The sequence below is a fragment of the Microtus oregoni genome, unplaced genomic scaffold (genome assembly GCF_018167655.1).
Source record: "Microtus oregoni isolate MIOR12 unplaced genomic scaffold, Mior012 000007F_ref0000211, whole genome shotgun sequence".
NCBI classification, from domain to species: Eukaryota; Metazoa; Chordata; class Mammalia; order Rodentia; family Cricetidae; genus Microtus; species Microtus oregoni.
Genome location: NW_024543066.1, coordinates 5,203,775 through 5,347,953, shown reverse-complemented (window position 1 = coordinate 5,347,953; position 144,179 = coordinate 5,203,775). Strand labels below are relative to the sequence as shown.

The window sequence follows — 144,179 nt, the reverse complement described above, 5'->3', positions numbered from 1 at the left end:
TAGTCCCTGAGAAAATGGAACATCTGACTATGTGTTGTTAATCATCATCAGTGTCATAGGTGACCATCATGAGATAGAGGTTTTACAGTTTCTGGTGATGGAACTGAACTATTAATTAGTAATATTCAACCTCCCTCCTCCTCTCCTTTTTCTCTCTCCCCTCCTCCTTCGTCTTCTCTTCTCCTCCTCCTCCTTATTTTTCCTCTTCTTCTTTTCTCTCTTCTTCTTCCTCCCCATCTGACCTGAACCATAAACAGGGCCAGAATGCACAAGTAGCTGGACAAACAGGTAGACGAGCATGTCCTGCCTGGCTCTCTACTCTGGTCTGGTCCCTTTTTCTTGGTTCACACCTGTGACTACGTCGAAGGCTCCTGGTGACTGGACAATGGGGTAGAAAAGCACAGAGCTTGGTTCTTAGAAGAGCTGGCTCAGTGCAGGGTTGGAAGGACACTAAGAGCATACTGAGGATGTTCTTCAGCTCCATCCAGTGTGAAGAGAGAAAATAAGGATATGTGGAAAGAACCCATGTAGACTGATGGTGTTGGTTGGGGTAACTGGCCAGGTGTCTAGAAGGAGTCATGTTATTAAATGCAGGACCAGCTCTAGAGAAGAAGTATGTGGATGAGGAAGGGAGCCAATGGGAATGGTCCTTAAGGTTTTATAGCCTAGACCCCTGTCCTGTCTACTCTCTGCTTCCTGACAATGGATGCAATGTGATTGGCCACCTCACATTTATAGTTATGGCTTCCCTGCTGCCAGAGACTGTCTTACCTTAAACTGCCAGCCACAACGGACCCTCCCTTTCTTGAGTTACCTTCATAAATATTTTTGTCATAGCAACAGCAAAGTAACATATTTGCTGAGTAAAGGAATGGACTTGTTCACGGTCACACAGCTCAGTGTCACAGCTGGGCTTCAAGTGCTATCTTTGTGATGTGGAGGAGGAGACTTAAGGCCTGGTTCTAGATTTTTCATCTGGGTATGAGGATGAGACGGAAGTCTCTCTTTGGGTTGCTATGAGACTGCCAGCAGTTGGTACACACAAGCGGTCTCTAACAAGTTGGTTTGACTTACTGGCTTTCCCACTTCGCAATTGTATACAAGCAGTGTTCACACAGCAGAAGCAGGTTAAATGTTGATTGTTTCCCAGGCTCGCCACAGGCAAATGGAGGGCCACAGCGAACAGTGCTGAAAAGCTGCCGTGTTTGGAAAATGAGGGGAATCAAGAACACTGTTAACTTCGGACATTTTCAAGTTACAATAACTTGCTGGTAAGTTGAGGAACATGGGTACAAATATTTTCTAGTAATGCCTCACGTGTTTAACATGGTAGACGTTTGTGGATGTTAAGCAGCAGAAGTGGGATTCAAACTTGGCTCCAGCTGGATGCTTAGCTTCAGTGGTGCCTCCATGGGCGGGCCTGGTTAGTGATGGGAAAGGCAACAGTGGCTCAGCAAAGGAGGCTAGTAGGTGATGCCAATGCCCCATCATTATCTCATCAAGTCCAGAGCACTGAGTGCTAGTGTATGCCAAGCACATTGATGGGCACTGTGGGTAACCCCATAGACTCTGGTCCCACGGAGCCTTCTCTAGGGTCTCCAACCACTCTGAGTTCCAGGTTGTTAAGGGTGACGAGGAGCCAGCCCTGGCACCCATGGCCGCCTCTCACTGTGTATACATTCCTTAGTCCTGACATCTGGATTTATCTGTAGGAAACCTAAGAAGGCGTCTTGTGACATTGAAGCCCACCTTGCTTTGGTGTCACCCATTCTCTGGCCTGCCCTTGATTATTCCTAAAAAGGACTATGAGAAATGGCCCTGGCCTGAAAGACTTAGGACCAAAATCTGGGCTTCTGAGGGTAGAAGACCTCAGCCCCTTGCTCGGAAGGGACTGGTAATGGCAGATGCTTAGACATATACCACTGGGCCAACAGGAGAACATGAGCAAACTGCGTTATCTTTATGCAGCAGTTTGTGGCAGCCTTGTAGGCTGGACGGTCCAGTGAGAACAGAATTGATACGTAGCTCACAACTAAACTGTACGTTTTGCTCTTTGGATTGAATTCTAAGCATCGAAGCATGTCACAAATTCTGTTAGGCCTTATATCTGCTTACTTCCGTGGCCACAGTAGATTCTGAATTGCTGACCGAAGGGGACAGTTTTTAAAGTAGAGTGCTGGGCACTCGTTTTTTTTTTTTTTTTTTTTTTTTTTTTTTTTTTTTTTTTTTTTTGTATTAGGAATATGGTCTTCTGATGGTTAATCTTGACTATCAACTTCACTGCATCTCAGACTGACTAAGAGAGAAGCCTTCGGGCAGGTGTATGAGGACTTTCTAAGAGGCATGAGGTAGGGGAGAAGACTGCACCTTCAGAGTGGGTAACCTTTCGGGTGGTACAGACAGGAGGAGGTCTGAGGGAAAGCAGCCTCTGGCTTTTGCTACCATTTCTACCCTTTTGGACCATCAGGCCCAGCTTCTCTGACCTTCCAATGTGAGTGGAAGACAATCATTGCTGTTGTTGTTATCTTCATAACAAGACTGGAACTGCTGAGTGACCTAGCTTAGCAGCCACAGGGTTCCAAGCCTTTCTAGCCACCAGACACCCACTGTTGACTGCCTCGCTCCCATCATGCAAACGAATTGAATAAAGGCCCCCCTATATCACATACATACACTATAGGCTCTGTCCTGCCAAAGATGCCAAATCCAGGTCTTTTGTAAAAATGAGGATGTGTATGAACAGTCCATTTCTACAAGCTCACTGGCAATCCCTTCTCCCTTTTCAGTGTGTAGCCTGCATTTCCTTTGCTCTTGGTCTCAGGAAAGGCCGTGTGGTGTTTTAATTGTGTGTAAGTAGAGCGCCATTAGCGTGGGTAGGCTGTCTCAGGATGTTATTGCCAACTGCGGGCAAACCAAACACACACTCTCCCAGGTCGCTTGCAGGATCACGCTTTGCAGCACGTGGCCTCTTGTCACCTCCTCACGCTGCTGTGAAAATTTCCCATTACACGTCTTAGTCATCAAATTTGCTCCCTCTATTTAAGAGACAAAGTAAGCCACCAAACAGTGCGCTGACACCCATATTTAGATCGATAAGAACCACGCGTCCTCACTGCCAAAACCCACTGTTGCATTTAAAATATTCAGTTATTGTGTTTTTTAAAGATATATTTTTGCATCACTAATCAGCACCATTTTTTTTTAATTTGGCACACATGGAGTATGAACTGTGCACATTCTAGTTTCAAAGGTTTGCACTTCATTTTACAGGGAAAGAATTTTGCTTCATTAAATGATTCTGTAAGCCCAAAGGATAATAGCTTAAGAGGCATAAGCAGTGTTTGTCCAGAGACTCAAACTAAGTTTAGAAAATGTGTGGGTTTCATAAAAGTGAACCTGATGGGTACTTATAAGAAAGAAACTAACTCTGAAATATCATTTATTATGTGCCAGGGACAGATTTCATGTATCATTTAATTTTTTTTCTGTTCTTTTCCTGTTGTTGATTTTATTATTATTATTATTGTTATATTATCATTACTATTTATTATTATTTTGAGACAGAGTTCCACCCTGTAGCGCAGGCTAATCTGAAACTTACGATATATATTCCAGGGTGGCCTCAAATCTTGCGTGATCCTCCTTCCTTAGCCCCCTGAGGCTTAGTGTTTCAGATCTGAGCTTCATGCTTGGCTATTTACACTTTTGAAAAGACATTTTCATGTATATGGATGTTTTGCCTACATGTATGTCTTTGCACCACAGGTGCACCTGGTGCCCATGGAGTTAAAAAGAAGGCATCGGATCCCTCAGAACAGATGAGGGATACATCTGTTACAGATAGAGTTACAGATGGTTATGAGCTTCCATGTGCATGCTGGGAATTTTACATGAGTCCTCTAGAAGAACAGCCAGTGCTTTTAACAACTGAACCCTTTTTCAGCCCTTCAAATGAAAATCTTTTGTTTAATGTCTTCCTTCTTACCTTTCTTTATTCCTCTCTTCCTCCTTCCCTCCCTCCCTCCCACCTTCCTCTCTTCCTTTTTCTTTTTCTGGGCTGGTACTCCCTATGTAGACCACGTTGATTTTAAATCTCACAGAGATCTGCCTGCCTCTGCCTCCCTCCTGAGTACTGGGTGGGGTTAAAGGTGTGCCCCATCATGCCCAGCTTTGAATGATAACTTTGAACAGACAGATGTTATACACCCCCAAAGGGTTTTGTCACATCCCTGGAGATCAGCCACGTTGGCAGAGTGGGTTGTCCAGGGGAACAGCTCCATGTCCTCCACGGTTCCCCTTGTTCTTCTATCTTACCATCTTTCTTCATCTCAAAAGCTAAAAAAAGTAAAACTAACATTTTTCAGATTAAAAGGTGATATATGCTTACTGTGTGTAATTAAGAGAATTTAGAAAGGCTAGAGAAGTGTAGGCAAGAATGAAAAGCATCCCTCATTCTTTGCGCCCTGGAAGTGTTGCCTCGTGCGTGACTCCTTCCGGCAGTGCGTCACTGTAGAAATGTGTCAGTCTTTATCTCCTTTGCCACATGCCATAGGAAATTCTGTGTGCACCGCCCACGCTCACCGGCTCCCTCATTACGGCAGCACCGCTATGATGACCTCAGTTGTACAGATGAGCAAACAGAGCTCATCCGGTACCATCTCCAAAGCATCAAATTCAAACCTATTCAGTCCATATAGTGGCGCAGGCCTGTGATCCCTGCACTCGGGAAGCAGAGATAGGAGAATCTCGAGTTGGAGGCCAGTTAGGGTCCCATAACGAGACCCCATCTTTTCTCGGTACACTCTTGCTTCCGGCTGTAGCAAGGCCCGGGTCCATCTTTGTCATCTCTTTCATCTCACACAGAGGGGCACAGATTGGATATGTGTAAATGCCTGAGGTAGAAGTGAAATCACTGCAAAAACAAAACATTCAACTTGAGTTGCTGAGACGGAATATCCACGAGAAATATGCGCATGAAGAGGAGTAGACGATAACGAGCCGCCATACTTCCTCAAGCACTCGGTTCATTATGGCTGGGATCTGGTGGTCGAGGGTACCTTTCCTCGTCAGTGCTGATTGCCCCTTCCTAATCAGGCAAGCCTCTTGGTGCTTTTTTTACTTTACCCAGGCAATTATTTGGGGGATAGTTGGAGATTTTGACCAACCAATCAGGCTTTTCTAGAATCCACTTCTCTTGATTGTGTCTTCAATCTCTAACTCTGTGAGAGATTTTCCTCTGTGTGGCTTGACAGCCTCTAGCTTTCAATTAATCACCCACTCCCCGCCTCTTTCCTCTTGCTTTTTTCCCCTGCAGCTGGGATGCACCCGTGTACATGGGCTCCCATGAGCTCTTGCCACTGTCTGCCTTCAGTCACGATCTTCCACCGGGAGTTTTGAAGGCTTCTGCACACTGGATCTGACCTTGCATCGGTGAGTGATGACCACGGAAGAGCAGAAAGATTGCAGAACAGGAAGCTGAATGGGGGTGGGGGTTGATACAAGATTTTGCAGGTTTTGGGGGACTCTAAATGACAGAGTGACTGAGTTTAGAACCAGCCCCAGACATGTATTAAGGGAGACCATGTGGATCAGTGTTTCCAGATTGAAGAGTCACTGTCCCGCCAGCCACTGAAGGGCACTTTGAATTTTAATAGATCTATGCGTATTTCCATATCATCTACTCCACTGAATTCTATTCTTTTTCACCGTATTTATTCAGTGTGTGTGTGTGTGTGTGTGTGTGTGTGCATGCGCACAATCATGGTCTCCATGTGGAGGTCAGAATACAGCTTTTGGGAGTCGATTCTCACCTTCCACCATGTGGATTCAGGGGATAGGGCTTGGTGACAGGTGCCTTTACCCAACGAGTCATCTCACTGGCCCTTGTCAGATGCCAGGGCAGGGAGCGGTTGGGGAGGACAGAGTCATTGGATCGTGTGTTTGCTGTGATGGGGAGAGGAATAAGCAGCATGTGGCACCTGTTAAAATTGATCTGTCCAATCAGCATTTAAACAGCTACATGCATAGTGGCTACCATGGGCAGCGTATGGTCCCCTGTCCGTTGGTGTTGAGCAGATCAAGATATTCAGGAAAGAGGGATTCAACTTCTTGGGGCAATGGTCATGCAATCAATTGATATTACTACTATTAGTTAATTAATATAAATAAAATTATATATATATAATATAATAAAATAATACTTTTTTAAATGAAGTAGCTCTTGTAGTCCTTCTAAAACAGGAACATACAACTGATTATTATCCCTATTTTAATAGGTGAGGGAAATGAAGCACAGATGAACATATCAATATTCAACCTACCTGCTAACTTTCAAAGAAAGCAGGGTGAGATGTGTGGATTTTTTTTTTTGTAGTTTAAATGCCATTGGTGTGTAGAGTGGTCATTACCCCAGAGATGGAACACCCATCCAGAAAATTGCTGTGGTTCTTGGGTTTCAACGTCCTCACTCATGACCTGTGGTCAAAAGGGTTTTTTATCCAATAGAAAGACCATGAAGATTGAATACACACAGGAAATTGTTTTGCAGAGCCCACCAAGGTGTGTGTGTGCGCCTTGAGACGTAGGGACTCACATACTTAGAATCAGGTTCTTTTCATGAAGTTACTGTTCTGGAACCAGTTCTGGAGGAAGGAGGGAGACTGTTGTGGGAAGCATAGATAGAGATGTTAATTTTGGGTCAACGGAGAGCATCTTAGGATACCAATGGAGGGCTACAAGCTCATGGCGTGGTGAAGCTCTGGACTTGTGTGTGAGGATGGAGCAGCCCATTCTATTGGCTTGTAACAATGGAGCTACCTTGGCTTTTATTCTAAGGATGGTGCTGGGGATGCTATGATAAGATACCATTTCCTGGGAAGTTTACACCATGAAAATGGAATCTTACAACCCTAGAGGTCTTTTCCTTCTGAGGCTTTTCTCCTGGGTTTGTGGATGGCTGCCTCCTCCCTGACTTTTCATAATGTGCGGTCTGTGTGATTCATTCCTTTTAGGATACTCGTCTTGTTGGTGAGGGCTCACTCAGATGACTCCATTGCAACTTCATTAGCATCCACAGACGTCCATTTCTAAATACAATCATTTTTTGAGGCCTAGGGGTTCAGTCCCGGATATTATGGAGGTGTATTCTGGCCTCTAGTGGAGAATGAAGCCCTGACCCCTTCCATGCAAGTAAAGCCTGGGATCTGTGCAACCATAGGAACTAGCAACTGTTAGGTGGGTAGATATTTGAAGACCCACCTCCTGCCCAGGAAGGAAAGGGTATTGGGGAACTTTTCATTAACTCAGTCGTCTACTTTATTGGCTTGAGAACCATCTAGCAGATTTCTACAGTGTGTCAGGCTGTGGGGGTGGTGAATGACAGGATTTCCAGAGATGGCCAAATCTGGTGACCTCCCACCTGACGAGTGGATTAATTTGTAGAGGTGGTCATTCTATGACAGCCTTACTGGGAAGTGTCCAAGGAGGGATCCTGCTAGAGGAGGTCACTGCCGAAAGGTCATCAGTGCTTTTCCACATCATTAGTGTATTCCTTGCCCCATCCCTTTCTGTAGTCTTTCTTTGTCTTGCCCTTCATGGAGTGACTAACCTTGTTCTCCACACACTTACTGTGCGATAGTCTGTCTGAACACACGGGTCTATGTACCCACAGACTTAACCCCCTGAAGCCATGAGCACATTGGAGAGGTTCTCTTTCGGTTGACTTTCTCAGCCACTTGGTCACAGCAAAAAAAGGTCTGACTTACACAGGTGGAGAAGGGGTGAGGGAAGAGCCCATGTCAAGGTGAAAACAGGTGAGGGAGTTTGATTTTCCTGCTTGTGGAGCTACACACAAAAGGATACAGAATTAAGAAGAGAAATACAGATTTTTTTTTTCTCCTACCCTCAGCCTCTATCTGGGTCCCCCCAGGGAGGCATCTACTTATAGCTCCTTAGTTTTCCCATCTGTTAAGTGGGAAAAATAAATGCAGGATTTCATGGTTCCCCATGGGACACAATTACATGTTACTTTAGTGCAGAGACTTGTACTAAGGCAGACTTGGTTCGTTCCCACCCCCACCCCACCCCCAAATAATGACATAAAAGCCTTTCTGTACAGGATCAACAAACTCGCATTTTCTAGGTATCAGAAAGCCATGGTTTGGGCCTGAGATAGTCACTCAGTTATGATCTGAGATTATTCTAAAAAGGCTTGGCAGCTTTGTCTAATTGGGTAATTGGGATGTTGCCAGATGAAATTCAACTTGTATTTTTTTTTTTTAAATGCTTTGAAGAACCGGTTGCCATGGCAGTGTTCTGCAGACAAGATCCGTCACTGGCTGCCACAAAGCAGCAATAATGGGCTTCAGTTTATTGTGAGTTTCAGGTTACCCCACCTGAATACCCTTCAGGGAGGAAGCAGGGTGTGTGAACCCTTAGGAATTAATGAAGTCCTGCCTCAGCTGTCCAGGGGATTTGCCTTAGCCACTCGGGTGATGCGTCACTGGAAGGGTGGGAGGGCTTAGGCCTAGCAGAAGCCCAGCTGTTCTGAGGGACTTCCCAGAATATTTCGCTCCTAGCAGCTTGGAGTTGAGGAAGAAACCAGTGCGTGCCCGGCCACCATATAAACTTGGTATTTAGTTGCTTTAGGATATGAATATGAGTCCTCTCAGATCTGTGGGAACATAGGTGTCTGGCCCGGAGAACTGATTCGAAGAAGGAAATGTGGTCCTAAAAGTTAATACGAATGTGGCCGTGTTCCCGTTGTACATTCGAGCCGGCCTTTGTTCTAAATTGATTTTCCAGTACACACGCTTCTCCTTCCCATCGTCCTTCAACCTCGTGGACTCGAGTGTTTATTGTCAGAATATGAAACATCTCCCCCAGATTCAGTGCTTTGGCTTCATTAAAAGTTTTTCTGGTCCCTCTTCAGTCGTCTCAATATTTACCTTGGACAATGCTTTGTATCCCTTTATTTATAATTCCAGAATCCTCCAAGACAAACTGATTATTCGTGACTTGCTGGCCTCGGTTACAATTTAAACATACCTCAGACTGACTGCAAAGAGCACAGGCCTCCCAGACTACTTCCTCTGACTTTCTACAGATCTCCAGGCCGTATAGTTAGAAAACCTTTTCACACCCCCGAGTCTTTTCATCTCTCCTGTCTTCCAAGAATGTCTCTTTCCTGCTAGAACCTTTGCTTGTAAACATTTTCTTTTAAAACACCGGGGTCTCCTTTTCTCACTGAGGATGCTTGTAACTCAGTTTCATGTGCCCACACTCTAAGCATTACCCCTGCATTCCTATTGGGCACAGCCCCTCTGTGATGGTTAGCTTTAATTGCCGAATTGACACCACCTAGACTCATGGGCGAGAGAGTCTCAGTGAGGGATTGTCTACACCTGGTTGGTCCAAGGTCATATTTGTGGGAGATTGTCTTCACTGAGGTATCATCTTAGTCGAGTTACGTGATGTGAGAAGATCCAGCCCACTGTGGGCTGCCCCATTCCCTAGGCAGGGGGCACTGAACTGTGTAAGAGTAGAGAGACTGAGCTGAGCAAGCAAGCATGTAATTTATTCTCTCTGTGTTCTTGATTGCGGATGTGGTGTGTACTGACTTCCCTGCAGTGATGGACTGTAACCTGAAATTGTTATCTCAAATAAACCCTTTATCCTGTCCTTTTTATTTTTTTTTTTTATCAGAGTATTTTACCATAGCAGCAGAAACAAAGCTGAGACGCTCTCTCAGAGAAATGCTGGTCACTGCTGCCAAAGACAGATGGCCCCTGGACCGGCTACAGGAAGGCATAGCTTAACCCTCCCGATGGCAGGAGGCTTAGATGCCGAACAGGCGTGAGAAGCTCAAGTGTGTCTCTCCTGAGAGGCGCATTCAGAGTCAGGCATCTTACATTAACCACACAGAGTTTTACACACTGGTGGCCCGCTTTAACTTCCCAATACTGCCTTGGGGTTGCAAAATGTTTTATAATCTCTACCCATTTCACATACATGATTGCGTTTGCTGCTTACAACAGCGTTGTTTGGGAGACCCCGGGGAGTCAAATGACCCCTTTAAGATCAGGAGGTGAGTTCAATAAGAAGGATTTATACCGCTGAGTTATTTATAATAATAGACGATGAGGATTTATGCAAGTCTTTCTGTTTTTCTAAAACTCTGTGCTGCTTCTCAGTTTGAGGACACTGCCTGGGCTGTTTCCTTTGTGTCAAATACTCAACTTCCCTTTGGACCAATCCATTTTTAAAACATCTCTTGCTCACTTAAAAAACAAAACAAAACAAATACAATTCCAGCTTTAGTTTCACTTTTTGTAGCGATTGTTTCTGGTTTTCCTAACTCTGGGTGAGGCTTTTTCCTTTTGCTTTGTAACACCTGTAAACCAATATAGAGTAAAGAAAAAATAGGTTGATTATGGTGTTTATCATCCAATGGCACTAGGAAATTTGTTATGTCATTTTTGATCTTACCTCTTCCTAGCCAGCATGTCTCTGTAATATACAAAACATTGCATATATATATCACATAGGAAACAGAGTGGTGTGGTGTTCTTAGGAACGGCATTCGAGGGCTTTGTTTCTTTATGGCTTTGCTCTCCCTCACAATTCTTGGTACGTGTCGGCATCCTTGTGACTACTTGTGGGTAGTTAACTAGGAGAGGAGTACACAAGCATGTGTGTGATTGATTGTTCACAAGTTCAGTGTCATACAACAGGCCCCCAGATGTGTCCCGCGTTCTATCTGAGGTGAACACACGTCTGGGGCTCTTCTGAGAGGGTTGATGGGTTCCCATAGATGTTTCATCCACATGCTCATCCCCTACCTGTCGGTCTCCTGGGATGAATTGTGACAGGAAAGATGTGCTGGGCTTGGGAAAGGTGCCTGTGATCTCATGTAATTTAACAAATCTCCCAAGCCTGTAGACTCTGACCCATAGAAAAGTTGAACGTGATTGTGCTTTTTGCTAAGACCCGTACAGTTGAGGCTTTCAGATTCTCATTGCAGATGGCTGGCTGTCCTAGTACTGGACTAGAAACCAAGCGAAGTCACGCATCTCTTTTCTGAGGCCAGTGGACCCTTGTCTGTAAGTGCTGTGGTGACTCCATGCAGGACCATTTGTCCTGAAGCTGAACTGTGGAATCCTGTCTTTCTCTGAAGTCTGTACAAAGGGCCAATGCATCTCCCTATTGTGGTTGCTTGTAAGCCTATAATCTCATCCCTTCTTTGGGGTACCTGCATTGATGTATTTATGTGGGGAGACTGGAGTTTCATCCATGCAGATTCTGCTCTGCTTTTGCCAAAATATATTCTTGGGAGGTTTCCAAGGGCATCTCTACACAGGGGACAATACATTCCTACTAAGCGTTGTATTTGGGAGTTAAGTTCCCAAACAAAACCTCAGCTTCAAAATATCCTAGACAGCTGTCACTGTCACCGAGTTTAATATATAGAGTTCAAAATCTTCAGAGAATGTGGCTAGTATCTAATTTCTATTAATTTACAAAACTATAAATTGACAAGATTTAAATTCAAATTCAATTTAAATTCAAATATGCCTTCCATACTCATGGCTTCTAAGCGCCTCCATCGTGCATGGAGAATCCAAATATTACATGGTAGATAAAGCTATGGCCATAGTAATAAGAAGAACAATGTGCTGGGTATAAAAGATAGTCTTCAGAATTAAATTCCGTTTGCTTCTAACTGTGAAGGTCTTTAGAATGATCTTTTAAAAGCTCCCCCTGATTGAGCTTCTGTATCACTTGTTCTCCTGTTGACAAGAGCACTTAAGGGAGAAAGGCTTTATTTTGGTGTTGCAGGTGGAAGTCTGTCGTGGTGGGCTAGTCATGTTGGCGGAAGCTTGATGAAACCGGTCACAGTGCATCTAAAGTCAGGGAGTGGAGGGAGAGGAAGGCTGCTGCTGAGCTTGCTTTCCTCCTTTTTCTTCAGTCTGGGACCTTAGCCCAGGGAATAGTGGGTCTTTCAACCCCAATTGATTGAGTCTAGATACTCTTATACAGTTGTGCCTAGAGGTTTGTTGCCTAGGTGACACTGCATCTTGTAAAGCTGACAATCAAGATGAACCACCACACATTCGCGTTTCCGTTCCTCTGTGCTGTGTGCTTATTTATTACGTAACCAACCACACTAAAACAGACTTATCTATGATGATGCCCATCATGGTGATTGGGACAGTCACACTTCTGACACTTCATTGAGACATAAAGAAGTGACACGCAAGTTGTCATTGCCACCTAGAAAAATTTAATTAATAAAGGCAGGAAATTACCCATGAAGTGACACCTATTTTTTCCATAAATGATATTTCTAACTAGTAGATAAAATCTGGGTTGTAGTTGCAGTTTAGTGTCAAGCACCTGACTAAGTGTCTGAGACCTAGGCTTTGATGTCGGCACTGGGAGAAGACATGGAAGCCATCTGCTCACCCCTCACAGGGCTGAAGTAGGCCACCTCTCCCAGGAAAACTACCATTCTTTCTCCTCATGGGTGAGGTCTGTTGCTCTGGTCTCACAATTTGCTAGTGGTAAGGTTTGAATTTAGTGACCCGGCTCGGGTAGATAGAGAACCCAGAACTCCTTAACCGAACCTAGTAGAAGAGCATTTGGAACACAAGGAGAACTGATATTGAGACAGCTTATTATCTTTAGTCGGAATATGTTTTGCATGTAAATTCTTAAGGCGGTACCCATACGTGAAGGTTGGATAGGCCACTGTCAGGCCATCGTCATTGTCCTTCATCAACACTGATTCCTACCACAGCTGAGAAAAGACAGTTTTCTGTCTCGCTTCCAGCTAACCCGAAAATTCAATTAAACAGCATCCTTCTTCCACCACAGTCCGTTGATGCCCAACTGTGTACAGTCTGGGAAAGGCCAACCTAGATGAAAATAATATTTTGAGAGTCATATCTTGTGCGGAAATGGAAATTGAAATAGGAGTGTACTTTTTTTTGCTTGCTTGTTTTGTTAGCACTTTTCTGATAGAAATTTGGGGAAGATGAAAGGGAACAATTATGATTATTATCAGTGAATAGTTCCCCAGCATCCACTGATCCATTCACGAATGTGCTTCATGAAATTATGGACTTGCCTTGATATCTCTGTGTGTACTTCCTGTCTTGTTTCTCAGAAGATCTTTGGGTAGTTGAAGGTTAGAGCCACTGAGACTATTTTTGACTCCTATATCTAAGGTTTTCTGTTTTATTTTGTCTGAGACAAGGTTTCTCTGTAGCTTTGGAGCCTGTTCTAGAACTAGCTCTCATAGACCAGCCTGGCCTTGAACTCACAGAGATCAACCTGCTTCTGCCTCTTGAGTGCAGGGTTTGTCTTAACTCAGTCACAGAGTTAATGAGCACAACAAACAGATGTGCTGAGAGCCCCAGTCTCCTTGGTGACAGTCTTAACAGTGTGCTTGAACAAGGGTGAATATTGCACAGGGCCGTGGCAGGGTCAGGGAAGAACTCTTGTGTTCTGTTTATTTGAAGCCTCGTTGTGCCAGCTCCCTTCTGGTGTTGAGATCTTATGACACCATGTCCTCAAAAGCTCTGATGAGGCAGGCTACTACTCTCTACCATTTCATGTTACCAAGTGGACATGCACCTTCTATATCAATATTTCAAGTTCTTGTCACTTAAACATCATACATGTTAACGTTGCTGAGTCTCTGGGGCTAATACTCCTTTTAAAAACAAACAAATAAGCAAGCAAACAACAAGAGCAACAACAAAACCCCACAACTTGATTCAATTTCCTAATAAAATTACAACTAGAAAGAGAGCAAGCTGGATAAAAGGAGACAAGATTTACCAAGTGGCAAATGTCTCAGTAGTGTTAATCGAACCATTATTAGACCGAGCAACTAAGATTTGTGTGGTGCTGTTCTTGCCTTTTATTTTATTTTTTTATTTTACTTTTTTAAAATTTATTTATTTATTAAAGATTTCTGTTCTTGCCTTTTAGTATTATTATTTTTGTGCTCCTTCTTGAGTGACATTACCTTCTGCGTGTCCTACTTTCTCTAGGAACATGGTCCCTTATGTAGCAGGCCTTGAGGGATGTATGTATATATATATGAATCTATGCAATCTCAATGCCTACCCATAGAACTGGACTTCCTCCAGCCAGGTCATACTTCCTAAACCTCACCCATCCCACAGGGACCAAGTGTCTGGGAGGCCTTACTTATTCAAACCACTATGTTACCTACCTGTTTTCTCTGGCCTGGATCAGGTTGATTGGCAGCCTGTTATGTCCTGGGATTTATTTATCTCCACTTATTATATAACACAATAGATTTGGGAGTGTCTAGAAACACAGACGTTTGTTTTTATTTGTTTCAAATTGTCTTGAAGGAAAGAAAAAGAAGCCTTCATTTATTTCTGAGCAACTAAATAATAGTTTCTTTCCCAAAGGCCTCCTGAAGAGTTAAGAGCCCTAGAGACAGGGATGGGATGTATGTGCACACTCTGTCCTTCCAGCTCGGAGCTGTGTCCTTGAGGTGCTGAGCATTTGCTAACAAGAGTTAGTTTATGGATTTTGGCAGCTGCCCTTTTTAAAGTGTTGGATCTACTGAGAGAAAGAAAGAGAGAGACAGAGTCTCCCCTGGCAGGGAAGCATGGGAGTAACAAGCAGGAGGAGGAAGCTGAGAAGTTAGGTCCTTACCATCAGCATGAAGCAGAACGTGAACTAGAAATCAGATGAGTCTGTGCAATCTCAAAGCTCACTCCCAGAGCTGGACTTCCTCTAGCCCGGTCATACTTCCTAAACCTCACCCATCCCACAGGGACCGAGTGCCTGGCAGGCATTACTCATTCAAGCCACTCTGCTACCTACCTGTTTTCTCTGGCCTGGATCAGGTTGATTGGCAGTCGGTTATGCCCAGGGATATATTTATCTCTCTCTACTTCCCCTCTCTGGACAGGTGCTACCGCTCCAGGTTTTCATGTGGGCCATGCAGATAGATAGAATTCAGGCTACCATACTTTGCCTTGTAGCAAACACTTTACCAGTTGAACCATCTCCCCAGCCTACAAAGAGAGACTTTCTTCAATTGAGGTTGTTTTGGAAGGTGTCAAGATGTGGAAGGAAAGGATCTTTAATCAAAGGGTTTCTCTAAGATGCTGGAACCAATTTTGCTCATAGTCTCAGAGAATGTTGTTAGAAAGTTCTTACTTGCAACAGAGGAGTCACCTCTCAGCTTCCAGACTAGTAGTCGTGGGTCTTATGGCCTTGAAGTGTGTGACACTATGGGTCCCTTCTAGGTCCAATATTATGTAGAATCATTGATTCTACAACTTCCCTTTCATGTGGAAGGTATCCAGTTTGAGCCTGAGATATTCCCATGTTCGGGAACTCACTACACTAGCAGTGCATATAATTTGGGGTTTCTATAATCATTATAAACTCCCCCAGGCAAATAACCTCCCCCACATTATAACTCCTATGGATTCCTTCTTCACATGACAGGCATTTAACATGTAATATTTCTATTTATTTAGAAGTCATTTGTTTGTGTGTATATGTGAGCACACACATGCCATGTCACAGGGCGTGAGTGGAAGTCAGATTACACCTTGCAGAGGTATCTTTCCATCATACGGGCTCTGGACCATCAGGCCCAGTGGCTTTTTCGCCTGCCCATATGTTTCTCTCTGAGGCTTCTTATCCTTGAGTGTTCACTGCTACGCAAACTCTACCATCTTGATATCTGTCTGTCACTGGTGTGTGAGGGCATCTATGTTAGAAGGCACCATGATGATCTAATAGTGTTTGGTTCTGGGCTCAGGGTGGGATGGAACCTTAGACATTGTAACCAGGCCAGAGCAGACAAGAGCTAAGGAAATACTTGCTAGAACCTTCCCACATTCTTAGTTATTGGAAAGACTCCTCTCCATAACTACCAAAGTGGTCTAAGGTCCTAGGCAATGTCTATGACTTCACAGTTTTACTTAGAAAGCCAAAGGCCCTTATATCAAATTTCCAAAATCTAAGTCATGCTCTCAGATGCGAAGCCATAATCACGTCTTTGTTATTCTGGAGGTGAGACTCCTCTCTTCCATCTCTGATGACATCTTTTCCTTGCCACCTTTTCCCAAGAGGTTCTCACGTCTCCTTCATTGGGAACCCTGCTCTCTTGTGCCAGTTTCTTTCCTTAATCCTAATCTAGACCTCAGCTCATTCAGCAGAGGATACATAATGAAAGCTGTTCCCTCAAACCTGTAAAAATCAGCTTCCCTCCATAGGTCAAGTCTAGGAGGGCTTGCTCCCTCCCAACTGGATCTTCGACACTATGAATCTTTCTGTTCCTCAAACATATACATGACTGGGAAAACATTCACGCAGCAGAGAGAAAAGGAAGATGGAGTTATCCATTTCTTAAAGGGCTCAACGTGGGAAGGGCCAGGAGAAGAACATGTTCTCAAACTGAGCAGTATCTACATATGGTTAAAAGCAAAAATGTTCCTGGGCCACAGGCCATGGTTGCACTAGGGGAGTGGGGCAGAAGTTCTGATTGAGAACTTTGATTTCTCACAGACTGTTTGAGTCTGAAGTGAAATTTGGAAAGGTGCCCTGACATCAAAGACTGTTCCTTTTGGCTAATCGATCGAGTATGTTATGCCCATCCTCCCTTGAGTCTTTTCCCCCCTCCCCAACTTGAACATATGTCGGATTCTTTCATTGCCAGTAATTTGGAAGCTTGGGACAATAAACGTCCTTTTCGTTTTTTTTTTTTTTTTCTAAGTACCAGGAAGGGTGGTCCTGGGGGATGTTAGTGTAGCCGAGAACAGCAACGATTTACTCTTCTCTGAAAAAATATACAAAGCCGAATCAGTCCTTCCTTATCTAAATATTCTCTCCATAATTTGAAAATAACTGACAGAGAGGAACAGGCCCCACCTTGCTCCTCTGTTCGTTCACATTCACATCTGCAACAGCTGCCTGGGCCTCTCAGAGTAGATTTTGTTCCATTCTGCAGGGCTGATTTGAAACCCAGGCAGAAAATGAAAGTGAGCAAATTTACCCCTGGCATTCAAAGAAATGCTTTTGGTCAAAGTGTTTCTGACCATGACTCATTTTCAAAAGAAGCATTGAATTGACTTTGTCATCTCTGCCTGGATCGGGCTCAATCGGCCCTTTTATGATTTTTTAAAATATCCCTATATAGCTAGGATGGCATTTATTAGACTCTGGCTATTCAATATTGCATTTCAATGTATAAAAGTCAGTGTTCAATTGAATATTGAGTTTTCTAAGGAAATAAACCTACAGAAAAGAAATTTGCAAGAATCTAAAATAAATGAGTCTGAGGAAGATCAAACTGCCCCTTTGGCTGTTTCAAAGATCAAACGATCGCTCCTTTATAGGAATCAGGAGCAGCTTGAATAGCTTCTCTCCTCCGTTGCAAAGACCCATTTGTCCCTGTCATTGCTAGCTTGGGATCTCACCATAATGGTATGAAAGGCCATGGGGTAGGGAGAAGATGGTTTTATTCTCCAGGACTTTTGCACCTGAAATAACAAGCATTTTAATTAATCGAGTCTGAATCCCAGCAGAAGGAGTGCTGAAAATATGTCCTAGGCTCCTTCAGGCAGGGCTCAAAATGGTCATGCAGGACTCAAGAGGATCTCCTGGGAATTGTTCCTCAAGGCTCCACCCACAGGAGAGGTTAGAGTATAAGTAAGGCCACCATCTTTGGTCATACCTCCCAGAATTCTGGGACCTTGCCTCACCCCATTGCTTGGGTTATAAATGAGACAGCAGTAGGCACCTCACTGGCTTAGTTCCTTCCAACTTGGGTCACTGTTTTATTCCCAACAGACCTCACTTTTCAGCTGAGTCAAGAAATCGGAACCAGAGTTGCACATCAGTGTCTTACCGGAAAACAAGAACACAGTGTTAAGTGAATGGAATCCATAAAACCCAGCACGTAGTTAGCGATGAGGAACTAGCAGTTCCTCCTCTTTCATTATCCTGTGATCTCTCTGGAGCTGGGGTGAGTTGACATGGAGACAGGCATTGCCAGTCATCACCCTGTATTCCATGGCCTTCTTCCCCTGGTTTCTCGTCTCCAAGAGCCTCGAGAAAGCACTTCCCCTTTCTGCCTGTTGAAGCTATTCTCTTCTCGGGGAAGATTGTTCTGGTTTTGGAGAAGCCCTAGTTACAGGGTTAGGAGGCATTAGGGAGCTGGAGGTAGCCTCCAAACTTTACACATTAGCATGGTTCTCTCGCCCATTAAATGTTAGCAACATGGCTACCTACCATCATGGACTACTAACACCTCTTTAGAGTTGGAAAACTCAAACTCTTGTCCAGCCTGTCTGAGAAAAAAGGTCTCTATCAACATCAGAGGCCATTCTTGCCTGAATATCCTCCTTTGCAATCTGTCTGCTTAGAACTGGGCAGCAGGAAGAAGTTCTTTGTAGACATCAGTCACTTATGAAGGAGTTTGACAACCCCTTATATCTGAGAAGATGGCGGCCCGGATAGTAGGGCATCTAGTGGCTTAAGTGGAAAGGAGGGTTTCTGCTGGTTTCATTTACAATTTACTCGGGCTGTCTTTAGGAAAAGGAGCTTTCAAAACAGTGGGCTTCAGGCAGGCATTCCAGGATCCCTACTTCAGAAGAACCCCTCAGACCTACCTTGCCCAGAGATGTCTTGCCTTTGCCATTCTTAAGCTGGAGAACGGGAGGTCATCGTTAAGCTGATACTCTTTTTTTTTAAATATTTATTTATTTATTTATTATGTATACAATATTCTGTCAGTGTGTATGCCTGCAGGCCAGAAGACCCCATTACAGATGGTTGTGAGCCACCATGTGGTTGCTGGGAATTGAAGTCAGGACCCTTGGAAGAGCAGGCAATGCTCTTAACCTCTGAGCCATCTCTCCAGCCCCCAAGCTGATACTCTTGAACCCTGCCCTAAGCTGCCACGGTAAAAGAGGTGCAGGTAAGCAGGTTTCTTTCCCTCCTGGGGCAGTGAGCTCTTAAGGCTGAGCTCTCTGCTTAGCTCCTGTATTTCCACACAGTGCTGGCCTGGACAGGGGAGGGAGAGCAGTGCCCTCTGTGGGACCTAAGCTGCAGGGAATTCTGGGAAATGGAGCTTTTTTTTTTTTTTCGGTCTATGAGGAGCCTGGTAAGGATCCCTTGCAGATTCTACCACACACGCAAGGCAGTCAGGAGACCAGACAGGCTTGAGGGAGAAAGAGGCAGGAAAAGGACTGATCCAAAGCCACCTTTACCGGTCTCTCAGTGTTGCTCGGAGCTGGTTTTTAAGGCAAAGCACTTTAGGAATTCCACACCAGGCAGCCCTTACTGTTTATTTTGGATAGTTGACCCCGCAATCTGCAGAGCCACTTGGTCCATAACGTTCGTCTGTGTCGCGTGTACGCTTGGCATCGGTGATGGAGGCAGTTGCGTTCCTTCCTTAGGAAGAAAGGCCAGGGTTTCTCCGTTCCCTTTAGGGATTCCCCCTGCCACTCCAGGTTGGTGTCTGTCTGGTTCAGGAAAGGCCTCCGAATAACAAGAGGCAAGCCAAGCTTTGGATGACTCCTGGGTACACGCCCCGTTCTTACCCGCTAGGTAACACTTCCGATGCAGGGAGACCATGGGAGCCTGAAGTGCCTGGAGTTCGATGCATCCTGGGAGCCTCTGTGTGGTTCAGTTGAGGCAGTCAGTGAGGCTCTCCCTCCACCATCTTCATCTTCTTAACATTCCATTCAGCCAACACCTTAAGCTTTAATAACAGCTTCTCCTTTAATAGTGTTGACTCCAAGCTAATAAGGGAACCGGCGAATCAAGCGAAGGTAAATTTCTCATTAACAATTTATTTAACTTTGTTGAAGAGAGCAATTCCAGCTTCCGCTAATTGAATTTGTAGCAAAAACGGGGATCCATTTTACTACCACCCTCAGGACCTTAATCAAACACCAGGAAAGGTAAAGTCGCTCTCATTAGCAGAGGAAGAGCTAAAAAAATCCAAGATGGGACAGAAGGTACCAGAACCCTGTTAAATTTCAGAAACTTTAACGGTATTCTCAAGCTGAGGCAGAGATGGGCAGTCTGCAGCGTTTTGAATGGGTAGACAGGCGAGAGACCTTTTTCAGAACGTTCAAAACCTTGTCCTGAGCTCTGGAGGCAGCCATATTGGGAGTGAAGGACTGAAAAAGACTGCTTAAAGGGACAGCTCCCCAAGCAAGGGACATGTGGTGTGTCTGTATAGGGCTGGGATTGAATTAGAAGGGATTTAGTAATTCTTCCAATTTTTTTTTTCCTTTAGACTTTTCCTCTGGACGCCTGGTTAAATGTGTATTACTTCTTCTTAAGTGATTTTTTTTGGGTCATTTGTTTTGGATTTATGAGCATCAACACATTTAGAAGGTATTAGGGAGCTGCCGACTTGGTCTCTAAATCATTTACTCTCTAAAATAACTCCCTTTTCATAATCCTTTCATATAGGAAACAAGAATTTGAAAGCACTATGTGATAAGCATGGTTCTAGGGTCCAGGAATACTGGGGGCAAGTGAGTCAGGCGGTTTTACTTGCCCCCCTCTGTGTCGTGGAAATGTAAAAAGATTAGCTTGGTAATATATGTTTTATTATAAAGCGATGAGAAATGGATTAGAATTTGCATTAATCTTCCTTGACTATTCAGCTCTACCTGCTGAGTTAAAGCCTAGAGAAGAAAGGCCTGAGAACAGCTCTTCTGAGGTGTGTGCGTGTGTATGTGTGTGTGTGTGTGTGTGTGTGTATGTGTGTGTGTATGTATGTGTGTGCGTGTGTGTGTATGTGTGTGTATGTGTGTATGTATGTATGTGTGTGTATGTATGTGTGTGTGTATGTGTGTGTGTGTGTGTGTGTGTGTAGTGTGCACACTCATCACACGTGCCCACATGGAGGCCAGGGAACATCTTCGGGTATCTTTCCTCAGGGGTTGTCTACCTTTTTCTTTGGGTAAAGATCTCTCCTTGGTCCGGAACTGGCCAAGTAGTCTAGGCTCACAGCCCAGTGTTTCACAGGGACACACCCCTTCCCGCCTCCCCAGTGCTGGAATTAGAAGCATATGCCCCCTTACCTGTCCTTTTTAGAAATATGGGTTCTGGAAGTTGAACTCGGGTCCTTGTGTATGCAAAGCAAACATTTGATCGGCGGAGGCGTCTCTGCAGCCTCTCTTTCAACTTTTTGACTGCTGCTGGTGTGTTCTATCATTTCAGGGAGACACAAAAGTGAGGGATGGCAAAAGTGAATTGCCTGTCCTCATCCGCATCACCGGGATATAGATCCCGTAGAACTAGGGATTTCCCAGCTGTTCCAGGTTGTTAGTACTGAAGAAAAAAAGGGTCTCCATGCTACAGAAATCCTTTGGTTGCCTCGTTGAGAGGTAGCCTTCATTATTTTTCCTCTTGCTGAAGCAAAATACCCCAGCGAAAGGAACTGAAGGAAGGAACAACCTGTCTGGGCTTATAGTTTGAGCACATAGTTAATCCTAGTGGGAAATCCTAGTAGTAGGAGCCCAAGGCAGCTGGTCACATTGCAGCCACAGCCAAGCAGAGAGCCTTGAATTCCCTGTGCTCAACTCGCTTTTTCATATATATACACACACACATACAATTTTGGTGACAGCCTAAGGAATAGCGACACCCACAGCAGGCAGGTCTCAAATAACCTTATTAAGACAGTTCTTTTCACAAGGGCTCAGATGATCCTAGATCTCATCAAGCTGACAACTGGGATCAAGCAGTGTCTTTATAACTACATCTCAAACACTATCTCTGACTATGCCTCATTCTCGAGTCTCGGGTAGAGCAAGTAAAGAAAGCACCAGTGAGTGCATCCTTGGTGTCATGATGGTGACACTACCAAAAAAAGTTTGAAATGGAGTTTTGCAGCTACCTGTTAAGCCAGAAGGGCGAGGAAGTGGGCTAAAAGGGGCTAGGTGATCCAGGTGAGCTGTTCAGATGGGAGGCTGTGGGCAATGCCGTGAGTAGGCAATTTGGTACCTGTGCATTTATCCAAATGCAAGCACATCTGGTCTGTAACCCATAGGCTACTGTGGGTGAGTATAGTTATGAACACAGCCCAAAATAAAATTCAAAATGTGTTTTTTATTATATATATATATATATATTATATATTTTGTGGCTTGATTGCACATATTCCCCATCAGTTTGATAGATGATAGCATCCTGCTGCAAAATCGAAAGGTTGGTTATAAGTGAAAGCCATGTCTCTAAGTGTTATGAGTACCCAATGTCAGCTGAAGCCTTCTTGACAGGGTTCCTAGCAGAAGTGGTATAAAATATAGCAGTGTCCCTTAGGGAAATTTGTCCACTCCAGTCATGGTTTGGAGAAGCCTGGAATCAAATGTATAGGAGGAGAGCCAAGGTGCCTGCCATCTTTTCTCAGAAGGAAACACAGTTAATCCAACGCAGAAGAGAATCCAGCAATGCAGCTGCAGTCACGGCCACTATGAAGCCCTTTCCACTTTTCTCGTTGTCCCTTCAATGAGCCCGGGGATTCAGAGATTGTGATGGTTATTGTTGGCCAGTAATTTGGCAGAATCTAGAGTCGCCTAGGAGACGAGCTTCTGGGCATCTCCCTGTAAGGGATGGTTGGGTTAATTGAGGTGGGAATGCCTATCCGTAAAGTCTGTGGTGCCATTCCCTCGGCTATGGTCCTGGACTGCACAGAAGGGGGGAAGGGAGATGAGTCCCAGCACTCTGCACCCTGCTTCTCCGCTGTGGATGCAAGGTGACGAGCTGCCTGAAGCAAACTCTTCCTTCCCTAAGATGGTCTTGTCACAGCCATAGGACAAGTGAGGCAGAGGGTAGCAGAAGAGTAAATAGTTCTTCGTCACCTGACGAGTTGAACTTGAAACCAGCACAGTAAGCAAGGTCATGTGACTAGGTAGACTCAGACTTAAGGTTGGGTCTTAGTCTCCTTATTGCGTTTGCACCCCCTTTTCCATTATGACTTATTAGTATTCTAATGATATATAAATATAAGCGAAGTGGTGAAACAGAGCCCTGCAAAGATAGGGACCCATTGTAGCTACCTTCCTGTGAGTTCTTTGCGAGAGGTGACAGCTTCCCCTGGACGTCTCTCTGTTTGCTTTCTGGCCTTTAGAGCACACAGGTATCTCTCTGCACACTTGCTTCATCCGAGCACAGTAAGATCTCACCATCATCAAGGTAATTAAAATGGCAGGAACCAGGAAGTACTCTCAGTACTAAGACTGCTTAGGCAACTGTTGGACCATCTCCCAGACCTAAATTGGAAAGCTGTATCATTCTATTGGCCTGTCTTAGTTGGGAAATCAGTTTAATTGACCACTCCATTCCTAATTATAACTCAGTACTTGTGGTGGTTTGAATGAAAATGACCCTCCTAGGCCAATATAGTTGCATGTTTAGTTTTCATTTGATGAGCTGTTTGGGAAGGATTAGAAGGTGTGGCCTTGTAGGAGTCAGTATGGCCTTGTTGGAGGAAGTGTGTCACTGGGAGTGGGCTTTAAGGTTTCAAAAGCCCACACCATACCCAGTGTCTCTCTGTTTGGCTGCCTCCTGTGGATCAAGATGTGAAACAGTCAGCTATTGCTCTAGAACCACTCCTGTCTGCTTCTCGCCATGTCGATAAGAAGCTAACCCTTTGAAACTGTAAGCAGGCTAATTAATTGCTTTCCTTTTCTTTTATAAAATTAAGTGTGTGTGTGTGTGTGTGTGTGTGTGTGTGTGTGTGGTGTTCACAGTAATAGAAAAGCAATTAAGACAGTACATTTAAAGCTTTTCACATACACACACACACACAGGGAAATGTTCTATGAAAAACAGCTTTCAGAAGGGATGGTTTATGTATGATTTATTTGAGAAAAAGAAGGGTTAAAATACACACACACACACACACATGCACAAAGAGAGGAAGAGAGAATGTCCCTTTTCATTTTCTTACTGAACAAAGCAAAAACCAAAACCAAAATACAGCTCAAAACATCTCAATGTAGTTTAATACGTTTTCCAATGCTAAACATTATGAATCAAGATTTTGTACAAAAGGAATTTGAGAAGGAACATTTACATCAAACCACTTCAGTGGAATAAATCAGCAGTTCAGCACATTAAACTAAACTGTACAAGGATCTTTGAGGGCCTTGTTTCCTTTTATATGCACGGCCACTATTTGAGGGAAATATTAAGAATGGGTTGATTCCAGCTATGGTCTTTAAGGAGAAAAAGACATTAAGGAAGGCTTTTGTCCACCTTTCACTGGTCTTAGAACTGACCACAACTGCTGAAGAACAGGAAAGATGGTTCATCAAAGCAGTTCTGCAGAGTCTAATGTCCTTTCAGGAAGAGCTGCTACCATCTGAAGCAGATGGACCACAAAGGGACTTCCCTAAGGAGCCCACTTACACACCTCCCCCCACAGGCAAACCCACCCACTTCATTCAGCACTCCAGTCTCACCACGCAGAACATCTGGATGGAAAGCTCAGCACCTATAATCCAGATGTTGCCACAGAGGAGGGGATGCCAGACAACATGGACAGCACGACTGGATGCTTGCAAGGCCAACCCAGCAATGCTCTTCTTTCCTGGTGCTTAACTACTGAATTCTTGGGGATCTTGGGAGCTCCTCGACACCCCAGAGTCAAGGTACCGCTGCAGGAATGTGTACCTCTGTTGTGAACTGTTATATGTGGGGGTTGCGGATTGACAGGCAGGGTCTGACCATTGAGGAGCCAGCACTGCTCTAAGCCACAGGGTCTCCCAGCAGCCTAGAGGACAGCTCAAAGTGTATATTGTAACTTCTAGCTTTCCGAGCTCACCTGGTGCGTGTGGCGGTTGCCGGGGCTACTGCTTTGCCGTGACCCCTCTGCTCCTTTCCTGGCCGCTGAAGAGCTGGACAGTGACCAATGAGAGAAGAGCATCCTGCTTTGGGTTTCCCATGAGGCTAAAACCCATATTTTATGAAGGCTGTGAATTCGATGCAGTGTGGTTGTTGAGGTGTCCGCATTCAAATTGGATCCCATTAACTTTATGGTGTGATTAAGGGCCTGAATCATCAGACGAGGGACCGAATTTATGTGCTGTCTGAAAGCAACTTTTGAAGACTGGAAGCTTTGATGACTAGAATTTGATTCAGGAGAGTGGGGGAGCAACCTAAGGAGACATCGCCTCAGATGTAACAAGGTTCCGAGAACAGAGCTCTGGGGGTGGAGGTGATGGTCACTCGCATGCACAGTGGAGCTGCTATTCTGCGAACATTTTTTTTTTAATTTTTTACCTTTAAAGTTCTTGATTTTTATAGAAAGATTTAGTGGTCTGTCGTGACACTGATTTTCAACACTAAACCACCTAAGAATTAATTGGGGTTTTTATTTAAAATGCCAATTTAGGGTACAGAGAGAGAGAGAGAGAGAGAGAGAGAGAGAGAGAGAGAGAGAGCTGTCGGTAAAATGCTTCTCTTGCCAGCATAAGCCCTGAGTGTGATTCCTAGAACTCGCGTTATGAAAAGTCACTCGTGGTGGCTATGCTTATAATCCCCACAGTGGGAGGCAGGTGCCTGGAACTCACCCAGCTTTGCCTACTTGGTAACTTCCAGGCCAGTGAGAGACGATCCCCACAATAGAACAGGTAAGTGGCGTCTGAGGAACAACAGTGGCCTCTATATGACTAGGCACATGTGTGCATACCTGCCCCCACACAAGAAGGACCATGCATGCACACGCATGCGCGCATGCACACACGCACGCGAGCGCGCACACACACATAAATGCCAGTTTAATTGTCCCCACTTTGTGCTTTCAAAAGGGATGGGGTGAGCTCTTCACAGGCTTTCCCAGAAACAACCGCCACACAGTTGCTATGTATGTAGAGAATGCATGGTTGGGACCCAGATCTAGACCTCTGCATATTTTTGCTCAGCAATTGTCCTATCATCCACTTCATTTATGCTCGTCCGGATGGATATTTATGACATGGAAATTATCAGTGGTGTGAAAGTCACACATGCCATGTTGGAAAAGAAGAATGGGGGCTGGCAGAAAGAATGAGTGGCATATTGCAATTTACCAAAAAGGAGACCTGACATCTTGCCTGAAATTTAAAGCACTTTTTAACACAGAGGGGTTAAATGGGAAAGGCGTGGTTCTCCCATGTCTGAGGTCGTCTTAGTTCCTGTAGGGCAGTGGACATGTATTTTTTATTCCTGCTTTTCTCTTTGATTTCTTTGCATTTAAGTGATTTAAATTGTAGTGCATTTAGATTCAAAAGTTGTTGGAATTAAATACCATGCTGTTGATAATTTGGACTTCTTAATTTTTGAGTTATTCATTCATATCCTTAGCAATTTTCTGGTGAGTTATTGACATCTTTTGCCTTGTTTCCAGAGAGTTGTTTCTGTATTACAATCATTATTTCTTTGCCGTAAGGTAAGGTGTGTTTTTTTTTTTTTTTTTTTTTTTTTTTTTTTTTTTTTTTTTTTTTTTTTTTTTTTTTTTTTGGTTTTTCGAGACAGGGTTTCTCTGTGGTTTTGGAGCCTGTCCTGGAACTAGCTCTTGTAGACCAGGCTGGTCTCGAACTTATTTTCATCAATCATACAAATAATTTTCTATAATATTCCAAGGCAAACTGGTGAGATTTGGTAGTCCAGTTATTGTTGGGGGGGGTCCCTCTTCGGAGACCCTTGGGCCAGTGGCATTGGTGCAGAGGGCTCAGATTCATGGTGCAGCTCGTAGCTGGAGTTCCTCTTGCAGGTGGCTCTTCCTCCACACCACAAGGGGATCTCAGAGATAACATGATGGGGTGGGGTGGTGAGGTGGGAGGAACTCTCCAATGTAAGATTTTAAGGAATTTCACTCCTCTCTTCCTGTCCAATGGTCTCTGGTTGGCAGGGTGTTCTCCTGTATTTGGTTTTCTTCAGCTTGGCCTTATCTCAGCTAGTGATTTCCCCGAGGTGGACTTGTCTGCCATTTTCTTACAACCTGTGGGGTCTCACACTGAACTGGCACTCCAGGTCCTCCCACTCTGCTTGCTGCAGCGAGAGACCTAAAATCGTTGATTTTTAACGCTGGAAGTATCTTCTTCAGTTTTCTCCTATATGTTTGTGGTGAATTTTCATCCTTTCCTATGGAAAGGTTTAAAAGTCTTCTATACAAATGTTGAAATTCCTTTTCAGTGGTTGGAGAGAGACCTCAGAAGTTAACAGTGTATTTATTTATTTTTGTTTTTGAGTGTGTGCTTCCGGCTCGGTGGATTTATGTGCATCACACACGTGGAGAAGCCCATGGAGGCCAGAGGAGGGCATCAGATCCCCTGGAGCTACAATTAGGGGCGATTGTGAGCTGCCTGAGGGGACTGCTGGGAACCATCAAATTCGAGCCTCTGTGCACTTAGAGCCTGGCGAGAGATGGTTTAGGAGTTACAAGAACTTACTGCTCTTGCAGAGGACCTGGGTTCAGTTCCCAGCATGCTCAGAGGTTACGAGCACAGAGGACTGGGATTGATAGTTCCTGTACCCGTTTCATGGAGTTTATAATGACCTGTAACCAGTTCACCAGGGGATCTGACACCCTCCTCTGGCCTTCTTGGATACCCACACATGTGTACACACACACACAGACATAGACACACACACACACACACACACACACACACACACACATTATCCTTTTTCTTGCTCTTTGTGATATTACTGTATTAGTTTTATTGCAGTTCATTCTTTTGTGAGGGATTTTCTTATGGCTATTTTGTAGTTTTATATATTCTGTAAAATTTCACCCCACAAAACACAAATGTAAACATTTCCCCCAGATAATAAAGCGTTCTAATATCATTCCCTATGGGATACGTTCACATCAATTCGTTGTTAGCTGTCATTAGATGGATTAAGTTGCATGTTCGCTAATTGGCTGAGACGCTGGGTCAAATCTCTTCATGGAATGGCTCCAAAATTATAGACTTTTCTTCCCAAATGAACTCTGTCGTAAAATAAATCCTTAATCCTCGGCAGTTTCGAAGCCCTCCACTGTGATTTGATAACTTGGTTTCCATTTCTGTACAATATGCTTCTAAGAATCTGAATTTTATAATGTTCTCAGCTCTGAAAAAAAAAAGCATTGCCCCTTGTTGCTGGTGAGCTTTCTCATGTCGTCCCCTCCCCCCCCACCTCATTGTTCATGCCAACCTCAGACCAGCATCAGCAGGGACAAAAAAGCTGCAACTGCATGGAAAACTTGGTCTCTTTACTCTATTTAAACATTGCGCCTCGCAGAGATCCCTCGGAAGAGTGTTATGGTTGTCTCCAGACAGGTGATATGCCGTATCAGGATATCTGGTTGTGAGAGATTTCCTACTCCACTATGCTCCTAACCACTATTAACTTATATAAAACTTTAAAATATTGATGGCATCATTCTACATCGTATGATGTTTTTGGAGTCGTTTTCCCTCCCGGGTTTTCAGTTAAGCAATCTTATTATTTACACATAATAATGATTTCAGCTGTGGGTTAATTACAGCTCTGATCTCTACATGTTGTCTTATTGCAGTCGTAAGAAAAGCAAAATAGTGGTGCCGGGTATAGACAACCAGCCAGCGAGTCTGTCTACCATCTGCCGCTCCTTCTACAAAATATTCATGAAGTCCTCGCTCTGAGCCAGGCACTGTGCTCGCCCTGGAGATAGGGCATCAAGCAGGACAGAAGCAGTGCCCAATCATCTAGAGCAGTGGTTCTCAAACCTGTAGGTCGAGACCCCCGCGGCAGGGGCGGGGCAGTTGAACGAACTTTGCGCACATATCACAGGTGACCTGCGTATCAGATACTGGCATATGAATCCATGACAGTAACAAAATTACAGTAATAAAGTAGCATGAGGACTTGTATTAAAGGGTCACAGCCTTAGGAAGGCTGTGAACCACTGAGCTGGATAGTAAACTGTATTAGAAGCAAGCACCAAACACGATCATACAGTTAACTCATGTCCCGGCCTTTATCTCGGTCTCTACTGGAATACATTTCCTGTGCAAATTTTAAACCATTTTGGGCTATTCTCTAATAGCGTCCTTTTCTATGATGCTCCTCTATGATGCTCATGTGATATGGTTCTGGCTAAAGGCATACAGCAGGCTCTGGGAAACTTTATTTTCATTCTTAAAAAGACACCCAAGGGTTTGGAGAGATGTCTGAGCACCTCAGAGTATGTACTGATCTTCCAGAGGACCCGAGTTTGGTTCCCAGCGCCCAGGTCAGGTTCACAACCACCTGTAACTTCAGTCTCAGGGGGATCCGTGTCCTCTTCCAGTTCCTCAGCACTTCCACCCTTGGAGACACACTGTGAATACACACACACACACACACACACACACACACACACACACACAAAATAAGAGTTAGAAAAAGAAAGAGACACAGCTAGGGTGATTTTTTTTCATTTCCATCTTTGTTATTAATAAATTTGCTCTTTGGCATTTTCTTACATGTATAAAATGCATTCTGTGTTAATATTATGGTTTTAACTTGGTACTATTGTCTCATAAGATGTAATTAGGCAATTCTTGTACTATTTTATAATTACATATGATTGTAATTATTTCAAAAAGTTATGTTAAAGAGAGAGGCCAAAGAAGAGAAATCTTTTATTTAAGTATACGAGGATGTTATTGCCTTCCTTGGATTGTGAGGGAACAGCCCTGAGGATAAATACCAGGATGCTGAACTGTGTGCACCACAGCAGAGGCAACTAGGGTTCCTGAGGATGCCCCTGAAGCTCCCTGTATTTGAGTTGCTTTCTTCTGGTTATGTAATGTGACATACATTGGTTGATGTTGAAGCCATCGGTCATACTTGTGTGACAGTCAATTATGTCATAGACTGCCGCCTTGGCAGAGAAGCTCAGGCTTATGCGAGTGAAGAGGCTGTTACATCACACAATTACAAGGACACACAAGCTCCTAGTTAATGAACTGGTCAGTTGTCACACCTCACTGACAGAGATCAGTAGGAGACACACTGTGACAGTACACACAGAGAAGGGGACATTGAGCCAGTTCAGGCAGGTTGGACAGGGGCAGCAATAACCCATAGATGGGCATCTATAGGAAAGACCCTTCTACCCTGGATGGTGTGCATAGCAGTTTTGCTTTTCTGGACTTTGGTTTCTTCATCACGACAGGATGGCATTTGGAACTATTTTGGGCAGGGTTCTCTAGAAAAACAAAATGGAAAGTGTATGTGTGTGTGTACGTGTGTTTGTGTGTGTGTGTAGGGATTCCATTGAATGGTTTACAGTTGAGAGGGCCTAGTAATCCAATGATCTGTGAGATGAAGAGCTGAGAACCTCATCCAGCTGCTCCGAAGACAAAGCTGGATGCCTTAACAGTTCCAACCTGGTGTTCAATGGCTGGAAGATTCCTGGAGAGTCTAAGTTCTTCAGTTCCTATTACATTGAAAGGTCAAGAGGCTGGATACTGATGTCACTGACAGAGTGCTTCTTCTTCTTCTTCTTCTTCTTCTTCTTCTTCTTCTTCTTCTTCTTCTTCTTCTTCCTCCTCCTCCTCCTCCTCCTCCCCTCCTCCTCCTCCTCCTCCTCCTCCTCTCCTCCTCCTCCTCCTCCTCCTCCTCCTCCTCCTTCTTCTACAGGAGGGAGGGACACATTCAACATCAAGGACAAAGGCTAATAGGCAATGAATGCACCATTTTTCCTTGGACCTCTTTTTATCTGAGTTGTCTGTTGAAGGTCTGTGGGCAGGGCCTTTCCTATCAGGCAAGGCTCCCTGCAAACGTCTTCCTAGATCTACCTAGAGGTATGTCTGAGTGAATCTCAGATCCTGCCAAGTGGATGGTCAGATCAGCCTCCACAGGGATTTTCCTCCCTGCAAACTAAGGCTCCATCTTGAAACTCAACCCTGTGGGTCACATCCAGGGCTTCATTACAGCCAGTTTTTCTTCCTGAGCAGAGAGGAGGAGCTCGGAGCCTGACAAAGAACAGTGGGGCTTCTTCCTCTTCGTCAATCTTCACTATTAGAAATGCACTTCCGCCAGAAACCAGGGACATTGAGCCTATAATTAGTGATCCTAGAGAAGCTAAATAAGGAGAACCCAAAGAAAAACATATAGGCATCCTCCTGAATATTAACCTTCAGCAAGCGATGAAAGGAGACAGAGACAGAGACCCACATTGGAGCACAGGACTGAAATCTCAAGGTCCAAATCAGGACCAGAAGGAGAGAGAGCACGAGCAAGGAACTCAGGACTGCGAGGGGTGCACCCAGACACTGAGACAATGGGGATGTTCTACTGGGAACTCACCAAGACCAGCTGGCCTGGGTCTGGAAAAGCCTGGGATAAAACCGGACTCTCTGAACATAGTGGACAATGAGGACTACTGAGAACTCAAGAACAATGGCAATGGGTTTCTGATCCTACTGCATGCACTGGCTTTGTGGGAGCCTAGGCAGTTTGGATACTCAACTTACTAGACCTAGATGGAGGTGGGGGTTCCTTGGACTTCCCACAGGACAGGGAACCCTGATTGCTTTTCGGACTGAGGGGGGGGGGACTTAATAGGGGGAGGGGGAGGGAAATGGGAGGCGGTGGTGGGGAAGAGACAGAAATCTTTAATAAATAAATTAAAATAAAAAAAAAGAAATGCACCGTGACCTGTTTACTTGATCTTAACCCTAAGGTCTGATGACAGCCACAAAGGGGACTGAAAAAGTTAATGAAAAATAACAGCAGAAATTATAACCCCAAAAAAGAAAAGGAAAGGAAATTATTGCTGTCACCAGGGGCAGCTGGGAGACTTGAACCACTTGCTGGAAGCGGGGTCTTTCAAGATCAACTAGTTATCTGTATTATGATGCTATCTATAGAAATTTCAGTTCCTTTTAGTACTCATTATTTTTGTTTATGTGTATGTGTTTGTATGTGTTTATGTGCACCAAGTGTGTGCAGGAGCCTGCAGAGGCCAGAAGAGGGCATCAGATATACTGGAAGTTTTATTACAGGTGGGTTATGAGCTGCCTGGAAACCCAGCTGGGGTCCTCTGCAGGAGCATTAAATGCTCTTAGCTGCTGCATCCTTTCCCCAGCCTTAAAATTTCAGTTCAGAAATAACTCAATAGACTCTGTTTATAAAGTGAGTATATTTCCAGAAGTATTTGAGCTCCTCCACAGGATTGAGCAAGGTGTGGGGAGATCCAGGAATGTGAGATTTCTACCCACCCCACTAAGGTAGGCTCCCTCATTGCTTTCTCCTCCATGAGCATTTACTCTTGAGTTTGCAAGATGAGTATATTGGATTTTCTTCCTTGTGTCATTTAGAGGCAGGGTCATTTCATTAATGATACAGTGTGGCCAGGATCATTTTTCTTCTTAATTACTTTGTTTTATTCTGTTCAATATTCCCCTTTTAATTAATAGATCTTAATTTTGTAAAGCCATTTTAGATTTGTAGACAAATCGGGCAGGTGTCACAGACACACATGGTCTCCCCCATCCCTCCCTCCCAATTACTACTAATTATTTGCATTGTTGCAAACCTTACCTTTGTATGATGCACTTGGTTAAATTAATTAACTGGTATTGAAGGATTTTGTGCAAATTCATTATTTATTCATAGCTTGTGTGTTTCTTTTGTGTTCCATAAAACTATCTAGTTACCAAATTCCTCTAGGCCATCATGTCTTCTCAAATTCACCCACCCCTCATTTCTGATGACCTTTGAAAGCATTGGGCAGCATCATTGACTCATAGTAATTCTCCCTACCAGGATTTTCTTGGTATTTTCTTGTGCAATTTCCCCTTACTCGAGGAGGGAGATGATGGAGGTGGGAAACTATTTTCATGACTTGTGATGACAATGATGGACTGGACTACCCACCAGAGATAGGGTTGATCAGAGATGTCCTCTGTGAGGGTCTGATTCCTGCCTCTTCCTTTTCCACCCCTTAGTCTTCGGAAGCAAGTCACTCCATCCGTCCTCACACAGGTGGGACTAATATGGCACCATCTTCAGAGTAACAGACCTACATAATTTATGTGTAATTCTTCTACATGGGAAGTTTCCTCAAAGATTTTGTAGGCAGAGGAGCTGATTATACTTCATGGGTTATATATTTTGTGGCTACACATCTGCATCTCTTTTTTGAAGATTAGGGTCGATAACCACGCTGACAAGATGCACTAGAAAGAGCACCAAGTGCCAGGGTTTGAGATTGAAAACTAGCACGGTCATTTTCTCAGGGACACAATCCTGCACATACCCCTTTCTCTCAGAGCTGCGTGGAGTAACCAGAGTTCTCCTTGGCAGTGCAACAACAAGATTCCTTCACTGGCGTCCTTGCAGCCCAGAGCAAATGTTCCTAAGCATGGGCTTTGTTTGATGGCTTCTCCTCCCTTTCCTTTCCCTCCTTTCCTCCTCCTCCTTCTTTTTCTCCTCCTCTTCCTCCTCTCTTGACTCTATGATCACCTCTTCCCAGCTATCCTCAGAGTATCCTAGGCTGAGCAGAAGCACGTTTCTTCACCCTGTCTCTCCTGTGCATTCTGTCCTTCATGTATGTTTTGCTTATTGTATGAATCACCCTTTCGTTCACTTGTTCATCATCTGCCATTGGGGGATAACCATTCTTAGCTGTATGCACTCAGGGACTTTATCGGTGTTATTCATCCTAATACTGAGAAACTTCCCCAAATAAATTAGATTAGATTTTTTTTTTAAAAAAAGATACAGGCATTAGACTGACCACTGAGAACAATTTCATGGCGTAGGCTCTGAAGCTACACATTAATAAAAATGCAAAATCTCTTTCACAACTCTGACTGAGTGTGGTGGACCAGCCTTACCAACGGTTGTGCTTCTATGGAAAGGCAGGGATGCTGGAAGCAAATTAAACTTTTAGCATCTGATCCTTGTTTGGGAAGTTGTAAATCCCAACGAGATGAGATTCTTCGAAGCTAGATTGATTTTGCTTAGGGAATGGAAATCAATAGATATTTTGGCTGCCACCAAGGAGGAATCACTGAGTTATTTAAATTAATTAATTGAGGAAAAACCATTGACTTTTATGTCAAGTGGAGGCTATCCTCCAGAGACCCTGGAAGATCCCGAAGAATTGTGTTTGTTCTCCAGGGAAAACAGAAGCATCTCGGAATGCCATCTGAGAAAGAGTAAACTTGGTGACTTTCACTATGGCTGAGAGGTGCCAATCAGGTGGTTGATGATAGAACTTCCCCATTAGAGATTTGCAGAAATGACGACACAGTGGTTGTCAGGGGTGACCACACCTGCAAATACCTGAAGCAGTGGCAGCTGGAGTTTGCTCATGATACAGGCAATAAGATTGCTCTCTGAAGCTAAGGAGAAAATCCCTGATGGGTGATTCCTAGGTGTGGACAGTGAGAGAAAGCCTGAACCTTGTCCCAGGCATAAATAGATATTATTTTTAATTGTCTCTTCAGTGGACTGCCTTCTCCACTTAGAGTCAAGAGACCATGCAGCTTAAAGTCATTTAAAAAAAATCACCCCACCTCTTTAGAATTGCTAAGTGATACTGTATTACCTCATAACATTAGGTGTCTTTTCATAAGAGTATTTTCTTTTCATGGATTCATGGATGGTAGTCTTGGTACCAGAGGACTAATCTTTTAGAAACATCAATCTAATGTTTCTATGTAAAGCTTGCTAGCAATTTTTTCTTGCTTTATTTTAGGCTAAAAAAAATGTGTCCAATGACCTTATGAGAGCTCTGGTTATGGCCAATTACTTAGGCTTCACTTGTATTGTAGGGACCTTGTATCTCTCTCTCTCTGATGGAGGAAGGTCATTGGTTAAATAAAAAGAAACTGCTTGGCCCTCATTGGTTAGAATATAGGTGGGAGGAGTAAACAGAACAGAACGCTGGGAGAAAGAGGAAGTGAGCTCAGACTCCACAGCTCGGGAGCAGACGCCTCAGAGAGATGCCATGCTCCGCTCTCCTGGGCAGACGCACGCAATGAAGCAAGCCGCCAGGTTAGACATGCTGAACCTTTCCCGGTAAGACCCGTGCTCACAGATTATTAGAGATGGGTTGATCGGGATGTGAGAATTAGCCTGTAAGGGCTAGAGCTAAAGGGCCAAGCAGTGTTTAAATGAATACAGTTTGTGTGTTGTTATTTCGGAGCATAAGCTAGCCAGGCTGCCGGGGTGCTGGGTATGCAGCCCCACCGCCCCATTTTACTACTTCTCTCTCTCTCTCTCTCTCTCTCTCTCTCTCTCTCTCTCCCTCTCTCGTGAATCTTCCTGCACCTTCCATTGAGTATCCTTTGGGTCTCTTAGGTGCCAGTCCCTCTGCAAGAGCTTGCATGGATAACTCCTCCTTAACCTCTCAGGCTAGGGCAGGATGCTTAGCTCAGTGCGCCCCTAACTCCCTGAAATGTTTTTTTTTTTTATTACCAAGGTGTTCTCTGTGACCTGTAGTCAGGACAGAGACAATTTTTGTCTCCAGATGACCAGCTAATGTCCAGCCACATGAGGCATGCTCAGTTGAATATTCCACTGAGGACTGGGTAGATGGAGCTGGGTAGATAAATCATCTTGTCCTGTGATCCTCTTAAGTGCTGAATGTGCTGCTTATGTAAGTAAGTGTCCCGGTATCATACATAGACAAAAAATACTTCATCTTCACTATGAGACAGATGGAGACAAAGGTTGGGTCTATCAACTTTGATTACGTGACTCCAGATTCAAAATATGAATCTACCAATGACCAGATTTGCAAAAATGGGAAAATCACTGTAAAGTTTCTCTACATTCTGCCTTTATCCTCTGTAGATTATGCACAACTGTGCTGGGGGAACTTCTTCTTTAGGATACTGCTTCAGTTTGGGCATGGTCGCATGTACTGTATATGCAGATGTAAGAGCATGAGCAGGGCCCTTGGCTGCTGGATTCAATTCCAGTTCTCTACTCATGAAGAGGACTGCTGAACCCAGCGAGATGTCTCTGTCAATTCTAAAACTTCGGAAGTTGCTTACAATGCACTTCCTGTTTACTTGGGTAATATTATATTTTTCTGTGGTCTTTGATGGAGTTGAAGAATAGATAGTTATAATTATAGTTCCTTAGTTATGATAAAAGATAAAGTAGATATAAATAATATAGTTGTAATTCTTGTTTGATATCTGTTTTGTATATGTAATTTTACTATGTTAAAATTAAAAACTTTTTTATTTAGAAAGAAAAGGGGAGATGTGGGATTCCTCTCTGTAAGCTATAAATATGTCTTATTACCGTTGGTTATTAAAGAACCTGTTTCAACCAGTGGCTTAGTAAGTAAAGCCAGATGGGAAATCCAAACAGAGATTAGAGAGAAAGTAGGCTGAGTTGAGGAGATGCCATGTAGCTGTCGAAGGAGAAAGATGCCAGCTGACAGTCAGAACCTTATCAGTAGACCAGAATAATAGAAATGAGTTAATTTAAGATGTAAGAGTTATCTAGAAACATTCCTAAGCAATTGGCCAAACAGTGTTGTAATTAATATAGTTTCTGTGTTATTATTCGGGTCTGGGAAGCCTAGAAACGAAAGAGCAGTCTCTGCCTATACAACTGGATTTAAAGCTATGATCCACTAATTCTCTTTTAAATATTTATTACCTGTCCTTGGTTTCTTCAGAGCCACTGCTGTCTCTTGAGAAAAGACAGCTAAGGGAATGCAGTCCAGGAGCCCTCCTGGTGGTCTCTTACAGTCTTTCATATTTCCTGAGGAAGAGGAGCCTGAGGGTCGGGTATGCAGTCCCTGGCCTCTTGCATGAAAAGCAAGCAAGCCTTTATCTTAAGAATTCCTCTGGAGCTGGAGGATGCAGCAATGCTGTGGGCTTTACCTCTGTCCCAGAAGAACATGTCCTGGGAGGTTCCTTGGATCCTGACTTAGAGAGTAAGGCCATTGCCCATATCCAACCAAGTGTCACTCAGAATCACACACCTCAAAAATTCTTGAGGGATTTCTCTCCCTTCAGCAATGTTGTGTCCTCATTCTAGAATATTCCTAAGTCTAGGAACATAGGAAAGGGTCTAGGTAGCAGTTAATTAATCTTTCCAACTAGGGACAAACCACTGGCGCATAGTTATTTTCATCCTGATTGTGTTTTCATAAGAGTATTTAAAGGCTTGAGGGTTTTTTTCCTAAGCCCCCCCCCCCCCCCCGCCACGCACCCATCATCCCAGTGTAGTACAATGGTTAATTTTAGGAACTCTGAGTTTGATTTGTATTTAAAATTTTTACAATCTATATATAGATTGGCCTTTAATAATCATTTATACATTGCTTCTTTTTATATAGGTCATGTGTTCTCCTGGGAGGGTAACAAGATTAGAAACAGCAAATACAGTGCAGAATAAATTAAAATGCTTCAAACTGCATTATATAATTTCAGAAAATTGGTTTCACACTGAAACGTTTAAATAAGAACCTCAAATGAGTTAAATAAGAAAAAAAAACCCCAACAAACAAAACAAAAGCAGCCCTGCAGTATGCGCCAGGATGACCAGATGACCGTTGTTAGCAAGCCTGCCCATCACAGTAAGGTGTGGCCCCTCCTCATAGTGCTACCCCAATGTGACAGGCCATCTAGCCCAAAATGGTAAAAACTTATTTTTCTACATTTTTGTGGGGTTATTTCAAAAGACTGGTTTCATTCCCATAGAAGAGGAATAGTGTTTATTAGTCAAAACGACATAGAGCAGTCCTAACAGTAATTATATTTTCCTATGTGACACTCCAGACTCTTCCACACCGAGCAGTGTCACTGCGTTTGGCACTGCAAACTCAGAGGTGGGTGTGGGACAGGAGGGGCAGGAGAGCGCGCTGCTAATCAGTCTGCATGAGGAAAAGTGGGCTTTCCTTTCACGGCTGCGTGGAGGCAACACAGCACTCCAGAGAATCGATTATTCTGGCCAGTTTTGTCTGTTTCTCTGAAGTTCGGCATCACTTTGCTTGTTCCGGGTCCTCAGGCCTTTTTCAGTTTCTCTATTCGTGCGTTAAAGGCCTCTTCCTGGACTTGCAGTTTTTCCTTTATCTCGTTCTGTGGAGGCAATCATAAAAAAAAAAAAAAAGTGGTTATGACGGAGCTATCTTTGGCTGCACATTGTCTTTGTGGTTTTGACATACTATAGTGCCTAAAGACAGACATTATCCCTCACACACCTTCCTGTTTTGCAGACACAGCTGTGCTCCAGCCTGTGGGGATATGATAACACTTGATCGTATTTCTCTGCACATTTCCAATGTATAGCATGTCTCCCGCGGACAGGAAGTGATGTTCGGACAGCCATCTTTGCACACAGCCTCATGTTGGAAGATAGGATGACTGGCCCGCATTTCCAGACACAGTTGCCAATAAGGGCCGAATCTGAGTAACTGCTCTGGGCTCAGCTAATGCAGCGCTGTGGGCCCCTCCACCCTTCGTGTTGGCCTTCCCTCTAATGCATTCTAAGTGGCATTCCTGGAAGCTTCAGTGTGCGAAATAGTAACACAAATAATCTCATAATTAGGACAGCTCTCATAATTAAGAGTATTCATCATACATTACAATTCCTGCATGCATGCCACTTTGTAATATTTTTTGGTACAAAAGCAAAAAGAAAGAAAGAAAGAAAGAAAGAAAGGAAGGAAGGAAAGAAGGAAGGAAGAAAGAAAGAAAGGAAGAAACTCATAAGCAATTGGTGACAGGTTTTAGCAATCATGGCAGCTGTGATGGCATTGAGCCTCTGGTGGTGATAATTCTGTGCACTAACATCGCTACCTGCGCAATTTCAGAAATATACCTCATTGTCTTGGTGTATCTCAATGCTGGGAGCTCAGGAAACCCTTCCTTCCATCTAGATGAATAATACAGCTGCATGCAGGGACGATGGTAGTTGGGAGGCTTATTGTTACTGTTTGTTTTACTCGGGGACATCTACATGTGTTTGGAGAGTACTTTATACTCCTGTGTGCTCATGAGTCAAAGTCTAGAATATTGAAGTATATGACACAATTTAAAATCTTCATAGTAACTGTATTTCTGAGAAACTTTTGATATTTAATTTAAATAGAGAAAATTAAAAACCACTACTATCTTATCTATTTTTATGACAGATAGGATTAAACTATTTTTATGTATTTATGTAATTTTTAAGAAAGTAAATGTTAGGGGTGATTTTGAAATGCTTTTCCTTTCCTACTGATTACCATTTTAATGATATTTGGTTTTTACCATCACAGAAAGAGTTGTTTTTTCTGGCCGGTCACGTTGGTGTCAACAATTCTAGACTCACGAGTTATGTGAGTATAGAACGGGGCAGGGATTTGAAAGTTTTTTTTTTTATTTCCTGATAGCATCTTTTGACTTATGGTGTCTTCATTTTTTCTTCTTTGTTATTGGTGAGTGGATGAGGCAAGGGAAGGGATGAAATGGTCCTCCAGTTACCCTTTTCACTGATACTCCCGTGCGGTACTTTAGCAGCAGAATTAAAAGGAACGTGGTTATGTACTATCAACTCATCTATGACTGGTTAGGCTGGGCCACTTTGGACAAGTCACTTACCCAATTTGCCTAGTCTTTAACTGGAAGATGAAGTAGTGAATAGGGGTTAGTTAACATTGCATTCGTAATCCCAACTCCTGATTTCACAATACACTTCACTAATATATTATTATGAAATATTAAAAATTATTTCACCTTACGAATGAACATGCATTTATGGCATATTGCACCATTGAGGTGTTGAAATCGTTTGAAGAAATCATTTTGAAACAGGTCTAATGGATTGGGAGATGCTCTAGCCAGGCTTGTCTTTCACTGATGCTCTATGTCCACCCAACACCTCATGTTTCCCAGGAAACAATAGCGGGGTGTCACCTGCCATGTCCTCTCTGGATCCTCACTAGCATCTTCACAAGGATCTGAGAACTCTCCTTGTATTTATTACCGTCCATGTGGGCTCTAAAGAGAAGGTCGAGGAAGGCAGCGTGTCCCTAGCTGCCTACAGTACTGGCAGGAGCTCCAGACCTTATTGATTGGCGCTTTAGTTTAGGTACAACCAGAGGAGCCTGAAGGAAAGGAATCTGTGTCTCCTCCCTAGATCCGGGGCCTGCTGTCATCCTTGTAACATCCCACAATGCTGCTAAATAAATTGCATTACCTTCAACGTGGGGCTGGGTCTGATTCTATCTCCTTTAGGAGCTATTCTGAAGCCCCTGTCCCGTGTTCAGTACCTTTCACTGACCGCTACCTCAGATGACTTTTCTAACCCAGACAACTTAAAGCTGACCTAAGACATTGTAAATTGTAGGATGGCAAATTCTCACTTTCTCTAACGTTAGTTTATTCCTTGGCTGTATCAGGGCCAACGACCAACATTTAATGCAAGAGTCCAGCGTTAACATTTCTGTTTCTCTAGAATATTATTCTTTCAATATTTTAAAGTTTGTTCCATTGGGTGCTGTTTTTATTATGCAACTCAGGGCAGAACTAATTTCATTTTGAATGTATCTTTAAAATGAAAGTACCAAAACTATATTGGCTTAAAATGTTTGGTCTATTTCCTGTAATTTGAATTGACATCCGAGGACCAAGGTAACTTCATTCTCAATAAATCTCTAGAATTGTGAAGTGAATCATGGAAAAATAAGTAGATGAATATAAAAGAAATTAAGGGTTTATACTCCATTTCAGGAGGTTCTGTATTAGAGAAGTTGATATCGGTTGGGAGTTACAATAGAGAACTAGCTTCTAGACAATGGAGCGGAATATGAACTCTCTGTTGACCTTTTCTGCAGAAACTGCAGTGACAGTGTGACTTTAAATAAAGAGGAGAAAATATCACGGAGTGATCACCAACACGGAGCGCAAGATGCACGGAGCACGCATGGCAGGTGCACGGACCCAGTCTCCACTGGCACAGTTTTGGAAAGGGGTGTGGCAGCTCTTAGAACTAGGGTCATTTCGACGTGGAAAGTAACTTAGCCTGTCTGACACTGGGGGAAAAACTGAAGCGAGGCTCAGGGCAAGGACCCAACCTAGATTTGTCCAAGAAGAAGGTTGACGCTGGGAAAGCACAGAGCCACAGGTGTATTAACAGTCGAAGTCGCCTGGGCCTGGTGTTAGATGGGTGACTTCCTTGGGTGGCACTGGAGCTGCAAGGGGGACCAGGCTCCTAGCACCTACTGAGCCTGCTGAGTCTGGAAACCATAGTCAAACAACCAGCAACCTGTCTGGGTCCCTTTGGTCACCAGCAGCTCCCTCTTCACTTGGATGGAGGTCAGCAGGATTACAGAGAGAAAATACTGAGTGTGGTTTGCTATCTAAAGACGTTGGAGAAAGCTACAGCATCTTGCCATTTTGTTGGAAAAAAAATCAGCAATAATTTGGCCTGAGCTGATTAGAGACATTCAGTCCAGAGACATTCACAGTACCAACAGGGGTCTGGGTGTCTCCCCTCTGGTCTATGTTCTCTCCATTTCTAATTGCACTTAGGTGTACAAGCTATTGAACTTCCAGACGGCTTCTTGCTAATGGAAAAAATAGCAAGCCTGAATACCAATCCTATTCTCTCTGTCAAAGAAGAGAGCTACCGGTGTTGCAGACTCTAGCACTCAACAAGAAAATCATCAGTCAACAGCTAAAATCGTGCAGCTCCCTTCATGGAACGTGGGCTTGGGAAAGATGTTTTCAATTGTGGGTCCTGCAAACAATTCTCTTGCTTGTCTAGTAGTTCCTCGGCAATAATTTCAGAGCTGTGGGATTGCAAAGGAGCCCTGGGCCATGATTATACATAAACTATATTTAGAGGGAATGTTATCAAATCTAAAAAGGAGGTATGTTCTGAACTCAGCTTAATTCAGCTGCCCTCTGCCCTTCTACACAGTAACCAGTTATTACATTCGCAGGGCTCTTAACAATAGTCCTTTGTGTAAAACGTGTTCTTCCACTATTTCTGGTAAACACTAAACACCCCTTATTAAGCTTGGGACTTTGGCCGATTCTGTTGGCACCAGATCATTAAATGTTCGTGTAAATATCGCAATAACATTTGATGATTAAACGAGCCACAAGGTATGCTTAGGACAACCTAAGCTTTTATGCTTCCCAAATTAGTTATTAATACAGTGCGCTTTTTATATATGGTCCCAAGTTCAGGTAACAGATAAATCTTCCCCTCAGGTGCCTAAGTGTTGCGGTGATTTGTGGTCAATTCTCAAAACATGCAATTCACTTTATTTAAACATTTGGCTAAGAAAATCACCTGGATTCCTGTAAGTCTTTACGTGGAGGTAATAGTAGCCATTTATTTCTTGGACAAAATAGGGAACTATTAAACACAAAGTTATCCTTTGGGAGATGACGGGCAGCTGCCCAAAGGTGGGGCCGACTACCCATTCTTAGGGTACCTTAGCCAATGGCTTAACAATTAGTCATGTGTGAAGATGGGAAGTGTTTGGGATGGGTTTCAAGCCTGAAACCGAGCGAGGTGACTTAGCTAAATACGATGGTTTGATCGGCAGTGCTCGCTCTTTGGAAGCCTGCGTCACCTACTATTGCGTAAGGCCTGTTTACAGTGTAATGGGGCTCAAAGTCTTCACCGTGCTGTTTTTCTGGGGTTTCAGTGTCGACAGATTTTTGCAAGCCGATAACACACAGCACACGAAGTGCTGCCGGCAAATCTGTTTTTGTGATCTCACTGACTTCAGACGACTCAGCTGAGGATTATGTAGCCTTGTAAGATAAAGAATGCAAGCCGTAAACCTTGCTCCTGTCTGGCCAGGGCAGACAGTGTTTACAGATGTGGAGGCTGGCGCTGGCTGATTCACCAGGCGTAGTGCCCAATTCGCTGCCCATTCTCAGTACCTGAATGTTCAACAAAACCTCATCTGTCACTCGAGCCAGGGCTGATTTTACTTCGTCAATGGTGAAGCCGACTAAAGGATCCACCTCTGCCGCCTCACTCTCTGCCTGGGCCTCCGGGCTTTCCTCTTGATCCAGCGCCTAAGACATTGGAAATAAACACAGGCGAATATTGAACGTAAAACACATTGCAGCGAGCACTTGAGTGCTCAGGGCCTACTAGGCAACCTCACTTCTACCCTCTACCACCCTACCAGGAGCAATGGTGAACTGGAAGGAGACTTTGAGTGTGTTACCACATATCGCGAGATTACAAGAGACTTTGGGGCCTGGGAAGGTGGAGCCTGGGTTGGGGAGGGGGGGAAGCCAAAAATCCTGACCGCCACCGGCTGGCCTGTGTGTGATTCAACTCTGAAAAGAATATTTCTGTTGGCCAGGAAAAAGTCAGAGGTGAAGACAATGGGAGAACATGAGGTTCTTTGCGCCTTGTGCCCGTATAATGCTTACTTAGCAAGGCAAGGAAAGGCAACATCAAGCCTACCTTCCGTTCAGTCTCTGGTATGGGCGACGACTCTATGAAGGCTGCAAATATGTCCAAGGAGATTCCTTCCTCCAGTGGGGCTGGAAAAGGGTGGTCTGCGGGCTTGACAACTTCGATGGTTTGCTGGAAAAGAAGAGCTTGGGTTGAGGGGCACTAGCGCAAGCCAGCTCTCACACAGGACTGGTGTATTTCCAAACCTGGTATCTTACGTAAGTACCATCTGCTTCAACTCTCCAATATCATTGCCCTCTTCGTTGCCCGCTGCTTTCTAAGCACCGTCTCTCACTCACCGTTGGGGTCACCTTACCATGTGTGTCATCTGCGGTTGAGGGTTCCTTCATCTGCACCGTTCTCTGCATCCTGCCTCTCACCCCTGTTTATAACTCTCTGTAGGGAGAGAGCCAAGCTTCAGACCCCTTGTGTAACTGTCTTCTTTATTTCTGGCAGATGGTTCCGTGTTTTCTACACCCAATAACAGCCTGGTGCTGTTATTGATGCTCTTGTGGTACCAGCAAAGTGGCTATCAGCAACCTAGTAATGGGGTTGGCCTTAGCAAGGATCTGAGTTGGATCCCTAGGACCCATATTAAAAAAAAAAAAAGCCAAGCATGGCGGTATGTGCTTGGGAAAGCAGAGAAAGGAGGGTCCCGAGGATCATCGGAAGCTCCATTGTCGCAAAAAAAGAGAAATGGGCAATGCAGCATGCAAACTTGACCTACGGTTTCCACTTGCAGGTGGCTACATGTGTGTGTATGCACACCACACACAAAACACACAAACACACACACACACACACACACACACACACACAGAGAACAGAGCAGTGAACACAATAGAATCTTCGAAGTAGAATGTGCTTATAGCCCCAGAGCACTGTGAATCATCAGAGGGGCTCACTGAGAACTCATAACAGAGAAAAACTTCACAGCGAGCTGCTGCCACAGCTTTGCCAAGGGGGTGTAAATGCACTGGAGGGAGACCGTCAACAAAGGCAGTGAAGGGCGAGGAGAGCCATGGATGCCATTGTTGGCAAGGTCCACCCGGCCACCACCAGGTAAAACCTCTGAGTCATTTAATCAGTTCCTCTTGTCCTGATTCCATGTCTAACAAGCAATGTTTTTGACCATAATTTAATTTCCCATCTCAGTTGATCTGCAAAGACAAGCCTACTTGAATGTTCTGGTTTTTATGTCTTTCGCATACCTCCTATAAATCAATAACTTGTTCCAGTTTACATAGCAGACTCTCACAGGCCTGTTAGTGGAGCCCCGAGATGTGGTCCCTCGCCGGTGTGCTGACAGAGTTGGACCTGAGCATACAAATTTGAAGATAGAGTTTTGGGAAAGCGTACCCCACCCCCTAATTACCATCTTAGGATGCTGGTGGGGGAAAAACCATGAAAGAATTGTACATTCGTTCTTAAGTTCTCTGGTTATGTCCCATCATTTAAATATTCATGTTTGTCCTTTAAAGGCTTTGAAGCGTGCTAGAGGTAGATTTGTTCCCTGGCTTTGCCCGTGTGTGTGCATTTGGACTGAATTTATATTGTTATTTATTTATTTATTTATTTATTTTGCAAACATGAGAAATTGCTCTTCAATTGTAGATATAGGGATATTCACAATGGCGAGCTGAAGGGACTGGTCTAAGATCAAATAATTGCTTAGTGACAGCTGTGGCGTTAAAGCCTGGGGCAGTGACTTCTTCGCTTTTGCTGTTTTCAGTAAGCTGCAATACGTCATCAAGTAGCCATCCTGGGAAATTATTGCTATTGCTAAGCATTTGATTTTTATTCTGTTGGATGACATCACTCCCGCTATTTATCTTGAGTAAACTCCCCATTCATCAGAAGGTTGAGGGGCCATCAGGGCAGTGGGGCTTTCTTCTCTTAACATGAACAAGCTGTTGCTTTTGGCCGAGTGAGGGGCGAAGGAACCCCATCTTCTCACAGTTATTTGCCGCGCCCACCCTGTACTTGGCTTGCAAACTCCTAAATCTATTGCTCTTTGCTTTCCCAGGCAAGATGGAGGCGGATCATGCTTCAGTGGCCTTGGAAATCTTGCAGGAGAAATGAAGAAGCTCCCATGAGAATCCGATGATGGAAGAAAAGGGGGTGTTAGCTTGGAGGCACGGGGCTTTAATATATAGTGAGAAACAGAGTGTAGTGCAGGGTGTGTCTGGGGGTGCCGGTGACCAGTGAGACACTGGAAAGAAGAATCCGAGCTGATGGGATTGGCTGCAAGCTCTGAGCATGTGCTGATGGGCGGGAGTGGGGCGGGGATGGTTTTCTTTTCATTGAGGTAGAAGGTTGTCTCCTTCACTGTCACCCACATGGCCGCTGTGCTCTGGGCACACAGGCTGGGGCTTTCTGCCTGTTTATCCTCATCTACTGACATTCTTTCCAGAGAGTGTCTCCATTTGGTGAAGCAGAGCCCACGATCTGCCCTCCGGTGTCCCAGTTCTCCGCAGATTCTACACTTAAATGCAAACAGATGTTTGTGTTCAAGTCTTACATTTTCTCCCCCACACCCCTGTGGTCTGGATTGATTGATAGATTTCCTTTTAAAAGGATATGTATGTATGTATGTATGTATGTATGTATGTGTCTTGGATGCCAGAAGAATGCATCATATCCCCATAGAGCTGTAGTTACAGGGAGTTTTGAGGCTCCTAATATGGTTGCTTGGAATTGAACTCAAGTCCTCCAGAACTTTAACAGCTTAGGCCCATCCCTCCTTCCCTCCTTTCTTCTGTCCCTTCTTCCCTCCCTCCCTCTTTTCTTTATTTCTTTTTTGCCTTTGTTCTTCCTCTCTCTATATATATGTGTGTATGTATGTATGTGAGGTGTGTATATGTGTCTATGTGTATGAGTGTATGTGTATGTATTTGTGATGTGTCTGTGTAAATGTGTAACTGTGTGTGCCTATGTGTATGTGTATATGTGCATATGAGAGTATGTATAGGAGTATGTATATATGGACATATGTATCTGTGTGTATGTATATATGATGTGCACATGTGTATGAATGTATATGTGTATGAGTCAATGTATGTGAATGTATTTTGTGTGTAATTTTGTGTGTGTATATATGTGTGTGTGTGTGTGTGTGTGTGTGTGTGAATGAATGTGTTAAGGTGCATCTGTGTGCACGTGCATGCACACATGTGCCCTAACACCCGCGTGAAGACTTGGATCTCTGGTTCCATGATTCCTTTCTTTGGTAGACTGAAGCTTGCATTTATTCCCAGAAACTGAAATTACGGCTGACAGTTGAGGTTTTCTTTCTCTTGATTTTTTTAATGTGTGTAGTTCATGTAACTATTAAATTGATTCAATTCATGCACAGGAGTGGGGGTGAGAATTTCTTTTCTTTGCATGCTCTGCATACTGTTAATGAACCGAACCACAGCTGTTTCTCTCTTTCACGAAGAATTAAATTTAGCTGTGCTAGGCAGTAGACGAAGGTGCAATTTTAAATACAAAGTTTGAAATAAACAGAAGGATCCCAAGTATCATCACAGTGAATTTTTCTCTATGGAAAGTGATCGCTTTCCTTAAAAAACAAGTCCAAGGGAAATTAGAATCAATAATTTTGGTGAGCACGCGGAGCCAGCAAACATGCTAGAATAAAACCGTCTGATGCAGTACTACTTTCTTTAAGAAATACAATTAGGCCTTTGTATTTTTTTTTAACAAAACCTCATGTTTTACAACATCACTGGCTCTGTAATAAAATCTATTTAAAACAGAGAGACATGGTCAGCTTTATTGAGTTAGATTTTCTGAGAGAACATTATAATTTCCTCAAGTCTACGAATAGTTGAAGCAAATTAAATAAAGCCAGTTTTATAACTATTTTTATACATTCCTGTAGGATGGCAATTGTCTCATATTTTCCCCCCTCAGAAGTCTAATGTGTTACCTTTTAGAACTGGGAAAATAGAAACAGAAAAATGATAAAGTAAACATATGTAAAAACTAAAACAACAGCAACAACACCAACAAACAGCATATTTTGTGTGGATTCAGCCACTTCTCACCCCCATCCCCTTTCCACAGGAGACTAGCACCTAAGACATTCAGACCAAGAACCAAAGGGAAGTGCTTAGAGAGACTTGCCTCAGGCCTAACGCTGAGCTAAAAAGGTAGGACTTTCTGATATATACACACATCCATTTGGCCAAATGACTGGTTTTGCTTGACATTCAAACACCCCTAAGTATTACTTTGGATGGAAAGCAATCAATGTTTCTCTTGCCATTTCTGAATGCTTGCACACAAACGGATATAATAAAAACAGCTACGTTGCTCCACGTGAATGCCACTTAGACTTTTTCCCCCCTGATTATGAGCAGGCCGTTGGAACCAAGGTGAGCACGTTAAAAGCTCTAATAAAGAAGAGAAGCGAGTTCTAAACAGAATAATGGACTGTTAAGTGAACATGCAATAAATAACGTCTACAGATGTGGTCACTTGCAAATTAGTTTTGCATAACTTACTTTCTGCATTTCCCCCAGATGTTATCTGTTACATGGAAATTACCTGAAGCTGGCTGTATTGTTCTTTGTGTACACTTGTGTTATTGAAGGTGGTTGTAATCCATGCTTTACTTGACTTGGGCTACGGTATTTAAGGAATAGCAAACGACAGGCTTTTGGGCATAATTTAATACTCATCAGTACAAAACTCCACCATCAAAAATTGTTTCTTTTTTTTTTCTTTCTAATGTAGGCCCTTTACTTGCGAGCCAAATGAAATCACTAGAAATCTTTTGAAATGTGTGTTTCCAATATGAATTGGATGTCTACCATGGGAATAAACGCTAGGAATTTTGACCTCTTCTGGAGGGTCAGTTTGGCTCTGAAAATACGCTTATAGGAAATCAGACTCCATCTCCAGATCTTAGTGTGTCTGAGAAGTCATGTGACGGTGTCACGTGGCACATGCTGTGGCACTTCTTTGCTCTTTCTTCTAGACTTTCTGAGCTAACATTTCCAAAGGTACTGACCCCCACCCACTGCTTCTGTTTAGCAATGAATCTTTGGGGAATGGGTAAACCACAAATGGTTTGTGGGTTATGCTTGTACCATTCAAGAGTCCTCAAGGTGGTGAATTGGCAGTTATTAAAATCTGTCGTTGTATGATCCGTGACGTTAAAGGATATACTGAGCCTACAACTTTCCACCATTTTGAGTGGTCGAAAAGCAAGAACAATCTACTCAGTTCTGCTGTGAGCCAAAGGCAAGAAGTAGACTCACTTTGAAAAGACATTTGTTTGGAATTGTTGGAGGATGACTTCATATGTAAATCAGAACTTACTAAAATATGTCAAAGTTTCAAAAAGCGAACTTGATTGCCAACTTTCCCCACCATGAACTGAGGGGAAAAGGCACAAAACAATTCTTGTAAAGTTTCTACTGCTCCCCCCCCCCCCCCAGGAAAGGCCTGACTCATTAGCAAGTCTAATGAAGAAGCGCTTGTGTGCTTCTGGAAAAAAATTAACAACAACAACAACAACAACAACAACAAATGTTGTCCTGTTGCCCACAATATACTGCGTGGAAAATAGTGGCATACAAATAGCACCTGCAAGGGCACAAGAAAGCCATAAACTGAAAATTAAAAGAGGAAAGTCAAAAGCTGAGATGATCAGAGAGGTTCATCAGTCCACTCCTAGAGTTGTTTTCTTCTTGTGTTCTGGTCATCACACACTTATTACTATACCCATTGCTGCAGATGGCAGTTCTGGTAGAAGTGCCCTTCTCCTCCTCCTCTTCTTTCTCCTCTTCCCCTTCCTCTTCTCCTCTTCCTCCTTCTCCTCTTCTTTTGGGTTTTTGACTTGGGAATGTTTTTGCAGAAGCAGCCCATTAATTTTTCTCTCCTATGCTTAATATGAAGTATTTACATTTTGAAAAGGTTCACAACATTGCTAGGCTCCTGCAGGCTATGAATTGACATCTAACAGCGAGTGCTATTTTTACCCACAGCACACTGGTAGTTTGAACATTTATAACTTAACAGGGCTTCGGGACGGGCAGATCCACACACACCCTCGCTCATCACCCTAAGCTGGGACCGGTAGCACCGCACAACAAGTCGGGGCAGGAAATGAAGACACCCCACTCCAGCTGAAGCTGCAGGGAAGAATTTAAATTGGCAAGCCCCAGAAAGCCAATTTGCAATCTGGCTAGGGTACACCAGTTAACACCTTGGGCCCATTTTTATGAATGTATCTTGACTTGATCATGTTTAACTCAGGTTTGAAATATATATATGTGTGTGTGTGTGTGTGTACACATATATGTATATATATGTGTGTGTATGACATATACATATATGTATATTTATAGATTATATATTAATTTATATATTAATTAATTAAATCGATTCTTGAGTCTTTTAGAGAGCTTTGAGATTTTCAAGTGTTCTTCTTTCTGGGGCCAGTGATACCATTTGATGGAACCCGGGTGTGCCTCTCATCATGACCACAGCCAGCCAGCCCCTTGCTAATGAATCAGAAAAGGCCTACCTTCTCTAGTATAAATGCAGTTTAGAAGCAAAAGATGTTTTGGTCTGACTCCAGCACAAACATTTCCTAAGGGGCAGAACTGTTCTTCGGATGCCCAGATATTTTCTGAGGACACAGTAATCTGGAAGATGGAGAGCGCTGAATTATAGACTCCGGGCTTGGCTCTGTTCCTAATTGTGTGATGTGAAGAAAATCCCTGGGCCTCGGTTTATTTATCTATAAAACGAGGGTAATGATAATTGCTACCTGGCTACTACATTGAATTGTTTCAAGCACAAATTAGATAATGCGGATAAAAATGCTGGGCGTTCTTCAAAGGGGGGAGGTATTATTAAACCTTATTATTATTTATAATTACTGTTATTATTCAAAAGATCATCTCGCCGATGGGGTCACTGGGAGACAAGACTACGGCAGCCATATTTGATGACATGGGTCCATGCTATCTGTATCTGTTAACACGCGCAGGCCACTTGGTGTGCTCAGTAGGATGTGCTCTCCACAGTGCTTCCCATCAGCAAGGGTGTCACAAACACAACCGATGCCACCTCATCGGGTGAGTTCCCTGGGCCCAGGAACGCTCTCTTTGATAGTATTAGGCATTTCACAACTGTCTCACGTTATCAGAACTGAAGCAAATCATTCGCTTGGTAGATAAAGGGGATTTTATTCTCTCCCTTGCCTCATTTATCAGTCTATCTTTTGTTTTTCTGTGTCAAATGTGGCCTGTGGTGGCCTAGATCTCACTTGTTCCCTTTCACACTTTTTTATCAAAAGTAAAGAATCCGGGCCAGGCGAGGCGGCCTTGCGAGCGCGTTCTTGTGAAGACGAAGCCGCAGTGATCTTGAAAGTACTAAATTTGGCTTTGTACTTTTGATTCTTAGACTGACTATCCGGCAACTTCCTCAGGGGGAGAGTCAAAAACACGGTTATAAATAGCTGGGAAACACCGAGTGATTTTTCAGAATATTGTTTTTGGACCACCTGCAGTATGCTTGTTTACCAGACCGTGTTATTGTCCGCAATAGGGACCCGTGGACACTGAAATATTTCAAAAATACTCAAGTCATACATGCAGTTTTGTTTGAGTACACCGCATGATCTCTGAGTGCTTTAGTATTTAAAAAAGTACATCAGATAATCTTTTTAAGGATTTGAGATTAAGCAGCACTCTCAGTTGCCGAGTCAGAAAGATGAGTTAAGCGATCATCTTAGGAGAAAGCCTGCTTTGAATTGTCAGCTGTGAACTTAAAGTCTGGGTTTTATACTTTTTTATCTTCTGCATTTTCATTGGCCCTGCTGAGGGCTTATAGCCAGATGAAGCCATTTCATGGTTTTCAATTTTCAGAATATTCTCTCTTTTCTTGAGCAGCTAACTACCTGTAATTTGCAGAAATTATTGCAGACAATAAATTATAGTGGTTAGAAGAGAAATTACAATGGGAAAATACTAAATCTCTTTGGTTCTAGTCTTTTGGGTGGGGCTGGGGGTGCTTTCTGTTACTTTGTTTAAAATCCTTGAGCAAGAGGAGACCGAGTCTATTAGGATGAAGCGGCCCGTAATTCACTTAACTTCAAAGCGTTCTCATGAAACTCTAGGCCTAGAGTCATCAGAAAGGTTGGGAGGGGGGCCCAAAAAACCCAAAAACAACTTCTTAAAACCACATCGAAATGAATTCCATTTAGAAATTCGGCGCTGGGGAGGCTAAACGTTTAGGATGCTTGTGAAGTGCTCTCAAACTTGTAGCGTTAGAGAAGTCAATGGATGTTATTGTTCCTGACGGCGAAGACCCGGCGTGTCTATTTTAAGTAATCTGACATTAAAAAATGCGCTGACAAATATAGATTTGAAAAACAACACGGGAAGTTGTAAATCAGCCGGTAACCCTTCGCATCAAGGAAACAAGAGACCACGAAAATGTAGCCTTTCGCTTTAGTCAACCTCAGCCTTCGTTTTCAGCTAAAGAGAGTTTGCCGAGGGCATGATGTTTACGTTTTGGATTTTTTTTTTTTAAATTCATAGACTGAGTGCTTCCCTCTTCTCCGATAGGCTCATAAATTCTTACTAGGAAACTTGCTGTCACAGTTATAAATATCTCTCTGCCTTTCTGCTTAGCTCTCCCTGGTTCCCTGACTCGCCCTTTTAATCTCTGGCTAGCTGGTTCCTTAATTGTATGTGGTGCTGTCTCCAGGCTGGCAGGAAAAGGTTCCTGTGTTGGAGACGTCACTGCCTGGGTCACTTTTTTGGAGCCTGTAACTGTAAAAGCAGACTCGCTTAGCAGGAGCCCCGGGCCCTTCCTTTTCCATGCTCAGCTCTTTACTCTGTCTAGCGGGTGCGTTTGAATGGCAAGCCTCTGGGGCAGTCACGAACTGCAAAGAACAGGCTTGAAGGAACTCTAAGGCTCTGGAGTTTTCTATCGTCAGATAAGAAATCTTAGTAATTAAGACTAAGTCGGGCTTTGTGGACAATGTTGTTCTTACACACGGAGTTCTCATTAAAAAAAATCCTTTTGCCTATATTTAGCAAATTATGCCAATTTAGTCTTCAATGCATCTCTGAAATAGTTAGATGATATCTTGATTCAAGGCTGGAATGTTCTAGAAATCTGGGCTCCGCCCCCAGTGCCTACTGAAGTCCTAGACTGGCTCCTCCTGCTTCCATTGTGTCTCAGCTGGTTTTTCTGTAAAGTCCTTCGGAGTGGCATTAGGCTGTCTCTGTTCCAGTCACAGAAGTTATGTTCCACGTTACTGAATTTCAAGACGGAGGTTGTGCTTTTCTGTAGTAATGTAGACTAGCTCGGCTCTACGGTTGCCGCTTACTGGAATTTTACGCAGGCCCGGGCTTGCTCCACACTCTGTTTTGTTGCCTTCGCAGACCTCCTCCTCCTCCCATCTTCTCTATCTTAGTGATGTCAGGGGCTGTACAGCTACTGGACTCACAGAAGAGTGGTTGCTCTCTCGGCCTTGGGTATAAGGCTACACCAGTTGCAAAGGTCTTTGGGGACACCTCTAGGTTGTCTCATGACCGTCCATTTGTGTATGAATTGATGGATGATGGTGTTTTGCCTGTTGCCTGTGTATGTGTGCATATGTGTTTGCATGTGAGTGGACACACAGGTGTGTGTATGTAAATACTCATGTGTGTATATATCTATGAACATGGCTGTAGAAGCCTGAGGTTGCCATTGGGTATCTTCTTTGATCATTCCCTACCTGACACAGGCTCTCTCAATTGAACCCAGAAATCACAGCTTCTACTAATCTAGATAACCAGTCTCTTTCAGGGATTCCCTTGTCTCCATCCTCCAAGCACTGACAATAGATGTGGGCTACCATGTCCACCAGGCTGCTGACCATCAAAGGCTGGTCCTCACACTTATATCCATCTCCCCAGTGATGTGGGATTCCCCTCTGTATGCTGCGAATACCATTGGTTAATAAAGACACTGTCTATGGCCTGCACAGAGCAGAATAGAGTTAGGTGGGGAAAACTAAACTGAAAGCTGGGAGAAAGAAGGCGGAGTCAAGGAGATGCCATGGAGCCACCAGAGGGGAAAGACGTAAACTGCCAGCTGAAACCTTGCTGGTAGGTCACAAGCCTTGTGGTAAAATATAAGGAAGGGAATAGAAATGGGTTAATTCTAGATGTAAGAGCTAGCTAGCAATACACTTAAGCTACTGGCCAAACAGTATTGTAAATAATGTAGTTTTGTGTGATTATTTCAGGTCAGAGCAGCCAGAAAATGAACTAGTGGCCTCTTAATACAGAATTGGCACTCTAACGTGGTCTTCTATATCCACATAAAACCTGAGAAAGCTTAAAGAGGAATTCTAGACACACACACACACACACACACACACACACAAAAACCCAGAGTTTAACACAGCTTCTTGCTCTGTTTGCTGGTGGCGTGCCACAGTTCCTTTAAGATAGGTCTTCTTGATTCAGGGGTAGCAAAAACAACCAAACAACAACAACAACAAAAAAAAAAAAACAAAAACAAAACTGCATGGTTTTGAAACCATGGCTTCCTGGGTCATTCTGCTAGCACAAACTCTGACTCTTTTGGGGGGAGGGTCCGGCAATGGAACTTTTAAATGGGATTTGTGAACAGAGTGCTACAACTTGCTTAATGGATGGAGACCCAGACCTGCTGCTACTCCACCCTGGACCTGAGGTGGAGAGAATGGCTCTCAGAGGCAGTGAACAGACCTCCACCATGTTGGACTGGGTAGAGCCAAAAGGTAAAGCAGTCTTAGTCCTAGGCAAACTGTTTTGCATTTTAAGAAGCACTCCTGGACAGAAAAGATACACAATCGGACAGATTCAGACATAAAAGACCTCTGGATGAGATACAGTGTGTTTTAAAAAGTACATAGGCTTGGAAGAAAGAAGAAAAAGAGTAAAGAAACAGTAAATATAATATGAAAGAGTACAGACAGTTATAGGTTAAAGGAGTAAAGATAATAAAATAAATAGTAAACATGTAGAAAAGGTAATAGATTAAGGAAAATAAGCCATGTAAATATGGAATATATACAGAGAGTCTGGATTATATATTATTGTGTTTTCTTTGAATTTTTTTGACTGTGAAGGAGCTAAGTATGAAGAAACATTTTATTGTATAAGCTGCTAAGCTAAACCAACCTATATATTTATTTTAAAGGTATCTTGATTCCAAAATTTGAGTCTAAGGATATATTGCTTTGGAGAAGAGGTTTTGCTTTTTTATTCCACAGAAGATGAGAACCTGTGGATTAATTCCAGACTAATGTGGTTTTATTGACGATGACCCCCAAAAGGACACTGTAAACACTTCTAAAAATCACTTTGCCCAACAAAAAGCAGTAAGAAGTTTGGAAAGAACTATACCCAAATTCCCAAATATTACCTATAAATGTTTGTTTACATTTAAAGGGGGGATATGGCCGGGCGATGGTGGCGCACGCCTTTAATCCCAGCACTCGGGAGGCAGAGGCAGGTGGATCTCTGTGAGTTCGAGACCAGCCTGGTCTACAAGAGCTAGTTCCAGGACAGGCTCCAAAGCCACAGAGAAACCCTGTCTCGAAAAACCAAAAAAATAAATAAATAAATAAATAAATAAATAAATAAATAAAGGGGGGATATGCTATAGAGATTTGCATTGGTATGGATCTTGTTTTATTGATACACATTTAAGGTCAATTTTGTTATGCTGTGTATATATATTTCTGATCTTGATTAAGGTATTGTGTTTGTGTAGTTCATTTAAAAATGTAATGTATAATTAAGAAATATAGATTAATAGTCATCTATAATAGTCAAGTTTGTAGTCATGTTAGTTAGATTTTCTAGGGTATAGAGATGTATTTCAGATGGATAGGCATTCTTCAAACCTTTCAAATACTACAAAATATGGCATTTAAAATGTTTAAGAACTTAGGACTTTTCATGACAGTGAAAACATCTGCTCCTGGTAGTACCAAACTACTTCAAGAGGAAGATGGGCACCAAAGAAGCTTGTTATGGAATTGATTAGCCACTTGGGTACTAAACTGCTCTTGCCTTGACTGCTTGATGCTAAGCTGTATGAACTTGTAACACGAGGGCCTGCTTGTTGGGGTTTTTGTCCTGCCCAGTTCCCACAGCTGGTAAGACCCAAAGAAAATCACATAGAGAGTCTATATTAGTTAGAAACTGATTTCCCTATTGGCTCAGACTTTGTATTAGCTCTTATAACTTATATTAGCCCATTATTCTAATATATGTTAGCCACATGGCTCAGTACCTTTTTCAGCAGGGTAGATCACATTCTGTTTCTTCGGTGTCTGGACAGGACTGGGGAGAGAGCTTCCTTCTTCCCAGAATTCTCCTGTTCTCCTTGCTCCACCTCTACTTTCTGCCTGGTTATCCCACCTATACGTCTTGCCTGGCTACTGGCCAACCAGCATTTATTTAAAACATAATTGACGGAATACAGAATTGTCCCACACCAGAACTGGACAGGCAGGACCCCCAGACCTTGCCTAACTGGTGAACTTGCCTAAAGGTATGATGGTTCTTTGGTGTTCCAGCTACATGAATTAGTCTGCCAGACATTCTGCAGGATATAGAAGAAAGCAACTGATGGACTTTGCCATTACAAGGCAGAACAGATCTTAAAATTTCCTGCTTCATGATAAAGATTACTGAATACTATGGGCCTGTAGGCTGAAAATGGATGCCCCAATGGTACATTGGGTAACTGTCCAGGCAGCAAGATGTTTCTGTCAATTCTAGAGTTTTGGAAGTAGCTTACAATGTGCTTCCTATTCACTTAGGTAATATTATCTCCTTCTGGGGTCTTTGATGGAGTTGAAGAATAGATAGTTATAATTATAGTTTTCCTTAGTTATGATAAAAGATAAAGTAGATATAAATGTTGTAACTGTAATTCTTGCTTGATACCTGTTTTATTGTATGTAATTTTGTTTTATTAAAGTTAAAACCTTCCTTTTTATTTAGACAGAAAAGGGGAGGTGATATAGGATTCCTCTCTGTATGCTGTGAATACCAATGGTTAATAAAGAAATTGTCTATGGTCTGCGCAGGGCATAATAGAATTAGGTGGGGGAAACTAAACTGAATGCTGGGAGAAAGAAGGCAGAGTCAAGGAGACACCATGGAGCCACCAGAGGGGAAAGCTGCCAGTTGGAATCTTGCTGGTAGACCACGAACCTTGTGGTAAAATATAAAATAATGGGAACGGATTAATTCTAGATGTAAGAGCTAGCTAGCAATACGCTTAAGCTATTGGCCAAACAGTACTGCAAATAATATAAGTTTTTATGTAATTATTTTGGGTCAGGGCAGCCAGGAAATGAACTAGCAGCCTTTTACTACATCCTAGGCTCCAGTGTTGGTTAATCTAAACATAGGGTAGTTTCACATTCTGAAGAGACCTCACTCCTTCATCCAGATCCTCACATCAGGAACCTTCCTCAGGGCAGCGGAGATGACACCCTCCGGGGCCAAGACTCACAGATTTTGCATTGCTTTTCCCTTTCACGCTATCTCCCACCCCCACCCCATTCTGAGTACCCTGGTAAAGGTAGGCGGTGGAGCTGTGCAGTGGGTAAGCCAGCCCCCACTTGCAGGGAGCCAGACAGAATCGCCATTACAAGATGGCGCTGACATCCTGTCCCATTGGGAGCTGCGTGTCCCTTGCTTCCCGCATGCGCAGTGGATAAGGGCCCTTGGACCTATCCTGATGCAGTCTGGTGACAGCTGATGGTGGCAACCAATCACAGGGCGACCCATGTGCCTACTCCATATATAAGCAGCTGCTTTAGTGCTCTCGGCCCCTCTTGCTTCCTGCTCTCCCTCAATCAAGGGCACTCCATTAAAGCGTGATCTGAGAAGAATCCTCGTGTGGTGGTTGTTCTTTCTCGCTGGTTGAGAAGTTCACCGCACCCACTCAGAAAAAGAAGTGCTGAGGAGGTAAAACACTTGTTTAGGAGAAATGGGCTGGGGCTTGTTAACAAAGCACATTACCAGCTCGCTCTGGAATCATGCTTTGTTGTGAGGAGGTTTCAGTGACATCACGACATCTAAAACCAGAGATGTTAAATGACTGAGCCGTGGTTACACAAAATCGTGAAATCCAGTAAGAACTTGAATCCACCTGTGGTTGACAGGAAACCGGTATTATCTGACCCTTTGGAGGGGGGGTAATTCCAACACTACATCAGTTCTTGATTGGCTAAAATATTTATCTATAGTTTATGGGGGAGGAAATGGAAGCACAAAAGAATAAAGGGGGGTGGGGAATGACACACATTGGGGATCTGAAGAGGAAAGTTCTCGATTAAATTCAGTAAGAGAACTTGTCCCAAAATTAAGGCCTGTACCTATGGCGTGGGAGATGGAATTTTCTCTTGGCTACAGCGCGGTGTGGAAAGCATTGGTTGGGGCTACAGCGCGGTGTGAGAACATGACTAATTCGGGTTGTAACGGAAGAGTGGCGGCAGTGGTGACAGAGAGGCTGGCTCTGCTCAGCGAGCTATTTGTCCTGTTTGTTGTCATTGTAATTACTGTTTTCACCAGGATCGCAGATTTCTCTAGGAAGAGGGATGTGAAAAATCAGTAACCTGGACAGTTAAAAAACATTTTTTTCTTTTTTAGGAGTGGGTATGGTTGTGTGTGCTGACCTCTTGCATCCTGCACTGTAATATGCTTGAAATCCATTTCCATATTTTTAATTAACACTTAGTTTCAAAAAACACTTTCTGGAGGCCATTTAAATCACAAACGGTGGTGGTGGGGAGCAAATTTACTTTATCAGAAAATTGACTATGGACTGTTTTGGTGACTTATTATTTTTACATATTAATGATTAAAATTAAATATGGCCCAATGACTCAGGATGGAAGACAGTGGGGGAAGTAATTTTTCATGGCTGAAACAATTTTCAAGTCAAAGCTGGGTGAATGAGTGCTGTTGTGGGTTAAGCATCCTTGTCCCCCTGGTCCCTAATTCCAGATCTGATCCATGACTCTTATGGAAGGAGTCCAAGGGTGGTCTCAACCTCCTCTCCTGAATCCTCCGGGGGTGTCTCGGCTTTCTCTTGGAGACTGTGGCTCTGATTCTGTCCTGTGGGTTTTCGACTCTCATTTTCACTTTTCAAATCATTCCTTTCTTTGGGTGGGAAACGGAGGAGAGTAGTTATAATACTCCACGGACTGTATTTAACAACCCAGCACTATAGACTGCGCCATCTGCTGTGCGGGCACAGCAGCTGGAGCTCCTGCTCGTTCCTGGTCCCAGGGTCAGGACAGTCTGTAAGATGGAGGAGCAACGACTCCAGCCCGTGGGTTTTAAGTCAAGTTCAGGTCGGTGTGTGGAAAATACCCACACTATGTATGGCATACAGAAAAAATTTAAAGTATTCATGTGTTTGTGCATATGTATGTGTGGGTGGCTGATTTGTGGGGCAGTAATGATATTTATACAATAGCTAAATGTAAGACCACATCGTGTGGGCTCAGATGGCCAGTAAGTCTTTATTGCATGACTTCCCTGATAGACATAGAGTTTTAGGATTATCCTCTTGGACGGTAGTCACACCCTGAACTCAAGCTGCTTCTCATTGGAATATCCAGTGGTGTGTGGTCACTTATTCTTCCTCTCATGATTAGATGCCTCTGAAGGATGTCTCTGCTCTATGGGGTTACATAAAATGAAGATGCATTGGCAGGAGCCTGAGAATTCAGAATGATGGAGTCTGCTCCCCAGTGAGGGACATATAGGTCTAGAGACACCTGAAGGGGCTTTCTGGTTTTCACTCTTATGTGAACATGGTGGAGGTAAGAAGAAGGGTTGCTATCGCGACAGTGGAATCTGGTATACGTTCATTTACTTCAGTCAAGGAACTTGCTGACATTGACAAAGGAACTCTGTGTGTTAGGTGCTTATATTTACGCAAGACCACCAGAAAATGGTGTATCTTGTAATATGCTGCTTCCACGCATTGCCCTATCAATCTGGAAAAGCTAACATTGCTGCGGTAATCAAAACCAAGCAAGGACAAAGCAACTGTTTCAAGATTCCCCTGCTAGAAATAAAAAACCGGGACTAAAGACCATTCAAATAATAAAGGTGCATTGTGAAACTGAGCTATCTCATTAATTGGGTTAATCTAATTATACAGTCTGCAATTAAGTCGCACCGTATCTCTGATTGGGAGTCTTATTGTAAACACTAACCATCTGATCGCCATCGCTGCCCAGGGAGGCGAGGACGACTTTACCTTTGATGAATCTGGTGTTTAAGGCATGTTTTGGAGAGCAGAGAGACTATCAAAATGTTATGAAAAGACACACTCCATTTCTTTAGCTTCTATGTGCCGCAGAAGTCTTTATTCTCACTGGGTTTGATGGTGATGTGTAAATATGGACATCTGGGAAGATAATATTCCACATCCCTAAATCACCAGCATTCTGTACAGTCTATTTTCCAGTAATTGGTTCATCTAGTTGCTTATTGGTGAATAATTTTCCTTTGGTCTCAGACACGAAAGTCTAACACTTTAACCGGTGCATTCTTTAAGCAGAGCCGTTTTTCTATCGCTACGTAAGATGCTTTATTATTTTAACAAGAATTTTTGAAGGTGTCTGCTGGTGTGCCTCTACACTTCACCGTTCCCCCAGCATCTGTCAGATTTAATCACCTCCAGAGGTACCTTGTACGGCTTACCTGCTCTGAAGTGCCATCTCGCGAGCTTAGGTGTGAGCTCACAAAGCAAAAGCTGGCTGCACCAACAAATGCCGTGATAATTTATTGTAAATTATGTTTTTTGGTGTTGTTTGTAGAGGGATAAGACATGAGAAGTGTTTCTATTTAAATTCACTTCCTATTATTTCAACATAAATACCATACAGCTACACACACACACACGCACACACACACACACACATACACACACACACACACACGCACACACACACACACATACACACACACACACAAACTGAGAACACAGACAATCTCCTACATAGGTTCCAGTGACAGGGAAGTTTATTTTTCAAGCAGTGGGCAGCAGCAATGACATGCGGTTCTAGACGATGCACCACACAGCACAATCAATACAAAACCTAGGTGCTTGGCGTGCTTGGCGGAAGTTTCTGGTTGCCAGAGCCCAAGGTTGATTTATAGGACATGAATGGGGAAATAATTGTGTAGCAAGCTGGTCTACAACAAAGCTTTAATTCACCAGGCTGACATTCTACTCTCGTAATCCATGGACCCGGTACCAGCTATGATAGATTACAATTGTTCCCTATACAGAAAGCACATCCTTTCCACAGATAGTCTGGGAACTGTAGTCCAGATGACCCCAGGAAGAAACTGTGGCAAGGATTTAGCCAAGTTGTTTCTCTAAAAAATGTAAAAAACTGAGTCATATTATTACTATCTGGAACTAGATGGCAATGAATCACACACCAAGTTATCACCTTTAAATCACCCAGGAGAGTACATATTAAGCCCCTAAAGAGCTCCTTTGGCCTCAGTGCACTAACAAGATAAACCTCCTATATAAGCAAGGGTTTATTATTATATTTTCTGCTGTGGTTATTGAAGGAGAGTGAGATGTAGGGCTGACAAAGTGAAGGGTGAAAGCTGCAGACTTGAGCTGGGGAGTACAGGCCTGGATTCTGTAGACTTCTCCCTGTAGCTTTTCCAGGTTTGAATGGTTTTAGTTCTCACGGTGCCCAATATGGTACTTGAGTGGTCTTTAAGACATTCATTAATGGACAATTCTTACAATGCTTTCTTTTTTATTTGTAAGATTGATTTTATTTATGTTCATATATGTGTGCATCTCTCTGTGTGTATGAGCACATGTTAGTGCAGTGCCCAAAGAAGCCAGAAGAGGGCATCAGATCCCTTGCAGGTGGAGTTTCAGGAATTTAGGAGTTGTGTACTAAGTTTTGTTCTAAGATACAAATTCAAGTTCTCATGTTTGAACAGCAAGCACTCTTAACCTTTGAGCCATGTCTCCAGCCCCTGCTGTATCCTTTCAAACCATTCCCTACTTCTGCTTCATTAATTTTTCTTTTGGTGTGTGTATGTGTGTGTGTTTATGTATGTGTGTGCAACACACGTGTGTTCATGTCAAATGAAAAATATTGCTAGGTCCCTTGTGACTCTGCTAGCAAATTCTACACTGTATCATACACAGTTTTGCCTCTTGTAAAATATGTAGACACACTCAATTGATCTGGTCATTTGTCATGTATTAGGTACAATATGAGCAAGATTTTGTCCTCAATGGGGATGTAGTGGAGAGATTTAGAGATGCTAGAAGACTGGAGGAACAAATATGTATGTAATCAACTGTAATACTGTGCAGAAATGGCCACAGTTGGGGGATGGATATTGGTGGCAAGGGAGTAGCATGACAGTCAGGGACAGCCACGGAGAGGAGCAAGAAAGGGAAGGGCATGGTGGACTCTGGGGAACACCTTTGTCAGTCAACTTTTTTATCACAAGCTGACTCAATGCCAAAGAAATGGATGACAATAAACATTCTTAGAAAATAAAAACATGTCAAAATAGATTTGACTCTTGGGGAATGTGTGTATAGCAGTTAATTTTTGATACATATTTCTTTGATTATTGAGAACAGGAGAAATACTGTGCTGGCCAATGGTTATTTTTATTTAAAGTGTTTACACTTAGCAGGACCAGTGATGGATTATGGAAAACACATTTGATAGTTTAATATAAAAAATTCAAATACTGCTAACTCCTGGCATGTATTTAGAGAGTCCTTTCTCCAACAACTCTTGACAACATTACTGACTATATATAAACAGGAACAGCATGGAAAGGTTGCTACACTTTCAAAAGACTATGCATTAATCCAAGAAAAGAGACCCAAATAGATAATCTACTTAAAATGTAAGTCCACAGAATGACGGTGGACAATTAGGATGAAACTAATACTGCTTCGCCTCCTGCACAAAGTACTGTCCATGTATCATTTGTCTCCACTGTTGTCTTCCTGAGACTTATGCCGTGTATATGTTTTCCTTTTTCCAAATGAGCTCCAAGGTGATCAAGGGTTTCTGTGTAGGTATGGTTAAGCAAGGTGATCACACCTCCTTTTGACGACTCTGTTTCTTTAGCACCCCTTAGTGTGAGAAAGACTGATTTGCAGGTACAGTTCAGGCCTACCATCTACAGAAGACTAAGGCTATCTATCTAATTCAATTTCATCTTGGATTTTTCTTTTTCTTTGTTTTGTTTTTGTTTTTGTTTTGTTTTGAGACAGGGTTTCTCTGTGTAACATCCATGGCTGTCCTGGAACTTGCTTTATAGACTTGGCTGGTTGTGAACTCACAGAGATCCTCCTGCCTCTGCCTCCCTAGTGCTGGGTTTAAAGGTATGTGCCACTGTTCCTGGCTTCATCTTGAACTAAGTTATTTGAGAAACAACACCTGTCTCGGATCAGTTTTGTTTATAAAATATCTGACCAATGAAATTGTTTCTGAGTTGCTTGACTGCACTGCTAAGGCAAAGCTCTATTTCTCAGGCTTGGCTAGACACTATACAAATGATATCGTGATGGTTTTTAAAGGTTGGAAAATAGAAAACGTTTAATATATACACTTATGGTACTTACTGTAAAATATTATTTTTTATTGCATTCTCAAACTGTGACTGTCAACAACAGAAATATAAAATAAGATTTTAAAACTTTCCTGTAATAATTTTCCTGTAAATGACTTTTAATTCAGGGCTTATTCCAAACAACTGGCTTTAAATTTTAACATTTTCTTTGCTTACCTCTGTAAGTTCTGTGTGTCTTCAGAGGTTAAGTCCAAGCATTTCTTAAAGGCTTTTCTATATATACTCTCTTTTTACAGAAAAGAGTAGCTCCTTATTTCTAAAATCATTAATGGCCAAATGTGTCAGCATATACCCTGATGCCAGCACTGGGGAGTCTGAGACAGGAGGATTGTAAGTCTGAGGTTAACTTGGGCTACATAACAAGCTCCTCTTTCAAACCAACAAAGGTTTCCATTTTCTCTGTCATTGCCGTGATGTCTTTTCTGGCCATGCAGTATAGGTCTAGGGCTCAGCAATGAACAATACAGGCTTTGCTCTCAAACAGGCCACAGTTCAGTGTGTGGGTATGCAGTGGGGTAAGGACAGTCAGAGAAATAATTATTCAAAGTGTACGTAGAGTTGTACGTAGAGTATCCTAGAAACACAGCTAAAAGGCAGCCAACTCATTGGCAGGGGAGGGAGGTCAGTCAAAGAATCAGGGATGCTTAGTGAACACACAGAGACCAAGTGGAGTCAGGTGAGAAAGAGTGTCCAGACAGGGTTGGATGGAGCGGGAGACAGACCAACAAGGGAAGTAACAACACATTTTAAGAATGGAAATGGAAGAAGGACATTCCAGAGCAAAAGATTTACGTGGCATTTGCAAAGAAAAGAAGCCAGCGGGCCTGGGTCCAGCTCCATTTTTGACATTCAATCATCACATGACCTTTGGGCAAACTCATTGAATTTCCAATAACCTTAGGTTCCTCATGTCTTACGTAGGTAAGCTGTCTCTGGTGATAGTCATGCAATTCACAGAGCCAGTTTTCTTGGAAAGACATCAAAAATTCCAAAATTGGAACAATGAAAAAAAAAACGGTGTTAAAGTTTAACAGCAACAAAGTAATTTAGTCTAGTCAAGGCCTGCTAAGACTTAAAAACATGAAAATGTAAATGTTTTAAATGTTTCAAATGTGACTTACAGTCATGTCTAGAAGTTAGTGTGTGTTTGTCTTTTGTTATGACTACAATGAAAAGATAAAGGCAAAAAAAAAAAAGCCAGAAGAAAAATAAATCAAGGGGCCTATTTTCCATATGTTTGAATAATATCCAGCAATTTTTAGAAACGAATTTAGCAAAAGTTCAAACAATACATTTCCCTCATCATTTGCTAAGAGGAAGCCTCTTGATTAATGTAATTAAAGGGTTGCTTGTAACTCAAGACTCAATTAAGAAAATAAATTTGGCCTTATTACTTTACTTCCAACTGGTGGTTTTCCTAGCGTGATTTTTGAGCTAAAATCCGTGGCTGCTTTGTTCATGACACATGAATTGTTTTAGCACATCCTTTCCCCTGCTGTGCGTATGATTAAGAAAGCAGAGGTTAAATAGTGCAGTAAAGAATTGGGTAAATTCATTCTATTTTTGCCCACAGTGCCTTTTAGTCCCCCATCCCTGGCCCCTCTGAGGACTGCAAGAGTGAAGAAACCTATTATCTTGTCCTTACATTATTTAAGATAAGTTCTTATGCTCAGAATATGAAGTCTCTCACTTCATAGTCTCCACTACACTGATTTTGTGGTATCCCTGCTGAAGGTACGGTCTGTATAGAAAGAGGACCAAATGCAAGGACATCGTAGTGTATATTGAGTGTTGATGCATGCTGGATGCCATGTTAAGAATTCTGCATGCATTGTTTTATTCTTTTTACCTTATAAAAATCCTAGGCATATATTCATTCTCATCTTTGGATGAGGAATAAGAGGCCTGGAGAAGTTATGCTGCTCTTCCGATGCTCCCAGACAACAAGGGACAGAATCGAAGTGCTAATTCTGGCGTCTTTATCTTCAACCTTGGCTCTTATCCATTTTAATTTTTTTTATTAAAGAGATTTGAATCTAGTTTTGGTAGAACATCTTGTAGGTGGTAGTTGGCACAATACACGGGTTAAATTTCAACTGGAAAGCAAACTGACGTCCAGGAAAGGTGAGGCAGTCGGTTCTTGCCTTTATTGTGTTGGTAGCCGGATGCAGCAGACTCCAGTGTCTGGGAGACAAGCTCTGCCGAAGTGAGCAAGGCAGAGGGGCAAACACGATGCATCTGAGAAGCTCCAGACAAGAGGAACCACTTTTCTTCCCTGTGTCCCTCTTATTGTTGCGGGTCACAGCGTGGATGTCCATCCAGCTGTCCTCCTGAACCCTGAGAAGCAGCTTTCCCCCCTCCTTTTCCTTCATCTTTGTGTCAGTTGATCAATAACTCCTGCCAGGCCTTCTTTGAACTAAATCTGCAGTGATTTCTTCCCACTTCCCACTTTTGTGCCTCCACTCCATTCCAAGACACCCAGGTCACAGCTGTCGCCTTCCACTCTCTCTTCCTCTTCCCTTCACTCAACCAGGGACAAGAAGACCCAGAGCAGACTGTGCAAAGCCCACAACAAGGTTGCCATCAAAATACACACAGAAGTGAATGGCATGTGTGTGTGTGTGTGTGTGTGACTTCGCATGTGTGCTAGCTGTGTCTTGCTCCAGTGATGTGTTTGAGGTAGGCCACTAATGAAGAAAAGGTTTATTTCAGCTCACAGTTGGGAAGGTTGTGGTTTGTGATGGAACAGTGATACCACTGCTTCAGGCCTAAGAAAGTGAAGGGAAACATCATGGTGGAGGAGATTTGCTCACTTCTCAGCCAGGAGGCAAAGGCAGAAAGATAAAGGAACCAGTCCCCTTCAAGGGAATGCCACCACTGACTGAAGGCTCTCCCACAAGATCCCCTTCCTGCTTCAGACTCTCCCACAGACTCCTCTCCTGGAAGGCTTCACCAGATCCCAGTAACAGCATTCCAGGGGCCAATATTTTGGCACTTTTAGACCCTTGGGCGACCCTTATTTAAGCCACAGCATATAGAATTTACAAATGTAAATACACAGAGGAACCAAAGGATTAACAAACAGCGCTCGTCACAAAGCTAACACATTTTAAAACACAAAGCTATGAATCGAACAAAGTATTAACAAACAGCGCTCGTCACAAAGCTAACACATTTTAAAACACAAAGCTATGAATCGAACATGTCAATGACCTGATCCATACTCAATACTATATTTTTGTAGGTTTTGAGCTTCAGTCTGATCAGCTCTTCAGACTTAGCAATATTATAATATTTTCCACAGAAGAAATTTTGGTCTTTTCTTGATTAATCGAGATGTTTATAATCACTGGCAATTTAGGACGATTTCGCCCTCAGAACCCCTCACTGGTAATTATCAGTAAATTTTAGGATCGATGCAGAGTATCAGCAGGGAGCAGTAAGTTTCCTTGGGATGTGGGCCACAGATTTCAAGTTCTGATCAGCTTCTTTTATGTAAGGGACAATTTCAGATGCTCTTTTTTCTTGAGTGAATGACGGTCATTATCCAATTTTGTCCCGATGCCCTTATTGTAAAGGTACATCATGCGTGTCAAGTGATCTTAGCCATAGTTGGATCCTTTTTACTAAGATGTAGGAAGGAAATGTAAAATGACTTTTCCAGCGAGGCCACGTGCATTGCTCTTTTCCCTTAATGACATTAAACCATCGGGGAGGCTGCCCTGCCCACCGCTGCTCTTCTCAGTGTCTGCTGTCACATGTCTGCTTTGCCCAGGATTTGAATTTTAGGGAATTACATTTTAATTTTTGTTGTCAGAACAACTTTGGATGATTTAGATGACTTCTGCTTCATCCTTCATTATATATTGATTTTCTCCTCAGTGGTTTTTTTTTTTTAACAAATCAATTTTCGCATGACAAAAAGATGCCTTGCGTGGAGATCCAAGCCTCCATGAAACATCGTTTCTCACTTGTTGAACTAAAACATTCCAAAAGTCTGTCCAAATTACAGTTAAAATGGTATATTCAAAATGTATTGAATCAAATGTTTGCATTTCATTTGCACTTTGGTTTTTATTCCAAGTCTTCAGAAATATATTTTAGAGTTCTTAAAATGTCATTTAACTCACGGCAAGACTTGACTAGCTTTTCACACGGCTGAGGCTTAGGAGGATTTTTCCCCAGACTAGCTTCTGGTTTCATGCATTTTGAAGCTGGTTTCTCCTCCACTGTTCATGAATGCCCAGAGCCTGACCACAAAGGATGCATTCACACTGCCCTATGACCTTGGACCTGGCACCTTTGTACAAGGACAGCACAGTGGATGGTGGGAGGGGCCTGCACAAAGATGGCTGCACGAACAATTGTGCAAGCGTTCTGCCTCCCAAGTGACCCTTTCAACTACGCCTCTCTAGTCCTGTGCCTCTAATTGTTTGTAGGATACTGTGTTTATGTGATACAGTCTTCATATATTGATCTTAATGTAGCTAACACTGAACCTGTAGTTGCAACTTTTCTCAATATGGCAAAAAATGTAGTTTTACTAATTCTGCTGATGGTATAATCACTTTCATGTCTGAGCCGATTTTGGTTCATCCTAATGCCCTAGAGTTCCTTATCCAAGTGGCCATTAACTTTGGTATCAAATTTCCTTTCCAATACAATAGTTGTCCCTCCCTCCCCAATGTTGTCACCATACCCTAGCCATGTTTGGTAATGCCTAATTTTCTTATCTTCCTAATTAGTCGTTCTGTTCATAATCTCTTTCTCTTCAAAATGGTGTGCGCGCCAGGGCCAAGTTACTTTCCTCAAGCTTCTGCTTTTATCCCAACAGTCTCACGCTCAAAACCCACCAGTTAAATTGCTGTCAGTTACATGTAGAGCAGAGCTCTTACCATAGACAGGGTTTTAAAATGGAAGCTGCTTCCATACTTACCAAAGAGATTAATTTAGATGAATTGGCCAGAAAGCCTGTTGTAATTTGATGGCAAGACTGAACTGTAGGATATTTTCTAAACAGACAATGTACATTTTTAGGCAGGATGATTTTCAGCCTCAAGCAAGATTTGCAAAACCAAAGGTACCGCGCTTGTTATGAATTAACTTCTCTCCCATCCATCTGCTGTCACTTATATATACTATACTTCAAAGAATTCAGAATTGTCATTGTTTCCTGTAGGACTCCACTTCTCATGGAACTGCCGGTGAAAAAGATTGCTAGAGTAACTGTAATTACTGATGAAGTGTTACAAGGAGTGATTGTGGGGCTACCTTAATGACTGAGAAAAACAAAATGAGACAGACCAGAAACAAACACCATTTATAATTAGCAATGACCATTTGCATATAAACAGTAACTGTTGCCAAATTCAAATTCCATCTCATGAAGAGAGTAAGAGCAATTATAAATTCACGAGCAGGTACAGAGGTCTTGGGGCATCTGTGAGTGTGTATGAATATGTGTGTGTGTGTTACATATGATAGCTGGCGTTTCCATACCCCTGAAACTAAACTCCCTCTGTGTCAGAGTATCTAAATTGTGCTTTTATTGTTTTGTAGACCGGAGTTTATTATCTTTGTAGTCAGGCTGATTTCCTGAAATTGAAAATGATTTGGATTTAAATTAATAGAGTTTTAGTGTATGTAATTTGTAAGAAGGTTTATACTACTACATAATTCATTTTCCTATATAACTGTTAAGATATTATATAGCATCTATTAGAATAATTTTTTTGATAGGGTAATATAAAAGCTTCTTTTGGTGTATATGGGGGCGGGAGTCTGCTGGAGAACAGAGTCTAACGAATGTTAGGCAGGCTCTCTGACACTGAGCTGCACCAAAAACTCAGGAAAAAAAAATATTTTGAGGAAGGAGAAGATATAATCGATTACTTTATTCTGACATTTTAATTAAAAATTTAAAACACTAAAATATCAAAAGCTAGGGAGACAGGAGAAATGGCTCAAGAGGGAGGAACACTTACTGTGCCATCATGAGGATCTGAGTTCAGATCCCAGCACTCGCCTAAAGACAGGAAAGGCCTCATGTGTCTCTAACCACAACAGTGTGGGTGTTGAGACAGGGAAATTAGAGACCCTGTCTCAAGTGTATAAGGCCGGGAGTGACAGACCAGAACACAGGGTGTTGGTGTCCTCCTCTGACCTCCATAAGTACACAGGATATCATCTGTGTACACGTATGCACACATCCACTCATGGCGGGGTGGGGGTCTGAGTCTCTATTTGGATAGTATTTGGCTCCTAAAGTGGCAGAAAACCCTGACATCCAGTAGACTTTAAGGAACTGACGTTTCAATGCTGTCTTCACGTAAAGCTGCTGGAGAAAAACATTCAAAACCACCAGTGTGCTTCAGCTTTGGGGGACATGATCTTCTTGGGGTGTTCCTGGCCTCTATCCAATGTCCAAAGATCACCAGATGGTCCCAAATGACAGCTCTACTCAAGGGCATCTCTTTCATATTCTTGCCAGAAAAATAAAAATAAGCCAATACAAATGATATTCCCTCACCCCCACCCCCAAATAACAATAACAAGACACGCTAAAGTTTTGCTGCCAGAACTATTAGGTCACGTGGTCTCTATCTTGCTCACTCTCCACTGGCTTAACAATCTTTCATGGCCAAAAAAGGAAGAAATGGATGCCGAGAGACAGTGCCTAGACTCAGACACAGATATAGTGTCCTCTATGTCTCCAACTGTGAACTAATAGACCATAGCTTCTGTATTCCTGTATCATAAGAGAAGGAGAAGGTAGGAAGACTTATTTTAGCCAATCGTATCCAGTTACAGAAAGTTACAGTTTAAATATAGTTAATTGGCTGTTGTTTTTTAAACCAGAATGTAAAGATGCTAAACTAGCTCTTGTCTGCTGGGATTGCTACATTGTGTATCAGGATTCATTTTCATTGTCCATGACTCATGCCAATGATGAAGTTTTGCAGACAGAACAACCTCCCCATCCCGCAAAGCCCTTCGGGAGTCCAGCCATGTTCCGCCTCCCCACACCTTCCTTTCTCCCACTCACTTTCCCAACCGGCTTGTCCACACGCCAGAGTGGGTTTTGCTGTGGCCCACGTGACAGGAAAAGCAGCAAGAAGAAAAGTAATTTAGGAATAAACAAACTTAACCCCAAAGGGACTTCAAGGATAAACAACATTAGCATTCCCAGCTGAGTCCTGTGCTTCGGAAAGGTCTTCATTTTGTGCAGAGGACTTCTCTGCGACAGTGGGATCCGCGGGATGGCAGGAGTGGAGCGGAAACGCTGTTGCAGTTAGATTGCAACTCGAGACCGGCTGGCTCAGGGTCTCTTCGTGGGAAATTCAGACTGGGTGTTTAAGGATCACAATTACCCACTCTTAGATAATTTTCACTCTGTGACATTGTCCAACCTAATTGACAAATGATTGCTTTTATTATCTTGGGGTCTAGGAAGGTCACTTCTCTCTGATGCTACTTAGTTTTCTGGAAAGGGTTTGTCCTGAAGTATGAGATACCATGGAGTTCACCATGAATCCATTTGAGGGACATCATCTAGCTGTGGCCCAATTTTGTCTTACTTACTTTAGTCTGATCTGTTAAGTGCTTGGGTAGCCCCTTTTTTGTTGATGGAACTTCATCTATTCCTGGCCTTGGCAACTCTCATTTTTTCCAGAATTTCTTTTTTTTTAAACCCAGAAGACAAAAGATGCCCAGCACTAAAATTACTTCACTTCATTTTAGTATTTATTCATTTATTTTAATCTTCATCATATATATTCAATATATACAGAACTGGCTTACACAACAATACCTTCATACGAGGTTATATTATACATTGAACATATTCACACCTTTCCCATAGCCCCCTAACCTCTTTTTTCTGAGATTTTTAGGGGACTCGTTGGGCAGGTTGGATTTCTCAATTTTGCTTCTAATCTAATCCGGTCTTACTAATTAAGCCATTTTTACTAAAGGAAGCGGACACCGTCCCCCACTCCACTGCATTTTCTTGTGCTATTTCTGTTTGGAAGATTTTGCCCTACACTTCTCGGGTAGAAATGCTTACTCATAATCTCTTGATCGTGGCTAAGGCTTCAGACAGAGCTGAGCTCTCTTCTCAAGTTCTGAGCTCTGCAGTTACCCAATAGTCTGTAATTACAGACATTTAGACTTTGAAAATTCAGTGTTTTCCCATTTCCATTTGTAGGAGGCAGATTTAAAGAGATTTACATGAAGAGACAAAAAATCCATTGTATTTTTAACTCAAATGCTGCAGATAGCATCCTTGTGTTTTGGGGAGGCTCTCTTTGGTCATCCTCTCCTCCTCCCGAGAGTCTCCATTAGGGGCCAGTGCACTAGCTCTCAATCTGTGGGTCACGACCCCTTTGTGGGTTGAAGAATCCTCTCACAGGGGTCACCAAGACTATTGGAAAACAGATATTTGCATTACAATTCACAACAGTAGCAAAATTACAGTTATGAATTAGCAAGGAAAATAATTTATGGTGGGGGAGGGGGTCAGCACAACGTGAGGAACTGTATTAAAGGTCTCAGCCTCAGGAAGGTTGAGAACACTGGTCTGGTGGTTTTTAGCACCTCCGGACATTGACAGTGGAGGAGAAGGGCGGGCATTGAGATTTGAGGAGTTAGCAAGGGCCTTCACCATTAATGAATTCAAAAGGTTGCATAGGGAAGCCATGTGCAGGGACAGAAAAAGAGAAAACACACCCCAAATTTAGGGCATCTGAGTCCACCAGTTGGAGGACTTTGGCTATGTTGAAATCTACTGAGAGATTTGTGTCAAGAAGGAAGAGATGCTGGGGTGTACACGAGTGTGTGTCTACACATGTGTGCATCTGTCTCATGGCCATATCCAGAAAACTGAGCACAGCAGGAGGGTCAGGGCTGGGAGAAGAAAAAATCAACCAGTTATTTTGCGACAAACATCTAATAAGTGTCACTGATTTCTCCTGGGTGAAAAAATTATCTCTTTGAGTGGGGCTAAAAGTCTAATGGGTTGAAGGAAGTCCCCTTTTGCACACACTTAATGGACATAGATGAGTACACAGTCTAATTAAATTAAACTTCGCTGCTAATTTTTTTTTTTGGTGTTGTCATTACAAATCTATAGTCTTTATGTTTCTAACATGAAAACGTCTTTTCACTGAGCAAATCTGAAAAAAAAATGTCTTCACTGAAGAATTTATCTTCCTACTTCAGGGTCTGAGTTTTCTGTTTCCCCCTTTAATACTTAATTATTTTAGTTAAAAATCAAGGGGAAAGCTACTTCAATGAAATAATTAAGACAGAAAGATAAAAAGCTGCTCTCCCTTTTGCAGATGTGGGTCCGCAAATCCTATGAACTGTAAATGCCTTTCGGTTTCGAAAGTCGCTTTCCATCTAGTTACAAACTGAAGAAGTGACTCAACTCGGTAGAATTTCCCTAATTCGAAATGCCTTGATTTTTTTGCCACTGCCTATGGAAAACTCTTTCTTAAGGGCAGGCAAAGGAAGCTTGTAACAAACCTCCACAGGAGGGCACTATAGTGTGATTGGTTCAAGCTGCGGCAGCTGAGGCCCATCCTGTCCTTACCCGGGTTTGGATGAAGAGTCTCAAAGAGACTGTGTGCATTTCCTGAGCTGGAAAATTCTATGTAGTCAAAACTCAGGATGGTAGGTTTCATGGGAGTTGGTGTTTCCTCTATCGGGTAAAAACGACTGTAAGTAATTTAATTCTTTCTTTGGAGGCATGTAGTCATGGTAAATTTTATCTTCAAACACAGGAAAATGGGTAAGACGCAAGCTTTGAAAGAAGCAAAAGCTAAATAGGTCAAAATTACAGCATGCTTTAAAAATGGCTGGGATATTTTAGAGCTGGCGAGCTAATCAATCAAAGCAGAAGACAGTGCCCTAAAGTGCACTTATTACTTGTAATTGGGATGTGTTTGTAAGTTGTTTGCATAGACTACATTATTTTCAAATATCCACGTTACTTATAATGACATGTTTAGCTAACTAGACAGTGGATAGATGAATCAATCTTAGCAAACGTAGAAACAGAATCGAAACATAAATTCTACAGTGGTACTCTCTATTGTCATAAAGCGTCTGGAAACATTGTGTGCCGCAGTGTTTATGGTGAATATTTGGCCGAATGTAGAATTACAAAAAAAAAAAAAAAGTCCCTTTCCCCAACTCACAGCTCAGTAGTATGTTTTCAAACCATTCTCCAAGAGATAAAAATGTTAATATTTTACTAGATTTAAATCAATATAAAAGTAATTATGATCTTGGCCGTTGCCATGCATCTGTGTGAGCCTGGCCTTATTATCCTGAAGACTAGCAGAGCCTTCTAAGACCAAGCCAGCTGCACTGAATGGACAGTTTCATTAAATTTGAAAAGTAACAGGCCTGGTGGATATCGATATAGATTATATGGTTCCAATAACTGTTTATATAACATACATATTTCCAGTAAGAAAGCTATTCATCTCATTACAGTTTTTTTTTGCTCAAAAATGTCATGCGGGCTAATCCTAACAATAGAAGGGAAATGGGGGAGGGCTTGGGTATTTTGAGAACCTCTGTGGTGGGAAAAATGCTGGTAGCTTTGATAGTCTAGGAATTTGTAGTTAAAACACAACAATGTAAGCGCAGTACAAATCTGACAGCTTTCCGAGCCTGCATTCCAAATCAGAAACCGATGACATCAAGATTTCATACAAATGAGCCTGGAGAAATGTGTCCGTGAGTCCATCCACAGCCTGAGTTCAACCCCAAAACACAGGGAAGGCAGAACTGACCAAAAAATTGTCCTTTGACCTGCACACACGCACACACACACACACACACACACACACACACAATTTTTAATTAAAATATCATACAGATGAAAACACTTGCTTAAGTAGAGGTATACTTGTGATGGTTCACACCTGGTTTGAATAATTAAATCTGTTAGTAATTAAAATGTTAGTTCATTGCCTTCCCAGGGAATCTAGACACACTGTCTAAATTTAAATATCTTATGCTTTTAGCTTCCACTGACAGACCTTTATGTCAATAAATAATTCAGAGGGTAGATTTAAAAATACAAAAAGACTTGGATATGTGCTTACACATGATAGCATTTAAACATTTTGTCATGTAAATTTGGCAACTGTTATACAGTCAGATACTTTGACAATGCAGCCACACTTAATCAGTTTCCTTTGTTTATTTTAGAGGCTTATTCTATTTTATATCTTATAATATTTTATTATTATGCAATGATGGGGATTAAACCCATTTTAATTACCAACAAATGGCAAGTGATCTACCACTCACTCATGTCTTCAGGCCTGCCATCCAGAATCCAGTTCAGTGGAGCCTTTATACTATGAGACATTTTATTGCTTCAAAATCTTAATATATTCATTACTATCAAATGCTTTGATATCAGGAAGTCAAATGAACCCAACTTCTAAGACAGCTTCCACTAGAGTTTATTGTATTGTGAGATATCAAAATATTGTTTGCACACAAAAATGTTTTCTTGATGAGATTTTATTTTGGTTTACCATTTTCATCTTGTTTATCCTTTCTTCTTTTCTTTTAAAATTTTATCATTGTTATTATTGGTGTGTGTGTGTGTGTGTGTGTACATGTGCGTGTGTGTGTGCGTGTGTAGAGGGTAGCACTAAGCCTGAGAACTACACTATTCTATGAATTTAAGCATAAATACCTAAAAGGTAGTTTGAAGACATGTCCATTTAACACACATGCAGACAGATGTTTATTTCCCACCCACCAGTTCCCAAATGACCGACAAGAAGACTTAATATTAATTACAAATGCTCCACCAATAGCTCAGGCTTGTTACTAGCTAACACTTATATTTAAATTAATCCATATTTCTTGTCTATGCTCTGCCACATGACTGGTACATTTTCTCAGTACAGTATACCTATCTAGCCTAGTTTCTCTCTGCATCTGCTGGCACCTTCTCTAACTCCACCCTTCTTCTTTCCATCATTCTCAATTTGGCTCTCCTGCCTAACTTTATCCTGTTAAGTTATTGGCCACTCAGCTTTTTTACTAAACCAATCATAGTGACATATATTCACACAGTATAAAGGAATATTCCACATACAGAGACAGAAATAGCAATCCCCTCCTTCCTGGGCCTGTGACCTTCTAAACCTTGAGTTTAGTTCATGTTTACAGGACCAAGTATGACTTCCCTTCTGTCAAGCAGGCCTCAAATCCAATCTCAAAGTGATTGGTGACCCACTAACCTCCATGCCACTATTGCACAAGTGGGCGCATCTCGCCTGGTAGGTCAGTGTTTTAGCATTCAGGATTCACTGCTAGCAATGCTATCAATAACTTTTCTCTCCTGTGTTTTCCTTATTTTTAAACTTGGAAATATTCATTATATATATTAATGTCCTTCATAAGTACATTGCACACAAGTATATGATATAGTTTGACCATACACCTTATCTTCTTCATTCCCCCAGACCAGTGGTTCTTAACCTGTGACACCTTTAGGGATGTCAAATGACCCTTTCACAGGGGATGGCCTAAGACCATCAGAAAACACAGATATTCACCTTACAATTCATAATAGTAGCAACATTCATTTTGAAACAGCAACAAAAATAATTTTATGGCTGTGATCACTACAGTATAAGGAGCTGTATAAAAGGGTCAGAGTATTAGGAAGGTTGCCCTAGACAGTTTCACGTGTCTTGTTATATCATATGTACATATAAGATTTATGTATCAATGTAAAATCTAGGACCCATAAGAGAAGAGATATTTGTCTTTCTGAGTTTGGCTTAACTCCCTCAATGTGAGAATGTTAAGCGCATCTCAACACCGTCTATTTTTCTGCAAGAGTGGTAATTTCTTTTTCCCTTATGGGTGAATGACATTCCATTGTGTATACACAACTCACCTTTTCTCCTCTACTGAGCATCTGGGTTGGTTCCATACCTTAATGATTGAGACCATTGCTTGATTGAACAGCCCTGTGCAGGTATGTGTGTTATAAGGACACACAGGCCTCTGGTCCTCCTTCCTCCTTTTTTCCCCCCGAAAGTAACAGAGATTATTTTTTCAGAAAAAAAAAATGTCAAAATGAAGTCAAACGTTCCATTCTTGAGCACTAATTAGAATGTTTCTGTGCAAAGACATTTAATTTCTAAGTTTGACTTACCTAAAACATTCAGTATTTTTGAGGGCAGTTATTGGTTTTCTCTTAAGATAAGAAAAATCAGAACATCAAATAAGGGATTAGGGAAGTCTTAAGAATCTCCATGACACTGCAGGGTAAGATGAAGTCAGGAGGTTCCTATTCCTGGCTTGTACCTTGGCTCCCTCTTCAGGGGAAGGAAATGATGTCATTAGGCCTTTGTAGCCAGGCCCCACCATCCCCTGCCTCAGTGGTTGATGGGAACTACCCCATGTCCCAATGATGTTGACCTTGGGGTTTAAAAAAATCTTATATTGGGTCAGCATTTTTTATTTGTTTTACTTTTTTTTTCTTTCTGGGTAGCTTTAACTTAATCAAAATAATATATGGTGTTCTTGAACAACCACTGAGGACAAACTGCAGGCTAGTATAGCTTCCTTGCTGTGTACCTTCCGGTTCACTTCTCAAAGTGCAGGGTTCTTCGTGTTGTTCATTTTTATCAGTTGGGGAGGAGGTGATGTTGGCTGCTTGCTCCTGGCATTTAGAAGTCAAGAGCTAGGTGCTCTTATGTTACTGTGGTAAAGTCTTAGTTTCTTATTGTTATATAAGATGGAAGGAAGGAAGAAAGTGAAGAAAAGAGGAAGGACACATGACTGAGAAGCCCAGACTCTGGCCTTGTGAGTCTCAGGATGGCTGCTGCTGGTTTGGACGCCTGAGAACTGGACAGGACTGGGCAAGCAGCATTGCTCCAGGCTCCTGCCAGCTAGGAAGATGAAGCACAGTCTGGTCAAGTCTTCGGGAAAACCCACTTTCTAAAGCACGTTTCTTTGGCTCTTTTGTTATATACTGGCATCATCAGGTTAATCCTGTAAACACATGAAAGGAACCTAGCGCTGATCCCTCCTCCACGTAATCTCTAGGGCTCAATACTTGTTTTTTCTTTAAAACTATGATATGAATATGGAGATATTATTTGCTTTTGTGAGTTGACAAGGGGAATTGCAAATGGGCTTCCTTAAGATGCTGATTCCTATTTCCCCCGAGATCTGCCATTGCCTGGTGACACATGACACCGCTTTGTATCTCTGACAGGACAACTGTGGTACCGTCCATATGTTCATATTCAGGAGAAAGGTTTTTATTGGCAAACATCTGAAAATTGACATGCCAAGTATTAAAGACATGCACATAAACACAGGTAAGAACTAGCATTGTATAAAACAAACAAGAAAAATAGAAAAGAGAGTAATAGTCAAAAAGATATCTAGTGCATAAAGGAATTAAGGAAAGAATTCTTAATTCGCCATAGGAAAGACTTTCAAAGAATCAGAAAGGTAACTCCTCCTGATTTTTAGAGACACCCAAAATGGTCTTGAAAGCAAGGGAGTTTCACAACTGTATTTAGCCCTTGAACTATATAATCTACAAACACTGATGTTGGTGATTTTAAGGCTCTAGCAATACAATTTAGAAGTGAGTCTGTAACAGATATTAATGTAAATGATGCATGCAGACATTGAAAAAACACTCTGCTGGCCTGCTATTAATGTGTTCCATAATTACACTGTGACTTAAATAGTTTCTATGGAGAGACAAATGCAAAGCAGGGAGAAGTGTTCCTGCATCAGCATTCAGAATTCAGATGGCGAATTATTTCATCCCTGCGGATATTTTCAAATATCACTGGGTAGGCACTCAAAATTATTTTAGAGTTTTTTTTTTTAAATTGAGTCATTCTGATCATCTGAAAAAAAATCAGAAAATGTTCTTGCTTAACAAAGAGGAACATTGTAGAAGACAGACAACGAGGATAGAATGTTAATGGGCAAAAAGAAATTCCAATTTTGCTTGTATTTTAGTTGCATGGAACAAAATCATTTTAAAAACAGCCACTGCTATTTGAAGAGAGTTATGGATGAAACACACATATCTAATTGTTATCATTATTTTGACTGGAGAGCTGCTGTGTGCAAGGGTTTGGGCTGTACATTCTTTGAGCTCTAGAACGTTCTGAGGTATGAGATTATTAGCCTGAAACAATTTAAATAGCTTTCTCCAGTATTCTGAGAGCATCACTAAACATCTCACTATTGTAAAATTTATTCTTGAGATTTATGTAGCGGAAAATTTATGAGTCTTCTTCATTGCAACTAAAGAGCTTTGAAAATTTAAAGTGTTTATAAATTCCAGTTGCATTCACATAGATATTAAAATGATGATATTTCCATTGGTTTCATGAATGCAATCAGTTTGCCTCAATAAATGTTTAATGAGTATTTTCCTATGTTTAGATCTGCAGAAGTGTCAAATAAATAATAAATAGCCCTACCTTTAGGAAGCCTATCATCTAATTGAAGGCAATGAGTCAAAGATCATGCTTTGTTATTTATGTAAGTGCCATTTTCTGTACATAGATTGCTGTTCTTTAGCAGTGTTGGTTTAGGCCCACTCTTTGGCTCCAGAGTTGCCCCAGAGAATTCAAACGCTTTCAAGCTGCTTCTATCGTGTTGACTCTGCACCCATATTTTCATTCCTAATTGTAATCAATGTTGACAGATGGTATTTTTATGTACTGTGTATAATATAGGAATGTACTGGCAATCATTTTATGAACCCAAAATATAACATTTGAAGATCTTCTACAACTACTTAAAATAATGTCTTTTCTGGAGGCAGGTAGATAAGCATAAAGGTTGTTTGTGTGTGTGTGCATCCCACATAAAGGCCATCAGAGACCACTCACTACCAAAGAAGAGCAAAGTGGACAAAATGGTCCCACCAGTTGACATCAGTGAGCCTTCTCCATCAGCTTACTGCGGATTGTGTGATGGCCACTTGAGTGACCATTTGAGCCCCACATGCTCACTGTGATGGATAACCATTGCTCCAAAGATGCTCCGCAGACAGATTTCAGTTTGTAGTTCATCGTTGCTGCATGCCAGAATCTTTCTCTGTCCAGTCCAGTTTCTTTCCCCTTCCCTCCGCAGCTATTGATTCTAAACTCTATCTTGACATCTGATTATGGGAAACCAAGCTTGCCACGTGGAATATTGGTTGAATTTTGTCAATAAGAAGATTTGTCATCAATATTCAGAGAGAGACTTCTTTAAATCTTGAAGTTACTTCCTGTTTTCTGAACAGCTGGATACCAACTTAACTATGACATCTTAGAGACAAATCATTTCTAGAATTTTCTTGATATTTTCCTACAAATGTATTGCATTTAAAGATGCTGTTTAAAATTCTTAACCCATTGGATTCCTCCCTGCACACTCCTTCCTCACTTCCTCCTCTCTCCTTTCTGTCTTCTCTCCTTTCTGCTTCCTCCTTTTCTCTTCTTCTTTCTACCCTCTTCTGTTGGTTGTGGATCCTTTTATGATGGGTGCTCTGCCATTGAAGCCTAGTATCTTTACTAGGCTAGACTATGTACTGCAGTTTGTCATTTTTTGCTCTTTTCCAGAATGATCGTTCCCTTTGTTCCATAAAGGTTGTCTTCAGGCACTTTGGAAATAGTATTTCAATATGTTTGGATGGCTTGTTGCCAATCCTTTCTTCCCAGTATTTGAAGATAGTAGGACTTCTGCATGCTATGTCTCCATCAAAAACCTGGGACCTTTGTCTGTCTTTTCCTTCTCATTTATTGTGTAGTTTTCTGGAATTTGTTATGCACATCACAGGTTGGTTTTCTTGTACTGCTGCTTTAAACTCTTTATCATCTTAGATATTTTAAAACCTTTTAACGTCACTGCCTAACCCTTTTCGTTACATCATTTCTCTTTCCACTACATTTTATTTCTATGTCATAGATATTCCCCTTAATTTATTTGGGTATTCAAAATACATATAGGTTAAAATTCTTCCTTTAGAATAAATATTCATCTGCCTCAACTGTGTCTACTCATTCTTCCCCTCCCTTCTCCTTCCCTTTCTCTCCCCCTCTCTCCACCTCTCCCTCCTCTTCCTTCATTTCTTTCTTCTTATCTCCACCTTACTTTTGTCTTTTATTTCTTCCCTCATTTCCTTCTTCCCAGCTTTGGTTCTGCTATCACATCTAATTTAAAAACCACTACTTATTTTTAATGAAGTGACCTCCTATATTTTATATGAAGAAACTCAGAGCCGTGCCATGAAATAGAACTAATTCTTTAACCTCCAACTTTTGGAGTTTTGAAAGGTTTTGAGAAAATGGTAGAAAGAAGGCTTGCCTATCTAAGTTACTGTGTGCTTGAAGTGCGGCTGCTTCCAATGGAAAGACCAGGCCATAAATAGCAAGTGCTCTTTAGAGAAGCCACTCCCAACTACCTGTCAGTCTTGTCATCAGGAGTGGGAGAGATAAGAACTTTCCCCAGTTCATCCAGGAAAGGCACTGCTTGGATTTTCTGTTGCATCCCTTGCAACCCTGCTATAGAGATGTATACTTTGCATTGGTATGGATCTTGGTCTACTGATACAAATTTAATGTCAATTTTGTTATATGTTTCTTCTCTTAATTAAGGTATTATATGTTATATATTTATATATATGTTATATATAAGGTGTTATATGTTATATATTTCTTCTTTTAATTAAGGTATTGTTTTTGAAAAGCTCATTTAAAATGTAATGTATAATTAAGAAATATAGGTTAATAGATAGTCATCTATAATAGTCAAGCTTGTAGTCATGCTAGTTGGGTTTTCTAAATGTACAGAGATATATTTCATATGGATAGTTATCCTTCAAACCTTTCAAAGACTACAGAATATGGCATTTAAAATGTATTAAGAACTTAGAACTTTTCATGACAATGAGACTCATAAGCTCCTAGCAGCACCAATCTACTTCAAGAGGAAAATGAGTACCTAAGAGGCTCCTTACGGAGTTTGTTAGCCCTTTGGGTACAAAAGTGTTCTTCCTGAACTGCTTGATGGTATGCTGTATGAACTGGATATGCAGGCCCCACAGAAAAATGACCACTGAACTTGCCTAAATGTGAGACCATCCTTCAGGGTTCCTGTTACACAGAGGAGTCTGCCAGACATTCTGCAGGACACAGAAGAAAGCAACCAATGGGCTTTGACATTACAAGGGAGAACAGATCTTCAAATTTCCTGCTTCATGGAAAAGTTTGTTGGATACTATAGGCCTGTAGCTGAAAATGGATGCCAGAATATAACAGAAGAACTTTGGGTGACTGTCCAGGTAGCGAGATGTCTCTGTCAATTCTAGAGTTTTGGAAATTGCCTAAAATGCACTTCCTGTTAACTTAGATAATATTATATCCTTCTGGAGTTTTTGGTGGAGTTGAAGAAAGATAGTTATAATTATAAAAAATAGATTAGATATAAAACTTTAGTCTCACAAAGATAGGAAAGATGATAGAGTATTTTCCTTAATTTGCCAAATGCAAATGGAGTAGCTATTGTAACTATAATTCTTGCTTGATGACTGTTTTGTTATATAAAATTTTACTATGTTAAAGTTAAAACCTTCCTTTTTATTTAGACAGAAAAGGGGAGGTGATGTGGGATTCTCCTCTGTATGCTGTGAATATGTTTTATTGCCATTGGTTAATAAAGAAGTTGCTTCGGCCAATGGCTTGACAGAGTAAAGTCAGATGGAAAATCTGAACAGAGCTGTAGAGAGAGAGCAGTCGGAGTCAAAGAGACACCCTGTAGCTGCCAAAGAAGACAGACGCCCTAGAACCTTGCCAATAAACCACAAGCCTCATGGTAATACACAGAATAATAGAAATGGGTTAATGTAAGATGTAAGAGCTAGCTAGAAATAACTTAAGCTATTGGCCAAAAACAGTGTTGTAATTAATACAGTTTGTGTGTGGTTATTTTGGGTCTGGGTGGCCAGAAAACGAACAAACAGCCTCTACCTACATGACTCCATGTTGTATTCACATCTAGAGAGTTTAAGCCTGGTTCTCAGCTCCCTCCCTAAACATGATCTAAACAGCTTGGTGTCTGATACCAATTCTTTGGCATTACATCATTGGCTTTACCTTCCTCAGCTGAGGTTGGAAATCAAATAAAGTCATTTTGTAAACACACCCTACCATTATTACTGTCCCGAGAAGAAGACGATAGCTGTCTTATATCATCATTCTGAGATGCGGGAAAACAACGATGAAATCTGGTGTTTGGTTTATTATACAAAAAATCAGAGTCATGATAATGCTTCCTCAAACTATGTACTGGGAGCAAGTCTCCTCCATTCGTGAGTGGTCCAAAGGTGATGGCTTTTTCTAAAACTGTTTTTGAAACACTTTCATGAAATAAAAATTCATCCCTGAGCCTTTCGTCTGCCTGGTGTGCTCAGCTTTTTATTATGAATTGAAAATCAATTTCTAAGTACCTAAGAGGTGTGGGCAGAAATGAATATGTGTCCGTGACAAACATGTCCCCGAAGTTTAGTCAAACTTGATTGTGTGTGAAAAAGTTCCTAGTTGTTTGATGTGGAGAAAGAGTTTTGATACTTTACACAGTTAATTGGTAAATGCTTAATCTTAAATCTGGTTGCCTGAACTCTTTCTAGTGAATTTTCTCCTTTGAGGACTGGAGTAACTATCTGATGGCTTGTATTGACCCCGTAGTCACCATCTGCCTCCTGACTTCCATTTATGAAAATCACACACACACAAACACACACACACACAACGCACACACACACACACAGACACACACAGACACACACACACACACACCACACACCACACACACACACATACACACACAGACACACACACATACACACACAGACACACACACACTCACACACACAGACACACACACATACACACACATACACACACAGACACACACACACATACACACACAGACACACAGACACACATACACACACAGACACACACATTCACACACACAGAGACACACACGCACATACACACAGACACACACATACATACACACACACACTCACACACACAGACACACACACAGACATACACACAGACACACACACACAGACACACACACACAGACACACACACTCAGATCTCTGTTTCTTTCTTTTAAAAAATTATGTTTAATTATGCATTCGGGTATGTGTCTAAGTGGGGCCATTTGCACTTGAGTGCAGTTGCCTGCAGAGGCCAGAAGAGGGCATCGGATCCCCCGGAGCTGTATAGCTAGAGGTGTTTTTGAGTCACCAGATCTGAGTGCCGAGAATAGAACTCTAGTCTCCTCCAGGAGCGGTAAAGGTTCTCAAACTGCCTAATCTTTCCCCTTGCTCCTGAACACTAATTCTGTTTAAAAAATAATTTCTTCATGGAAATCTGCTTACTTTTCACAAATAATTCGTAACTTACTTTAAATGTAGCTGCACAAACATTTTCCCAGTGAACTACTTATATTTATTTTTGTACTGAAGTGGGCAGCCTGACTGGCTGCTGTAAATGCGTGTTGCCACAGCCTGCCTTCTGACCCTGACCTCGGAAATTAAAACACATACACAAATCATCATGTTGTGGACGCAAGCACACCCAGATTCTAACCTTTGCTTCATGTCAAAAACAATACTTTCTTTAGGGAAACTCAGGCTGATTCCATGGGAAACAGGTGGGGAGTTTTCATTCCAGCCACGCTTTGGGAAGAACTTTCCAACGGTAAATCTTAGGAAAAAGAGACCATGAATTTGAAGCGGGGTGGCGTGGCTTATGTGGGAGGGCTCGTGGGAAGGGAAGGGAAGGGAAGGGAAGGGGAGGGGAGGGGAGGGGAGGGGAAGAGAAGGGAAGGGAGAAATGTAATTAAAATGCAACCTCAAAAATGAATGACAACAAACGAGATTATTCAAAATATTAGCGGGGCGGTATTGGAGTATGCCTTTGACCCCAGCACTCGGGAGCCACAGGTAGGCAGATCTCCGATTTCCAGGCCAGCCTGGTCTACAGAGTGGTTCCTGGACAGCTAGGGCTACCCAGAGAAATCCTGTCTCAAACCCCGCCCCTACACCCAAAACCAAACAAAATATTGAAAACAAATCTCAGTAGAGTTAGTTTCCTTTAGTATCGTCTCTATTCTCACAGACAAGTACGAAAAGGGCTTTGGGCTGTTTATTGTGCTCAGTCTGAACCACGCTGACCAGCACTGCTAGCTAGCTAGGCCTGATGTTTCCAGTTTCTCCACCACAGACGTGATGAGCACGCTCAGTTGCTCCCCTGTAGCTGGGTGGAAAGGTCGGTGCTCCCTTCTGGCCTCCAGCTCTTTGCTTTATGAAGTCATTGATTTCCACCTTCTCCAAGCTGAACTGGAAAGTTCTGGGGTAACCTGTCTAAATGCTGTCCTGGAAAGGTCACGTCCACTCCCAACTCCTCTTAACAAAATCGTACTGTGCTGTGGCGCATGCGCATGGGTTCATCCCTTTCCTAACCTTTTAGCTTTGTTTCACGGACTTTAAGTTAGGCTGTTAATCCCCTAAATATTTGACTTTATTTTTCTTTCCAAACAAGTCTACAGAGTTCTTTCGTGCCAAGTTCCACATAATGTCCCCACCCCCACCCCTTTTGGCTGTTTCCATAGTCATCAGTTACAGCAGAGAACACGCCACAGGTTTAGTGCTACGTGAAAGCATCAGAAATTTGATTCGTTTTCTCTAAGAATACTATACAATTGCCTCTATATAAAGCATTTTATTTTTAAGCCCAAGTTACCATTTCGAATGGGTGTTTAAAGATTTTAACATTATGAAAATGGAAGTAAATTGAATCCTGCAAATTTCTAATAGGCATAAAATTGATGTGTTTTTCAAAGATGGACTCCATGATCTAGATGGTTCCGTGGGTGATGTGGAAAGGGTAGGCTCTAATTCAGAGGGAAGACGCCCCTGTCTTCTGAAGTCCTACCTGTGTGTGTTCCTGGAGCCTGGGTTTCCTCCCCACAGAGCTGGCACACATCAAAATGTCCTGTCTTGGAGCTGTTCAGAGTCTACGGGACAATTTTTTTCTTGCGCTTTTGTTGTCTTTGGCTTTGATTCTTTGGTTATTTTCTCTTCCTTCCAAACCTCACAGGCAGGTAAATGCTCTAACTGAGCCTGACCATAGTTAAGAGCTCAGTAAGTGGCTGTATTGTGCTATTTTCCTTATTAAGTGTGGCTTTTTCAGCTCCAATATGTGCCTGGCAAACACTTTGGATTATTTTGTGTATCTGTAGCTAAAAAATATGGTTGAGTATAAAAGAGATACCAGCGACCAAAATAACCTTGGGAGAAACCGTGTTTTGACCTTTCAGAAAGTTTGGGTTTTAGTAAGCATCCTGTATGCAGGGCTGTCATCTGTCAGTCCTAAACTAATTCCTCTGAGTCTATAACTGGAACTTCTTAGGTTGCTTACTTGAAGTTGAGGTTATTTAAAATAGAGGAGATGGGATGTACACACATAACTTATGGTTGAAAGCCATAAGCTCACCCCCACTTCCAAAATAGAGACAAACTGAAGGCCCCTGGATGACAGTGTGTGTGTGTGTGTGTGTGTGTGTGTATTACCTGCTGAAGGCTACGATGCCATCTTCTAGAAGCCTAAGTATTTTATCATAATGTTGAAATGTATAATTTACATGGAAAGAATATTTCCTTATATTGTGAGCTAAAGGTCCAAATTCATTATTTTCCTTGTGAAATATTCCCTAGACTCTTAATCATTTATTTAAAATAATTGAAACTAATATTGAGAATAATGACTCCTTTCTCTCTACAATATAATGTCATATAGTAAATGACTATGTAAGTGTGGGTTTTTCCCTTTCATTTCCTTCCAGCACTATGCCTATATTTATCCCAGGACGAATTAATCAATGTTCTGAAACCACTATAAATTTCTCACTCCTGGAATAGTGATATAAAGCCTCTAGTTTAAATCTTCAACATTGCTTTATCCATTTTTTGCCTTTCTTAAATTATTTTATTTTCTTATCTTTATTTATTTCTATTTTAATGATGTGCATATGGGGTTGGGGGACTGTGTCACGTGAGAACAGCTGCCCATGGAAGTCAGAAGAAGACACTGAGTCCCTGGAACTGGAGGTACAGGACAAAGGTGGGGGCTGGGACCTGAGCATGGGTCCTCTGAAGGAGTAGCACTTACTCTGAAGCACAGATCCACCTCGCAGGCCATCCTTCCATTTCATCACACGCTTAGAAATCCAAGTTCCAAGTGCAGACTCTATTTTGCTCTCCATATTCTGTAGTCTCCATGTATATATGACTCAGATACTTGCAGTTTGTCATTTTATGCTTTGTATGCGAGTCTAATGCTGTTTTATTGTTCTATTTTCTAGTTGCTTCTGCCTGGCATATAAAAAGGTTACTCCATATCTTTGCCGTGTGATGAATTATCTGACAAATTATTTTACAGGTTTCATGACTTTTTTGCAAACTCCTTTCCACTCCACACATAAGGCGGCATATCCTATGACAGGCCCTTCTGATCCCACGTTTCTGCTTTCTACTCCCTGGCTCACTCCTTCTGTTCCTCAGAGCTGGATGGAGCAGCCCGCATATAGAAAACAGAACAGCTTCTGTAGAAAAGACAGCATCTCTCCAGCTCTCAGGAGGCTAGGCTTCAGAAGTGGACCGTTGGTGATAAGGCTTGATGTGGGGTTTAGAGTCTAGCTATATAGTAAGGCATTCCTCCCCAGCCCTCGCCCCATTCTTGGTTCACTAACAGATTTTATAATAACTGGGTGTGAGATTCATGGGACGACTGCTCTACATCTCCTGAGAAAAATGACACAGTCCCTCGTTATTATTAGTGTGTACAGCTACCTTGACTGTTCCTCTTTGTAGTTCAGAAAGACACTTACTGTGGGCACAGGCACCATCACGTTCTACACTCTGGGGTTTGGTCTGTTAATATTCTGTTTCTGGTTCTTTTTAACGCATGTTTATAGGGGATCTTAGAGAGTTTTTCTTTCTTACATTGTCCTGGTCAGGCTTGGCCAGTAGTCATTGTGATCTCTTTCTACATACCCCGAAGGTAATCCACAATTTATTTCATTTCTTTCCTAATTATTAATATTATAATATGGACTTGAGAGGTTTCTTTGTAAGCAAACTTTTAGTTCAGTTTCTTTAATATATAGCTTTTAAAACTTTCAAAATTTTCATTACTTTTACCTACTATGAAAACCAGTGGTAATATTTACCTTTCAGTGTTCACCGATCCATAGACTCCTGGATTTGTTGCCGACATTGTAATCTTTAAAAACCTTACTAGGAGCTTTTCAGTGTTATTAGTTTTTCTGAAGAACCATCTCACAGCTTACTACTGTTATTACTGTATAATTTTATTTAATTAGCTTCTGCTCTTTTTTATTCATATCCCCCTCTTCAAGTTCAATCTGCTATATTTCAGCTTTTAAAAATTGTATTTATTTATTCTGATGTATACGAGTATATTTAAAGTAAATTAGTATCTCTCTGGATGTATGTGTGTGTACCACATATATGCAGGTGCCCGAGGAAGCAGTAGGGGGGCACTGGGTCTCCTGAAGCTGAAGTTACAGACTCTTGTGAGCAGCCATGTGGGTGCTGAGAGATGAACCTGGGTTCTCGGCAAGAGCAGCCAGTGCTGTTAGCCACCAAGCCACGGCTCCAGCTGCTGACATTTTCCAGTTTTAAATGTCAGCGTTACGTCAGGAATCTTGGTGGGTTTTTTTGTTTGTTTGTTTTTGCCAGAGTCTATGAGTCAGTGGCACCCCAAGTCAAGAAAGGAGGTAAAATCTCAGACCTGGCCATGTTCCTTCCCGGCCCTGTTATTAGACTCGCCACATCTGGAGAAGTTCAGCTGTTGCCAGCCTCTTACTTTGGATGTTATTGGCCTTGCCTTTTCCTTCTGTCATCTGTTTCCTGCTCAGCCATAATAGAGATACCAATTTTAATGAGTTTTTAGAAAGCCTCTTATTATTTGAAAATTGATCTCTTTTTTTTTCCCATTATTTCTTTGCTTGGTTGTACTTAATCTTCTCTTGTTTACTAGAATTTCAACTTGAAAGCTGAGGCTATAGAGTTAGGATTTTTAAAAATATAGTACTTGTATTTGTTCTTTAAGAATTTCATACAAGTATACAACGTATTTTGACTGTATTCACTTACTTCCAACTCCTCCCAGGCCCCTGGATTCTCTTACTGAGCTCTCATGTTCCTGTGTCCCCCCCCCCCCCCACCCTTTCCTCCCTTCTTCTCTTTCTTTCCATAACCCACGGAATGTAATCAGAACAGTCTAAAAGCCGTGGGCATGGGGCCACCCACTGGGGCATGGTCAGCCTACCTGTCACCCCACCTATACCCAAAACTGACCTCCACGGTCTGATTCAGCATTCTCACACAAGTTTGGTTTCTGTTTTCACATCTTTTAAGTTTCTTTTATTTTTTTTCTTGTACTTACATGTGATTGGGAACTGTGGTTTGCACACATGTGAGACCACTCTTACTGACTTTTAACTCAACGCAGTTATGTTAATTATTTGTCTTAATATGTCTATGTTAATTATTTGAGATGAATTCAGGATCTGTGTCCAGGATGTGGGCCCCTTTCTCACTATCTTTTGCTTGCATACTTGAATGTGTTTTCTGTGTTGTTGTCTAACGGGCGTCAATTACAGCGAATCATTTCTTAGCACTGGTCAAATCATTTTCCTCTTTGGAATGTCTCTCTCCTGCAGCCTATCAACTGTTGAGAGGAGGTGCTGGAATCTATTCTGATGGACTTGGCCACTGCTGGCTGCTCGGTTGAACTTCACTTTATGTATTTTGAGTGTCTGTTGTGCACATGAATGCCCACGATTGTTCTGCGATCTTGAGGAATTGGCCTCTTTGTCACTATGGAATAACTTTCTCTCTGATAGTTTCCTAGGCCTGACATCAACTGGCTAATAAAATCATTACGACTTTGTTTTCATTACTGTTAAATGGCTGTTACAGTCAGTGTTCAATGTCAACTTGACAGAATCTAGAATCACCTGGAGCTTGGCCTCTGGGCAAATCTACGTGGAATGATTTAAATTAAAGTTAGCCTCTGGGAATGTCTGTGAGAGAGTGTCTTGGTTATGTTAATTAAGGTGAGAAGACCCACCCACTGTGGGTGGAGTCATTCCCTGGCTGGAACCCAGAATTATGCAAATGAAGAGAAGGAGTTGAACAGTAGACAGCTTCCTCTTGTGCTCCTCTTCCTACCTGGGATAGGATGTGACTGACTGTTGCCTTGACTTCCCCACCACAGTAGACTGTGCCCTTGATTCTGAGTCAGAAGAAACCTTCCCTTCCTCAATAAGTGGGTTTTTTCAGGGCAGTTATTACAACAGTTAAAGAGCCCCAGATACTCTGTATCCACTTCCCCATCTGTTTCATGCTTAGTGTGTCTGTGTCCTTGTATTTGGAGAGCCTGTCCTGAAAGCTTGGTATACTTGGATTACCTGCTTGGTGCTGTTATATGGGTTGGTACACTGAATGTGACAATAAAATTGGGTTTAAATGCACGATGTCACCAATTGCATCTCTTTGCTCCTGGTCCTCCACTGTCTCTTTTTTGCCTTCTTTAGGACTGAGAATAATTACACCTCACCATCCCTTTTCTGTTTGCTTCTTGTCTCTAAGTTTTGGGTAATTATTTAGGTGGGGACACTATATACCCTCAACTTAATCCAGTCTGCTTTAAATTGATAGCCTACCCGTTCGTACAAAGCCACTTGCAACAGCATTTTCTTCTTATCTCTTTTCTGTTGGCGAATGTACTAATGCTCTCTTACATTTCAGTTTCTGTATGACTCAAATCCAACAACACACTGCTTTCATTTCTACTTTCTGCACTGCCTTGTCTTATTAGTTAAAAACTGCTTCCCTGTCTTCACGTAGCTATAGACATCTATCACATTCCACTGTCCCCTGCCTCGGGAAAACCCCGGAACATTTCCTGCAATGGGAGCCTGCCCGTGGTGAAGTTCTAAGCTTTGGTCTCCCTGTAAAGACTTCACAAAAACCCAGTTCTGGATTGATAGTTCATTTCCCTTCTGTGGTCCACTGTCTTCAGCAGTAACCCTGTTCTCATTCCCATCTTCAATCCTCCAAATGGGTACAGCATGGCCTTATTCTCTGGACTTCTACAGTTTCTCTTTATTGGCAGTGTTTAGCATTAGGTCTTGTGGCTTGGTTTCTTTAAGTGTCTCGAGCTTGGAGTTTGTTGGCTCCCTTGGATTTGTGAGTTAATGGTTCTTGTAAACTCGCATGCAAATTGGCCACTTTCTCTTCAGAAAATTTTTCTCTTCCCTCCTCTTTTTCTCTTCTTGATCCTCGAGACAGACATTTCTTTAGCTGATGTTGTCTATGGCTCAGTGACTTGTTATCTCCCTCAGACAGGCGGGAACTGGGGCAGATTGCTTCCGTTCAGTCATGGACTGAGCTGACTTGGGTTGACTGTTTCAAACTTCCTGAGGTGAGATGCTGACCGCTGACCCCTGACTCTCAAAGCTGTACTCCAGGGTCATGCTGACCAGCCTGCTTTCCTCTAGTTTCTGAACTTTAGCTGCCTTGTGGCCTGGCTCGTGCCAAAGATTCCATTCTGCTGTATAGACATTCTTTTCAGGATGGGTGAGCCGCTGGTCACAGCCCAGGCCAGCCAGTACCTGGGGCAGATCACTTTTGCCACCAGCCTTTCCTGTGCATGCAGCCTTTTCCTGCCACTTCGTCACCTTGATCCTGGCTGTTTTGGCAAGTCTTAGTTGGGGTTTCTTGTGCTGCAAAAAGACACCATGACCCTGGCAACTCTTAGGAAGAGAACATTTAATTGGGGTGGCTCGCTTATAGTTTCAGAGGTTCAGTCCATTATCATCATGACGGGGAGCATGGTGGCATGCAGACAGATGTAATGCTGGAGTAGTAGCTGAGATTCCCAAATCTTGCCGGGAACAGGAAGTTGACTGAGACACTGGGGAGTATTCTGAGCATAGGAAACTTGAAAGCCCGCCCCCATAGTGACATAACTTCCTCCAACAAGGCCATACATCATACTCGTGTCACTCCCTGTGAGATTATGGGACCAATTACATTCAAACCTGTCACATTCCACTCCCTGTGTTGGCTATTTTTTAGTCAACTTGACGCAAGCTAGAGCCATCTGAGTGGAGGCAACCTCAATTAAGAAACTACCACCAGAAGATTGGGTTGTATGCAACCTATAGGGAGTTTCTTAATTAGCAATTGATGGGGAGTGCCTAACCCACTGTAAGCAGTGCCACCACTGGACTGGTGGGCCTGGGTTTAGCAAGCCATGTGGATCAAGCCAGAAAGCAGCACCCTTTCATGGCCTCTGCATCAGCTCCTGCCTCCAGGTTCCTGCCCTGTTTGACTTCCCATTCTGACTTCCTTCGATGATGAACAATGATCTGGAAGTGTAAGCCAAAGAAACCCTTTCCTCCCCAAGTTGCTTTTTGGTCATGATTTTTCATCACAGCAACAGAAACTCAAACTAAGACAGTGTCTTGGGTCCTGACAGTTCAGAAAAAATCCAAGGCCTTGAGATGGACCTTGGGAATCATTCCTTTCTATTTTCATTGATTTAGAGTGTTCTGGGTTAGTTACGACACGTAGGTAGGCCCCCAGCTATCCCGAAGGTACCTTAAAGAGCCTACCATCACAAGATGGCCCTCTCTGTCTCAATGTCAATGTCTACACACACACACAATAATATACAGAGACACAAACGCGTAGATATAATCTGACAGAGACACACAGATACACACACAAACAGACGTGATCATGCACTCACATACAGCATACAGATGCATGCACACAAACAGGCACGCAGACAGACACACACAGACATACTCAAACACAAACATATAAACGTGGATGCACATAGGCAAACACAGATGGCATGTATACACATACACAGATGTACACACAGGCATGTAAACATACATGCACATGAATGTGAACTTGCACACACACATAGACTCAGCATCTCAGTTCTCCAGTGATAACACTATATTAGAATTAGATGTTTGTAGCATCGAACAAAGTTTGCAACAACCACCCACAAGGAGCTCGGTGGAAAAATAGCCACCGGGAAAATTTCTTCTCATTTTTGGCAAATAAGAAAATGATGTCCTTAAACCTCTCCGCCTCTGTTTGGGGTGCAGAAACCTGACTCTAACCCATAGGGTGCTCATCAAGTCTCACAGACTGTGACGCATGCATGCCCACCCCTGCTGAACTTACGGCCTCATTTTTGAACAATAAAGAGAGCTTTTGTTGTTGTTGTGCAAATATTTCCTTTCATCTGAAAAAATGTGGGTTTTTGCAAAGCTGCTGAACACACAGAAATCTATAAATAAAGTGTCCCCCCCATCAGCTTAAATTGCTACACGTCAGGTCCTAATGTAGTGCTGGAGTCCCAGGGTAAAGCCATGAAGGAGGGGTGTCACTGACCTGCCCTTGAGATGTGAACTCCTGGACATTTTGCTTCCGTTTGAAAGGGAAAAGGCAGGGCACTAGTAAAAACTAGAGTTTTTACTGACCTCTGAAACAAACCTTCAGGTGTTTTGTCTTTAATGGTATTCATGTTGACCGTTGTATATAAAATAGATTCCTTTGAAGGCTCTGGTTTTCGGAATTTGTATAAGAGCACTGTGTACCTACTGTGTGCACCTACTGTGATTTTTTTTTTTTTTACTGAGTTTCCATGGCCTGGGCATAAAGCTTAAATACAATGCAAATATTGTAGCCATGATTTAATGCAAGGTGACTCTCTTAAATGGACTTAATTCCAAATGTCTGGCCTCATATTAGTTTAATGGCTCTATGTCTAAGCAATAATCTAATTTAAGCTTTTTGTTTATTCCAAGTAAAGTCAGACAATATGTGCATTTTTAAGAATAATCCTTGGGTGACATGAGTTGATGTCTCCCATTAGGGATGATTAGGTGAGCCTCTTTGGGGTAAATGCTTTAAACTGTCTCATACGATTTGCAGAAACGCAAGGGGTGGAATTAACTGTGGATCTCGCCTCTTCAAAGTTTTAACTGCTGAATGTGAGCTGTTTTCCGTGTCTGTTCATTTTGGATTTATTGCAGTAACTTTCACAAGTGGGATCGGGTCCAAATTCTTGGAGCATTTTAACCATAAAAGGCATAGAAATATTTTGCAACCCCACGGGCAGTAATCTGATATTTAAGAGTTTCATAAAAGGAATGACTAGCGTGTGGGCTCTCAAAATGAGAGCTTCATCCAGCGGCACATCACAAATGTTTATCTCAGAGCCTGCAAAGCATTCGGCATTTGAAATACTAAAGAGACAAGAGGAAGGGAAACAAAATTTATGGCATGCTCTGTATTTCTACATATTTTAATTGTTATGTAATTTATTTCTAGTAACACTCCTTCCAGAACAGGACTTCGCTATGGTCTCAATGTGTCCTTCCCCCAAAACATGTATTTTGAAGTACGTGTATGCATTATTGGGATGGGTCATTTCCAGGTGAACGAGTCCTGAAGGCAGAACCCTTCCCCAGATAGATTAGTGCCTTCTTAAAGGAAGCTTTGTTCTTCCCTGTGAAGATCCAGGAGGGAGGTACCACCTATGAAGGTCAGAGTGAGCATCTCAAGACACCACATTGGCTATTTCTTTGATCTTGGACTTCCCAGCCTCCGTGAGTGTAGGAAATATCTCTGCTGTTTCTGAGCCACCAACTGATGTTATTTTCATCACAGCAGCACAAACTGACCAAGATGTAGGGCTCACCCCAAAGAGAGCTCATCAGTGTTTCCCTGACTGTAAAGACGACCTGTGAGGAGGTGATTAAGTTCAGGTGGATGAAGAGAAGCTGACAAAGCGACCATTCTCACGCAGCCTCCTCAAACACAGGCATCCATCCATTCAGCTCACATAGTAAGGTGCTGGGCTGGGGGTGGGGACTGTTAATGCTATTGCGGAGATTAACTCTCCACACGCCCAGGTCTGTAACATAATCTGCCATTCTGGGTTCCAGGTGCTGCAGGAGCAAGATTAACTTGCTGGGTTCACTGAGCCACTTTTCCCGCCTAGGCCCCAGTCTTGTTTCCCATGGGGGACGGAAAATATTCCTCTCGCTTTGTTGATGACAGAGAGGAATTTTCGAGGCTAAGAACGTTGTCCCCGAGGATGTGTGAGGAGTGCTGACCTTTGACCCAAGCTTTCCCACCAGCTCTGTGTGCCTTTTGCCTGATTTACTGACTATGCCTGCCTTGATGTTCACACTATCGGGTACAATTCCCTAGGACTGGTGTCGGGTTTACTGGAAACTTCCTTTAAAACTATCTTATTGTAAGTTGGTAAGAGAGATAAGTTGATAAAGGGCTTGCCACGTGTGCATGGTGATCTGAGTTTGGTCTCCTAAATCCGCAGAAAAAGCTAAGCAATAGGGCAAGTGTTTGAAATCGTGGCAGGGAGAGGTGCAGACAGGTGGACCTCTGGCTAGCCTAATCAGCAAGTTCCAACCTAGTGAGAAACACTCAGTAGAGACTCTGAGGACAGTACCTGAGGAATGACATTAGCTGTTGACCTCTTGTGTGTGTATGTATTGGCACATGAACGCCCCCCCCCCACACACACACAGAGAAGTATTCCATCCCAGTATCTCCTTCTCTTTAAGAGTATTACATTTCATTTAAGGATTAGGCGAATACAACTGTGTCAACGGACTGGTGAGTGAAGACAGCTGCCCTCAACATGGTCTCCATGGCGAATGAGGTTCTAAGCATCTCACGCTCAAGCAGTGGTTTATTGTGCACAGCCAGGACCATAGTGACCTGCGAGGGTCAAGACGCCATGGTGGCAAGTGATGGTGTTATATGGGACACACACACACACACACACACACACACACACACACACACACACAAATATCCAGATATAGATCTCAGCTCAAGATTCTACTTTGAAGGTTTTGAAGGCCAATTTCTGAACATCTCTCTTGGTATCATTTATCACAGCCAAATTTCTAAGAAAGACAAAAAAGCAACAAACAAACCAACAAAACCCTAACACAGTGAAAAACTGTGTTGAGGCAGACTGAGTAAAGGGGCCATTTGCAAAAGGGTGGCTGGCTGGGAAAATAGTGGTAACCAATGTTACAGTCCACATTCCTGGCCTTGACAGAGTCAGGGATGGACCAGTTTCAATTATCCAGCAAGAAGAGGTCAGGGTAGAGATTGCTGTCACCGGTGGAGGATTCTCCAAAGCCAGCATGACCCAGCAGCCAGGCAGCCGGGAGGAAAACCACTTTTCTCTCACTTTTCTGGTTCGTGTCCCCAGTGACCCAGCTAGAGACCTGAGGAGGAGGGAGCCTACTTAATAAGGGTTCCTGTAGAGTGGAACGAGGGAGCAGGGCAAGGTAGGAGAGGGGATGAGTCTAGAAGAATAAACAGAAGATACCAGCCACATTGTGTTATACATTTTTTTTTTTTATCTAGACAGCTCATTATGTTGACTTGCTGGTCTGTCTTTGTTTTGTGAAAACAGAACAATTAAATATTCAGAACTTTAGCCAAAGAGTTTATCTGAAGGAAACGTTCAACTTTTGAAAAAATTTGCATTTCTAGCAGTTGTGCTAATTTGCACTTAATGATCATATTATTTCAAATATATTCATTACTTAGCAGGGACTAATGAACCACGTTCCCCTTTCTCTCCTCCGCTTTGGCTGTGTCCATTTTCGCACACTGTGTGTTAAGGGGAGCACACGTAATAGATTAGCATTATTTACTGTGTGAACGAGACCATCAGAAGGCTCTTGGCTAGAAAGCACGAAGAAGTTGAAAGGGTTGTAAAAATGATGAATATTTAAAATAACTTTGTTACGATGTTATTTATGCCATACTTAATTTTTAAGGAGTGTATGTTGGGAAGGTAATAAAGTTAAACTGGGTTCTATTTTGTGTTTTAACTGTTCAAACCTTTGAGGGTTATCAACACGTCATATACGACTCAACCCTACAAGTGGGTGCCACAATCCTTCATTTCGGAATGACGTCATCACTGTCCCAGAGTGGTCAGCATGCAGCCATCTCCCTGAGTTCCGTAATCTTGAAAGTGGCGCCTGCCTCCTGTGGCTGTGGGGAAGGGTGCGTGGAAGCAGGCATAGCAGAAATGCTTAGCTAACTTGACTTCCCTTGCATTTTTTGCCCAGTGTTTGTACTTTATGTTGTGATCTCTGCTCAGGAGTACAGCGTTCAGAGTAGATCCCTCCATCCACGGATCCTAGACCAGAAACCTTTCAGCTCCAGCTTGTTCTACTAGCCCGGATCTTTGCTTTGTGAATGACGTTCTCATGGGTTTATGTTCTTACGGCTGGCCACTCCTGCTGCTACTGTTCTCATGATAAGCCACCAGGGTTGTTGTACGAGCCGACACCGGAGACTCGTAAGAGAAGTGTGGTCTGTACAGGAAACTGATGAGCACAGACTCTAAGCCCCAAGGCACTTAGAAGGATGGTAGGTCTACACAGCTGCTCAGCAAATGTGACAACCACAAAGCAGAGGATTGTGTACAGCACGCAGCCTTGGAAATGCTTGTGTAGGTCAACCTGAGACTTTCTGGTGCCTCAAAGTCTTTGCTTCGCTGTCAGTGCACCACAGCTCTGACTCTGTGGGAACCGAGATGTGTGCCTGCTCCCATGGCAGAATCAAAAAAGCCTTGAGTGCCGGGCGGTGGTGGCGCACGCCTTTAATCCCAGCACTGGGAAGGCAGAGGCAGGCAGATCTCTGTGAGTTCGAGCCAGCCTGGTCTACAAGAGCTAGTTCCAGGACAGGAACCAAAAAAGCTAGGAAGAAACCCTGTCTCGAAAAATCCACCAAAAAAAAAAAAAAAAAAAAAGTTGAGTAAGTTGGTATCTAACATGCTCAGATGTGAGGGGCAGATGCTTTGTCTGTCAGGCTAGATAGATAGAGCCTTGTTTATTGAAAGGTTAGCTCTGAACACTTTGGTACATCTCTTTGGACTTTAGTGTGAGTGAGTCATTAAGACATCTCTCAGGGGATACGTTTCTTCACACACGGCAAAAGAAAATGGTGGTCAAGTTGTGCATAGATGTTTACCGAGCATCCGTTATGTGCAGTGGTGTTGTACTGAGGAGCTGAGCTACAATTCTAGAGGCAGTTTGAAGAGTGATGGGCAGCAGAGCATCCAAGGCAGGCTGGACAGGACTAGACAGGTAGAGATAGAAACTTGAGACTGAGCATTTGGGGGTCGGTACTTCACACACATCGTGAAGGGAGCAGACATATGTTATCTGGGAGTTTGTAACAAGCGACCCCAAATCTGCCCGTTTAAATAGACATTTAGAGACTTGGAGTCCTGTGGCACAGGCACCCAGGATGGGCCTCCCTGGTGGCATTGCCTCAAAGTCTCTGAAAAGGTGTGATCAAGTGATCCACAAGACCTACAGCCCTCAAGAGCCTCAGCCAGGAGAGGTCACTTCCAAGCCCACGCACATGACACTGTGGGGTGACATGGAACCTTGGCAGAGGCTCCTAAGGGTCCCCACGTCACAAGATAGGCACCAGTGCACAGATGCCGAGAAAGTCACCATGCACACATGTTGTGTAATGGCCTCCTCTAAGATGCAAACTTTTCATCTCCCAAGAAAGATCGTTAAGACAGAGAGCAAACAACTCAAAACAGCTACAGGAAGTCCCTAAAACTGACTTGATTCACTAGGCCTCTCTGTCTCAGGATATGCAATAAAGATGGCCAAGGATCACTTTCAGACACACCAAGCTGTGAAGAAGCCCTGAGTCTAGACCAGCTGCTTTGAAGACACAGAAACAAGCCCAGTTGCCTGGAAAATGTAGATCAACTGAGCCTCATGGAAATAACACTCCCTAACCAACTGGTCTTTCAGTGTGTTCCAGGCTCCCAGCTTTGGTGAGCTGTCACACATGCTGGAGTAGGCTTTGGGGATACAGCTGTCCTTGAGTTGTTTCTAGTCTTATAAGGAACTCCTCACCCATATTCCTGTGAGTAACCTCATTAAAACTCATTGGCTCACCAAGCTGGACTCTGGTGGCATCTATCTTTTGGTCTGCCATGGGCTTCCTGTCTGTGGTGAGTAGAGATGGGCATTGTGTCCCCAGGGAAAGTCTTGTCACATGACAAGACCTTGGAGTCCTGTTCAGCCATTGCAAAGAATGAAATCCCCCATTTTCTAAGAGAGGGCCTGGGTCCAGAGACCGTCAAGTTAAGAGGGAAAAGCCAGGCTCAGAGAAACAATCTGTTGCATGTTTTCACTTAGACGGGTAATTCAGATTCTAAAAGAAGACGTGAAAGTATAAGGCCACTATTTGAGGAAATGAAGAGGACCAGCATAAAGGAAGGCTGAGGGTGAATATGATAAAATTACATTTTTATGCATAAAGATGTCATGATAAAACCTGTAACTTTCACAATTAATATACATGAATGAATGAGTGGGGGCAAAGGGAGAACACTCAGGAAGTAGTGGTTTCTTTGTAGACAATTTTGGAAGAGGCACCTCATCTGTAGTGGTTTGAAGGGAACTGGCTCCCACACTCTCACAGGGAATGGCACTATTAGGAAGTGTGGCGTTGGTCTTGTTGGAAGAAGTGCATCACTCTGGGAGCAGGCTTTGAGGTTTCCTATGCTCAGGATACCACCCAGTGTCTCAGTTGGCTTCCTGTTGTTTGAAAGATGCAGGACTCTCAGCTATTCCTCCAGCACCACGTCTGCTGGCATGCTGCCTTGTCTCCGGTCATGTTGATAATGGTGTAATGGTCATGGTGCAAGCCCCCTCGATGAAATGTTTCCTTTATAAGAGCTGCTGTGGTCATGGTGTCTTTTCATAGCAATAGAAACTTAACTAAGACAATATCCCTTCTCCCACTGTGCTCACTAGAAGCCAGGCATACACTTTCAAGGCAGGAGTGTGGGCTCTGCCTCCTGAGGGCAGGAGTGCAGAAGGAAACCTGGATCAAGGCCATCTGGACCCTTGTGGGAGACATGTTTTTTAATATCCATTTAAAAAATAATGTGAAAGATACATATCGCTTAAACTGTCTAGAAAAATCTCATACTCGTAGATAATCCCATTTTTGTATGTGTAATTGGAGGTTTCTCCCTTGTCTGCCAGTTTCCAAATAATCACAGAGGCTTAATATTACTTACACATGCTTGGCCGATGACTCAAGCTTATTACTAGCTAGCTCTTACATTTAAATTAACCTGTTTCTATTAATCTATACATTGCCAAGTGACTCATGGTGTTACTGGTTTATTGGCATCTTTCTTCTTGGATAACTGGCTGGTTAGTGTCTCTCAGACTCTGCCCTTCTTCTGTATCCCTGCTTGTATTTCCAGCCTGGCTCTATATTGCCTTGCCATAGGCCAAAGCATCTTTATTTACTAACCATTGAGAGCACATATTCACAGCATATAGGAAAGACCATCCTACAGAATGTCTAATCCTATATTTCTAGATAACTTAACTAACTCAATTGCCAGCCAAGTCCTTGAAGACTTTTTTTTTTTTTTTTTACAGAATATTGCACCAAGAAAAACATTGTGAAGCTTCAGAGCTTGTCAATAGGTGATCGATTATCACCTGACCAGGCCTTCTGGGGGTGAGGCCCTGTGCCAAGAGGCAGTACTATTAAGAGGGAGGAATGCCTGCACTCAGGTCGTCCCTGTCTTGTCCCTCCAGTTTGGGATAGTTTTATTATTTACAAAGAGATAGCATTTATTTAGTCCAAATCGTCCCCCTAGATGATCCTGGTTTTGGTCTGTCCTTGGGAGTTCTGCAGACCAAACTGGTCCCTTTTTTAAGTTACCAGCCCTTCAGATTTGAAGGTAGTTGCTACATTGACTGAGAGCCTCAGAGGCTTCTGGCTCATAGCAAATCCTGGTTGCTTTCCCTTTAGCATTTTGAAATGCTCCTTTAAGCACCTGGGCTGCTCAGTGCCATGCAGTCTACCTTGGGCATGTCCGGACACCTCAGGCAACGCTGAAAAATCTGCTCTACCTGGAAACCGAATTTGGGATTACTGATGGATTCTGTGGGCATTTGATCACAGAACAGAAACATGTCGGCTTTTTCCAAATTGCATCCATTCCTCTACAGCCTGCCATATATTGGTTAGATAATATTTTAGACAGCAAATCCCTGTGGCTAGAATTTTGTTTTCCAGATCTTATAGCCACTGCTCTGCACATCCTTTCTACTGTGTGAATACATGTCATTGTGATTGGTTTAATAAACAAGCTGGCTGGCCTATAGCTACGTGGGATAAATGAGTACATGGTTCTGGCTATGGACAGCAAAGTATGTAACTAAAACCGGGAAGCCTGGGGGGTGAGCATCCGTCGAGGAAATACCGGGAAGTGTTCTTTCTTGTGTGGTGAATGTTAGTGTCCCTTTGTGCTACGGCAGGGGTTGTACAGTTCTTGCTATGGATGGTGAAGCCTACAACTAAGGCTGAGGAGTGTCTGTAAGAGGAACTCCAAGATGACAGTCTTCGTCTATGTGGCATAAGGTAGCATCCTTGCTTGATGAGCAGGGTCCACACCACTAACACAGAGATGCCCTGAACACAGTTAAAGGTTTAGAGAAAATTTCACAGTCTTGGAGATTAGTGCCCAAGGGTTGAGAGGGTCAAGCTAGCAGCAGTAGACGTTGATGGCCTTTGTTGTGTATAGTTAGAAATGCATTTGAAGCCAAGATGGTGGACAAAAGGGATTTATTTGTGTAAAGCAGGATCCTGCTTATATAAAGGAGTAATTGGAACAAGAAAGGGAGATACAATTAGCATCCTTTACGTTAGCCTGGGGTTTGGCAAGTGAATATGATAAACGGATAGGATGAAATGAAGGTGTTAATTTCATAAGGCTTAGGGACCAGAAGGAAAAAAAAAGAGTACAAGTTAGATCCATACTCGGAAACCCTTCCTGGGATTTGAGAACTTAGAACTCATGGGAAGATTCAGGAAGTAAGGGGGAGAACATGGTAAAAGCAGTAGATGATACCCCAAGGGTCTGACTTGCTGTGGAATAATCTTTTTGTACACTGTGAAGATGTGTCTTTGTAAAGGCACCTTCTGACTGGTTTAACAAAGAGCTGAATGGCCAATAGCTAGGCAGGAAGAGGCTAGGTGGAACTTCTTGGCAGAGAGAGGAAGAGATGAGTCTAGGCACAGGAGAGATGCCAGAGGACACGGAGAAGAAACAGGAGGTGCAAGATGGGTGCTGGAGAGATGGCGCCGTATTTCAGAATAATTGTTCTTCTAGAGTATCTGAATTTGGTTTAAAGCACCCACGAGGGACAGCTTCTAACTGCCTATAACTCCAGATCCAGAGCATCCAACACCCTCTTCTTGCCTCCATTGGCACCTGCACACAGGTGCAGATATCCACACACAGACCTTCCCATCCTGAGTATGTGAATGCACACACACACAGAGAGACACACACAAAGACACAGACACACATACACAGATACACACATACTTTGAGCTTTGCCTTTCTAATGAAAGGCATTTAAGTATGTCACAATTTATGTCACCTTTTTCCATATTGCAGGCAACTACACACACTCATATTTCTGCTCCTTGTCTTACTATCTACTTGAAATAAACTTGAGGAAGTATAGACATGCATGAAGAGCGACCGTGTTTCAAAGTTGCCCAGTTGTCACCGGAACGCTGCAGTATTTCTCTTCCTGCCACTCCAGAAGGGACGTGCTTGTCCTCATGTTCTCCCAAGGCAGGGTGCTGCGGTTGGAACCTTTCAGAATGTCGGGGTTTCAATTGGCATTTCTTTCTTTTTCTGGGATGGGAGATTTGAGATAGGGTCTCAGATAGCTCATCAAGAACTCACTATGTTGACCAGGCCTGCTTCAAAACTGTGACAATCCTACATGCTCATAACACCACAGCCACCACACAGGGCTTTTAGTTTGCCTTTCCTTGAGAACCAAAAATGGTAAAAATCTTTGCATGAGTTTATTGGCCATTTATGTCTATTCTTATGCAAATGGCTTTTAAGAGATTATCATATTTTTAATTGTGGGTATGTGCATATGTCCGCTTTAGAGTTTGTGTGCATGCATGCAGGTGCCTGTGGAGGTCAGAGGTCATCAGATACTCTGAAGCTGGAATTGCAGGTGGGTGAGCTGCCTGACATGGATGCTGTGAGCCAAACTCAGGTCCTCTACAAGAACGGCAGAGGTGCTCAACTTCAGGGCCACCTCTACAGCCCCACAGAAATGCTTTTGATGGTTCCTTCAGCACAAGTCTTTTGTACTAATTTTCAAAATGGAATTATGGAGACTATCAAGAGTACTATTCTCTTTCTGTCACGTATTTACATCACAGATTTTGTTTTAGAGGTTTGATTTTCAAATTGGTCTAGAGTAACCTCCTACCCCCCGACATAAGATTCTGATATAGGCAAAGACATTTGGGATCTGAGTGTCTTGACTTACAATGAGCTGTATTTCAACATTTCACAAGGTGTTCCATATAAAAAATTTTTTCATAATCAAACATGAATACTAGAACCACTTTCTTTTAAGAATGGCTTCTAAGCTCTTGGTAAAGGACCTAGTGCATGATCATTTATAATTTAAAGACTGACTTAGGTTTTTCTCTGGATAAACAAAAGTGGATTTCGCAAATGTGGTGTTTTTCAATCAGGCAATGAAAGACTGCTGCCATTATTTTCCATCATTTAATTTGGTCCAATTTTGAGCACAGGTTGAATGTAGTGAGTGCCTGCATGGGGCAAACCAAGAGAAGTAATAATGCCTGATGCTCTGGCCACTCAGTGGTCTATAATTAGCCTTGTGGTGGAGAGCTAGAATTTAAGTCAGCATCTAAGGCATAACACGGGGATGCTGATCTCCAGCAAGGGAGCGGATGCTGAAGAAAGAAACATAGCATTGGAAAACTTCCTTGTCTGTCTTCCCTCACTCCCTTCCATCCTCCCTCTCTCCTCCCCTCCCACCCTCTCTCCTTCCTTCAATAAAAACATCTCTCAAAGTTGCACAGTGCAGGAATAATCACTTTGGACTGGCAAAGAAATGTTGGACAGTAAGTGAGGCTTTCTACATCCAGGCAAAAGAGAGCAGGAAAATGCAATTACCAGAAGCCCAGCCTTATTCAAAGGCCAGGTCACAGAGTGGCTGAGATGGATGCTACAGTGGTCCAGGAGGGCAGAAACTCTTGAGTGACAGGCTCAGAAGCTGAAGTGCCAGGTGAGCCGCTATGGAAACCATCTTTAAAATTATGCACCTGCCATTTATCAATTGTTTGGCTAGAGACAAATTCCCCCAAATTTCTCTGAAAAGATTGATATTTAAGGGAGGATGATTATTTTTCAGAGCTTGGAGGGAAAAGGGCGAGACTGAAGCTTGATGAATTGTAGGCTGGAGCATCGACCACTTTCTTTAAGTGATGGATTCGCCAGTCACTTTGTCACACACGCCAGGCAGAGCAGATAAAGTTATTTCAACAAAACAATTTCTGATAGATTTTTCTCAGCACACCCCATTCAGCTGGGTCAAACGGCAAATTACACACTGTGCAATATTCTCTCCCAGCGGCTTGCTAATGGGCTAATTCAAGACAGAAATCTTGTCCAAGATTAAAAACATCATTTGTGTTAGTTCAGATATTATTTTAAAATATTTATTTCAGTTCTAGCTGTGTATATATTTATGTGTCTGTGTGAGGGTCTGTGTATGTGACTGTAGGTGCCAGAAGTGGCCAGAAGGGAGCGTTGGATCCCCTGGAGCTGGATTTACAAGGTATTGTGAATTATTAATAGGTGAATTTCATTTCAAGAAGAAGAAGAAAAAAAGACATTTGTAGCTACCCTTCAATTGCCTCTTGCCTTCCCAAATCTGTCCAGACTAGAGTACTGTTTATACCGCTCTCTTTTCCTTAAGACAGCGGATACAATGATTGTTACATAAGTTTCCTGTTTTGTTTATTGAACTTTATACTTTACAGAAATAAAAGAAAATTTATGTTTCTGTCTTTTTTCCCCTCAAATTACAATATCATTAACACCCATAATCTGGGTGTTTGAAATAAGAGAGAAAAATGTTTCCTTGATTTTGTTGGTGCTGAAGAGTATGTGTTCAGAACATGAAATTATATCCCATTGACATCCGCTGGCTGGAAGAGCTCTGAATTCCTGTATTTGCTGACCTTAAGTGGTATTATTTTGGGATTTGAAAGTCTGCCAAAGTATAACTCCAGGCAAGGTAGACACTTAGGTGTATTTATGATTCTCTTTAAATATCTCTGTACATCTATCACGTGGATAATAGTCATATCTGGGCACCGCACCGCTCGGAAAAGCAGGGTTTCTGCCAGCGGCTCCACGGGATGTGCTATTGCCTGTACTGGAGCCACACACAGCGTGAACTACAGTTACCACGGAGCTACACCAGGGGCCCGGGGTAGCATCCGAGTGTCTGAGCATCCCCTGCCGAGGAGTGAGCCTGCTGGTTCCTGGAGTTAGCCCTCCAACTGTCCATGCCATCTCAGTTCAGAAGTCGGGGGAATTATTGAAACGTACTAAATCTTGTGAAGTTTCTCGTCTCCCCAATGCGCATGTGTACATGTATTATTGTGTGTTTAAGCACACGTGTGCACATGCGCACATGCATGACGACCTTTGAGAGTGCCCCATGGTTCGAGATCTGCTGCGTCATCACTCCGCTGGACTTGAACTGCATCAATATTTTAAGACGTGACACACAGCCGATTCAGGAAGCCGATTTTATTTTTGTGGGAGAAAATTTGGGACGTTACAGTAGAATGCCAGCTTTTCACTCTGTAAGTGACTCCTCAGCCAGACCGGGTTTGTAGTTGAAAGTTAAATATGGCAGAACGGTTGTAAAGCATTTAAATTTATGGGCTGAGAATGCACCAATCATTTCTCCGTTTAGCTTTTTTCTTGTAAAACTCCGGGTAACGTCTCTCTGACCGGCTGTCTATCTGCCAAGATGCTGATGGCGATTGAACGTACACCTGCTCTTAATTTACAAACTGTGCCTTCTCAGAAATCAGCTCGGAATTATTTTCTTCTAGTACAAGTGGTACGCAAAGGTGAGTCACATGGTGAAGTACCAGCATCAATCTGGAACAGACAGGGCAAAATGCCCCTTTCTCCTTCCCAGCCAATTCCCGCTTACGCCCTGCTACCTGGAGGCAAGCCATAGCAACGTTTACCATGAGGTCTTTCTGTCCTTTTACTGTCGCATACATGGCTGCACATCTTCACGTCTGCCTGCCTTCAAAATAAGTCCTGGGTACTGTCCATTTTGCTCTTCACTCCCAAATTCACATCTTCCTTCTAGGGTCAATCACATCCCGGGCCTAGCTAAAGGTACTCCTTCTAAAGATGTTGTAGCTTTCTGTGGCATTTTATTTTTTTATTTAACCATTTCCCTTTTGATTTGGAAATATATATGTGTGTGTGTGTGTGTGTGTGTGTGTGTGTGTGTGTGTGTGTATTGAGATAGGGTTTCTCTATGTAACTGCCCTAGCTGTCCTGGAACTCACTCCATAAACCAGGCTAGCCTTGAACTCATGGAGATCCACCTGCCTCTGCCTCCCGAGTGATGGGATTAAAGACATGCACTGCCAACACCCAGCTAAAAGTAAATTTTAATTTTATGTTTTGGGTCTGCCTGTGTCTCTGCTCCAAGTACATGTCTGTGCCGGCAGAGACCAGGGAAGGTTGTTGGAGACTCTGGAGTTGTAATAATGGTTGTAAACCTCCATGTGGGCACCGGGAATCGAACCCAGGTACTCTGCAAGAGCAGTAAGCCATCCCTGCAGCCCCAAATTTGACCAAATTTAGCTGCTACAAGCTCTGCATTTTTCCCCATATTTCTTTTGTCTGACTTTCTTTTACATGTTTTATTATATGAACTATTTGCAAGTATTTTGATCACCATTGGTAATTTCCAAGTGTTTTCTTTTTCTCCAAGTGACTTAAAAAATTTGATTTAGTTCATCAAACAGTCAGAAAGCCTGACGTGGTGACTCAAAGTCTAATCACATTTGGGAGGGTGAGGCAGAAAAACCGTGAATGTATTTAAAACCTGCCAGGACTACAAAGTGAAAGAGATTCAATTTCAACAAACCAATTTCCACCCCCCCCCCAAAAAAAAACCTTCTTAAAAAAATTAAACACCAGTCTGTAACCACAGGAGTTTGAAGTCTGAGGAAGGAGGATCTCAAGTTCTAGGCTAGTCTGGGTTACGGAGTGATATCTTGTCTCAAAAAAATTTAGAAACTCGGGTGTTTTGTTCCACATGAAAGACAAAAATTAAAGACAAAATGTTTCCTCCCACCTATTCTCCCATTTTAATAGCTGTAGTTTAAGCTGAGCACTGTGGGTTGGTTTCAGTGTTTTCTTTCTTCTCTCATTAGCTCTGTGTTCATAACCGCTGCATTCCCTGGACACATAATTTTAAAACTAGCAAAAAGAAAATTCCCAAATCCAAATAAATCCATAATATGTATGGAGAGGGTGGCGTAACCAATAATGGGGGAAAAGACCTTCCTTTCGGAGTTGCAAAAGGAAGTTGATGGACACGTGGCTTCCCAACAGGAACTGTGAGAGCCAGCAGACAATCAAGTAACTTTACACTGTGCTAAGCAAAGAGCTGCCAATAGAATGCCACGGAGAACCAGAGGAAAAACATCATTTTCTTCAAGACTGAACCTTTTGGGGGCTAAGGAGATAGACAGGTCAGTGGATAATGGCTTGCTGCCCAAGATGGAGGTCCTGAGTTTGATCCTCTGAAGAACATAAAAAGCTGGGTGTAGTGACACCCACTTCCAGTGCTTGAGGTAGATGTGCAGATCCCAGAGGTTTGCTGGTCACCCAGTCTAACCATCCAGGAGATCTAAGCCAAGAAGTGACCCTGTCTCTAAGATACGTTCTTTGCCAAAATCCAGTATCCTGCAATTTTTAAGAACATATTTTTCTTTAGTATAATTATTTAATTGTGACCACTTCATCCATAAAGACCTGCAGACTATTCATATTTTCTGTGCTTGGTGACCTCAATATGTGGTAGGTACTGGTTATGGGAAATCATTGCCGTCTTCTGGAAGGCAGTACAGAATTGGTTTCAATACTCCAGAGAATTTTAAAGTGGAAATCAGTCCACATAGGGAATTTTGAGGGAAATTTCCTCAAAGGCAATCCTTTGGGGTATGGGCACACAGCCCTTGGGGTTATCTCACTTTTTTTTTTCTGTTCCAAGTGTCCACCAAAGACCCTTCTCTTATTTTCTAAGTCAGATGCTATGGCAGAAAGCATCACCAAATGCCAGACTTACCTCTGAGATGCATAGATACATTTATTATGTGTATGTGTGTGAGCATGTGCGTGTGAGGTGAGTCCAGGTGCCTGTGATGGCCAGCAGAGGGCGCCAGACATCCTCTAGAACTGAAGTTACAGAGACTTGTGAACAGCCGGATTGGGTGCTGGGGTCCTCTGCAGAAGTAATACACTCTCAACTGCTGAGCCATCTCTCCAGCCCCATAATGATGCATAATGATTTTGAGCTATGGTAGGGGAGATCTCAAATACTTAAGTTAAAATTGTATCTTGTCCTGTTTTTCTAGTTGTTTTCAGGGGAAAGGTTAGGCTGCTGTTGGTGCATGTGTCTGCCACTGGCGAAGGAACTTGACTGAGCAGAACTCACTGTAGAATTTTGTATAAGGTGGAAATCTAACCTATAGACAGTTATTGCAGTTGATATTAAATGCTGTTTTCCTAAATACTCAACGTATGCCATGTGCTAGAAATCTACACATACATTAAGTTTCTCTCTAAATTTCTTAACAAGGATAACGAGCAATAATTCTCAATCTAATGTTAAGAAATCAGCACAGTCATGGGCCTTCCCGTGAGAGATGCCAGGGCATTTGACTGAGCTCGGACCTCTTCTTCCAAAACCACATGTACATGATCTAAGTCCCCCCCCGCTCATCTCCTTTCCCCGGTTCTCTTCTGAGGTAATTAATGATCATTTTTGAGCCCACTTGAGCAATGCAGAATAATTCTGCCCCCTCTCAAATTCTCCCACTTAACCGAATTCGCAACCCTTAAAACACTGATGACATTTTTATGAGTTACACAAATTAGCATAGAGTCATTACCAAATGCACAGCTAGCTCATGCTCACATGTCTGATGGTCTCACAACTAAACTCCGCTTGTACTGGTTTATTTCCTTGGTTATTGGAACTAGGGCACATGGGTCTGTTTTTTTTTTCCATTACTGTAATGAACTACTTAAGGCTAATTTTACAAAGAAGAGGAGTTAATTCATTTTATATTCCTATAAATTTAATTGCAAGTTGCTGACTTTGGTGAGGTTATGGAGAAGTCCTCACGGGAGCATGGTAGCCAGTGATGCAATGATAGGGGCACGTGGGAGGGATCAAGATATCAGTGAGAGATTACATTCCTCAACCCCTTCTGAGGGTGTCCCTCCAAAGACAGATCCTCTCCCTAGGCACTGCCCTGTTAAGATTCCCTTAGCTTCAGCCAACATGAATCTTTGTTGGACACACGTAAAACACACCCACACCAGACCACGTGCTCCCAACAAGGCGGCCAGAGTGCACTTGGGGTTGAGTCATTTTTATCTACCCTTCCTCCTTTTCGCATTTTTATTTTCATGTTTTTGGATTCTTCATCTTCTATCCGACAGAATCTCACACAGCCAGGTAAGCTCACTGCATTCCCATGACACCCCCAACACTCAGGCGAACCTCTGTATTGCCAGCAAATGAGTAGTTAGTGTGAGAACAGTGAGAATTCTGAGCAGTGCAAAGATCCAGCAGGATCAACTCAGATGGACTCCGACAATTCTATTAGGGAGCCAGTTATCCTCCTCGACTTCTCTCTTTCTGTTTGACAGCCACTGACCAGCATTTCCTGGGTCTGCTACTTAATCAGTGGTGGAAAACTGGGGCATTCTATGTCTTTTTTTTTTCTATTTTCACTTATGATCTGGCTATGTCTATGAATAGAGGCATACGAGTTTTGCTCTAGTCCTCTATCTACTGTTAAGAAAGAAACTCATGTTTATCAGTGTGGTCTAGCTTGTTCCATCTGAAACAAAATGGTGATTGTTGGGGTTATCTCTTCTGAGTCCAGAGCTTTGAGACCAGCACAAACAGCCACACAGTAGTAGGCCAGAATCCTGCCTTTTCCGTTAATTAAAAACTAGGTAATTGCACCAAAAGTCATGAGCAACTACCAAGATGTCACCAAATGCTATAACACAGTTCCTGCTTTTATCAGTCCTTTAGAAGCCCACGAGTGTCTGGAAGATCCACATCCTTCTCTGAAGTACACCTTGCCACTCTGATCATATGGAAAAAAAAACACTAGCCAACAAAGAAGTCAGTCTCTATCTACTTCACCCGCGCTACTTTTCCACGCTCACGGATGTTGTCTAACCTTGTCCTTGGACTGCAGAGGAACAGAGCGGGGACAAACTCTGGGCATGCTCATCATGGATCTAAACATCTGATTCTACTAATGTTGGGGTATTGTCACCACCCAAGTTATCCTAAGTGGACAAGATCCGGTTAGAGTCATCCCATCTGGCACCTAAGGTGAGGAAAGGTGGGTTGGCGGTGGGATCTCCTATCCACTTTTCTGGCCTGTCCCTTGTCCTTCTACGAAGTAGGCAGTGCAGCTGCTGAAGTGGATGGAGAACTGATGGGAAAAGCTTCCTTAACATCTTCATCTCATTGAGCTGGTTTCCCTCTCTGGGTTCATTCCCAGCAATTGCACCCAGGTGACTTGTCTGAGGTTCCCTCATCTCTCCGTAGATTACGGACTGTAAAACCTCCCACCTTCCATCTGACACCTAATTGGCTGGTTAGGATTGATTTCAGGAGGACTGTGTCCTTACTATATGATGCTCCAGGCTGTCATATGTTAGAGAAGAGAGGCAGATGACCCTCTCCTGGGGGAACATCCCTGTTGGATCGCCTGGCTATACGAACCCACAGGAAACACCGAGAAATCCACAGGATGATGGATGTTTGTGTAACCGGAGCCAAAATTTAGCAAGAGGAGATCAGTTGAAATGAAGGAGGAAACTCCTGAGAGGCTGTGTTTAGTGAATGAGCCCAAATCCTTTGTTGGAGACACAAGGCCATGAGTGGGATCTTGCTTATGTGGAGAAGTGAGGTTTGATGCTGGTTTTCAAAAGCAGCAGAGGGAAAACGGTGCAAAATCAGAAGAGACTGTGCTGGGCCGATCCACCTGAGGGATTCCTGATTTTCTCTGCACGGAGACATGAGAACCCTACTCAAGGGAGCTTTGTCAAACAATCCACAGATGCCTGAATATGTAATTCATGGCGCTCCCGCCACCCAAAGACAGCTTATTTTCTTAATCGGAAACTCACCTGGCATAATTATTCTTTTTTCATTGCTACTAGGCTATATTAACACATCGGCAATCATGACCGGAAGTTGCTTTGAGCCATTCCGGATTCAGAGGGGCTAAGTGGTTTGTTCGACCGCTCTGCCCCATGTTACTTACCTCGGTTCCTATGACAATTTCTTCTCTAGTCGAGTAGAACATAAACTCATAGAGCCTGTAGTGCTGGAATAAGCTGAAACACAAAACAGACATGCAACTAGCGTGAGAGGAGAGAAAATATCTGAAGAAAATAGCCTCAAGGGAAAGGGGAACTGGCCAAGCCAGAGACAGTAAACAGAGGGACAGAGATCCATCTCTTTCATTCCAAAACAAGCTTCCACTTCAGGCAGCTACCCAGTCTCAGCATCAGCTGTGTTTTGCCTGAGACCTGACTCAGTTCAGGTATGAACTGGGCTGGGTTTCTATATCCATTAGGCCACACATTGCCCAGATGTTTCAAGAGTAAATCAGTCTCCAGGAACACCAGAAAAAATGACTTGGTAAGGTATAAGATTTGTTTTGGAGACGTCTGACTTCCCTGCAGGCTGTGTCGTCACACATCAAAGGCTGGCTGGCATACGTTTGAAGGGATCGTCTCTTCTCTTCTCACCTGACAACTAGGTGGTCAGGGACCATGGGCTACAAGAGCACAAAGTCACGCGCTTGCAAAGCAATATTTCTAGTAAGTTCACAGCCTTGGCGATGTATCATTGAGAGTTAAAAATGTTACCGAAGGGCTGATTTCTAATATCCTGTTTGTGATAATATTTGAATTTTTCTAATTCTCATCCTGCTGGTTGGGAAAATTAATAGACTCATAATACAGCAAAACGCGCAAGAACAAAAAAAAATTGTCTTAGTGGTTCTCTTTCACTCTGGTGCCTTCTGCTATTTAAGAAAATTGATTTTAATATAACTGAGAAATTAACATTTGCAAGAATGTAGCTACAGAGCATCTGTAATAATGGCTTCTCCTGGATGCGGTAATGGATCAAAGTTTCAATTCATTTGAAATCAATGGAGAAATCCTCAGGCAGCTGGGCCCCTCTGAGTTACATTAGCGGTGGAGCCTCCCTGGGAGCTCAATCCATTAAAGAGTAGTGGCTGTGTGGGCCCAGTCAAGTTTCCTTTCTTCTCTGCAGCCACTGAATACCTGATTTTCTCATCAACATTCACAAGGCTAACTTAGCTTTTGACATTGCTTTGATCTGCTGGCTGGAAAAACACAGGAAGATTAGCGACGTCTGATAAATAACTGAAGAAAAATAAATCCAGTGTTCTTCTCTTTTCTATTGGTGACCTAGAGAAAACTGTGGGGTCAAAACTATCACACCGACAATAGCTGATTTGGGGTTATACAAATCAAAGGAAGGCCATATTTGGGGACCAGCCTGCTATCCTGGGATCCACTTGCTAACCTGTAAATGAACTAGAAAAAAGCACCACTTTGTCCATCCTGTGCTAGACACGGAATATAGGGTAACACGTTTCCACTCTGGAACATCGTCGTCTTCCAGCCCCTGCGCCCTCGTTATGTAGAGTGATGGGGCTGTCCTCTGGCTGCCAAGAGGGAGCTTTTGCAATGCAAACAGCATCCTTGACTTGGATATGATGGTCAAAGATGCAGTAGGGAGGCAGGACTGGGACCAGTACCAGGATGAAGATGCCTAAGGGGGACACTTCCTGAGGGACAGGCCAAGTTCCCTCTCTGTCTCTCTGCACCCTCCAGCTTCTTCAAGGAGATAATAGGTGTCTCATCTGAGAATCAGCTGATGGTTCAACCATGGGAATGCAGTTGCTATAGCCTTCATTGGACTTCTGTCTGACTCAAGCGTTTAGATGATGTTATCCACCTCTTAGGTTAGACCTTGAAGCAAGATGGAATAAAAACAGTCCGAGCTGTCTGGCCTGGTGTCACACATTGTTTGGCACAAAGTGGGAATAAGGCTGATTTTCTTACAGCGGGCTAGCACCCGTACTCATGTTGAGAAGATACTTTGGTAGCAGTGCTTCCTGACCACAGGTATAAATATAGCACTTAGACTAAAGTGAACATATCTGAAGAAATGTAATGTTATTGACAAGTTAAGTTTTGTATTATTGCATGACTATTTCCTCCTAACGGCCACATTCCTTCCTCGAAGGAGAGTTTTACAAGACTTAGGATTGACAATACATGGCTGAAGAGACCCTGAAACCAGGGGCTCAAGAAGCCCAGAAGATGACAAGATTCAGAGGCCCCTCTCCAAACTTGTATAAGCAATAAGAAGCAGTCACAGGAGAGGGGCAAGTCACTGGTAAATCTACCTGTCACATTCTGTGGGGTGCTTGAAGGATGTGGCTTTCATGAGTTGTCACCCTTGCTGGTTGTGGCGGCAGGGATGGTTCAGCTTATCCATGCTCCTGGAAGTAATTCTAATAAACTCATTATTTCACTAAACTAGATGTGGGCAGAATTATTTCTTTGGTCTGTCTGTCTGTCTGTTCTCGGTGGGTGAGCAGCCATTGGTTCACACCTCTCCAGTAATAGTCATGGAATGGACATGCTATGGGCCATGGTTGAAAACTTGGTCTCTTAAGTTAAGTGTGGTTTTCAGTGGTTGGATCAACAGACTATCCAGGCTAAACTGAAGCACACATAGTTTAGTTGTCTTCATCTTTCTAAAACTTAATAATGTTTGAAGTGAATATGTTGGGTAATTTCACTGCTACTGAGTTTCTATGTGTGAACTCACGTGGGATTCTGCACAGTTGTAGAAAGGCTCCTACAGTTTCATTATCAGTTCCAGATTTCCTAATCACTGAGACTTCATCCTTTGTCTAATAACTATATTTAAATGCGTAGCTACTCCACAATCACAACGTGGAGATTTAACAGCATTATATCTGGATTTTCTGTATTTAACTAATCTCTTTAAATATTCTTTTTATTAGGCGATCTAAGATGGGGCATGTGGAGCTGTTAAGATGTACACTGATGAACATGGCCTGGAGAGATGAGACAGGGGAGGGAGCTTGTCCCTCGCCGTCAGGAAAGGGACATCGTGGCATGCGTGGAAGCTTTGATGCTCTGGTTAGCTATGGGACCCCCATTTGCATTCTAAACCTGGGCTTCAGGCTCAGCTGCAAAGCTGTGTCCTGCCTGAGCAGATCAGCATGTGGACATGTGTGGATGAAGAAGGAAGTCAGAGCAAATGTGCGTGGTTGACCTCCCCTGTCCAGGGAAGGAATCTCAGGCCCTAAGGTGCAGAAGGACCTCAAGGCACAGATTTTCATGTGCTTGTTCATGTGTGTGCATGTGTGAGTGTGTGTGTGTGTGTGTGTGTTCAGGTGTGTGCGTTACATGGTGGGTGGTGGAGGTGGCTGGACAACCTCTATGTTGATCTTTGCTTTTGCTTTTTTCACCTTGTTCTGGAATGTGGTCTTTCCTGTTCACTGCTGCCTGGGCCAAGAGCTTCTCCCAACACCTCCTAACTCCCTATGAGTCAGTCCTGGGCTTACAGGCACACCTGGCTTTTCGTGGGTTCTAAGAATCTGAACTCATGTCCCCAGGCTTTGGCAGTGAGTGTGGGGGGTGGGGGGGGAGAGATGGGAGGGAATGGAGGTTAGATTTCTGTCCATTTCCTCCTCTTCCTCCCGCTGGAGGAACACGTCTTGCTCTAAAAGCTATGGAAACTTGTCAGGCTTTCAGTGAGACTCACACACTAGGAAGCATGGTTTATACTAAAAGAATCCCATTGTATTAGATGTTACCTTATAAAAAGTACTGTATCCCATGCCATTCTTAAGCCACACCAGAAATCAGTATATAAGCTTTATCGTATTAAACACATTATTGTTTATAATGTTCCCAGACAACCCCAGGACCTTTGCCAAGTAGGTCTTGACCTGTGTAGGACATTGGGTAGCCCTCTGTTTTGAAGGATGCTAACTTGTAATGCTGGGAAGTCATGGAGACACAGTTGAAAAGGGAGAGCGAAGAGACTGTGCAGGAAGGCGTAGTTAGGTAGAGGCAGACTTTCACCCACTGGTGTCCCAGGATTTGTGGAGTCTGAAAATTGTCTCTTTGGAGAAAGGCATGCCTCTCACACATACTTTGTGGGAGACACCCTAAGGCAGATTTTAGGCTGGGAGATGGCTCAGCACTCGGTGTGCATACCTGAGGACCAAAGTTCAGGTCCCCAGCACCCATATAAATGTCGCATGGGCGTGGTAGACTACCACTGATCCCATTGCTCAGAAGGTGGAGACAGAGTTTCCTCGGGACAATTTGGCTAGCTGAATTCACTGAATCGGAGGGGCTCTGGGCTCAAGTGAGAGAGTCTGTCTCAATAAAGGAAGCGGGGAGCAACTGAGGAAGATACCTGAGGCCAATTTTGAGCCTCCAGACACATTTGCACACATGTGTACCCTCATACATATGTGTGTACCTGTATTAGCAAGCACACATACACACTATATATACATAGGCAAAAAAAAAAATGAGACCGGTTTCTTGCTACAATGATGAAGAATCACGGTATAAAAATACTTCCACTCCATCCACAATCATTTTGTAAGTAGAAAGTAAGACTTAATAATGAGTTAAACTGGTTACTAGTTCAAAATATCTTAGAGCTTAGAGTATTTAATAGATTTGATGAAGTATGTAATTCTCTTCTTCTTCTTCTTTTTTTTTTTCTGTGCCAGGGATTGAGCACACAACCTCATGGTTGGTAGGGACAAACACTTTACCAAGGAGCTACATTCTGAGTCCTTTTTGTCCATACTCTTGAGGCAAGGTCTCAGTAATTTGCTTAGGATGACTTTGAACTCACGCCTTCGTGCTTTAGCTTCCCCTGTCCCTAGGATTAAAGACCTCTGCTGTGAGGACTTGTAGCTCTTTCAGTGCAAACACAAATCATGCAGAATCAACTCTTAAGTGGAAATGAATGGTACTCTTTAAAATGTAAATGTAGCTTCTTGAATCCATTACACCTGGGTTTAATTCTGTTCATAAAATGCTGTTAGTTCCAGACTCAGGGAAGTCCCCAGGCCAGAGGAAGTCAACGTGTTGCTCAGGAATCCTCTTTACGAATGCAGAATTCTCTCCCTTAAGAAAATTCATTTGTGTTCCTGCGGCTGTGTGGGTAAACCTGTGCCACTGCCTTGTGACCATCAGCCGCTTGGGGGAGTTAGTCGATTCTTTCCTTCTACTCTGTGGTTCCCAGGTATGGAAGGCGGCTCATCCGAGCTTGCCGAGCTTGGTGGCAAGCACCTTTTCTCTCAGACCGCCTCCACAGCCCAGCTGCTGTCTACTGATTGAGTAGAGGTTGCACAGATTCTACACCCATCTGAACTGACTAAAGTCTAGGTGATCTTTTATAAGTGTTTCCTATAGGACACGAAGCAAAAGATAAACGGGATGGATACAAGTCCTACCTGATTTTCAAGTAATCGATGATGGCATTGGCTTCTCTGACATCAAAGACGTGCAACCCCTCGTTCTTCAGTGAACGGTTTGGTCCAATTTCTGCCATCACTTCCCCGAGCCACTTGATGCTGTCCTCTAAGGACATATGGAGCGCTGAAAACAGAGCCAGAAAGCCTTTCCGTTATTGCGATAGCTGCTGTGGGAATACGAGAGTCTAGGAGGTCCTAAATGTGCCCAGATTCCCCTTGCCCAGCGTCTAGGGGGAGAAATGGCGAAGCTCTTTGTTTCTCTACAACAAGTTAATAATTGCTTTTCGGATGATTAGTAGTGGTTGGCCTACCGATCACCATCACCTTATATATACATGGTGGGCGGGACAGCTGGTTTCCAGTTGAAAAAAGCAAAACCACCAATATCTATTTTAAATAGAAAGGAAATTTTTAAAGCATATTTTAAGGGGGGAAAAAGAGGGGTGTATAAAATTAGAGAAAATCTGGCCACCGTAAGTGGTGAGGAGACCCAGATCGTGGGTTCAGTCACCGTGGACATCGGTGCTGAACTTGGGTGTAGAAGGCCAGTGAGTAGAATCCCCTGTCTCTTGGCAACACATGGCTGTTGCCATGTGAACAACTTGGCTGGAAGATTTTTGATAGGAGTCAACTATATGGATACTTTCAAATTTTCCATATTTAATTTTACATTTTATTCATTTCATGTCTCTCTTGGTTTGTCGGTAGGTAGGAGTAAAATTTCAGGGTCCTCCTATAGGTCATGGTTATCACACGAGTCACACACAACTGCAGTTCAAGGGCCTTTTGTCACCCCAGGTAAAACACGACAACTGTACATTCCTCTTTTCACAATAAACCTTAAAAATAACCCCCACAGCTGAGGGGAATTTGGGAAGGAAAAATGAGTCCGAGGAGTGCAACTCATAATAGAAAAACCAAACTCATTAATCTGAGATGAAGAGAAAGGCTTATTTAGACTGCTGATCTGAATTCTGGATGGCACTATGGTTATCAAACACAGAATTCGTCTGTTTATAAGACTGTGGCTTTACGGCTGACTCCTTAGACTGTTTTTGGAGCGCTTCCTGCCTTGCTAGTGATGATTACTTCCAAAAGTGCAGGGGTTACCCCTTTTCTTAGCTAACTGAAGTCCCACAAGTGGAGTGACCAGACTGGGAGGGACTAAACCAAATGCAAACTCAGGTGAGAAAAAGACTAGATTTGTAGCTAGTTAGAAAACCTGGGATGAAATCAGGTAAACGCACTTGCCAGGTAGGTTGCTGGTCTTGCCATTTTGTCTTCAAACAAGAACACCTGCATCCAAAATGATGGCGTGCTTGCAGCAGGCAAATGGGAGCTGCACAGAAACCTGGGGACAGCTAGTCTATGTGTGTGCTCTTTTTACTTGATGATTCCGACACCACTTTAGTGTGTGCCAGCTTGGATTCTACTATGAATGTGCTGTTTCTGCGGTGTACCACATTTTCATCAATTATACATGTACTATTTCTACCGAGAACCAGCTTCGAGCCTGTTCTGTACATGCTGCTCATACTGTGTGGTGCTTTCTGTCCCTTTACACATGTGCCCTTCCAGTCATCTACCTGTTTCTGATCCTTTACAAATGTGCCTTCCTAGCACGTACCCACGTTCCTTTACATACATGCCTTCCTTTCATGTGCCCATTTCTGGTCTACTATATATGAACATAGGCTGTGTTGTTTCTCATCTATCACATGTGCACTGGGTTCTAGCGTTTTACTGTGTGCTGGTTTCCAATGAATTATCTTAGTTGTTTGTTCTAGGTGTTGCCCCATGCAAGCCATGTTGGATGTAACATCAGAAGGAGAGACCCTTGTTTGCTGAGGGGACCTCATGTCAACTTAAGGAATTAACTGAATCCCTCTGAATCTTGGTTCTCTCTCTCTCTCTCTCTCTCTCTCTCTCTCTCTCTCTCTCTGAGTAATACTGCAGAAATTATTTGCTGTGGTCTATTGTTCAGGAAATGCTGACAAGAATGAAAAATCTGAACTTGTTGAATAGAAGTGGTTTTTTTTTTCAGAAATATTTTCTGTCTTCAGTGGGTACAAACCATAAAAGCAAGAGCATGCTCTAAAGATAAAGTCTCCGAAGTGCGTATCTTTGAGATGATCCTATTTGATCTGAGATGGGCTCTCTGCAGAACATCTTGGTCAGAAGCCCAGCTGTCCAAAAGTGGGCTGGGCTTGACAACCACAAACCCGGGCTGTGCTCTGTGGCTGGAGCTATGGTGGAGTGCTTTTGTTGACTTTGTCTTCAGGATCCAATGGTCCCTTGGTTTAGCTGTGAACACACTTTACCTCCTCGCTGTGTAAACCAGCTGAGTGTGTCTCTTTGTTCACACTCTAATTCCATCGAATGACTTGAGAGGGTCTTTCTTTCTTTCTCTCTCTCTCTCTCTCTCTCTCTCTCTTTCTTCTTTCTTTCTTTCTTTCTTTCTTTTGTTGTTGTTGTTGTTGTTGTTGTTATTTTTGTTTTCCAAGACAGGGTTTCTCTGTAGCTTTGTAGCCTGTCCTGGAACCTACTCTGTAGACCAAGCTGGCCTCGAACTCACAGAGATCCACCTGTCTCTGCCTCCTGAGTGCTGGAATTAAAGGCTTGTTTTCTTCCCAGATGTCTACATGGACTTGTTTGCTTCGCCACATCCACTTCTCCTGATTTAGCTGCATGAAGCCTGCTCCACGGGTCAGAAGTGTGGGCTTGAACTGACACCAACCACACAGAGCTCAACTGAAGGCCACTGGGAGGCTGGGAGGTGTGAGAAAGGTGTAAAACAGAAATATTCACTCAAATTCGGAATGGGAAGCTCTCGAAAGTGTCTGCCTTCTGGCCTTCTGTGCTCTTTTGACTGTGATTGCTCTGCTCAGAAGTTGCGAAGCTTTGGACAGCTACATCAAACATTCTTTGGAACTTTAATTTTTGTGTGACCGATGCATTCAAGTTTTGCTTTATATGCAGATCTAGCCTGAAAAGGCTTCCTCCAGCCCCTACAGCTCACACCCCAGTTTCCACATCCTCCCCAGAAGGTTTTTGTTCTTCTTCTTCTTCTTTTTTTTTTTTTAAATAAGATCCATTCTTGCTGTGTGTTAGATTCATCTTTAGACTCTTCCCCTCAAACTTCCCCACATCCCAAATACTAGGGTTCTAGTGTGTGCCTCCATGCCTGGCTTCACAGACAATTCATATTTTTTCCTGTATTCTTTTGCTTTCCTGTATGCATATAAATAAAAATATACACTTTTTTTATCTTTTATAAACAAAAGTTTTTATAAAAAAAATTCTTCATGTTCTTTTACTCTGCTGATATGGAGTCTTTTCATACAATACACAGAAGGCTTCCCCGTTTTTCCCTTTAAAAATGTAGAATACAAAGTAATCTACTTTTAAGATAGACTAAAGGATATTTGGATTTCAACATAGTTTCAGGTATACGGAAAAATCGCAAAAATATCAGAGTATCCTAAGATATTTTGAGTGTGATTGGTGCGGGGAATACTAATTAGAATAACTTTGGCGAATCAACAAAGAGAGCCTTAGTCTTACTAGGAATTCTTTGAGGATTTACCATTCAGTGTGAAATGAGCTGTCCCTGTTGTATCCAGGAAACAAACCCGCAGTGCTTATTAAAGGAACCACAATGAAGCAAGCATCTTGGCTTTGAAATATTAATTTACACAGACTACATTTTTTCCCTTTAAAACAACAAAGGGGGACTGGGCTTACTTTGAAGATTATGCAGTACCATGTCCAGCAGGGTCATAAATTTTGAATATTGGTCGAGGGAAAAGTCCATTTCTTTGGCCCAAAAGAACCCGGACACATAGTAGTCCAAGAGGATGGCATCTCTTAAGCAAGTCTGGAGATTTTTGAAATTCAGAAATACTCTCATTTTCCTGTAACAACAACCAAAAGAGGCAGACATTAAATGAGATTAAGTACTGAAAACAGTTCTGAGAAGTCTTGAAAGCAACAAGTTCATTGAAAATTCTAGAATGAATCTCACCTTAAAGTGTTCAGTCCTATCAGGACCCACAGATGACAGGAAAAGGGGAGGAGAGGAAGGAAGAAGAAGGGTGGCAGGGGAGGAATGAGAAGGTGTCCCCCTGCCCCTCAATTGTTTTTTTCTCTTTCTCCACTTCTTATACGTTCAATACCTGGTATTTTTTCCGCCTGAAATTTAAAGTTCAACACCCCCTTCTTTGTGTGTGTGTGTGTGGTAGGCCCTCAGGTAGCTCAGGCTAGTCTGGAACTTGCCATGCTGCCAAAGACCACCTTGAACTCCTGATCCCAATGCCCAAACTCCATTGCTATGGCTGGGATTAGAGGCAGGCATTCAAAGTGAGCGCTCTTCCAATTCAGTCGCAGCTCCAGCCAGGATTTCTCTACGAAACAATCTACTGATAACGTTTGATCTGTTTCTGAAAACAGGTTGTTAAATATCCTTCTCTCTCTGCAAAGGAAACAGCTTGTGCCAGTTTCATTGGCTTTCTGTCAGGTACATTTAATTTTTTTCAAACATCCTTTTTTTCCCCTAAGTCTATTTCTTCTAACTTCTTCTCTCTCAGGATGGGTTAAACAGTTATTTCTTCCCTGAGTTCCTCTTAACGTCTTTCTTTCTCTACATTTTTCTTCGACTATTTCTCGCCTTTGCTTGTCCATCATCTCTTCCCCCAGCTGCTATAAGTCTGTTCTGTGTGGTTGTTGCTTTTGCTCCATAAGTTTGAAAAAAAAAATACAACATTAGCCTGTATTTTCTGTGCGTCTCTGTTCACATCTTTCTGACAGTCAGTGTCTTTGTCCTGCTCCTGTCCTGGTCTTTGCTCTGTCACTGTCTCTGCAGGCATAGTCCTCATGTGTTATCTTTGAACAGGGGATAGCTGCTTGCAGGAAATGAGCTGGATGTGAGACCCGCCTATGAACAAACTATTAGACGCTCCCTGAGTGATTATATCGACACTAGTAGACACTTCCGGTGCCGTGATACAAACTCGTTGGTACTTCCTCTGTCCTGATAGCTAACTCATAGGCATTTCCTGTGTGTAGTTACTTTCTGTCAATTCTTCTAACGTTTATGTCTGTTTGGATTAGTGAAGTAAGAAAAGATACAGACTCATTTTACCGTGACATAAATGGTCTGTAAAACAGGTATGTGTACCCTCTTCCCTGCACACCAAGGTCCTACACTTCAAATGGGGATTCATAGCATAGCATCTAGAGTTTTCTCCAGGAGGTCTCCTGTATTTTTCCTTCGTCCTAAAGCCCACAGCTGTGTGTACCTCCCTCAGACTGGCTCCTGCACATCCAGGTGTGGGGATCACCTTCAAAGCCCGTGGCTTGGATCTTCTGCGTTCTCTTTTCTTGACAAAGGCTTAATTGGTTTTTCTCGTTGCTAATATGTGATTTCTCAGGATGATTTGGGAGATGGTATGTGTGGCAAATTCACTTCACCATCTTCAAAAGCAGAGCCCTGTCCTTCACCGGATTCAAACAAGTGATAATTAAAACAAATTTAGATGCTAAAATGTCCTTTGACATGTGTGTAACAAATCAACGCCCAACACAAATGCAGTGCTATTAGGAGAAACCACAAACCCTATGTGAGGTCTGATGGTTTTTAAGCAACCCCTTCATCGCTTCACCCCTTCCTACCATGGCACAGGAGGTTATTAAGCCTAGAAAACTGGCCTAAGGGAAGAGCTTTTCTGTAGGTGTCATATTACCTTGTTAACTCACAAAGACAAGTTAGCTTTCCTTCCATTGTGCAAAAATCAAACAGAGTCATAAATGAGTAGCTATGGTTGCTATTGGCAGCATCTTGTAATCTTTATCTAAAATATCACTTAACAGGAGACTTAGGGGCAGGTTGGTTTCATAATATTGAGTTTGATAGTGACATTATATGTATCTATGTGTGTGTGTGTGTTTGTGTATACATAGAGTATTTATGTATCTGCCTCTACTTAAAAGTCCCAGCTTGCCCTGGAATCCACTGTCTGCCTCCCAGTGCCGGGATTATAGGCAGCCGCCATGACTGCACATCTTTTACATGGTTGCTGGGGCTCTGAATTCCAGTCACCACGCCTGCGCAATAAGCACTTCGCCCACTGAACTATCTCCCCAACCCCTATTATGTGCTTTTACAAATGATTTCCTAAGAGCTTTGGTGTCACCAGAACTACTGACCCTTTGTATTTGGGGTACAGTTTTAGAAAGCATTCTGAAATTCAGTTTTATTTTTGTGAAAGGTAGAAATTGGGTTATTCCCCCCTCACACACATTCTTATTTTTACCAGAATGTTCTAGAATAGTTGTTCTAGTTTATAATTATCCTGTTTGCCTTTATTTTAATTTCAAATGAATCTTGTTCTCACTGCCAGGGATTTTTTAATTTATTTTCTTATTTTTGTTTTCTAGATCACAATTCTCTTTGACAGTTTTCTTCTTATTGTTCTGTTAGATGCATCAATGAATTGATTAATCTTTCCTGAGGTGATAGGTCAATTTTTCAAATAAACCATAGGACACTGAGTTTTATGAGTTCCTTGTATTAAAAATGTCCTAAACAATCCCTGCTAGATTGTGATCCTGAAATCACATTCTTTCTACAAACCAGGTTGGGATGACTTGCCTGGTCCTCAGAGAGCTGCTGCCCATGCCTGACAGGAAACTATGAGAGGCCTGCCTTCTCGTTGTCCCTGGGTCACCTTACTCTAGACATAAAGAAATGCTTGAAGTTTCGTTCCACTGAAACAGGAAAGGCCAAGCCTGTGTTACACGAAGTTTCATTCTCTTCTGGTTGCTGTTGTGAGATGTGTTGCCTGATCCCCTTCCACCCACCGTGTATTACACACACCCCACTACGAGGTTCCTTACGTTTATCTTCTGTTGTCACTGACTTCATTTTCGGCCAAGCAGATTTCACATTAACTTAGATCTTTATGCTTAGCATCTTCTTTTAGCTCCAAGGGTTTCTTTATGTACATATCTTACCAGCTCTTTAATCTCCTGGTTTGCGGAATTGATTCAGCCTTTAATCATGAGCTTTTGGTTAACATTTCTCTCACTGCTGTTGAGTTTTCTTTAAACTTTCTCCTCATCTGCCACCTGCACTCTGGGTAAATATTTGACCTGAATACCTGTACATGGTCTTTGTTACTTATTTTTATTTTTTCACTATTTTTTTTGAATGAACACAACAACTTTTTCAAGCACATTTTGGTGACCACTCCCTGAATTCCCCCACCTCAGCTTTGGCTGACACCCTCTCCCCCTTTCTCCCTTTCCCTACTGCCAGTGGACTCCCTCCCTTGACTTGACCCTTGGGGCTGAGTATTGACTTGATGGTTTCTATTCTTTCCCCATCATTCCACTCCAAAGGTGTTATTTAGTGCAAGACATTGCCAGCTGTAACATTGTCTGAGTCTTCTACTGACCAGTTTGGAGAGAGAGGAGAAAGAGAGAGAGAGAGAGAGAGAGAGAGAGAGGAAAGCACACAACTGTAGAATGGGCTAATACACACAAAGAGGCATGTCAGGACACTGTGACACAGCCAGAGGTGAGGTTTTGCTCATCAACAGTGTCAGCAAAACTATATCATAATTCCTTCATGTTCTAGAACTTGGAATGCATTCTCCTTCTGAAGTGCATCAGCTTGGAGAAACTAACTCTGCAGACCAGCTGAGCCACTCAGAGAAGTCTGGCTACAGAAGGTTATTAGAAGAGGGAGCTGGTGTGGTAGTGCACAACTCGTGGCACTTGAGACATTGAGGCAGGAGCATTCCCTTCAGTTGAGGCCAGCCTGGGTGACAAGAGTCAGACGTGGATTCCAAAGTACAATCTAGCAAAACCAAGGCTCGGTGTTACTTCTGTGTTTATAGTCATTTTTAACTAGCCTCTACCAATTTTAAAGATTGTATTCTTTTAAAATTTTATTTGTATGGGTGTTCTGCTCATATGTATGTCTGGGTACCGTTTGTGTGCCTGGTACCTGAGGAGGCTGGAAGATGGCATCTGATTCCCTGGATGGTTGTTATCTGCCATGGGGGTGATGGGAATCAAACCCAGGTCCTCTGCAAAAGCAGCCTTTGCTCTTAACCACTGAGCCATTTCTGCAGACCTCTCTTGTCTTCTTGAAATGAAACTTTGGAGTAGATTTGTAAGTACTGCCGAGTTGTATATAAATAAATTATTATCGAAAGCATACATTAGAAAGTCATGAAAAGAACACCAGGCATGTGAAGTCTATTTCAAAATGTATTTTGAATAATCCCTCGTGTTTCTTGGGTTGCCCATTGATACAGAGAAAAAGTTCATAATTATGAAATGTAGGGAAATATGATGATCTGTTGTAATTTATTTAAGTAGGTTTATAGCTCTCTAAACTGCATGATCTGGGACTATTTTGGTCACTCAGGAGAGGATAATTAAATTATACTGCTGTCTTTTTGAAAAATATATAACCATCACAATAATGCTGTTTTAAATTGAAAATGACTGCAAATATATGTAGATTATTGTTAGAGAGGTTATATTTTAAAACACAGGAAAGTTTCAAGAAAAACGGCTCCTAGGATAGCACTGTCCTAAAACTTGGCATCTGATCGCTTCACGTGATCATCCGCATCACTGGAGACCTGCTTTAGACACAGCTGCTTCACGTATTACCCATGCTGCTAAGTTTTGTGCTGTGTTCCTTTGGTTTTGTTTGTGTCTTGTATCTAGCCAGGTGGCCCTGGTTGTTCCAGATGTACTTTGAAAGCTAGGCTGGCTGTGAACTTGCAGCCAGTCTATGCTTCTCTCCCTGGCTATGTTGCTTCTCCCAGTCCTTCTCTGACTCTTGTGGCACTGGCTGTGTCCTGTGCTTTGTTCCATATACGTCTTCCTGGCGCTTATAAGTTTTTTCTGAATTTGGATATTTAACAACGAAGGACAGCCAATAATTGAAAAGAAATTGTGTTTGATAAGGTAGGGCACATAACCATAGTACAACTTAGGCTGGAAAAATGCACTGTTCTAGAAACTAACATTTTATTTAATATTAATTACTTTTAAATACTAGATGTTTAGTATTTTTAATGTTGACATTTTACTTACTAGTTATTACAAGTAAACTGGAAGCTGGATGAAATATATATCTGTTGCTTTGTATTGCTCTCAGTACTGAATATTGCTATGCACGGCAAAGACCATTTTCATATAGTGACCCACAAGTGGGAAAAACCTTTTACACAAAATCACTATGAATCTTATTAATACCATGAGAGATTATTTTAAATCAATTATTAAAATTGTTTGGATTTTATTTGCTTACCCTGTGCGTGTATGGTTGTGTGTGAGGGTGTCTGCACACTGTAGCACAAGTACTGAGGTTGGAGAACTTTCTGGAGTTCATTTTACTATGTAGGACAGGGCTCAAACTCAGGCATCATGATCCATCTGTGATACACATTTTATTTTGTTTTTCTTTTTGCTTTTTTTTTTTTCATCAATCCCTATGCTATGGATAGGAATTCCCACTAACTATGTAGATATAGTAAAAAAAAAAGTGTTATGAAAAATCATTTAAAAATGGGTGGGAATTTTTAATTCTCTGACTGACTCTTAGAGAGCTGCAGATGCTAGACATTTAGGCCCAGTAGTTGCGATCACTTCTCTGTGAAAGTACTGGAAGTGAAGTACATCCTGGGAAAAAACTGTCTTTGCTGTTTGCCTGCTCCTGATGAGCCTTCTTAGACTCCTCTCCTATCCAGGACATCCACCATAGCTCCTTCTCAGGAGCAAACCACTTCAGTGCCATAGCATTTGTAAGATCTGTCTGTTGTCACCACTGAAGGAGTCACTGTCTATGTGTTCATTATGGCCTGTGCCACCTTGCCTGTGTCCTGAGTACTGGTTTGCAAAGACCAGATTTCAAGGTATGGGTCCTCACAACACACTAGCCCTCATAGCAGGATGTTAGAATTTTTGTAGCAAATTCACTCTTACCTACATTTAAAACAACATATGCCATAAGAGTCTAGAGCTTAGCATCATTTTTTTTCCCATAAATATCACTGGCAAATGGCTAGAATGCAGAACTTACAATATCATAACTGCTGGATAGTTTTATGTCAACTTGACACAAGCTACAGTCATCTGAGAGGAGGGAACTTTCCCTCAGTTAAGAAAATGCTTCCATAAGACCGGGCTGCAGGCAAGTCTATAGGGAATAATCTTAAAATTATTGATGGGGAAGGGCCCAGTCCATGGTGTGTGGGGCCACCCCTGGGTTGGTGGTTCTGGGTTCTATAAGAAGGCAGGCTAAGCAAGTCATGGTGAGCAAGCCAGGAAGCAGCACTCCTCCATGGCCTCTGCATCAGTTCCTGCCCTAACTTCCTTTAATGAACAGTGATGTAGGAGTGTAAACTAAATAAACCCTTTTCTCCCCAAGTTTTAGTTTTACCATGTTGTCATGGTACCCTTTTCCTCCTTCTCCTCTTCTCCTTCTCCTTCTCCTCCTCCTCCTCCTCCTTCTTCTTCTTGTTTGTTTATTTGAGACAGGGTTTCTCTGTGTAGTTCTGACTGTCCTAGAACTTGCTCTGTAAACCAGGCTGGCCTCAAACTCACAGAGATTCAACTGCATCTGCCTCCAAGTACTGGAATTAAAGGTATGTGCTACCACCATCCTGCTTCCTCATGGTGTTTGATCACAGCAATAGCATCCCAAACTAAGAGAAGACCCTAACTGACTATTGATGCTATTAACATATTTGCTATATTATATTAACATAATTAGTGTTACAGAAGGATGTCTCTTGGATTATTGGACATAGTGACAGCTTCATGAACGGAAGAGATGAAAGACAGAGGAGGGCACAGGATAGAGCCAGGTGGCTCTTGGTCAACATTAACAGATGCAATGAAGACCTAGAACTGATTAAACTTGACTAAAATTCTAGAGTCCTTACTCTTGAATTTCACTTATGTCCGCCTCTTTCAGCAGGTCAGTGATCTGGTCAATTGAGAGAAAATCTTGAGACAGGATCTTTTCATTCTCTTGGAACTCAGTGTTTTTCTATTAAAAACAAAACAGAACAGAATGAGTTACCTGTTTTGTATATTTTGCATACCTACCCCCAATGACATAAAATTCTCAGTTTTTCTTTTCTCTTGTCATGTGGTGGTGGCTCTCCACTGAGAAGTCACACAGTTAGGCAGTCTATCCTGGGGCATGTGCAGAACCAAGGGCTACTCTGCAATTCAGCAGTCACTGATTGTCTACAATTTTTCCCTTGAATTTCAGGCTCAAGAGAGGGTAAAGGCAGGAAGAGATCTGGTCACCTCCAGGAGCTCAACACCAAGTCCTTAATTTACTCATCCTATGTCAATAGTGCTGCTATGGGATGATCTTCTTATACACTGTAAAGATTTGTCCCTTGTATTAGTTTAATAAAACACCGATTGGCCAGTAGCCAGGCAGGAGGTATAGGTGGGGCTACTGGACTAAGAGAATTCTGAGAAGAGGAAAGGCAGAGAGTCAGTCACAAGCCAGATGCAGAGGAAGCAAGATGAGAATGCATTACTGGGAAAAGGTACCAAGCCATGTTGCTAAACAGAGACAAGAATTATGAGTTGTGAAAACTAGTTAATAATAAGCCTGAGCTAAAAGGCCAAACAGTTTATAATTAATATAAACCTCTGTGTGTTTCTTTGAGACTGAATGGCTGAGGAACTGGGCAGGAGAGAAACTTCTGTCCACATAGCACAACATCAGTATAAGAATTTAATATTAAATTATAAAAACTGAACCAATAGTGATTGTGTTAGCTTTGGAATTTTCCTTTAGAAAGCAGCAGGATTGATGCTGTAGCTCACTGAGGTGCTTGTGTAGTAAAGGTGACTAAAACATGAGACGGACATGGTGGGGACAAAGGTTGGGGTGGTGTTGAACGGAGCACATTGTATACACTAGGAAATTCTCAAACATCAGAAAGGAATATTTCAAAGGAGAAAGAACATAACACATGAGCTGTAAGAAGTGGGGACATTCAGACTCTAAGCAAAGACAAGGACAGGGATGTGAATGGACCTGACGGAGAATGGCCTTTCAGGACTGACATAACCAGAGCCCCGAGTGAGCAATTCCCAGCGGTGTCCAGGACAGGTGCCAGGAAGGAGATGGAGTCTGGTCGGCTGTGTGCACTGCAGTGTTGTGGGAGGTCCACAGTCTAAGAAGACGACGAATACCTCCCGAAGGCTGACAAAGCAGGACAACTGTGTGTGGAATCAGAGTCGGGGAGGTCACATTTAAAGATGTCGGCTAATGGACGAGACTGTCCCAGTTTACAGTAGGAAGGGTTGAGCATCAAAACGGAAGTGGAGATGAGAGCCAGCTGCACAGGGACCAAAGCTTGTCGGGAACGGTGTGTGTGTGTGTGTGTGTGTGTGTGTGTGTGTGTGTGTGTGCGCTGGGGGGATGGGCACAGGTGAAGGCATTTCAATTCACCAACCAGGGATTGACCTATTCCCATGAGAGGATCCGCTAAGTAAAAGGACTGTAGCTAATAACCCGGCTACCTCGCAATTATCATGTCCTCTCCCCGCCTCTCTCAAGACAGCCCGGAGCCCGCTCTACAGCAGAGGATGTCTGATCCTCCTGCCTCTACTTCCCAAGGCTGGGATTCCAACTGTGCACCACCAATGGCTGGTTGGTGTTGGAGCTCAAGTCCAGAAGTCTGCTACACAAGCACCTCGCTCACTCATCTACAGCACAAGTCCCACTGCTTCCTAAGGGAAAATTTCAAAGCTAACACGATCACTGTTGGTTCAGTGTTTATAGCTTCATATTAGACTGGCTGATGCTACATGGTTAATACAGGATGAGCAAATTAAACTCAACTAGGTCATAGGATTGATTAGATGTGACATTTTTAGTATCTAGCATATATTCTTTGCACATGCTGGCCTCTCAGATACTTCTAAACCCAATCAAATGGATGGGTTTGTGTGGAAAGACAGCATTTTAGTCAGAGACACGGTGTTCTGTTTGCTTAAGTGTGTTTTGGCTACGCACTCCCTTTATTAGCACTAAATTGCACGTGTTCCTCTACTGACAATTCTTTTAGGTCCTGAGTGCCTCAGACACGTGCCTGTCTTCCTTTCTGTTTGGAATTTTGCAAACTCTGCTGAGTCAACATGGGTTGCTAAGGGATGGCTGATTTTCATCTTTATCCCATGACGGCGCGGCTGCTCGGAGTGTGTTGAAGAACTGGGAGCTTCAGAGGAGCCGCACAGAAGGTCGTGGTTGGACTGCTGATTAATTTTACAACTCAAGACAACTCGTTTGATCTCAAGTTTGGATTCAGACTTTAAAAGATCATTTTTTTTTTTCCGTGTTTGGGTGCTCACAGGACCGACCGCACGATGAGTCGGAGCGAGAAAGAAGTACATGGAACGTGACCGATACTGACATACAGATCAATTTACTTGACAAGAAAAATTCTGGATAGAGAAGACTCAGATGACACGGGACTCCGTGAAAGGGAATCTAATATCGTCAGGGCTTGGACAGCCAGAGCTCTAGCAGCGATGCTCGCCATCAGGACCACTGTTTTCAGTGAAATTTGGGGGTTTGAGGAAATCATTCTTCAGCATATAAGAGCTTGCCTCTTTTATTAGTATTAGTGATAGGAATAGCAGCATTTTGAAAAATGCATATTTTTGCACCTACCTCAAATGAAGCCTCCTTCCCCCTCCTTTCTTTCTTCCTTTTTTAATTTCTATGCTGCCTTGCACTTGAAAGTGTATTAAGTGACTAAAAGCATTTGATCTTTCAGTGCGTACGTTCTGATCTCTAAGGCGTACAGATATGACGGCAATTCATAACAGGCTAAAACGGCCCACCTGTGTCTGGGCTTTTTGTGCCGCCGTGTCTCCTGCCTCCTGCTGGATTTTAGCGTCGATTCCAAACAACATTTTAAGCATCCTGTTATTTACCAGATAACCTTTTGTCTGATTCCTCTTCCTCTAATGTCATCGGAACACTCCACACTTGGAGACACACTTTCTTCCTAGAACATGGGGCTTTTAGGAACATGTCTGCACCCGTGGCTGTTAGTCCTTCATGTAGGAGAGCCTCTAAGAAGCTTCGTTAAAGGAAATACAACAGATCCGCCTTATTAGGAAAGAGGGTTTTCCCTGTCAGAAGAAACATGAACTTGTCCACAAATGCCATGTTTTGAAAGAGTTTTTCCCTTCTCAAACCTAAAAATCAATAAATTTAGGAATAGTGCTGTACTGAACTGTATTGGAGTCAGAGGCAAAAGAGAAATCAGGGATATTGATGCTGTCTTTATTTTAAAATTTGATCCATTCCCTTATGTCTTGCACCCACTTTGATTTTATCAAGTGCATTTCTTTGAAGCATCACCTCTCCGGATCGACAGGTACTAGCATATCTTAGATGCTAAGCCGGACAGGCCCTCACCTCCCTCATCGTAATCTTCCTACAGGTCTCAGAAACCAATTATTTTTAAAAGAAAAAAATGTAATTAAGGGAACAAAAAACAGAAGTAAAATAGTTAGCTATTTAAAAATATGACCAGAAAGGCGGCTCTCTGGTAAGTACAATTAGAGGGGAAAGGAAGCAAGTATCTGCCGCAGCAGGGGGCAGAACGTTAGAAAATACCAGGAAAGGGATGCTTTTCTAGGAAATATAAATTGTTAAAACTTAGCGGGGAGAAGGGAGGAAATTGATTTGACCAAACAGGATCCAAGCTGGACTCTACCTTTTGCACAGTCAATTTGCCCATGTGGTATTGTCCTTGAAATTCTAAATTTAATCGAAATCTAGGTTAATAACTTTAGGCTATTAAGAATTCAGGTTTAGTTTGGTTTGGTTTGGGCACTGGTGGCGCACGCCTTTGATTCCAGCACTCTCGAGGCAGAGGCAGGTGGAGCTCTGTAAGTTCAAAGCCCGACTGGACTACAGAGCGAGTTCCAGGACAGCCAGGGCTACACCGAGAAACCTCGAAATTTGTCTCGAAATATCAACATTCTTCCCACCCCTCCAAAAAAAAAAAAGGAAAAAGGAAAAGACAGTGTTCAGTTTCTTAAAAAGCTGCCCATCAAGAATGTGCATAGAACCCAAAGAAGCACAAGGAGAATAAGAGAATATAGAAACCCAAATCGCTAATGAACTTGGGCTGTGGTCAGAGTTTAAAATAGATCTCGTGAACGTGAGTCCACAACAATTCAAGGATAACGGTCCATCACCTGGACAGAACCATCACTATAAGAGGGGCCATGAGTTTTTGTGGAATTCAACACACATTTTGTGCCTGTTATGTAAAGGCCCAGCAGGTACCTTCCTAAACTCAGCAGCAATATACATGGAAATATAAACAGAAAAAAAAAAACTGAGGTGGACAGATTGTCTCCAAAACCAACAGCCACCATTGTGCCAAACGGTGGGATAGTAGTCAATGCTATAGAACCAAGAACTGGAGATGGGGCCCCAACTAGCAACCTTACTGCAAGTCAACATGGGAGTCTTTCTCTATTACGGTTAGAAGATAAGAAAATGAAATAGGCGGCTTAAGCAGTAGACACAAAGGAACAAAGAGGCCTTTATTGGAAGATTACATCATAGTGTCCTTAAGAAGGCTGACATTGTACTAACATCCAGCTCAGAAACTGGGTAAAATGGCTATACATAGCATAAATACACAAAGCCAGTTTCTTTTCTCTTCTTGAGAAACTAATTAGAAATGGAAATGCCCCAAAACTTGATTAAATTATACTTTGCTCAGAATATAATAAAGGCATAAGAATTATAACCAAATCCTAAAACTTTGTCAGAACTTGAAGGATGACAAAAGATAAAAGAAATTTATTAGAAGCTCCTTTAAATTCAAGAAATGCAATTCCTCTCACCCAATGAATGTAATGCAAAGACAATTCTGAACCCCAGTGGGGTTTTCCCTAGAACTTTACAAGGGTAACTTTTGTGTTCTTAGGGGAGGATACAGACAGCTGGGAGAAGTTAAGGCGGTAAAAGGGACCGTCGCAAACTGGATATAAAGGCGGATATGGAAAGGATCTAATCTTGTGGACAGCCTGAGGGCTGGGGACATGGCCTGAGGAGATGCGTAAAGTGCCTGTCTGGCTATACAGTCACTGCACCCTAAGTTTAGATCCCCAAAACTCACATGAAAAGCCAGCCAGGTGGTATACTTTAACAACCCCAGAGATTGAGATGGGCAGATCCCTGGGGCTCCACAGCCAGAGAGCCTAGAACTGCGATTCTCAGCCTGGGGGTCTCGACCGCCTTGAAAGACTTCTAACTCCACAAGTATTTACATCAAGATTCACATCAGTAGCAAAATTGCAGTTATGAAGTAGCAACGAAAATAATTTCATGGTTGTGGGGGTCAGCACAACATGAGGAACTGTATTAAAGGGTCCCAACAGTAGGGAGGTTTGGTCTTGGGGAACTGATGAGAGCCACATCCTAGTAAGACACCCTGTCTCATGTATTAACTTCTGGATGATACTGAGAATGCAGAAATTTAGAGGTTAGCTCTTAAAGTTGAGCCCGAATTTTATCGTTACCAACAGGGTGTATTTTCTAACATTTTAGAGGACCACCTAGCATAGACGGACATGTTGATGGTCTCTGCAATGGACATCAGCGTCTTCCCTTATAAGGTAATGTCGGCATCCTAGTGGATTCCCAGAGGCAGTGGGTTCACAGCCCGTTAAGGACACATTAAGAATCATATTCACAAGGGTTGGAGAGATGGCTCAGCAGTTAAGAGCATTGCCTGCTCTTCCAAAGGTCCTGAGTTCAATTCCTAGCAACCACATGGTGCCTCACAACCATCTGTAATGAGGTCTGGTGCCCTCTTCTGGCCTGCAGGCATACACACAGACAGAACATTGTATACATAATAAATAAATATTTAAAAAATAATTGTTTAAAAAAAAGAATCATATTCAGAGCCAGGCTCGGTGGTGTATGCCTTTAATCCCAGCACTCGGGAGGTAAAGGCAGGTGGATATCTGTGAGTTTGAGGCCAGCCTGGTCTACAAAGAGAGCTGCAGGACAGCCAGGATTACTACACAGAGATACCCTGCCTCGACAAGTCAAACAAACAAACAAACAAATAAATAAATATAAAAAAAATTATATTCAGCAAAGGTGATTGGAACAGAAGCATGTTCATTCCCTTTAGCTCTCTGATGTGAGCTAAACCATATTACTTTGAAGAATACTAATTAATTAACCTTTTTGAAGTGACTAAGCAAGTCAATTTATGAACCAGCTGGCCAGGAGGCTGTAGAATTTGAATCAGGTGTTTATTTATAAACTATTGCCACACAGGTCTATACATAGAGAACCTTTCCTTTTGAGTTTTGTTACTTGTTTCCTTTGTTCTTGTACAGTCAGACAGGCAAAGGCTGAAAGTCTAGTCTTGTATTTCAAAAGGAGGTCTTTTGTCCCATATCACGGAGGGAAACTGGACTTCATAGTTCGAAAGCTGGCAAGCAGAGCTCATGGAAGCATCGACAAAGTCGGCTTCCCTGGTTCTGTGCCCCATGCCCGCTGCTCAGCATAGACTGGAGTCTCAGAGACCACCTCATCTGGCGCATGGCAGGCTGCCTGTGGCGTTAATGTACTGCTGCCATTGCTTGAGCACCCCCTGTGTGACTAGGACACCTCTTTTTATTCTAGATGCCGTCCATCGCCAACACATGGGGAACCATGGGCGTTCAAATGCTTACGTTTTATGTCTGATTGACTTGGCTTCTCCCAAAAATAAACATTTCATTCTTGCATGCCTTGGATAACTAGCTGGTCTTCTGCCTGATTCAGTTTAGATTCAGAATTTACCAGCAAAGAAAGCCTAACGTGGATAACCGTGAGGGGTCAGCTCTACAAGCAATCTGATCCAAGGGTCTTTTCCTCAGCAGCCTTCGGTATGGAGTACAAAGGTGTCCTTTGCTGTGTTTTCTTTCTAACCTCAAAGTCCCCAGACAGCCCAGATGGCAGGTCCTATAACTGTTTTATAGGGTTGAAATATGGAGAATCCACCTCTCCGTATGTTAACTGTTAGCCAAGGAGTACTGCTAATTGAACCCATGTTACAACTGGATATCTTCAGTTATTTAATAACAAAATGATTGAGCTATTGAAATATATATATATATACATATACACACATATCTTACATACATACACATGCGTATTTTTAAATACCAATTCATTAAACTTGAAATTACTAGCTATTTTTAGAGAGAGGACGTTATACCCACTGGTATGGTAGTCTGTGTACAAGGAGTCTATACAGTCTTCAAAGTTCTTGTATATGCTCAAACGACACAAAATTTAATGGGAAAGTTTCCTGTGCTGGTTTTAAAATTATGTTAACTTACATTAGCGGTCACAAGCAAGGGATGGGCTTGAACCCAGTTTATCATATCAAAATGTGCATTTAACGTATAATAATTTTATTTTGAAAGGCTCATAGGAGAGCCTGGAGGCTTAGCGGTCTGCCTGCAGTATTGGGGAACCTGGAGGAGGGACTGGCTTGCTTGTCAGAGAGGAAGACGTGAAATTATTGGTTTTGCGCTTCCTGACTGCGGAGACTGCACCGAGCACTTATCTTCTGCATAAATGGTGTTGTTTAGACTAATACGGAGACTGAACAAAGCCATGTTAATTAACACTTCATTATTCAGTCCTCGGAGTTGTTAAAAAAAGGAAGGAAAAATAACATCCTAGAAACAGTATTTGATAGACTCAGTGAGGAGATTTAAACGTTAAAAAAAATTTCACACATGGCTTAGCTGATTCGCTTGTGGTTAAAAATCTCAGCACAGCACCGTGGCACTGGCTGCCAAGGCTGAAGACCTGAGCTTCATCATGGGGACCCACATGGACACACCAAATGGTCCTCTGACCTCCACACTGAACAACGAACGGCATTCAGGCTTTTATCCACCCAACCAATCACCCACTCACAAATAAGTAAAAATACAATAAAAATAGACCTTCAAGATATTAAGCCTATGGGCAAAATGACTTAATGCCTCCCCCACTCCTATTGAGGCTTGGTGCTAGGAGGGGGGCTTTAACGGGGACAGACCTTATACAAGAGGTCCCTGGTACACCAAGGACAAGTTTATGATGAACCAGAGAGCCCGGGACTGAAACAGATGCTCAGTTTCGGGTCTTTTGGTCCTGTCTCTTGGCAAAGGGCCTGGTGACAACAGAGGCTAATAAGGAGCCACTCAGATCACAACAACAGCCTTTTCATGAAATCAGTGGCACTTACAGAAAGGGACTGGTCCTCTTTAAGATCAGAGACTACTGATTTTTTGTTTTTGCTTTTGGTTTTAGTTGACTATTTGCATGGTTGTGAGGCTGTGCAAGCATGGAACTTTCCAGTGTAAGCCCCCAGGGTGTGTAATGAGTTTCAGAGCGGTTCCCTGACAGACAGGCAACTAGCAGGTGACTGCCTTCCTGGTGACTGTGGCCTTGACAACGAGTGATCTCGGCATTAGTCGAGGACCCAGTCCGGGACAGCAAGGGGGTGCATACCTCAGAGTCAGCTGTGCTGCCTGCTGGAGTCACTGGGGTCATCGCCCCTGGGGTCGCTCCCGACGACCCAGCCATTCGTTACAGCTAGAGGAAGCAGCCTTCGTCGCCTAGGCAACCGGGGTGGGACCCAGTGTCGCTGACGGAACCGGAGCCCAGGCCCCGCCCACCCATGGGGCCGGATGAGGCCACCTGCTGCTGGAATTACAGTGAAAACAGAAATTTACTAAGAAGCAATTCAGAAGACTAACTGTATCTGGGAAAGGATAAAAGACTGGGACTTTGGCTATTGATAGTTGGTCTTAAGCAAAATTGTAACCTTTAAAAGTCTTACCATGGCATTGTGGTCTTTAGAAGGAAAAGCTGACCTGAATTTTAGAGATGCGTATTTAGCTAGTGATGGAGCTGGCAGTCTGCAACTTACTCCAAAATATCGAGGGAGGTGGATGGAATTGGGATTGCCGTAGAGATGACGTTAAAGCACTGTCTCCTCTTGCCCATGTTTGAAATTTCCATAGCAAAAAAAAAAAAACCCAGAAACAACATATATTGCATATTACATATAACTTAATACAAGTAGGGTCTGTCTCTCCAGGCTGGTTGTCATGTTGCTTTTTTCTCGGGATTTTTCCTTTTCAAGGGGCTGGCTGAGTTCTCACTACAAAGTCTAAACTCAGAAACCGGGTTCTGACTCTCAACCCCACGTTAAAAGGACTGTATTAGAATGCGTTCAGTTAGTGAGACTATAGTCAATCCATAGTTATTGCCAGACTTAATAGGAGCCACTAACTTCCAAACTCATTAAAGTGTTTAATTTTTTTTCCCTTTTGATCTTTACTCCAGAGAAATGGAATGCAGCTAGCCACCCTCTGTGAGCTTAGAATGGCTCGCATTCCTGCAGTTTAGTGCTTGCTAAACTGCAGACACATTTATTTCTCCTAAGAGTAGTTGTGGTTTTCTCCTGATGCATTTAGCTGCCCTTAGTTGTCCTGCCCTTTTCTTTGGCAGTTTAACAGTTTATTTCGTCACTATTCCAGTCCTGGACTCTGGAAGCAGATGGACTATTCCAGTAAAGAGGGAGTTAGTAACAAGAGGGCTACCTCAGGAAACATGAAATTCCAATTTTACCTTAATACAGTTAATGTCATAATTTATAGGGAAGTGAGTTTGGGGGTAGTCGTTTAATTTTATGGGGCAGCATGTTTTCCCTCAGTATAGAATAGTTGTGAAAACTTGTTAGTCCGAAGGCTTCTTTTTTGCAGAGGTTTTGGCTGACATTAGTATCCTGCTTCTTTGGGAGAGACATGCCAGCGAGGAAAGCATCTCGTCAGGCAGGCTGAGCTAAGGCTTCCTGCTCAGGCCGATCTTGAACTTAAAGGCTTCTAAGTGAAGCCTGCAGGCTGCCACTTCCTAGCTTTACATTGTTGCTTTAGTATTGGAAGGGAAAGGAAAACACCGATATTAAGGTTTATGGTGATTTGTTTATTTTTCACATTCTCTGACTTTTGTCACATTGATCAAATGTGGGACGATTCGATGTTATTTGATCATTGAGCTGGACCCTTGTAATAAAAGCGCTCCAGTCTCCACACCTGTGGCAGCAGGTATTTCCAGAATGTTTCCAACTCGTGTGGATTGCATGGTCAAGGAAGAGTGTGCCTTTGAACAGGAGAGAAACACATGAGATCCTAGGAAGAGGCTAATTTGATTGTGAACGTTGGCATTTTGGTGCATCAGTATGTGAGCAATCCCAGTGATCCTGAGATCTCCAGGTTTTTATCACGGCTAAACATTCCAGCTTCACTTTTCTTGATTCTATCCTCCCTGGTTCATGGTAAATATCAGTCAGGTTCTTCAACAAGAGATGAAAAAATATCAAAAACGAGATTCATAATATCTTAAGAATCCAAACACTGTCATTCCTAAAGTTTTCAATTGAGAATTGATACCCAGGAAATTCTTTAGAATTTATAATTGAGAGCGCCTGTGCAGCGATGTCCCATAGACAGCTCCTCCTTAAAATGCTCTGTGTTCCCAATTGTTCATCTTCATCTTCTCTTTATGTTGAATTCTTCTGCTCCTCAGATACATATTCTGCCCTTTTCCCCTAAAGTAGGAATCATTATCTTTTCCTGTCCCCAGGATATTTAAAGACAGTTCAGTAAGGTGTTCCATTTCTTTCTGTTCCTCGTTCATCACCTCTTCCTAGCCACCCTAAGTCCTGCAGTCCTTAATTCCCTTGCTCTCCTGAAGCTGTGCCCTAAAACGTTGCCACTGGGTCCTGCCATTCACTGTGTGTGGTCTTTTCTCCTTTGCCTGTCATACCCATTCTGGCTTTTCCCATTAGGCCTTATGGACTAGAGATGTAACTTCTCTAGGAGCGCGGGGAGGAGGGGGTAGGTGACTACCATTCCTCTCTCCTTCTGCCTTATTGTTGGGATTGGCCAATGTGAACCCAAGTGAATGGACACTAGAGGGTAAGAAATGAGGTCAGAGCATTCTCCCAGGTTCCTTCCTTCTAGACAGCAGAGAGCTGGGTCCTTATACCAAACATATTGAAGCATGGTTATAGCTCTCTCGGAGTGTGGTTAACCTTCCCCCCTTTACTGTTTAAGACTTAAGAATGGTGGCTCCTTCCTGCAGAGCTAGCCTAACCCTTCTTGACACCCTTTGTAAAAATATTGACACCGTTATACATTACTCTGTAGTATATTTGCCTCAGCTACCATATTTGTGTGTTGTGTTTTGTTTTGTTTTTTTTTTTTTTGAACTGTGGCTCAGATTAGCGTGAATAGCTCCTAAAATTTTAACAAGGAAGGTGAATAATTTGCTCCAAATGGGAAATGCCCTACAAAGCGTCCTGTATGTGGTCCCTAGCTGATGGTAGCTGTTTTGGAAGGTGGTTGTATCTTTAAGCCATAGAGTCTTGCTAGTGTAGGTGGGGCCACTGTGGGGAGACCTTGATGTTGGATAGCTAGGCCTCACTTATATCTGCTTCCTGTGGGTGCAATGTGACCAGACACTTTACATTTCTGCCACCAGGGCTTCGCCATGACAGATTGTCCTCAAGCCAAAAGAAACCTTTTCTTCCTTAAATTGCTTCCATCGGTCATTTTGTCTCAGCAACGGGTAACGTAACCAATACAACTGTGTTTGCCTTGTTCCCCTCCATTGTTGCTGGCCATTGATTGCTGTGCGGTTGATGGGACTGACTTTAAGTGACCTGGGAACTCATTGTGAGCTTCGGGAAATTTATGGGCTGTGCCTGTCCCATCCCGTTCTTCAGCCGGAGAAGCTGTCCCCAAACTCAATTATTATTTACTCTCATGATTGATGGCGGACATGAAGAGTGTGATGGTCCATGAGATCTGGCTTTTCATGTCCTGGACAAGTATCTCAGCTTTAGAGTACTAAAGAGACTTTCTAAACTCCCCTGCCCCCAGTGCCCCCATCTCCCCACCCATTGATAAAATCGCTTTTAAATGTTTCACACGAGAAGACAAAAGACCATCTCTCTGGTCCTCACAATCATCTCTGTGATAGGAAGGCAAAGGAGGCTCCATACCTCTGTCTTCTCTTGTTTGTCCTGGTGGTCGAAGCTTTGACCCCCTCAGTCAAACCTTCTCCCATGTTCTGAGATGTAGAAAGGGCTGCACCTGGCAGGGATGGCTGATGCGAGAATGCTTGTAGTTTACAGATTAATGGGTCCCAGTTTGCTAAGGCTTAAAATCCACAATTCTGAGTCCTCTCCATTGTTCCCATCTGTATATTATAGTTTACCTCAGTTTCACCTGTTCTCATGCTGCTGGGGACTGTCTTTCAGTCACTTGTTTGTGTTTGGGAAGTGATAACTTGGTCCAAAGACAAATTAACAAACTTAAGCTACATGTATATGATGTGAAAATGCTTAAGCAGAGGGAAAAAATAATCCTGTATTTTTTTTTTCTAGAAGGGTTATCAAACAGACTGGCCCAAACTGCCAAAACAGGAGCTGAGGCTTTAAAGGACATGGTTTGGGTTAGCCTAAAAGATCTAGCTTCACCCTTCTCTTTAAATTAGCGAGTTATGTATGACCAGATGGTTTCAGGGGCTGGAGAGACGGCTCAGCGGGTAGGGCCATTTGAAGCTCTTACAAAGGACCTGACTTCAGTCACCAGAACCCACATTCAGCACCTCACAACCTCCTCTAACTCCTGTTCCAGGGCATCAGGTGCCCTCTTCTGGCCTCTGCAGGTATTGCACTCATTTGCATCTAGCCCTACATAGATAGGCAGGTCGGCTTACCTGTAGCTAAAAACAAAACAAAACAATTTCATTACTTTCCCTCCTCCAAAACCCCCTACAAGTGACTTTGTGCCATGAAATTAATATCAGGAGAGTCTCCTGCTCTTCATATGTCCCCTTTGGAATTCTGTGAGTGCCTTGACTAAGCAAAAATTGTCCCCTTCTCTAAGACACCTCTCAACTCATCCCATTTTTATATACATAGGCGTTCTTGTTTTATCTGTTTTTACATAATATCTTTCATGCAAATTCTGCGAGGAAGGATTCTGTGCTTTTAAAAGTTTCAAGAACCAGCAGATAATCTCTAAGGAAGCCTCTTTTAAAAAATTCTATTACCATATACTTTCCCCAAGCGTTCATTGCCTGAGCCGATCCCTGTTAGCACATGCACAATACGACTGTTATTAAACATTTCTTGTGTGCGCACGTGCTTATGAAGCCTGGGAAGTGAAGTCACCTCACTGGCTCGCCGCTCACCAGAATCGCCGGAGCAGATGAAGGCGACGCATCCCCCCAGAGCTTGGGCAAACGGACCCTGTGTCCCACAGCTGTGAACGGGACAGTCAGATGGACTGCGTATGAGCTCCCATGGTTCTGTGGCCCTCTCCATGCCTCACCTCATCTCAGTGGGGTGGAACACCCCGGGGCCGAGATGGGTGCATGAACTTTTTTTTTTCTGGAACCTTCCACTTCACCTTCTATACCTCTCTCCTCTTCTCCCCGCCGTCCCTAGTGCTTATTTCAATAGATTCGGACTCATCTAGCACCTTTCTCTTGGTAGGCTAGCCACCCTAGTATATAGTAACGGTGAAAATATGAGATGGTGTAGCCCAGCACACATTGGGAGTATTTGCGTTTTACTAGGAGACCTTTGAAGAAGGAAAATTCTGTTGTAGCTCAAAAGAGTTCGGCTTTAGCGGAGGATTGCCAAGCTGAGGTTTACACCATGGAAATAGCAAGCGCCTTCCGCTGCCTTTGTACGTTCATGTTTCCTTCCACGTACTAGAGTCTGGGGCTGAAAGAGTGATTGCTCTCACTGTCTGCGGTATGTCCCAATAAATATTTGAAGAGCAGAGATGAGGAATTTAGTCAATCAATAAGAAATACTTTTGCAGTTAGCCTTACCCCCATGGCTCAGTACAATCGCAAACCCTGTGTGTTATTCTTATTTAACACTTGCGAATCCTTTGCAGATAGGATGCATGTTCAGACATCTTCAAGGTGGGCTGCTCCTCCGTGCTGCAGACTTTGAAGATGTCTGCCATCATTCTGCTTCTAGAGTCATTTCCCATTTTATCTCATAGCAATGGGAATCTCTCATTAAGGCGGCAGTTGATTGTTTCTCTGTGCTGAGAGGCCAGATCCACAAAGAAGATAGGGCTTTGGTTGATATTTTGCAAGCCCCAGATCAGAGCCAGTGGATGACTTGACAGCTCTTTTACAACTTGAAATTTTACAGAGTCCACGTCATGCCCTTGGACGCTGCTACCCAGTGGGTACCAGGATCCAGGAATGACTTGGATACAATGTAAAGTAGCAACCTCAATCAGGTGAGGTTTTTGACCAGCAAAGTAACCTTTGGGAATAAAGTTCTTCATTTTCGTGAAATATAGATGTTATTCTTAGAAAAATCTTTAAATAATTGTGCTAGACTAAGCATATAAATTTAGACTGTTTGCGAAGAAAATAAACCACAAAAGTTGAAGGTTGGGAGGAAAATAAATGAAGAAAAGATAGATGTTAGAAGAGAATGGCGTTGAGAAACCAGTACAAAGTTGGCCTGGGACTGTACTGATCTTTGATAACACTTCTGCCACGGTTTGATGCTTTGGGGTTAGGGTGTTCTGCTAGGTTCTGTTTTGTTCTGAAATCACACCGGTGATCAGTTGGAAGTTTACTTAGATCAGCTGGAAGATTGTGTGTAATCCTCATCACTTTTCCAAACTGTAGTTAAGACAGTGTCTTTTGTCTCTTTCAGCCACTAGACCCTCTGATAACAATCCGTGACACCGTCATAGCTACAGAGCTGACTGACACAGCTTGCCTGTGTTTCGGCGGTTGGAGAAGGCAGCTAGAGTGGAGAGATTTTAGAGGACGGGTGGGTGCCCCTTGCCTGACCAGCCCAGTCCTGAAGTGTGACAGCTCAGGATGTGATAACATTCTTACCTGTCTCAGGAGAGCCACGGCCATGGTCTTTTGTCTGAAAGTCAAGAACAGCTTACAATAAAGCATTGTACGCTCTAGTATCCTACTGCTCATGTCTCCTCTCAAACCATTGGTTGATCTGTCCCTCCCTTGAATTGCCAACAAAACCCATTTTTCTTGTGGCCACACAGTTGTTGGGCAATTCTTATTTTCATGTAGGAGAAGGCTGGACTCTGCATGGATGAGACAAGTGGTTCCTTCCCTCTATGTCCAGGGAGCTTCCTGTTTCTGCTCTGCTAGAATCCAATACAGGAGGGCTGCAACGACAAGTGCCTCTTGAGCCTTTTCTTTGTATGGGGAGATAAACTCAGTACTAAGACTTGATTTTAACTTAATACCCACTGGCGAATGCTCAGTAACACTATTACACTGCGTGCTAGGAACAAAACACCAGTAAAAGAAACAACCTTCACAATTTGAGACAATCTAAAATGGCTAACTATGTGGAGCAAGGCATTTCCTTAATTTTCCCAGGCCATTCTTGACCATGAACTTGCTTTGCTGACCAGACAGACTTTGAACATGCAGTTTTCCTGCCCCAGCTTCCTCAGTAGCCAGGGTTACAGCCCTTCTCAAACGTTCAGCCAATCTCCCACACTAGTGGCTACAGGATAATGTCACAAATACTTGACCAGAAAACTAGACCAAAATGACAGCAAGCAGCAGCAACAACAAAACAACAACAACAAACCCTCTGTTCTAGAAATTCCTGTCGTGTGGGTTTGTCAGATGTCATTTCAAGACGGGAGCGAATGTGTAATGATTATTTTGCCTGCCCATGGGAAGTTGAGATGGACAAAGAGCTGAGTGAGTACCTGATGCGTGCGCTTAAAAACTGGAAACTGCATCTCCTGACTGATAACTAATGTGGTTTCCTATAGACAGTGGGGAGTGCTTTAGGGGAAACAATAAGAACACACCGAGGGTGTCAGAAATGCAGGCCCGGGGCATTCAGGCACGTTGTAGTTTTCCGTCTGATAGGGAAAGCCTGAGAGAAAAAAGAATGTCAGTCAGCTAAACCTTATCATTTCTGTATCGAAAGCAGCATTCTGGCTAACTGCTTTTTTGTGCCCTATCTTCCTTAAACCTCACAACAGATGCGATCGCTCGGGCTTAAAGGAGTTAATTATTTACCCAGCATTGCAGAGCTATTTAGCGGAGGTGATAGAATTTAAACTCGAGACTATCAAATTAAGAGCCCATGTTACAATACACTGCATTGTGTCTCAAAGCAATAGTCTGCAAGCTGTATTCAGCTGTTCTACTAATATTTAACTTGATATTCGCTTTCTAAAGTACCTATTGTTAGTCATGTTTTCAATTTGTAATTAAAAGCATGTACTGAAATATGCTATTATCCACACATGAACATACTGGAGGGCCTCCATCTGTTAAATTGAGTGTTAGGGATGTTTCGCTTGTGTGTAATTTTTTTTCATCCAATCTCTGCGTCTTTGAGAAACATGTAAATGTTTTAATTCTGCAGGATTAAACAACAACAACAACAAAAAAGGGCGACTAAGGAGATGGCACAGGGGATAAAGGATGCCCAGACAGGTGTGAGAATAGAAAATCCAGATCCCCAGCACCATGGATAAAGCCATGGGACGTGTGAATGTTTGTAATTCCTGGGATGGGTCTGCAGAGACAGGCAGATCCCTGGGAATTAAGCCAAATTGATGAGCTCCAGGTTTAGTGAGAAAGTCTGACTGAAAATACTAAGCTGGAGAATAACTGAAGAAGACCTTGGGGCCAACCTCTGACCACCAGCTACACATGCACATGATAATAATATCTACAGCCACATTACAGTCATTGCTAGGGTGACCTCTAATGTGACACCATGCCCATGACTCATGGGTTTCCTTGTTAATGAGTTATCATCCATTCCATG

General features: G+C 42.7%; 1 protein-coding gene across 2 annotated transcripts; it reads right to left on the bottom strand.

Moving 5' to 3' along the window:
• Positions 1-37,313: 37,313 nt before the first annotated feature.
• On the bottom strand, positions 37,314-135,906 carry Cabcoco1 (ciliary associated calcium binding coiled-coil 1). 2 transcript variants are annotated; one of them, XM_041656283.1, is made up of 8 exons: positions 135,800-135,906; positions 127,164-127,270; positions 119,941-120,110; positions 116,176-116,320; positions 110,875-110,947; positions 43,432-43,554; positions 42,894-43,031; positions 37,314-38,087 (listed from the first exon to the last, which is right to left on the bottom strand). In XM_041656283.1, the coding sequence occupies exons 1-8, from the start codon at positions 135,872-135,874 to the stop codon at positions 38,013-38,015; spliced, it is 906 nt and encodes a 301-aa protein (XP_041512217.1). In that variant the 5' UTR covers positions 135,875-135,906; the 3' UTR covers positions 37,314-38,012. The 2 variants fall into 2 exon arrangements, with proteins under 2 accessions (XP_041512217.1, XP_041512218.1); XM_041656284.1 differs by lacking the exon at positions 127,164-127,270 and having other exon boundaries at positions 135,800-135,869.
• Positions 135,907-144,179: the final 8,273 nt, after the last annotated feature.

Excerpts from the sequence above, each read along its gene's own strand:
- Cabcoco1 (XM_041656283.1), bottom strand. The coding sequence starts at position 135,874 with ATGGCTGGGTCGTCGGGAGCGACCCCAGGGGCGATGACCCCAGTGACT. Across the intron at positions 120,111-127,163 it reads GACATAAGTGAAATTCAAGA|GAAAATGAGAGTATTTCTGA; the intron begins GTAAGGACTCTA and ends TTGTTGTTACAG. Across the intron at positions 38,088-42,893 it reads AGGTTTTGTTGAACATTCAG|AACGAGATAAAGGAAAAACT; the intron begins GTACTGAGAATG and ends TTGCCTCCACAG.